Genomic DNA, 144,179 nt, shown 5'->3' on the forward strand with positions numbered 1-144,179 from the left:
AAAAGGAACCTTCAGCACTCACTGATCACTCAATTGAGCTTACATCATCAGTCACTTTCGCTGCACATTACATTGGTATTAGAGCTCTTTGACTGTGTTCGATATCGTCACCCAAGGCAAAAAACACAAAGAACTACATAAAAGTTTTTGCTTGTTGCGGTCGCACGTAACCCAAGACGACTTGGGCGTGTCGATCCCTAATCTATGTTTTTGAAATGTGGCAGGTAACCCAAGAAAGAAGGGCTTGTTCAGCCTCCCCTCGTTTTTCTTTTCAACTCATTGAGAGTGGACCTACACTTAGCGGTAGGCCAATCGATGTGGGGTGGGGAAAAGAAACCTTGGTGTGAGCGAAAGGCCGCCAAGGGGTCACCCGTAGTAAGGTGGTGAGCTTGGGTAAGAGAAAAATCTTCTTAAACATAGATTGCAAGCAAGGAATCTCAAGTACTCAAGAATCCAAGAACCCCAAGTACCCAAGAACTCAGTGCCTGGTCATCACCCAAAGTGGAATGGATACTTTTTGTGAAGCTGATGAGAGTGGAGTTGGAGAAGACAAAGTTTCCACACCAAGAGGATTGTTCCCTGATCCTCCTCCATCTCCATCTACGCCATGGATTGCACCAAACCTGATGGAGGCTTTGGTCAAGTCAATGATGGAGATGATGCTACAACAAGAGGAGCAACGTGCCACCATGGTCCATGACCGTGAAGAAAGAAGGGCAACTATGGAGCTTGAGCGAGAGCAAGCACGCGAAGCTCAACGCTTAGCGGCCAAAGAAAGAATGGAAGCTATGGAGCTTGAGCATGAGCAATCACATGAGGCTCAATGTATAGTGGCCAAAGATAAGCAAGCGGCTATGGAATTAGAACAAGAGGCGTAGAGGGACCAACACATGCAGGAGGTGGTCCTACAGGTACTCTCCACAAAAGGCAAGCAACTCAAGCAGACCGGCGAGTCATCATGTAGCACAGGTAGAGGTGATGACTCCAACAATCCAGTCACTAAGAAGTTGACGTTTAGTAAGTATGATGGTAAGATAGATGCATCTATCATTCACTCTTGGTTGCATGAATTTAATGCTTACTTTACGACTAACAAGAAAACAAGTAACGATAAAGTTTTGATGGCTGTTATGTATCTAACAGGGGATGTTATTAATTGGTATCAAGTTTGGCAGGAGTCACAGTTGGTTGAGCATCTTGAGCATGCCGAGGAAGGTGTACCCCGGGGGCGACTTTCAAAACAAGCTCAAGGCTCGCTTTATGCCACCACAATACCTAGATTGGTTAAAAGAAGATTGGCACGGTCTTAAGCAAAATGACACTCCTATTATATCTTTTTCTAACGATAATTTATAGATTGGCATCTAATTGCGCAAATCGGATGCTAAACAAAAAGAGGCTTTCCTTTTTGGGTTAGATGAGTAAGTAAGATGCTATCAATGTCACCCTGAAGGTCATGTAAAGAAAGATTGTCCTAAGTAAGTACCCCAAAAATCAACCACATAATCCACATCTTCTACCATCACCTTGATTAACCCAAAAAGTACACCACACATTTATGATGATCACCTTGATGAGTCTCTCTTCAAATTTTGTGGTCATGTGAATGGTCAATGTGTTGTGGTCTTGTTTGACTATAGCAGTATGCATGATGTGGTTAGTGATTCTCTTATAAAGAGAACTTGCCTATAAGCTATTCTAGCAGCTTCTATCAAGGTGACTAGTTTCGCTCCCAGCATGCACTCTTTAATCACACATGGATGTCCTAGTTTGTTAGTCTCTATTTCTGTAGGCATGCTCCACTCTTCGATTGGAAAGCAAACATGCTCACTCTCTCACTGGAAGGTTCCTCTCCCATAGTCATTGGCGGTGAGAAGGGCCTCCATTGTTTACCTCTCATTTCTCATGTGCAGGCTAAGTGTGATTTACAACCAGGAGCTCAAGCGGCATTCATCTATGCCACTCAAGTGACGCAAGACCTCGAGACCTCGGAATGATACTCAGGTTTATTTTAGAAGTATGAGCATCTTTTCTTGTAGGATGGTATTTTTATCCTGAACGTCTAGAGGATCATTGCATTGAAGTCATGGAGGGAGAATAGCCCATCAACGAGACTAGCTACCATTTGAACAAGTCTCAATGATAAGAATTAGAGCAACAACTCACCGAATAGTGGCCAGGGGTTTCATACGCCCTAGTGTAAGTCCTTTTGCTGCTCCTATTTCGTTTGTTCGCAAGAAAGATGGGTTGTCTCATTTGTGTGTAGATTATAGGGCACTCAACAAGATGACCGTGAAGAACAAGGTTCCGATGCCTCATATTGAGTATATCCTTGATAGACTCGGTGGCGCAAAGGTTTTGAGCAAGGTCGATCTCAAAAGTGGATACCATCAGGTAAGTGTATTTGAGGGATACATCTACAAGACCGCTTTCTGCACAGAGCGGGGGCAATGGGAGTATGTTGTTATGCCTTTTGGATTGATAGGTGCCGTGGGTAAGTTCAATCGTCTCATGGTAGGTTGTTTTGGAGACATGATTGGCATGTATGTTTTTATTTTTTTAGATGACATTCTCATTTTTTCTGCCTCATCGGAATAGCATGAACGGGATGTAAAAAGGATTTTAATATGTTTAGATCAGTGTCAACTGTACATTGCAGCTAAGAAGTCAATTTTTTCTAACTGGGATTACATATGGGCTATATCGTTTCTGCAGATGGTGTCAGGTTGGACCTTGCAAAGGTAGAACAGGTTTGTAATTGGGATTTTTCCAAAACTGCATATGATGTGTGTTCTTTTTTATGTCTGTGTCAGGCATATATTTTACGCATAAGGAATTTTGCATGCATTGCCACACCCATGACTGATGTTTTGAAAGGAGTGAAAACTTGCCGTCAATGGGTTGCTTTTCTCAAGGCAGCCATTGAGTCTTTTGAAGCTCTCAAGGTTACGACGATTGAGGCTCCGTGTCTTATCCTTGCCTCTTGGGATGACCCCTTTGAGGTATGGACATATGCAAACAGTCATAAGAGCTGTGTTGCAACAACATGGCCGTCCATTTGCATTTCTCAGTAGAAAGTTAAACGGTGCTGAAAAGAATTATTCTGTGTATGATAAGTAACTTTTGCCTGTCATTCATTCTCTCAAGCATTGAAAGCATTTTTTATATGGTAGAGAGTTTACTATTCGTATTGATCATCAATCCCTCTAATGGCTTCAGTCTATGCCTAGTGCACATTGGAGTGACCGCTAAGCACGATGATCGGAGTTTTTTGAGAAATTTGGAGGTTTGATTGAGTATGTTCCAGGTAAAGCTAACCCTATCGTAGATGTTGTTGGGGTATAGGTGCCTGTGCCTTGCCCGGCCACCCAGAGTCTGGGCGCCCACTGATTTGTATACCTTATACATAGCATAAGTGTATAGGGGGCTGCTCACTCTTTTGAATCTCCCCACCCATATCTGTGTGTCGTGTGTCTCCTTCTCTCGCTCACTCTCCGTCTGTGGTGCTCCCCGATCCCCTTCAATTGGTATCAGAGCTTTGGCTTCACGACAGATGGAGTGCTACAGAGAAGTGAGCTTTCGGCTATGGTGAGCTCGCTTTCGGTGGAAGCTTGAGATCGGTGAGCAAACACCAGATCTGTGCTCATGGAAGCTTGAGGGGAATTTCCAAGCTTGAGGGAAGAGTGTATTGCAAGTGTGTATGGTTATTGGCAGCCATACTTGCAAGAAGAATGCAGATTTTCATTTTCGCAGGTCATTTTTCGGGCCCCAAAAACAGTGTTTTTTGCATAACTTTTACATACGGAATGCGATTAATGCAAGGTTAAAGTGTAAGCTAAGGTTTTGGCACACTCCGGACGCAATGGTGATATCTATTTGAGCTGATTTTGACCTCTGAAATTTTTGCAGCAGCAGCAACAAGTTTTTGTTGTGTTTTTGGGCCAAAAACAACGTTTTTTGGTATATTTTGCGCACTCAGACTCGGATACATGTGATCCAGGAGTCTACTTTGGGGTTTTGGCACGCTCCGAACGCACTCGTCATATCAGAATTTTAAAATTCTGAACGCTGAATTTTCTGCAGCAGCAGTTGTTTATTGTGTGTCGAGGATTCCACACATGGTTTACTCTGAGATGTGAGAGTGATATTTGCTGCAAGTTTCCTCACAGGTGGGAGGATACGATGTATGCCTTATGTGGTTTGATGCTCAGGAAGACTAATGTGATTGCATTTTGAGCTCGGCAATGTATGCCTCGAGCATGTTTTTTGGCAGTCACAGGTAGATCAGATATTTGTGTACTAGATTTGCAGGTGTTTGCAATGATGTATGCAAAGTGTGGAGATTGGTGCATGCATTTGGAGTGCGGTTTGATGTGCTTTGGTTGCTCATGGTTTTGAGCATGCAGTCAGTTTAGTTACTGGTTTTGTGGCCGTTTTACTAATGAAACTCTGGCGAAATTTTCCCATGAGTTTTATGCGTATCATTTATGCGATCTAGGTAGAGATTGCGCGTTGTACTCAGCATTTGCGTGCGGTGTTCTCTGTAGGTGGGAGATTTGTGCGTGTGTATGCATCGATACCGCACAGTGTGGGCTTGGTGATTAGCTCACAGATTGCAGTGTGATACCAGAGGAGGCTTGTATTGACATCGCGGGAGCTCTATTTTGGAGTGTGTCTCACAGGTTTTACATTGTGTTTCTGGCCATATTTGTAGACAGTTTCCAGGTGTTGTTGGTGAGGTGATTTTGCTTTCTAGTTTGCTACATTGTGCTCATGGCAGAGACAGGTGATCGCTCAGATTATGATCTCTCTGAAATGCGCATGTTTGATGGGTCAGACTTTGCGGCATGGAGAGAGTGTATGATTGATGCATTGACACAGCAAGGGTTGCATCGACCATTGAGTGGTGATGTAGGTAGACCTTTAAACATGTCTGACGATCAGTGGCAGGAGCTAGAGGAGATGGCACTATCTACACTCTCTTTCCACCTTGCGGAATCTGTATATGCTCTTGTTATGAATGAGACTACTTCGAGAGCACTTTGGCGCAGATTACATGATATGTATGATAGATCTGAGTCATCAAGGACTCGTGTGAGACATGTACATTCACGAGTACACCGACAGGTGATATGTTGGTATTGTGGTCATTCTAGACATGTTAGACGACGCTGTTTTCGTCGTATGCGACATTGTAGGAGACATGGCAGTCTTAGAGATGTATGTAGTGATGCCATGGACTCAGTTGCTTTGACAGTTGAGGCAGATGTAGTGTCGGAGTATACTAGTGACGGGGATGTCACTTTTACCTCGAGCTATGCACGAGATGCTATACATGTGGATAGTGCACTCCCTTCGCAGTGGTTGCTGGACGCAGATGCTATGTTTCATGTCACGCCGCATCGTGAATGGTTTTGTAGCTATTCTAGCGGGATGCTTGGCAGTGTACGTTTGACCAATGGATCGGTGCATGCGATAGCAGGTGTAGGAGATGTGAGACTATCATTACCGAGTGGTGCATCTTACTTGTTACGACATGTGCGCTATGTACCAGATTTGACACTGAGTTTGATCTCGATTGGTCAGCTTAGAGATTGTGGATGTCAGATTTCGCTACGAGAGAGAGATTTTGTGATGCATTTGGGTTCGCTAGTGATTGCGAGAGGTGCCAGGAGTGGTACAGGTTACCCATTGCATGTGGATCACGCGAGAGACGGTGTTGTCTTTGTGATCACGCAACCAGGTAGAGAGCGAGAGAGCAGGTGAGTCTCTTTTGCTTGTGGGTTGCAGGATGCTTTGCATGGAGTGCAGAGTAGTGAGCTCGTTGTGCACACAGTTGGGGCACGACTTGAGCAGTCACATAGAGAGGTGACAGAGTCAGACATGCATGCTTTGCTAGTGACTGAGCAAAGCAGAGACTCGGTTGTGCTAGATAATTCTATGTAGGATAGACAGGTAGAGCGGTCTTGCTCTAGTGAGTCACGACAGGAGGACGTTGTGCAAGAGTCTATGCATACGGAGTTAGAGCATGAGAGCTCTAGTGAGTCACAACAGATTGAGTGGTCATGTTTGCAGTGGATGATTGCAGAAGAGGCTGAGATGTCAGCGATTATGCAGTCATTCCTTTCTATGCTTGACAGTGAGCATGGGGATATAGTTGTGCAGGATATGTCTTCCAGCAGACACCTAGAGCAGCTGGTTTGCTCTGAGGTTGCACGACATGTTGATGCGTCTTTTGTGGACAATCGGGAGATGCATGTGGCTGACACGCCTTGTTAGTCAGAGATGCCTATTGCCAGGGATATATATGTTGATGCATGCTCCGTAGAGCTAGCAGGGCCCGCTAGCATTGCATCGGTATTCGGTGGTCTCATGTATGAGATGCTGATCTTGAGACCGGATATCGCAGCTGTAGTGGGAGCATTTGTAGTTGGGGTTGTCAGTCGTTTGTTGACTAATGATGGCATAGTGCACGAGGGAGATATGCAGGTATTGCATACATACTTGCAGTACGTGTGTGGTACGTCTGGTGGTGTATGGACTTACACGGGAGCAGGACAGCCGGATGCACACGATCACAGCCAGCCAGTGGGCATCGGTTGAGAGCGGTTTTCTCTCACCTTTTGTAGTCTTTAGACTAGGTTCCCTTGCTTAAAGGCACAGTCGCCTTTAAGTGGGAGGTTGTTGGGGTATAGGCGCCTGTGCCTTGCCCGGCCGCCCAGAGTCTGGGCGCCCACTGACTTGTATACCTTATACATAGCATAAGTGTATAGGGGGCTGCTCACTCTTTTGAGTCTCCCCACCCATATCTGTGTGTCGCGTGTCTCCTTCTCTCGCTCACTCTCCGTCTGTGGTGCTCCCCGATCCCCTTCAGATGTGTTAAGTCGCAAAAGACAGATTTTGGCTCTTGAGACAAGTTCAACAGTCTCCATTTAAGGAGTCTCTTTTGATAGCATGAAGAACAAGTTTGTAGATTTTGAATTTGATAAGCAATGGTTGCAGGCTCTTGCTTCCCAAGGTCCTAGCAACTATCTCATTCGTGAGGGAGGGTCTTCTATATTTTTGTCACAGAATTTGTGTGTTGCCCCCTCTTAAGCAAGCCATATTACAAGATGCACATGATGCACTCATGGATGGGCACAGAGGCATGAATACCACTTTAGAAAAGGTAGAAAATTTATTTTTTTGGCGTAACATGCAAAAAGATGTGTTCAAGTATGTCAGAGAGTGTTCCATTTGTCAAAAAGTCAAAGCTCCTCCTAGAGATAAGCAACAAGGCCTCTTGCTACGGTTGCCTATTTCCAAAGGCCCATTTCAAGACATTTCCATGGATTTTGTGACTAATCTTCCACCTACTTTGCATTCAAAGAATACTCGGTGTCTAACCATCGTTGATCATTTCAACAAGTTTTACATGTTGATTCCGTGTAAGGCCACAATAACAACACAAGATATAGCACGTCTGTTCATTAAGCACTTGTATCCCCTTTGTGGTTTGTCAAAGTTGATTGTGTCAAATAGGGATGTCAAATTCACGTCACATTTTTTGAAAGCACTTTTTGAAAATTTTGGCACCAAGTTGAATTTTTGTCCGCATTTCACCCACGACCCGATGGTCAAACTGAGATCTACAATTGGTTGACTTTTGATGTTTTGAAGGCTCATGTGCATGATCAACAATCTCATCGGGAGCAATATCTCCCACTAGTTCAAGCAATTTTGAATGACTCATATTCCAGTGCCATTGGTAGAACTCCGTATGAGGCAGCATTTGACCGTCCGTTTTAGTCTTTGTTGACTCGATTGGTCAATCAGTTGCCCAATCTTATCTAAATCCATAGTATAAAATGCTAAATGTTGAATTCATCCAAACAAAGAGAATGGAACAAGTGCATCTATCACCCACCAAATTTAGCCAAAGTCATGCAAGTGGAAAGAGTAAATTCTTTTTGGCTTTCTAAAAGAAACCCTTAGTACGTGTTGTGTTTGGTTCGGGAGACTTCCATTTTTTGGCCTGCCCCAAAGGAGGAAGGCCTTAGTGATGGTTTCCCTTTTCGCTAATGAAAAATGATAGATTATTGTTTAAAAATAATTAAATACATAATTTTTTGATAGGTGGATAAATTTGTGGGCACTCATTCTTCAATATTGTGGGAAACATTCTAAGCCATGAAAGCAATTGGCAATGAGTGCCCACTATCTTATCTCATTTATATGCTCCATTCTACAAGAAATCTATTAATTTCCATAATTCCATTTATAACTTTTTTTAAAAGAGGCAAAAATGATTGCAACAACGCGGGTCTCGTTCCAGTTGTCTGCCTAGCTTGACATAAGTTGACAACCTAACCTTCAGAGAGACATTCTCTCTCTGCGCACAAAAGACCTGCGGCTGAGTGTACCGAGAGAGAGAGAGAGAGAGAGAGAGAGAGAGAGAGAGAGAGAGAGAGAGAGAGCTCATCTTCGACTGTCCCAATGTCAGGATGCATCTCCCCCCCTTTGTTTTTCTTTGCCTTCTCTCGCTCACGGTCCCAACCTTTGCAGCCCGATTTTCCATCTTTGCTCGACTTGTCTCCACTTTCGCCTCGATAGCTTCCACTGAGGCTGGTGTCACACTGGGACGGGGGAGGGATGGCCGTGCTTATTTGGCGCAATCTCATTGGTGCTCAAAAAAGTGAAAGATGACCGCTCGGGTTTGTCAGAGGGGCGGCCTTCCCACCTCGGCCAAGTTTCAGCATGGGAGGCCATCTGCCAAAAGCTGTGGCGCGAGTGCTCATGACTGGGTTTGAACACTGCCAGTCAGCGAGGAAACCGTTGGTCGTACCACTTGGCCAAGGAAGATTCGCTGCTTCCTCTGCGTAGGTTTTTGGAGAAGGACCAGTGTGACAGCAGCCACGGGCGGCACTCTGCAAAAAGTGAGGGACGCCCGTCCCAGTGTGACACCAGCCTGAGGATGGCAGGAGGCGTGCGATTCTTTTGTGTGTGTGTGTGTGTGTGTGTGTGTGTGTGTGTGAGAGAGAGAGAGAGAGAGACTTTAGCCTTCCACTAAGGAGAGCAGGAGACGTGCGTCTTGGCGTGTGTGTGTGTGTGTGAGTGAGTTAGTGAGAGAGAGAGAGCCACCGTCCACGTGGAACAGAGATAGAGAGAGATTATCAATGTGTGTATTATATGTGTGTGCGCGCGCGCGAGCTCCATCTACTCATGTTCATGCACTTCCCTCTCTGTCTGCGCTCCCACCAATGCATCCTGCTTGTCCTAATAACTCGTCAACTTGCTGGCAGAAATTTCTCAGACAGATCTGCTTCAATGAGTGCCACTGAGCACTAAGGAAGAGAGAGAGAGTGCGTGTCCCTGAGGTCCAGAGTCCATGATGGAAAAAACACTCGTCGGAGCATGCCATTGTTCTCTTCGGGCAAGACCGTTGAAGAGCTCTGAAGCCCTTTTAATTCCTTTTGTGCACTCTTCAAAGCCCTTACGTCGCAGGCATGTAGAAGTGGCCATGCTAGAGCACAATGTCCTTGAAAAGACTTCTTTTAAATGCAAACTGGTTAACCCACAAGCAGAGTCCACCAAAAATGGGTTCTCCTTTGAAGGCACTAGACTAGAAGGTTATCTCTACAAACTGGTATAGAAGCTTGGTTGCATAGCCACTTCTGCTTTGCTGTGAAGGAGCATGAATTCATGAAAATCTCTCTATCTCTCTCTCTCTCTCTCCACACACGCACAAAGCAACATACAATGTGGGACGGAAACGAGGGAGAGGTGTTGAGACGACACCGATAGCATGGCTTCATAATTCTGAACTTAACACCAAGTTTCTCTCTCTATGTCCACCACACTTACCACAGACACACAGAGACAGACTCTCTCTCTATCTCTCTTCTGCTCTGTGCTGCACTATTTTTTCCTCCATCGAGCCCATGTCTTCATTAGCAGAAAGCCCAGTACATCCCCGCCTTTTGTGGCCGACTACCATCACCAGCAACTCCTCCCTCCGCTCTCACCCACTTCTCTTCATGGACCTCCCTCCTCTTAGCCTTTCTTCTTCTACCCAGTCTCTCGTGCGATAGAGATAGTCGGGAAGAGATTGAGAGAGAGAGAGAGAGTGAGAGATTGGAAGACAGATCAGGAAAGAGATGGACGGAGTTGGACGCTGCTGCAACGGCATTTAATTCACAACAACAGAACAGAACGTTACTATCCTGCTTATCATCGAATACGACTCTCCAGGTAGTGTTTTCCCCCTTTCGATTTGCAACTTCCTCTCTCCTCTGTGTATTCACGCCATGCCTATCCCGAGCTTCTTTTGCTGCATAGGAAGCTCCCCCGAGCGCTGTTTCTAAGAGACAGGAGAGATGTAGAGTACTCTATTCCTCTTTCTCTCTCTTATTTTACTTATTTATACTCTGGCATGATCTTTCTTGTGACGGTGGCACACGAGCCATCTTCCTGCAACTTCCTTGTGCGCTCGATATCAGTGGAAGGTGCCTTCTCTCATAAGGTCTTTGCAATGTCGTAAGTTCGATTCCCCAGCTAGTCATCTTGGAACCCTCATGTTTTCCTGCAGCTCCATTCATAGCCATCTTTCAGCGTGAGCTCATCAAAGCTTCACCCACTTATTCTCTTGAGCTGATCTATGAGTGCCTTTATCATTATTTGCAGTATACAAGGTGGCTATGGACGCTTATGAAGCTACATGCATGGTATATCCTTCATGGATCGTGGTCTTCAAGGATAGCTTGATAGCCCAATCAGCCCAATCAGTTGCATGGACCGCATGGAAATAGAGGTGAGACCACAAATTATAGTGGCAGTTGTGCAAGCATGATGATCAAATGCTGCCATTCGAGACGTACTGCTACAAGCTCAGAAGGCATATACATGGTGTGGCCATAGGTTTGAAGCTGCTATTATTGTATGCTCCCAAAGGGGGATGATGCTTGGTGGCTCTCTCTCTCTCTCTCTCTCTCTCTCTCTCTCTCTCTCACACACACACACACACACACACACACATATGTTGAATTGGAAGAAGCTCGTCCATGGCACACACCCAAGCAAAGTTTATGCGTCGATATTGTCTCCATACCAGAGGTGGTAATGGTAAATCTGATGTCAAAATGGGTTGTTAACGTCAATTTAAGCACTTCAGATGTAGCTTGGTTATTGATTGCTCGCGGAGTTGTATAGAGAATTTTATTGCGTAGCATTGTGTATGTGTGTTGATAGTGTAGGTGATGGCAAGCTAAGCCAGCATTGGGAAGTTGCAAGCAAAGGAGAAAGCATTCTAAGCTTTTTGAACTTTTTCGATATTACTTGACTTTCTTATGATTCTTATGAGTGTCTAGAGATTGAAATCGTTTAATTGAGAGAGGGAGTATACATTTAATAATGTTACCCCAAGCGACTTCTCCCTACCCATTCAAGTTAACTCGCAGGCCGCGTGATTTTATCACTTGTTTCAATGCATGATGAGACTTACCTTTCATTTCATATCCTGACATGTCTTTACTTTTCTTGCATTCTATTGTTTTAAAATGCTATAGTGAAGTTTCACCTTGCATAATTTTAGTAAATTTTACACACACACATATTTTTTTTCAAAAGTGAAGCTTCACCTTGCATAATTTTAGTTAATTTTACACACAAATACACGTTTTTTTTTTTTTTTTGCATTCTATTGTTTTAGAATGCTAAAGTGAAGCTTGACCTTGCATAATTCTAATAAATTCTATACACACACATTCACATATATTAATTAGTTCTTTTTATTTCACCTTTCTTTTGACAACTTTACATGGTTTTACATTTTTTGCATTCTATAGCTTGATTCCAGTTAGTGTTAACGTTTGAGAAAGTCTCTTGTATTAAGCGGTTGCTAGTTGAGTTTCCTCTTCATCACTAAGAAGAAAACCGGAAAGTTAGCAAAAATTTTAAGATTTGCAAAATTTTTGGACGACTTTCTCACATATTTCATCGGTTTTTCTTTCGTTTACCATGGTTTGCAGCTAGCTAGTCTCAATTTTCAATTGGCTCACGACTAAGCTGAGGCAATCCTTTCCCAAACATTGATACCAGTTTAATTCAACCTAACAATTTTATCACTTTCTTATTATTTTTGAAAGCCGTCGTGACCCTTTCACTTGTTTACCTTTGGTACATAGAGTATATAAGCAAGTGTAAAAGAGCTATAAGTTGCAATATAACACTTTTACTAGCTCCCTTTGATGATATGAAAGGCATTGTTGGCATGAGTGAGTGTTTTCATTAGGGACAACCTAAAGAAAATTGAACACATCAAGATGATAGATGTTGTGTTTGTAGTACATGGGAGTTTGCATCATACATAGAAGTGTCATATTGGCCAAGTACACTGTATACCAAATTTTCATGTTATAAAACATTTGGACTGTCCACATGAGAAGAAGCACTTGCAATGGTCACATTTATCGCTTTTAAAAAAAGGCGCTAAAATTAGAACATTGCTTGATAATGTGATCGTTTGCCTTACAACGTTTGCATTTTAGATTTTCTTGGCCTTTTCACCAGCTTCATCAATCTGACATGTGCTCACGGAAGGTATAGTCATTGGCTTCTAACACAAAGAAGTGCAAAGATTTCCCTTTACAAAGAGAATGGGCCTGGGAGTGCATTTTATTTGGAAGTTTATAACATTAGTATCAAGAACGTAATCAAAGCAAAAGCGACTAGTTAATTTGAATTCAAAGTTTTCCTTCAAAATGAAATATGAAATTTAGAAGGGAAATCTATCTCCCAAGTAGGGTGGCACACACTTTTCTTTACCTAGAATCTAAAGAGATACTCTTAAATTTGACAAGTTTGAAGGAGGAAAGCTCTCATGGCTTTAAGGAGGACAAATTCAAAGGTGGCACGGGGAGGGGGAAGAGAGAGAGAAGGGGGGAGAGAGATCATATGATGTGGGTCGGAGCAAGAATTTTTGTCTGCGTGCTTTTTGTAGTATCACATAGCAGAGCATGGAGGGGAAACATAGCCAGCAATGGCGAGGCGCAAGGGGCCTAGACAATAGAAAGGCATTCTCCCTCTATGTGTGTGTATTGGTGCGATGCTTGGAGCAGATGGTAGATCCCAGCATCGATGCGGCAATGCAAGATCTACTCATCACCAAGCTTCCTAAACAAGGTATGCTAGAACCTACAATTGGTCGATAGCTCAAGTTGAGCATGCGATTGAGATCCTTGGCTGAGAGGATAAGAGAAATCCATGCCTTGTTGTGGGACAAGCTGCCATGTGAAAGGCGGATGCAAGAGATAGACTTGTGTCTGATGGCAAGGCGGTTGTGTGAGGGCGAACGCTGACAACGAGAGAGAGAGAGAGAGAGAGAGAGAGAGAGAGAGAGAGAGAGAGAGAGATCTATTTGAGACAGCAATGGTGAGGGATGGAGGTATGCAGAGGCTGGCGGTGAAGAGAAAGGAAAGCCATATTTTTTTCTAAATATATGCACTCGAAGAGATGGTACAAACCTACACAAGGTGGCTTGGCTCAAGCTGAACGTTCGCTCGTTCGCGCTAGGTCGTGAGCTCGATCTGGAAGCCGCCTCTCGTCAGGTTTTCATGGAGAAAGCATAACAGCTCAAGGGTATCTGGCGAGATTCGGTCTAATGACAAGGGACCGAGTAGTAGTAATGTGCCTCTGATTTTTGAAGCATGTCAAATTAAGGGGTATCTTGACAGATGCCTTGTGAAAAATGAAAGCAAAAGGGGAGGTTGCGCGAAGATCAGGCGGGCATGGCACGTGGAGAAGAGAGAGAGAGAGAGAGAGAGAGAGAGAGGGGGGGGGGGGAGAGAGGCAGGGATGTGCCGTGTGGGACGGCGACGGGGATGATATTCCTTCATTCCTCTAAGTGCAGGCCCGCAGGGTTGCTCTGAAGGGAGATGCGAGAGATGGAGGGCTGAGTGGAGACAGACGTAAGAGGCGATGACAGTGGGTCAACTCAGCCGAGTCAAAAGGCGACGGGACCCGGCAATGCCACGAGCTGTAGGTGCAAGAGCATATACACATTTGCGGGGGAGTCAGTGTGAGTCGTGACTCGCAGGTCTTGGAAGAATCAATGCATGCAATAGAATGGAGGCACAGACTGTGAAAGGAGGTGCACAGGGCAATGGAGCGGCACACAGGGCTGAGAAAGCACAGTATGATCTTGAGAGAGACAACTCTGTGCTTGGTTCGGGGGGGTATCCAAGACCTTGAGAGTCTGCATGGAGCTGACAGAGACGAAAAGCGATCTAGGTTGAGCGAATTGAGTGAGGCGTGGAAATTGGGTCGAAGCGAGAGGGCTTAGTTTTTGCAAAGAGAGAGAATTTTGCACTGTAATTAATTAATGTTTGGTGCATAGACCCATTCTAATAGGTGCTCGAAACGAGTTTTTCTTGGTTGATTAAAGCGAAGGTGGCACGTGGAGAGGAGGGTGAGAAGGAAGAAGAGAGAGAGAGAAGTTGTCATGTGTCAGCACAATGGCGACGCGACAAAAGGGGACTTGGTTTCGATTCTGATGCATCCATTTACGTATGCAATCCGTGCAATGCAGCTACTTAATTAGAGCGGTTCATGCGAGGTGGGGATTGAGGCGATGGGGAGAGACAGAGGGAGCATCGCAGAGCATTGAGCCAACACCTCTCTCTCTCTCTCTCTCTCTCTCTCTCTCTCTCTCTCTCTCTCTCTCTCTCTCTCGCCTGCAGGTTCTCGTGATACGGGTACGAGACGGGTAGTTGATCGCCTTTGCCATGTGCAGCTGCAGCAGACGCTGAAATGACGCGCTGGGGGCAGAGGGAGGGCATGGGTTGTTTGCAGAGGGCCTGAGCAACGCAGGGGAAAGCGATGTTTTGCTTCCCATGTAGCAGAAATACAGACGCGTTGCAATTATTGCCGCCCGTATGTGTGTTACAGTGTTGTCCCTGACCAGCTTGCAAGAGAAAGGTGGGGAGTGAGAAATCTAGGTGGGAGGGGATGGTGGGAGCAAGCTTGCGCAGACGAAGACAGAGGGCGGAGGCCAATGGTGGGTGCGTTTAATGGAAGCTCATCTAAGGATAGGGAGGGTGGAGTAGCCAGGGCGGGGATAACACACAGTCTGACTGCACCGCAGGAACAAGGGCAAAAAGGGAACCCTTCACTTTTGAGGGAAATGGGAGAACGAATCTTGCCATCTAATTAATTAATGCAAGCAAAGTAGACCCGGTATAACAAGAATCTGGGTAGATGCCCTGGTGCCTTCAAGGAGAAAAGAGGGTTTTATGGCACGTGGAGCGGAGAGGGGGGGAGAGAGAGTGGGTGTGTGTGTCACACGTCAAGATGTTGGTAGAGAGAAAGGGATTTTTTGGAAACATGCAGAGAAACGACAAGAGAGAGACGGAGGAAGGCCGTCTTTTTTACTCACGCATGTGGGGGACAGATCTAGCGATAGAGTCTCTCTCTCTCTCTCTTTGTGTGTGTGTGTGTGTGTGTGGTTTGACGCCACTACGTGATGGTGACGCCCTGAGCCAGCGAGAGCCTTGGGTGCAAGGGCAAAGGGGGGACACAGACTTCATGTGGTTGAAGAGTTTGTGTTGTAGCTGGGGCTACAAAACTTAGACGCGAGGCAATGCCTCTCTCTTACTCTCTGTCATTGCTTTCTGTTATGGGTCACAATACTTCGAGAAAAGTATGCAGGCATGTAGGCAGAAACACAATAGTTGTGTACGATCTCCATGCATGCCTGGACTAAGATGCAGCAATCGTGTGCACGAGGCAAGCAAGAGACAAAGAGAGCGTTGAGCATGAGGAATCCATTGGGGATGTCCGCAGTATCCTCTCTAATGGTGTTGAGTAAAGGGTATCATCATTGGACGATGGGGGACGGGAGGGACAGGACATGCGAACAACAACGCAGAGCAGGGCGGGGGGGAGAGAGGGCGATACACAGATAGAACAGAGCGTGTGCATCAACTCCAAGTGAGTGCCTACTTTTAAAAATTAAGGAGCCGAAGGAATCTTCATGTGAAATTAATTAATGGATCCAAAAGGGAGCCAGTATGTCCCATTGCAAATAATTAATTAATTTTTTGCATGAACAGCTAATATGTGCCTCTGATTTTTGAAGCACGTCAAATTAAGGGGTATCTTGACAGATGCCTTGTGAAAAATGAAAGCAAAAGGGGAGGTTGCGTGAAGATCAGGCGGGCATGGCACGTGGAAGAGAGAGAGAGAGAGAGAGAGAGAGAGAGAGAGAGAGAGAGAGAGAGAGAGAGGCAGGGATGTGCCGTGTGGGACGACGACGGGGAAGATATTCCTTCATTCCTCTAGGTGCAGGCCCGCAGGGTTGCTCTGAAGGGAGATGCGAGAGATGGAGGGCTGAGTGGAGACAGACGTAAGAGGCGATGGCAGGGGGTCAACTTAGCCGAGACAAAAGGCGACAAGACTCAGCGATGCCACGAGCTGTAGATGCAAGAGCATATACACATTTGCGGGGGAGTCAGTGTGAGTCGCCACTCGCAGAGCATGGAGGAATCAATGCATGCAGTAGAATGGAGGTCGCGAGAGTTACGTGAAGGCACAGGCTGCAAAAGGAGGTGCCCAGGGCAATGGAGCGGCACACAGGGTTGAGAAAGCGCAGTATGATCTTGAGAGAGACAACTCTGTGCTTGGTTCGAGGGGGTATCCAAGACCTTGAGAGTCTGCACGGAGCTGGCAGAGACGAAAAGCGGCCTAGGTTGAGCGAATTGAGTGAGGCGTGGGAATTGGGTCGAACGGGAGGGCTTAGTTTTTGCAAAGAGAGAGAGAGAGAGAGAGAGAGAGAGAGAGAGAGAGAATCTTGCACTGTAATTAATTAATGTTTGGTGCATAGACTCAATATGTATGGAGATGTAATGGATATTGATTACAAATTCCAAGAAATAATTGATTTCTATAAAGGAGATCATTCTTGCCAGTTTCCTTGTGCAAATTTTTCTTTTGCACACCACTTGTTAAGAGACCCTCCTATACTCGATCCTCATCCTAATGCCCTCATCTCAATAACATGTTGCTTAGCCATATTTTTCCCAGACTTATCCAACTACAAGATCATAGTGACTAGTGCGTCAATTTATAGCTTCTTTACAAGTCTCCAAGTGGAAGCAACATATGCGAAGGGAATCTAGTGATGCATGAAGAAAAATTTGCACAAGGAAACTGGCAAGAATGATCTCCTTTATAGCAATCAATTACTTTTTGGAATTTGTAATCAATATCCATTACATCTCCATACATATTGAGTCTATGCACCAAACATTAATTAATTACAACGCAAGATTCTCTCTCTCTCTCTCTCTCTCTCTCTCTCTCTCTCTCTCTTCAAAAACTAAGCCCTCCCGTTCGACCCAATTCCCATGCCTCACTCAATTCGCTCAACCCAGGCCGCTTTTCGTCTCTGCTAGCTCCGTGCAGACTCTCAAGGTCTTGGATACCCCCCTGAACCAAGCACAGAGTTGTCTCTCTCAAGATCATACTGCGCTTTCTCAACCCTGTGTGCCGCTCCATTGCCCTGGGCACCTCCTTTTGCAGCCTGTGCCTTCATGTAACTCTCGCGACCTCCATTCTACTGCATGCATTGATTCCTCCATGCTCTGCGAGTGGCGACTCACACTGACTCCCCCGCAAATGTGTATATGCTCTTGCATCTACAGCTCGTGGCATCGCCGGGTCCTGTCGCCTTTTGTCTCGGCTAAGTTGACCCCCTGCCATCGCCTCTTACGTTTGTCTCCACTCAGCCCTCCATCTCTCGCATCTCCCTTCAGAGCAACCCTGCGGGCTTGCACTTAGAGGAATGAAGGAATATCTTCCCCGTCGCCGTCCCACACGGCACATCCCTGCCTCTCGCTCTCTCTCTCTCTCTCTCTCTCTCTCTCTCTCTCTCTCTCTCTCATGTGCCATGCCTGCCTGATCTTCGTGCAACCTCCCCTTTTGCTTTCATTTTTCACAAGGCATCTATCAAGATACCCCTTAATTTGACGTGCTTCAAAAATCAGAGGCACATATTAGCTGTTCATGCAAAAAATTAATTAATTATTTGCAATGGGACATACTGGCTCCCTTTTGCATCCATTAATTAATTTCACATGAAGATTCCTTCGGCTCCTTAATTTTTAAAAGTAGGCACTCACTTGGAGCTGATGCACACACTCTGTTCTATCTGTGTATCGCCCTCTCTCCCCCCCGCCCTGCTCTGCATTGTTGTTCGCATGTCCTGTCCCTCCCGTCCCCCATCGTCCAATGATGATACCCTTTACTCAACACCATTAGAGAGGATACTGCGGACATCCCCAATGGATTCCTCATGCTCAACGCTCTCTTTGTCTCTTGCTTGCCTCGTGCACACGATTGCTGCATCTCAGTCCAGGCATGCATGGAGATCGTACACAACTATTGTGTTGCTGCCTACATGCCTGCATACTTTTCTCGAAGTATTGTGACCCATAACAGAAAGCAATGACAGAGAGTAAGAGAGAGGCATTGCCTCGCGTCTAAGTTTTGTAGCCCCAGCTGCAACACAAACTCTTCAACCACATGAAGTCTGTGTCCCCCCTTTGCCCTTGCACCCAAGGTTCTCGCTGGCTCAGGGCGTCACCATCACGTAGTGGCGTCAAACCACACACACACACACACACACACACAAAGAGAGAGAGAGAGAGAGAGAGAGAGAGAGAGAGAGAGAGAGAGAGAGAGAGAGAGAGAGAGAGAGAGAGAGAGAGAGAGAGAGAGAGAGAGAGAGAGACTCTATCGCTAGATCTGTCCCCCACATGCGTGAATAAAAAAGACGGCCTTCCTCCGTCTTCTCTTGTCGTTTCTCTGCATGTTTCCAAAAAATCCCTTTCTCTCTACCAACATCTTGACGTGTGACACACACACCCACTCTCTCTCCCGCCCTCTCCGCTCCACGTGCCATAAAACCCTCTTTTCTCCTTGAAGGCACCAGAGCATCTACCCAGATTCTTGTTATACCGGGTCTACTTCGCTTGCATTAATTAATTAGATGGCAAGATTCATTCTCCCATTTCCCTCAAAAGTGAAGGGTTCCCTTTTTGCCCTTGTTCATGCGGTGCAGTCAGACTGTGTGTTATCCCCGCCCTTGCTACTCCACCCTCCCTATCCTTAGATGAGCTTCCATTAAACGCACCCACCATTGGCCTCCGCCCTCTGTCTTCGTCTGCGCGAGCTTGCTCCCACCATCCCCTCCCACCTAGATTTCTCACTCCCCACCTTTCTCTTGCAAGCTGGTCAGGGACAACACTGTAACACACATACGGGCGGCAATAATTGCAACGCGTCTGTATTTCTGCTACATGGGAAGCAAAACATCGCTTTCCCCTACGTTGCTCAGGCCCTCTGCAGACAACCCATGCCCTCCCTCTGCCCCCAGCGCGTCGTTTCGGCGTCTGCTGCAGCTGCACCTGGCAAAGGCGATCAACTACCCGTCTCGTACCCGTATCACGAGAACCTGCAGGCGGGAGAGAGAGAGAGAGAGAGAGAGAGAGAGAGAGAGAGAGAGAGAGAGAGAGGGGGAGGTGTTGGCTCAATGCTCTGCGATGCTCCCTCTGTCTCTCCCCATCGCCTCCTTGCATGAACCGCTCTAATTAAGTAGCTGCATTGCACGGATTGCATACGTAAATGGATGCATCAGAATCGAAACCAAGTCCCCTTTTGTCGCGTCGCCATTGTGCTGACACATGACAACTTCTCCCCCTCTCTCTCTCTCTCTCTCTCTCTCTCTCTCTTTTCTTCCTTCTCACCCTCCTCTCCAGGTGCCACCTTCGCTTAGGGCTAAAGCCTTAATAAACCCCCAAAGCAAAGTTTTAGGATGATGAGTTTGTTTCGCCTCTATTCCCAAAACACCCCTCAAATTTCAAAAATTCACATAGGGCCCCCAATGTTTTGTCATAAATTCCCAAAACGCCCTTCAAACTTTTCAAATTTTCGAAAAGACCCATTGGGAGATGAAATTTCTGCTAAGATAGGAAAACTTGTAGCTTTCCATAAGAAGACTATCAATACAAGATGATAAAACTAGAATTTGAGTTGGTTATGTAGGCTTTGGAGACGGATTGCTTTATTAATTTTAAACATAATTGCCTTTTTCGTGAGGCAATCAAGCGCCAAAAAACGGACCTCAATTGTCAAAAGGGAATAAAGATCGGAAAATCTTGAGAATTTTTGAAATTTTAAAGCTATTGGGTTTAAATCCATGAAAATCTCCCTCTCTCTCTCTCTCGCCCCCTCCAAGTGCCCTGATCCCGTTTGGCCTTTTCATCCGAGCCAATTTCCCTAAGATACTACAAATGAGATGAGATGCATTACTTTCTTCAAATGATAACTTAAGAGATAAGCAAAAGTAAAAGGTATTCACCCTTTTTTTTTTTCTTTGAACTCAAACAGTATCTCGTTTTATTTCTCTTAAAACAAATGTAAAAAAGATTAGAGGGACATTATACCTAGCTGTTCATGCAAATAAGTAAATATTCTCTCAATATGAATTCCATACAATCCACCTTGAATATCTTATGTCTTGTGGTTTTTGCTAAGAAAATATATTGCATAATAGTTGCTTTGATAAAGAACACAATCAAACTAGTGCATCTCTACCATAATAGTTATTTTGATGCATAAATATATCATAGTATGTTACTCACATACTGGCACATACTAAATTACAAGCCCACATGTCGGCCAAATACCTACGAATATCCTGATTCCTCCTCTTTCCCCCCCCCCCCAAAAAAAAAAAAAACCACACACACACAAAACAAAAAAAATGAAGGTACGCCTACCTCTCCCCTTTCGTCCGGCACTAGACTTGCCCTACTCGTCTGTGACACCTCTCCCTCCCCTTGCTCGATGTATTGTGTGTGCGTGAGGGCAGGCAGAGAGAGAGAGAGAGAGAGAGAGAGAGGGAGAGAGAGAGAGAGAGAGAGAGAGAGAGAGAGAGAGAGAGAGAGAGAGAGAGGTTGCACCACCCAAGCTTGAGAGAAGGCTTCACGAGCGAGGGACGATGGAATTGGAGCTCATCTCTTGAGATAACTAATTCCAGTGTTAGAGATTTCAGTTAGTGGCGATGTATTAGTTCAGACAATAGACTGGACAAAGGAACAGAAACTGAACTGGATACATCTACTGGAATAAGAAACAGACTATGTATTGAGAATGATATTCAGATTCAGATTCAGAGTACTGAGTACAGAATAGTGTAATTGGAATATACTGTTGTAATTGGAATTACAGATGAAGGATTACAATGAGTATGATGTGGCTTATGAACAAAAAGATAGACAGAGTACAGTCGACAACAACTGCCAATGATTGACGACTCGAGTACAATTGCCAACAAATGCCACCAAAACGCTAACTCGATTATGCTAACCTGATTACAATGTAATGGGCCCTATTTATATGCCTTGGGTTTACCATGGTAATTACCGTAGTGATTACTAACTGATTCACTGCCCGTCTCACAAGAGAGCGTTCCCACCTAGTGAAACTGTTTCAGTCGTCTACATCCTTCCCTCATTTCTTGAATTTTGGCAAGATTCCAAAATTTCTGAAAAATTCCCCTGTCTAATTCTATTTTGAAGCTAAAAAAATCCATCGTCTGCTTCTGATTCTGGTATCTCTTGATCGTCAGTTCCCAGCTCCCTAGTACCTTGTTCCTGGCCAGACTCTCTAGCTTCTGAATAGTAGAGCTTGATCTTCGCACCATTATACACTCTGACAACAGTAATCCAGATAAATCTTTCAGTCTCACTGTGCCATTGGAGAAGACCCAGTCTACCTCAAATGGTCCTGCCCAGGCAATCTTCAGGTTTGGCTTCTTAGGACCCAATCTAGACTGATAGAGAAGCACCAAATCCCCTTTCTGAAATTCCCAGACCTTAATTCTGCGATCATGCCAGTGCTTCCTTCGTTGCTGAACAATTTCTTGTTCCAACATAGCCCGTTGCCTGAGTTCATCTAACTGCATAAGTTCACCCAGGCGCTTTTTCAGATTATGATTGAAGTCTAAGCCATACTTCATAGCCATTCTCAGACTTGGGATAACAAACTCCATAGGAACCACAACTTCAGTGCCATACACCATTCTGAATGGTGTCAACCCAGTAGTGACCTTGTAAGCTGTCCTATACGCCCATAAAGCAGTCTGGAGTTTCAAATCCCACTGGTCCGGCTTCTTCTGCACAACCTTAGTGAGAATAGTCTTGATTGTCTTGTTACTACTTTCAGCCTATCCATTGCATCTGGGATAATAAGGGGTAGATTTCCAATGCTTGACTGAAAGCATAACCAGTAGAATCTCCATGGTGTCATTGATAAAATGTGTTCCCTGGTCTGACACAATCTCTACCGGACATCCATATTGAGAAAAAATATTCTCAAATAGAAACCTTGCAGTTGACTTGACCGTGTTGTCAGAAAGAGCCTTAGCTTCAACCCACTTATGACATAGCAAGTAGCCATTACTATGTACTTGTTCTTTCTGGAGGTAACCTTCTTAAAAGGTCTCATAAAATCTAAGCCCCATTTCATGAACACACCCAGTGGTTGTACTGGCGTTAAAGGAGTCATATCTGCAGCTGTAGGTCTACCCATTCTTTGGCATATGTCACAAGCTTTAGAAAAACTTCTAACATCAGCAATTAATGTTTGCCACCATAGACCAGCTTGCAAAATCTTCTTGTAGGTAAATTCATTGGAAAAATGTCCACCAGCTTTGCCATCATGTGCCTCTGAGATGACTTGCATTCTCCCTTCCATAGGCACACAACGCCGAAGAATACCATCAACACCTAATCGATAGAGTGAACCTCCGATGATAGTAAACTTCAAGCTCTTGATGACCAAAGCCTTCTTCTAGTTTTGCTTCCAGTCCTCTGAGAAAACACCTTGAGAAAGAAACTAATAAACATCATTCCATTCAGGGTCAACTGATTCTCCTTCTTCCAGCTGGAATAAGTCAGCATCCACTGGTTCGTCCCTCAAGGATGCTTCTAAATAACCCTCTGTACTTCTGGATAGAAAATCAGCTCCACAGTGATTCTTGCCAGGCTTATGAAAAATTCCGAATTCAAACTCCATGAGGAATATCATCCACCGTATTAGCCTGCCTTGAATAATGACTTTATTAATCAAGAACAGAAGAGCCTGATGATCCACATAGAAATGAAATAGTTTGCCTAGAAGGTAATGCTTGAACTTTGTAGCGCTGAAAACCATTCCAAGGGCTTCTCGCTCAGTGGTCGTATAACCTTCTTCAGCCTGACTGAATCTGAGACTGGCAAAATAAACATGATAATCAGTCCTTCCATCTGGCTGAGCAAATATCGCCCCCATTGCCAGTCCCGAAGCGTCCACATGTACATGGAAAATAACATCTTAGTTTGGTTGCTTGAGGACTGGTTTACTAATGATGGCATTTTTCAGATTCTGAAAGCTTTCCTCACACTCAGCAGTCCAATTGAACTTATTGGTCTTCTTTGTGAGCTCATATAATGGTACTGCTTGAGGAGCAAACTTATGCACAAACCTTCTATAGAAGTTAATATAACCCACGAAAGAGCTTAACTCAGATGCATTTTTGGGTGCTTTAGCTTGCTGAACACACTGGATTTTATCGTTGGCCATTTCTATTCCAATACGGGATACCACATGTCCCAGTAGCTGTCCCTTCCAGACAGGAAAACGGATTTAAATGGATTCAGACAAATCCGCTTCTCCTGACAGCGTTTGAAAACCATTTTTAAGAATAGTAAGTGATGTTCCTCATCTGAATATACAATAAAGTCATCCATAAATATGGCAAGGAACCGATGAAGGAACTCATTAAACATTTCCATCATACACCGCTGAAAAGTAGCCGGTGCATTGCACAGGCCGAAAGGCATCACCAGATACATGAAAGCTCCCCACTCGGTGATGAAAGTGGTCTTTGCTCTATCTTCAACAAAGATCTGTAACTGGTTATAGCCACTGTAACCGTCCATAAAGCTATACATTTTGTATCCTGCAATCTCATCAAGCAACATGTCAGTAAAAGGCAATGGGAATGGATCTTTGATAGTTTGGGCGTTGAGTTTCCTATAGTCAACACACACTCTTAATTTCCCATTCTTCTTGGGAACTACGTCTATGGGAAATAGCCAATCGCTACTGGCCACTTCTGTGATGAACCCAGCGTTGAGAAGATTGTCAATCTCCTCCTTGACCTTCTTAGCATAGTTGGGGTTCATTCAGTATTTTTGTAGTCGTACTGGCCGAGCATCTAGATTCAACGGTATCCTGTGCTGGCATACTTCAGGATCCACCCATTTCAGGTCTGTGTGTTCCCAAGAAAATACGTCTTTGTAGTTCTGGAACATCCCGCGTGCCTTTTCCTTCATTATAGGATTGCGATGCTTATTAACCTTGATCATCCTAGGACTATCCTCCGAGCCTAGGTTCCATTCTTCAACTTCTTGGTCGTCTAGAAGCAACCAATTAAAGCAACCAATTAGGCCCACCTCCTTTTCTCTTGGTTGATTCCTCAGCATAATCCCAAGATGGCCCATTCAGTTCTGAATCAGCATTCTGATTCACTGTGTGCGCTCCAGAATGCACTGGCTCCTCTGCCATGCCAGTTTCAGTTGATTCCTCCAGCCTCCTAGTTAACTGAACTGATCTTTTCATTGTGTTGATTTCAGTAAATTGATCTGGGAATTTATTTTTCTGCTTGTCGGACTGCTCGTTATTTAGTAAAATCGCATTCAAGTCAATCTCTTCTAGAGAAAATATGTTCAGAGCTGCTAACATTCGTTCAATCTTCTTTGCCTTGTACTTCTGGCATAATTCCTTCGGCCTCAACTCTTTTCTCTAGCTCCTAGTATTGTTCATCTGGATCTGAATTCTGCCGCTGGCCCCTTCCCTTGTTAAGGTTTGATTTGTATAGTCATGAACATCATGTGCTGTTCTCAACCATGGGCACCCTAGCAGCATCCCATATGCCCCTTGCACATCCAGAACTAAGAAGCTTGCTTTAAATTTTTCCCTGGCTACTCTTATCTGCATATTCTCAATCATGCCAGTAGCTTGTACTACTCTGTGATCTGCCATTCTCACTTTAAATGGTGCTGGCTTTAGATTCGTGATGCCATCCTCTGCTGGAGATGGACTCCCATTATATTGACTCCTGCTCCCCCACTCCAAGATAACACTTGAAAGAGGTTCCCATTGCTTTCGAACCTTGTAATCCACCCGAATGAGCGGTACTTCATCATCTCGGACAGCCATCAGATCAATTGTTCTGGCCTTTGCTTCAGCTTTCCTGTGCTATCTGATGAAGCTTGACACTTTAGGCAAGGTTTTTTTGATATCTTTTAGCTCCACAGTAAGCTTCTGAATTCTATCACAGATCTTAACATGGATTTCTTCTTTCTCCTGATCAGACTAGTTGTCGGAGCTCGAAGAACTGGTCGTATCTTACACTGTCATTCCTCCCTTCTTGCACTGCTTCCAGTTCTTCCATCAATTCCCAATTCACCAATCATTCCTTGTACCGCAGCCAGCATGGTCTTAGGTATGCCAGGTATCGACTGATCTTTCCATTAGGAAAAAAAAGGACTCTCTATGGGCCTTGTAAGAATCCCTAATTTCAAGGAAGCTTGCCAAGATTAAGGGGGATAAAGGCTTTGAATGGGGCTATTTTGGCAGGGTCTCCTCCACCTTTGACCCCTAAAAAGGTAGGGGGAAGGGGGGGGTAAACCATTTGAAAAGTAGGGGGGTAGGGGGTCTTCTCTCTCTAGCTTTTTGGCCAACTTGTAAGTGGCCTCTTAACTCTCCCATGTCACCTAATCAAATCCGTGGGTCAAAGAGGTCAAAAAAATGACTTTTTTCAAAAACTTTCAAAAAAACTATATTCCCCCCTAAAAAGTACCCCCAACATATATACATATTAAAAAAAAGATTTTTAAGTTAAATTACTTATAATTCAACATTTTTCGACTCCCTCCAAAACTTTTAGGAAATTCTCCCAAAAATTGAAAACTTTCCCTCCTAATCTAAGCTCCTCTCCTACACCCATCCCCCTTGCACCTGCACCTGCACTTGCTGTTGCACCTACACACCCATCTCTCCATCCTTCAAGCTCCATCTCTCCATCCTACAATGCCTCTTGACGACGTGACCAATGTCCCAGCAAGGTGTTCACGCGGTAGGTCTCCGGGGCTTTTCCTACGCCTACCTCAAGAGTATGTTCCGACAAAGAAAACATGCTTGGGTACATTACCTTCAGCAAATGAATGCCGCGCTCAAGGGGAGAAGAATGTGGATCTTTGGATAGACGGATGCTTGTACCCAAAGGATCCTTCTCTCAATGTTCATCCGCCTTTTACAAACATTCCATCACTGTTGCAATACGTTGGAAATGGAGAGCAAGGTTTGTTGGGCTACTGCAAGAGACTCAACAAACACGAGATTGCGCGGTCCGAGATCTACTTGCGTCATTGGCAGTTGATGAATGGGAGTTTCCTCAATCTTCAAGATCAGATGCAAACAGCTACTAGTGTGCTTGAGGAGGCAAAGAGCACCATCACAACCAAGGAAAATGTAATTAAAACGCTTGAGGATACTCTTTCTCACATGAAGAGTACTGCCATGGGAGGTAGGGTGAGGAAACGAGAGTTATCCGAAATTCAGACTCTTGCACCATGTGGAGGTGCAAGAAAACGAAGGGTGACAGCTATGAGGTAAGATGTTCTGTCCCTCATGTTGTTTAAGTCTAATACCACTCATCATTGTTGTTTTGGGTAATAGGAACTTCGTCCAAGAAACGTGCGGCGGCGAGAATGCGTCAGCTAGGGCTTCTTTACTTCGTTCTTGTTTCAACAAAGAGGACTTTATTGGGATGCTTGATGCTCTAGAGGCAAAACACTTGAAAGACGCAATCACTAAGAGAGTTCTTAGTGATTTTTCTAATATTGTCACTGATCTAAATGTTCAGGATATTTGTGATGCTGTTGGGATTAGTACGAAGGGCTATCAAGCAATACATCAAGTGTTAAAAGATGCATTAAGAAGTCGAGGAGTCACGGAAAACCTATTCCCACTTCCTCACAGAGTGGCGATTACCAAGAAGGTGTCAAATGAAGATGTTGTTCACCGATTAGGGGACTACTTGTATATTGAAGACACGATGCCTCTTCAGCCGCTCCGTAGAAAATCACAAGGAAGGAAGGGCCGCGGGAAGGGAAGCGGTGCTGTTTTTAACAATGTGTTGCGGAGTGAAGGGTTTGTTTACACCAAATTCAATAATATCTTTGTGGACTTGATACGATTGCAACAGTCCATGGCTGCTTTCTACAATTTGAGTGATGCAGGTTAGTTTAGGGTTGCTTACATGCTCTATGATGTGTCATAACATGCATTCTGAGGCTTTATATTGTTGGCAGTTCTTGAAGGCAAGCTTTGAGTGTGTAATTGTTAAAGGGAGAAAGTTGGAGAGAATGAGCATCACGCTTATGAATGAAGCCCTAGCTTATGCCAAGCAATCTTGCAGTTCGAGTGAAGCGACAAAGCCCTCTTTTAGTGTGCAATCAGAGAAGGATATATGGTGGCTTGGTGCAATTGAATTTCCGAAAGAGACACATGAAGTCCTTGCATGGATTTTCAGTAGAATCCCATGGGTCACAGAGGTCATTAAAGCTCAAATAAACGGTGAGAAGCTCATGGTTCCAGGATGTGGGGAGTTTGATGTATAATGGCATTTAGGTGGTGATCTGAAGACCATAAAGTGCATGCTTGGATGCAAACAAGGTGGAAATTATTTACTTCCCTGTCCATTCTGTGTGAAAGGGCACAAGACAAGTCGAGCAACTCAAGTGGAAGGTCAGGACGAAGATAATGATGACCATATAAATAGGGAGTGGCAAACTTCGGTTCTTTCATGTGATATGATACAAGTGCCCAATAGGGATAGCAAAGATCCTGGGTGGAACCCCATAATTCCCTTCTCCCTCAACAATGTTCACTTTTGTACATTGCATGCGTCTATGCGAATATTTGATAGGATCCTAAAGCATCACATTGATTATGCTTTCACAATGAAGCCCCTTCAACGGTCAAAAGACTCCTTGCAGGGGGTGGAGACGCTCCGTAATGAGATTGGATGTCACCGATCAAGGGTGAACATTGTAGCAGAGACTTGTAGAGAGAAGACATATGAGGTGGCACAGAAGGTTTCCATGAATGGAGCCAAGGCACGTCGATTTTTCAAGAAGATGTCAAAGTCTCCAATGCAGGTATCCAAGGCAAGTGTCGATCTAGCAAGTGAGAAGCGGTGGGAGTTGTGGAAAGATTTGTGTTCATGCACGACGGACAAAGATCCCAATGTGGAGGTTGCTAACCAACGCAAGCTAGTATGGTCATCCTTTCAAAAGGTTGTGCAATTGATGAATCTTTCAAGCACCACCATTGAGCAGCGAGAGGAGTTCAAGAAGGTGCTTTATGAATTCACAAAGGCCGCTAAGGACAGATGGTTTGAAAGCAAGATTACACACTACATGGTTTGTTTTAATGGACTTAATACATATGCAATGTTTGAAAATGCAACTTTTCTATTGGCTTATCTCCTTTTTGGTTGTTTTAGCACATTCTCTATGCGCATGGTGCATACTTCATGGACCACTATGGTTCGCTTGATATATGGAGTACACAAGGCATGGAGAAGTCCCACTATCGAGCAAAAGGAGTCTACTTCAGGAATACTCGGCATGGTGGTGGTAGTTCACACTCCAACTACATCCAAGAGATGTTTAACTGGTTTTTTAGGCACACCTTTGGGAGAACTTGCACTATTGAGAAAGCAAGAGAGTCGATGTTAGCAAAGCAGTTACGCAACGCCTCTCGTACTGCAGCATCCGAGAAGTGGAAACGCTCGCGAGCGCCCCTAGGCCATGAAGCTTGGCGTGCAACTTAGTATCAAAAAGACAGCGTTTGGGAGTCGCGTCAGCCGTTCGCATTATCCAGGTTTAGTTGTTAAACTCAATTGGTTTATTTGAGTTTCACTCAATTGGCCGCATAGTGTGAAAGGGCCCAAATCTCAAAAAAACCTATTTAAAGGTTGAAGGCGCTCATTTTGTCATTTTCCCTACTAGGTGCTACCATGGCAAGAACAAAACAAACGGCAAGGATTGCATATCCAGCGGGGCCGGATGGCCAACGACTCAAAGGTACAATAACAGAAGCTGGAACTTCACAAGCTCAAGGTGAAGTCCACAAAGAAGAAGCTGGAGCTTCAAATCAGCATGGCCGGTCCTCCACAGTAGCAAAAGAGAGAAGGAAGCATTGCCTTGTTGTCTATTCATCGGACTCCAATGATTCTGATGGCAACAGGGAGGATGAGAGCGACCAAGGCAAAGAAACAAATAGCCAAAAGTAGCCGTCAGAAGGCTCCGAAGAGACGCAAACGGATGAAGATACCCCATGGGTTGGAGTCAAAATATAAACTTATCAGGCTCACATGTCTATTGGGGGTAAGACACTTCCTAAAGGCAGTGGACCTACACCATCACATCCGCTCAATAGTGAAGAGCATGAATCAGATGGAGAGTGGGTGGAATCAGATTATGAGGTGTTGGAAGTGCCTGTGCAAAAAAAAGAGAAAGAGCATTGTCTACAAGAAGAGGAAGCAAGCTGCCCCAACTCGTGCCAAAAATGCACCTCCACGTCGACCTCAGAAGGTACGAAAGCACAACCGTGCTTTTGCGGAGATTCGCCACTATCAAAAGAGCACCGAGCTCTTGATTCGGAGGGCCCCTTTTGCAAGGCTATGCAGGGAGGTTTTGCAATTGTACAACACTCAGTTTTGGATGGGCGTCGTGGCCATAGAGGCAGTCCAAGAGGCAGCAGAGCAATATCTAACTAGCATATTCGAGGATTTGAATCTATGTGCCATCCATGCAAAGCGTGCAACCATTATGCCCAAGGATATGCAGCTTGCTCGTCGTTTGCGCCATGAGGAGTAGCTTGTAATTAGGCATCAAACCTTTTTGTATTTACGGAACTTCCAAGATTGGGAAGAATTTGAATACAAGCGTCTTTTGATTGTATACCCCACTCTGTGCATTGTATTGCGAAGAATTTGAGTATAAGCGTCTTTTATTGTATACCCCACTGCGCATTGTATTGTTTTAATTCTGTACCATGCGATGTAGCACTGGTCCAAGTTTTGTCTACCTTCTATTGTATGTATGTAGCCATTAGCTTGTTATTGTGAAAACTTGCCTACGTTAAGCACCTTGGCTAAGTGGGGCATGCACTTCCTAATGCATCCATGCTATGTGACTCACTATTGCATGGCAAAAGCATCTACAAAGTGTTGAAAATGGCTTGGAATGCCCCCAAACTGGCTGCCACAAGGGCGCGCATTTGGGGCTTCCAGAGGCATATGGATGGACACAATGCGCGCCCTTGTGGCAGCCTTTTCTAATGCATTCCAAACACTTTCCAATGGTTTCCATATAATTTTCACAAGCAATAAGTATATTTTGTTTGATTCAATGCTTCAATTAGCATAGATGCTTCTGGCAATCATCCCCCCTTAGTCCATGTAGCATAGAAATTTTGAAGGATGGTTATTGCATCTGTGAAGTCAGTCCTATACTCCAAAATGGGCTAGATATTGCCACGTAGTTTTCTCTCGTGGTTTATTAATACAACTTTCAGTATCTGGGGCAAGATGGTCTTAAGGTTACCTGGGTATGCTTGTCTTTCTGTTTTGCAACTGGGTATTAATGTCTTGTCTTTCTGTTTTGCACCTTTGTATGCTCCTAGATGGGTCCAAAATCATTTGCCACAAGGACGCGCATTTGCCCAGTTCATTTGCTGATGGAAGTCCCCAATGCGCGCCCTTGTGGCAGCCCATTTTAGGGACTTCCAAGCCCTTCAGTAGGCACATCCATAACTTTGGAAGCCTAGATATAACAAAGTATGCATTTTATTAATTTTAATGCCTGCCAAACCCTTTAGTAGCCATATGCGAAATTATGGTGCTTCTCAACACAATGGAAGCCCAACATATAAGAAATTCAAAACCTTGCAAGTAAGAGAGTCGTAGACACCAAAAAGTAGTTTCATTAAAGAAATCAATGATTTACATGATATCCGGCTTTTGCTTTAGTATCTTTCGAATTACAATTTTCTGGCGCTTGGCTTTTTGGGGTGGCTCCCTGTTAAGTAAAGTGGTTGTGATTTCTTGGGTGTCATTAACCCCTACAACTTGGTTCATGCCGACATGGGCAATAAGGCACCCGCGAAAGTTAACACCGAAAGTGGATATTGCAAAATCATTCTTTACAAGCACTACAAGGTTGGCCGATTGGGCAAGTGTTGTTAAACACAACGCCTTGGAGAGTGAACGGAGAGCAAAAATGTTGTAGTGACCATTGGGAGAGTAGTCGACATGGACAAACACCACAACACCAGTCGGAAGTGTGCCGAGGTAGTGAGCAAGTGCCGCTTGAGGTCCGAATGGCATCCTCCTCCCCCCTGACCGTTGCGCCCAGGCGTCAACCTCCAAAACATCCTGCAAAACATAGGTTTTCTGAGATATGGCACATAATTATGATATAAAATTAACAAAATCATTTGTAACAATCAAATGTAAGTGAGCATCTATACCTCTTGTCTACGATCCTCCTCATCGGCATCCGGGTGCAAGTAAAGATCCACACTTGACTTCCCCTTTGGATCAAGCAAAACAGGTGTTGCAGCAGGTGGTGGTGAATCCACTCTTGCACGTTTAGCCAAGCACATGGCTTGCACGGCCACAAACTCCTCCTCAGAGATCTTGGCCTGCTCGGCCGCTGCCACCTCGGCTTGTGTGATCGCCACTGTGTCCGCCAAAGTATTCCCCATGGGCAGTAGGAGATCATCGTCATGGGAGGTGGTGGTATCAACCTCAAACTTTCCATGGGCATCGAGGATGGCGAAACACTCATCCATGCGAAGCTCAAAGGATTTCTCTAGATCGTGCATAAACACAAACTTCTCCCCACCCACCACAATGGAGGAGAAGCGAGTAATCTCTACCTCAGGGATGGCATCCCGAGTGGTGGTTCCTTCTGGCGGTCCCGAGGATGAACCAACAGATGGAGAGGCCTCCAAGAGGCCTTGAATCCCTACAGGGTAGGTCAAGCCAAGTGTCCTCTCCTCTGCGGATGAGTCAATGGCCGTGGGCTTGGGGTCCTTCACATCAGCCAGTACCCCGCCGATTTGCAAGTGTGGTAGCACTACGTCAGGGCTTGCTTGGCACTCGTGAAGGAGGAAGATCATTATGACCTGAACAGAAAAAAAAGTGTTTCCGATCCTTCCCTTACGCATTGCTCGCACATCATCAGCTTCAAGCCGCACATATTGTCCAGCGGGTTGTGCTATGGTGGCAAAGCGTGCAAGCCGCTGATGAAATGGCCTGTCCCCTTGGTAGATGTGGTGGAGAAGGCCTTCAGGGACCCATTGCCCTGGCCGGTTTGGTAACTCAACAATGAATCTCCCCATGCACGTGGAAATGTATGAAGTAATGTGCTCAAGAGATTGAGAGTGGAGGGTCAAGGTGGTTTCCAAATCGGGTTGGGTTGTGAAAAATGCTTGAAGCTCAGGGCGATTTGCATTTGGCAAAATTTGGACTCACAAAGGGGCCTTATAAGGAGTTTGACTTCCTCTCTCATGTCCAAAATGGGCGTGCGGTAAATTTTTTGCAAATCAACTCTAAACTTGGCGGAGATTTGACAGTTAGAATCTACTCTTCAAGCTCTTTCTATTGATATATAGCATGCCACAAGATTCCTCATATTTTGAAAGATTCTATTTTTGATTCTCTTGTGATGTGACAACTCCGTCTAGAATCTAGAGAATAAAAAATAAAATCTTTTAAAATATGAGGAGTCTCATGGAGTGCTGCTATATATCAATAGAAAGAGCTTGAAGAGTAGATTCTAACTGCTAAATCTCCGCCAAGTTTAGAGCTAATTTGCAAATCAACCAAAATGGGCAATCAAAATACAAATACCCACAAAAAATAAGAAAAAGTAGCTAAGCAAGCAAAAAGTAGACCTTGCGTTGTTCCAGTTTGAAACTTGCATTGCCGAAATCTTTGAATCCCATTATGACAAAGTGTTCCCGAAGATTGACAAGAGTCCAATGCAGATTCACTGCAACCACCTCCACCTCATTATTGGGCATGCGGACACAAATTTCAAAGGATTGAACCTCTTCGGCTGTCAGCTGCAAGGGTATCCATTTGCCACGTTTGTGCATCCACCTCTCGTAGCTAAACCGTGCATACAAGGTGCACCTTGCTTTCAAATACCAAAGGCAAAGCTGTGTGGGGGACACATTGCACTTATAACAGTCACCATCATGCAAACCGTCAACATAGCCCCAATTGACACCTAGAATGGTGTCCATTGCATCTATGTCAACTTCTTTGCAAACAAACATTGTTGGTGTTTCTACAATCAACAGAGAGCGGAATGCATGCACAAACAAATGAATGGGACAATGCCAACTGAGACCCACCGATCTGGTTGCCTTACCAAACTTTAGGGACCCTTGGAAATCTTGTAGCACCTTGCGCTTGAAAGAAAGCAAAGCCCAATGGTCTGGAGTTGGCCATTCTGCACTCTGCAATGAGGGTGTCTCCACGGCTTCTAACCTACCATAGCTTTGGCTTGACTTTGACACCATGTACTTGTGGGAGTACATGAATATTCGCTGCTTGGTAAGTTTTTTCGATGAGACATTAGGAAACATAAGCTCCCCAATGTGAGCATGCACAACCATGAACGTGCCTGAGAGGCACTCAAGCGGCTACTCCTCAACTAAGCTGGATGGAAAAACATCTTTACAAATGCCCTTAGTTAAACATAACGATCGCATAAACGTAAACATGATGTATGCATGGGATAGCTAAACCATGAAAACTTACAATGAGGTGCAAATTGAGTTGAAGCTCTCTTGAGGTGGATCTCAGCTGATCTCAGCTGCACTGTAGACGTGTTGCAAGATGGCCACCATTCCGGACTTGGTTTCTTTGAATGTCAATAGCCGACCCTTCCAATGACGTTCGAATACGCCTCGACACAGTACGCGATGAGGTCCAGCACGTGACGGTTGCATGTAGACCCATGCACCCTTCTTGAATACCTGTGGGATCCATACATGTTGGAGGGAAAGCGACTCACACACCCATGAAGTGCATGCAAACACTACCTAGATCAACATAATGTCAATCGAGGACACAAATGACACGATAGGCACACGGAGGAAATCTCTTTAGCTTGTCAAGCTGAGACCATCCTACACATACAACACTCTAGAAGGCCAACTAAACCACAATCAAGAACCTCACTGCTCTCAACTACACCACCTAGCCACATACACACATACGGAAGGTAACTCACCTAATCATGCCAGATTCGTAGGAAACTTAAGGAACACCATCCCCTCACTAGGATACACCTGTCCCTAAGCTTCTACACTCAAAACCCTCACTCTAAATCCATCTGCGGAAAACGCGTAGGATGACAGAGCAGAATTTTGAAAGTGCCCGAAATTGAAATTTATGAGTACCTATACGTAGCTTATGTCGCCACGATTCTATAGACTACTAGCACGCAGAAAACAGACATCGTTTGATACACTTACGGCCACACATAGCTCGTAGATGCATCGGCGTGTGCGCTTCGTCTCGCGTGGAATGCTTGGCATTGTCGCGTAGCTCTCCTCGAGCCTACATCAATGGTGCAGTCGGATCTCCAGTGTGTTGAGTGAGCCGGGCGTAGCGAGAGGATAAAGCTCACGCTCACTCTCTTTCTCTCTCACACACAGTAGACGGCAGCGCTAAACTTTTAATTATGATAAAGTCCTCTTTACAAAATGACCTAGGTACCTTATATACTAAGGCTACCTTAGGTTTAACAAAAAATAGGGTTGAAAGGGTCAAATGGCTTTGTATTTACAATCTGGAAGTGCCATTGCACCCCGGCTTTTGAAACTAGAATAACTACTCATTACAAATGATGTTTATAGCCATAATCCGCAACATTTCATAACTCGCAAAAGATAAGACTTTGGTACGAAACTTGAGTGATGTTGTGTTGTTGACCCAGTGGTCAACAATACCCCCTCTGAATCTTTTGTGTTATGCAACACAATCTCCTCTGTCTCTGGTTTGGGCCGTCTATGTGTGGACATGCTTGGGAAGTTGGGCTTAGGAAGGGATTTGAAAGAGTTGGGTACTGTGGAGAGAGAATGAGGAGCTGAGGGGAGGGTGAGGTGAGCTGCCTATGGTGGCTTTGACAGTGGAGATAGAGAAAGAGGGGAGGAGTGAGAGGTAGAGAGGTAGAGAGGATAATGGAGCTGTGGGATATGGAGTGTGGGACTGTAGAGGGTTGATGGAGGTGTGAGAGAAGGGGGAGCTATGGAGAGAGAGGAAGAGAGTGGTGGAAAGATTTTGGCTATGGCTGCCTTGACTGTAGAGAGAGAATGGGAGGAGGGAGAGTGTGGGAGAGAGAGAAAAGTGGATTTTGGGGGGAAAAATTGACTTTTTAAAGTTAGTTTATATTTTGGGGCAGTTTTGGAGGCAAATGAGCCAACTTTGGAACTTTTAAATTTTTTTCAAATTTTAGGGTTTTTAAGCATGCGCGTTTTTTTTTTGGGGGGGTCCCTCCCTCTTTTATGACACCTCTCTCCTCCTATTTACACCCCCCCCCCAGCCTACCTCCCACCTCTGTCTAAGAACCAAGCATTGAAGAGGGAGATAATTAGGCTGCACCCCTACCATTCCTCCCCCTCTAGGTGATATCCCAAGAGCCTTCTCATTGGTTCTCCCTTAAGCCTTCACTAATCAAAAAGGCTCAAGGAGAGTCCATATTTTTCCTAATGCTTAGTGGATTGGGTTGGTATCTTTTGAATGACTTGGGCTTCAGAACTTTTTGGCTGCTCTGGCAGTTTCTTGGCTAAATCCTCCGTGATTTTAGCCGTTAGTTCTCTTTGCTCCTACCATTCATCTACCACCTTCTCTTTACCCTTGGCCTTCCAGACCGCTCTTTGTTGAGCCCATTTGCTGCTGTCATCCGTGACTGGTTTCTCTGGAGTATCTGGAATTTCTTCAATTACCACTCCTTTGCTCCTTGTGACTGCCCGTACTGGGACTGGCTCTGGTGCCTTTGCCTCAGTAGCAGCAGGTGCAGGTGCGTCTGGGCATTGAGCCGCGAAATGCCCGTACTTTCCACAAGTGTAACAATTCAAACTCTGGCTCTAGAAGTTGCCACGCCCTCTGCTTTGGCCAATACTCGCTTGGAATCGGCCACGCCCTTGACCAGTACCACTGGTACCTGGCCTCTCCTCCTGAGAGGCTTTGGCGGGTTCCACTTTCACTGGTTCAATATAGGCTACCACTGAGAGGTATTTTCCCTTCTTAAAGTGATGAATCCTGATACCACAATTATTCCATAAATGGCCAAAGGCCTTACAGTAAGTACAATGTGGGCACTCGTTGGAAATATGGTCCTTGGATTTGCGTTTCGAACACCAAGTCTCCATTTTTGGAACTGGTTGTCTGGTGTGGCTAATCTCAGCAATCTGCCTAGCCATCTCGTCAATCTTCTTAGTCCAGGATCCCTTTTTTGACTTACCCTTGGACCTCTTGTTAGAGCTACTTTTAGATCTGCTGGACACCTCACTAGAATCAGAGTTCTCAGTAGAAGAGCTACTGCTACTGAATCTTCTCTTTTTATGGCTCTTTTCCTTCTTGGCCTGCTGTTCCAGCTTCAGTGCCCGTTTTACCAGATCATTGAATTTCTTGGTTGGAGCTGGTACCTCCTGCCCCCTAAGCTTCTTGCTACGAAAGCCATTCAGAAACCATGCACGCAATCGCTTCTCTGACGGCGGTTTTTGCAACTGCCTTGTCAGCTCCTTGATTTTCTCCACATAGCCTCGGACTGATAGATTCTACTACTTGATCTTATCCAGTTCAAAAAGAATATCTTCATCACCTCTGTTGTCAAAATACTCCAGTCTGAAGGATTTAAGTAGTTTGTTATAGTATCTAAGCTGAAAAGCGGGGTAATGGTAGTACCACTTTCTCGCTACCTCCTTCAAGGTTTGCGAAAAATATTCCCCCCAATCATCCTTATCAATATTCTTCAGCTTTGCATACTGCTCAAAATCCTGGATGTGAACATCTGGATCATCCTTCTTACCCCCTTTGAATACTAGAAAAGAGATTTTCAGTGAAGATGTGTAATCATTCCGATTACCGCTGGTCCTACTGCTTCTCTTCGTATATTCTGAACGGCACTTGGGAGTCTTCTTACAGTTGTCAGTATCTGCATCCCAATAAATATCTGTTTTTGTCTCTGTGTCAGTGTCCTTTCTAGCCTATCTACTGGAAGTGCGGCGACTGTCGTTACTACCTTTGGTACCCTCATCTCCCTGCCTGGACCGAGAACTTTTGTCCTTCCATGCTTCCCTCTCTGCCCATCTGCGTCTAGAGTGACTAGAATGCTGTGAGTCCTACGTCTCATCAACCTGACTAAGCTCCTCATGAGCCTCAATGTCAATTAACCTCTCTTGCTTGGGGTCAGATTCTCTTTATGACTCCTCAGGAATAGGATCGACACGGATGCCACGACTGGTTTTGGGTGCCATTGCTGTAGCTGAGAACTTCCAACTGGGAGAAGAGTGTTTCAGTGAACGAGCTTCAGCTCTAGCCACCGTGATCACCAAAATGGAATTGGAGCTGATCTCTTGAGATAGCTAATTCCAGTGCTAGAAGATTTCAGCTACTGGTGATGTATTAGTTCAAACAGTAGACTGGACAAAGGAACAGAAACTGAACTGGAATACATCTACCGGAATAAGAACCAGACTATGTACTGAGAATGATATTCAAATTTAGATTCAGAGTATTGAGTATAGAGTAAGTGTAGCTGGCATATACCGCTGTAATTGGAATTACAGATGAAGGATTACAATGAGTATGATGTGGCTTATGAACAAAGGATAGACAGAGTACAGTCGACAACAACTGCCAATGATTGAAGACTCGAGTACAATTGCCAACAAATGCCACCAAAACGCTAACCCGATTATGCTAACCCGATTACAATGTAATGGTCCCTATTTATATGCCTTGGGTTTACCATGGTAATTATCGTAGTAATTACTAAATGATTCATTGCCCGTCTCACAAGAGAGCATTCCCACCTAGTGAAACTGTTTCAGCAGTCTACAGACGACCCCACCTGGTAGAGGGAAGCCTCTCAAATTATTTCGCCACCTGGATCCACCCAAAAAAGACTAACCCTAAAGTGAAAGAATATGAGGAAGATACCGTTTAAAACCTGCTTTTTTCAGCATTGAGCACACATACCCTACCACTACTATTGGAAGGTTTCAACGTTTATTGCCTCGAATCTATGGAAATTCCTCCACTTCCTTATCCTAGATAAAGAGTAAAACACCAAGCACCTGGAGTGCAGGATTTGAGCTTTTGCAACGCGCATAGATGACCAATCCCCTAACCAGCAAGCCACAAGCAACTTGTGCTTGAAAGGTGTTCTTTAGATTTTAAAAAATACTCTATTTTCGCGAGCTCCATGCAGCTTCGTCAAGCGTCCTTCTCCACCCTTGCCACATCCATGCAACTTCTCAAGCATCCTTGTCCACCCTTGCCTACTGGCTCCTACACATCATATTTTTCCTTGATTTAATGCCTACCCCACCGTGTATGAACTTCCTGTCCCTTCTCCTTGCCTCATCGCCCACCACTTGCAAATTTTTTGGGCCTTTCACAAAAGAAGTTCTCTAGATCCTCTAAAATAAAATAATGGCATCTTTTCTAGATTTCATGAATGAACGACGTTACACTTTCATTAATTAATTAGGAGGGAAGATTCCTTCTGTAGTGGAGAGTCCAAAGGGAAAAGTCCCATGCCACATCACCCAACCCTCCCTTGCAAAATCGGACGCCATGGAGATGTCAGCTTTGCTCACAACCATCACACATGCATGCACTTGCCGACCTCAACCACCACCATCGACACACAGGTGCCTGCCCGTTGCACTTGTGAATGCTCCCCACCCTTGTAGAGTGCATACATCTTCTCGCTTCTGTCCGTTCGTGCCATACGCCTTATATGTTGCTGCATGTGTCCTCATTTCCCTGTGCAGACCTCCCTCCCTTCCTCGGCACAAAACATGCTTGCCTATCTCCACAACTTTCATTGCTGAAAAATTCTCTTCTTCTTGTCATAGCCCTGCACAGACCTCCCTCGCTTCTTCGCCACAAAAAACATGCTCACCTAACTACACAACCCTCATTGCCCAATAATACCACCTTCGACCTTGCAAAACACCAGATCAGGCAGTGAGGCAAAGGACACACAAAGACAAGAGTTTTTTGTGCTCGTCTTCTGTCCTAAAATTGCACGTTTAATCCTTATCCATCTCTTTTGCTACCGCGCCTGGCAGGAATCCCCTCCACCTCAATTCACTGCCCTGCTACTACTGCGCCTCTCAACTCCATACCACCTACCACATAGCATGTGTGCGCATGTCTCCCTCCTCCATCTTCATTAATTTGATGCATGCTCTCTCTCTCTCTCTCTCTCTCTCTCTCTCTCTCTCTCTATGCCATAGCCTTCGCTCGCAAAGGCCTCCCCCTTTTCCACCATCTCTATCTCTCTATCTGTGTGTGTGTGTGTGTGTGTGTGTGTGTGTGTGTGTAGCAGCATTTCTGAAGTGAACAGGTTCAAGAAAGTTGACTCTCATCTCTTATTTTACATACAATGTCTTTCGGCACTCTCAAGGGTTCTTCTTCTTCAACAAGGTCCACAATCATTGTGGAAAATGATCCAAAATCTCCTAAGTGTGGAGATAGCAACACAACCACCCAACCAACAACATCGGAAACCATGATCATGGCATACTTGGTATCATTGCAAGAGATTGTAAACAAACAAGGTGAAGACTTATGAGCACTTGCAATGGAGAATGGCACACTAAGGGTACTTGTGGTTGGGAATGATAATCTAAAGAGGACACTCGAGATGCAAACAACACGTTTGATGCAACTTGAAGAGAAAGTCAAGGAATGTAAACGCTCTCTTGTTGACTTGAATGCTTTGAAGGAGAAAAGTAGAGCATGACCATGTATTGAAAGAGGAGAAATTTGACACCATCAGTCAGGATGTATGCGGCATGAAAAATGTACGCACAAACAAGTCTTGGCCTGATGTATGTGGTAACAATGTGGTTCCTAATTCCTCACTCATGCAAGAAATGGTTCAAACAAAGAATGTTGAGAATGTGTATGTGGAGGAGTTGGAGGAACGGGAACGACGTTCCAAGGACATTGTTATTCGTGGAATTTTCAAAGATAAGTTAGAGACACCTCCTTCTCTTGCCATTGTTATCGAAGATTTCTTCAAAACCCACTTTGTCATGTCCGGAGTTATGGTCTATGGAGCACATAGAGTGTCCTCGCTCGGGAGAACGGCCAATTGTATGCACCAAGCCGGATGAGACCAAACAAAAGATTATCCTTGATAATAGTTGGATCTATTTAAGAAATACAAAATGTTTTTTATATGAAGATTGCACTATTAAGCAACAAAAATATGCGTTGCAAGGCGTATGGAAGGAAAAGAATAAGAAAAACAAGAAGATCTCTCATGAAGAAAATGTGCCCAAGGAGGAGGCAAGTCCCTCGAGCAAATAGGGATGCGTGACCTATGAGACCGAGTTACAATTGAAAATATGCTTTTAAAATTGTAATGGATACCCATGGAATGCGAGGGTTGGCATTGATGAACTAACAAGCAAATTTAATGTTGTACTTCTTGTTGAAACTTGGGAGCATGATACACAAAGGATTAACGACTTGGAGAATTACAATGTACATTCATTGATGTGGTCAAAGAATCTCAAGCAACAAAGAGGGCAAGGAGGGGTAGCGTGTATGGTTAAGAAAGGAATGGAAGATTTTGTATTAATTGTGAAAGATGACAAGTACAAACGTTATTTATGGCTGAAAATTATGACACCTAAAAGGGCACCCATTTTTGTAGCCGATTGCTACATTCCTCATCATGATTCTTGCTTTATACTTGCATAGATAGAGATCATCCATTTTTTGATTTAGAAGAGGACATTGCTTATTTCAAAGGAGAAGGTGATGTTATTGTATTTGGGGATATGAATGCTCGCACAAAAACATTGCAACATGATACTAAAAAATTTGATATGCCATACATTTCAAGGGAGTTGGAGGAAGGTCACTTGTATGATCGTACTTCAATGGATGAAAAAGAGGCGGATCACTATGGAAAGTTACTTTTACAAAAGTGTAATAGTATGGGTATGCTCATTGCCAATGGTGTATCTTTGTGGAGTGGAACAAATGGACCTTGGAATCTGAGCATCGGACCTCATGTATTGACCTTTCATATGGAGAAGCAACTAAGCATGATAATCTCAGCCAAAGAAAAGGGAAATTATCACTATGTATGGATTTCAGATGGGCACCAATGTACATTGAAACGGTTGAGAAAAAGTTATGGATGACAAAGCTTCAATATGATGCACCATTGGAAACTAAATGGGAAGCTTTCAAGAAAGTTATTTTTCCTTGTGCCAAAGAATGCTTTGCCATAAAGCATCTCCATGGTATCAACAAAGATAGATCACGTAAAATGTGGTTTGATAAAGAATGTCAAAATGCTCGAAAGTCCTTGATAAAGCTTGATACAAATATGGACAAAGACAACTATCAAAGTCATTTGCATACATACAAGGAATTGATTCAAAAGAAGGGAAGAAGATGAGTAGTAAAGCAACAACTTTTTCAAGTCCAAGAAAAGGTACATGCATGTGGAAGATTTTGGAGAAACTTTAGGGGCAAGCGGGTTGAGAATTTTGGTAACTTGAATCTTGTGGATATGTACACACATTGTAGACAATTATATGAGCAAGTAGATGCTAAAAAAATGCCATTTTATGGTTCACTCCCATGTATGCCTTCTTTTTTTACAATTGAGCATACATGCGGTGGGCTTGAAAAGTTGGCCACTCGCAAAGCAAAAGATCTTCAAGGTATCAAGCCAGAGATGATCAAATGGACGGGAGACTTTGCCCATGAGTGGATGTGTGGTATGTTCAACCTTTCACTTCAACATGGTATGCCTTATGATTGGAGTACTAACTGGGTTAAGCCTTTGCATAAAGGAGGTGATGTAAAGAATGTAAACAACTATCGGACTATAATGATTGGGTCTCTTATGGCAAAGTTAATTGGGTGTATAATGGAGATGAAACTAAGTGATTGGGCTGAAGAGAATGATAAGCGTGCAAAAGGACAACCGGGTTTTCATTGATGCCATAGCAGTATTGATCATCTTGTCACTCTTCATGTTCCATGGAGGAAAGTCGGTTGAAAAGCAAGCGATTGTATTGTTATTTTGTGGACTTTAAGAAAGACTTTGATATGATTCCACGTAACAATTGTGGAGAAGGATGGAAGAACTACAAGTGCCAAGTGAGTTTATGCTTGCGGTTTCTTGAATATATGAGAAGGTGATTTGTCAAATGTGCATGTGAAGAGAAATTTTATAAATTTTTGTAAGCACTATTAGGGTTAAACAAGGATGTCCATTGTCACCAACTATCTTTGGTCTATGCATCCATCAATTGGAACAAATGGTACTTGACTTTATGCAAGAAGAAGGCATTGAAGAGGTCACTATTTGCAATGCAGTAATCATGCTTTTGTTGTATGCGGATGATGTACTGCTTCTAGCACACACTTTAGAAGATTCACAAAAGCTTATGGTTGTCCTTGAAAACTTTTGCTTACATAGTGGGCTGATTGTGAATGAATCCAAAACAAAGGTTATGCTTGTGAAAACCAACCATAAGGAGAATCCAAGCATTATGTACAACAATGAGACACTTGAAGTTGTTGAGAGATTTAAGTACCTTGGCCTTGAGGTTTCGTACAATCACAAGTGGCATGAATGTGCTATGCATCGTTTGGAAGCGAAAAAGAGAGCATGTGTGCGTATGTCGGACGTGTCAATGCAAGGAACTTGCCAATACACTGTGTGCGAGCCACAAATGGCTCCAAGCATGCAACTAGCCTAAAATAGTAAAGCTAAAAGATGACGATGGTATGTCACTCACTGCTCCACGCTTGTTGTCGTGGAGGATTCCTTACTCTGAAGAAGAGGGAGACGCTGCTACGCCGCGCTCACTGCTTCACCGTTGCCGTGCCATCATCGCAATGCTCAATCACACACACACTCTCTCTCTCTCTCTCTCTCTCTCTCTCTCTCTCTCTCTCTCACTCTCATGCATACACACACACACACACACAAGGAGATGAAGAGAAGAAGATGGAGATGGAGCAAGAGCACTCTTCAATTGCACAAATGAGAGAATGAGTGAATTTTAGATTTAGTTGAATTTTATACGAGCTTACCTCATTCACACTTGGGCGCCCATGCTTAGCCAACTAATCCCTTGAATGTTCTAGTTAGAGTGCACCTCTCATCGGCGATCACTCTTACCCTTTTCCTATTGGACTGACAAGCCCAATACCTGACTCTACCAAATAAATAATACGGCATCCGTCTTAGGTGATAGAAATGTGCGTGAGGGTTAACATGCCTCCCTTCCTGATGTAGATTCCTTCCTCGGAAGCTATTGAGTTGAAGCTCGTTCGTCGAGGTGGAAGAGCATTTGAGATGAATATCCTTAGCCTTCTTCAGTCACTGCAAAATCAAATAACATTGGCATAGTAACTGCATTCTCATATACAATTAAAAAGCATATACAGTTGTAGGCAGACAATTTGATTGGTAACATAATATTTAACCATTTGTCAGCAATAAACATTAAATTGCAATATAATCAAACGCATAAACAATTGTAAAGATAAAAAATTAAACAAGTCTGGGGTCACTAATTTAACGGTCAAAAGGCACTAAAGATCGACTATTAATATCATGGGCAAGCTGCTCAATTTTCTCTGGTCAACTAAGTTGTTTAATCGCGAGAGCCAAGTATTTCATGTCCGAGGGTTGACTAGAGGCTATACCTAGAAGACCTTGTAGTTAAGCTATGATAAAAGGAATTCTCATGAAATCATCGCCTGACTTATTCACTTTTCTTTGACCCCCCAAAGTCTTTTCACAATGATTCAATTTTGATGTGCGTGCTTATTTTGTATACCTTGGGTTTTTTGCTTTTCAAGGAAAAGCGCCCACATTGGGAACCTCTAGGGCCCTAGTACCATAGGCGATACATGTGAGTGGAATACCAAATCAAGCTGAGGTTTCTCTTTCAACTTAAGATTTTACATTGTGGCACTTTGATTTTTTTGTTTGTTCGTTTTCAACATTTTAATTTTGTAACTTTGGGGGGTCATATAACACTGTTACCCTCCCAAGGCTCATCACACTAGTAAACTCCCTTTATAATACTTAACCTAAAGGTCAATAGAGACTAAGTCCACTAGAAAGCCCTAGTACATTGCACACAATGCTTCCTAAATCAAATCAAGAACCTAAGTAACCATGATTATTAGGAAGGCATTCCCCATGGTATTAAGAGAAGATCTCTAACGCCTAGCTTGGTCAAACTAGCTTAGTCGGACTACTTGATCTTTAAACCTAGACAAGTGCTTATGACAAAAAATTACATTGAATTTAATGTTTCATACTAAGCAAATGCGTTGAATATTATGCTACCAATTACCATTAAAGCAGACAAACATGGATGCAAAAAAGATAAGGGGCAATGCTAATGGACAAGGAATACCTGTTTGTGTTGATGATCACGCTTGATTTGAAGAGTGAACGAGAGAAAGATCCCATGAAGGTCCAAATGCTAACAATAGCAATACGTTCCTGTACACACGAGGAAACACAAAGAATACCTCTAGGAGGCACATCAATGGGAAGAAATAACTTTGCTAATCACTGAACTCTAAAACAGAAACACTCCTATTGTACTAATCCTACCTACCCTCCATCACTCGAGTGATGAGGATCAAAGGTGTTTTATGACATAGGTTTTTGTTTCATGTACCGGTTGTGAATGTGTAGGTCTGGGTCAATGTTTTGACTTTTAATGTGCATACTTGTTGGCTAATTGCTCTTGCTCTTTACTTTTTTTCTTTTTTGTGAGTATAAGGATTTATATATACATTCCCTAAGATTGGTGATTGAGAGGTCATGGAAAGAAGGGTAAGAGGGAAATAATTCAATAGGCAAATGTGAATGAGGACTTCTCCCCTTCCTTGGGTAGGTAATATTGTTTGAAATGTGCTCATCACCCTTTGAAACCAATTGTTCCAGCTGGTAATAGGTGAGGATTTTTGCCAGTAGTTTTTTATTACCTTAGGTGCCTCATCGAGTTGCAAGGGTGGTAAGGTACTCTCTAAGGATCGAACTTGAAGTGGTTCATCAGGTGATTCTTGAACACTCGGAGGTGTGGATTCATTTGTAGTTTTATGGAGGTCCACTATTATAGGTGGAGGCTATGGAGAAGCTTTTACCTCTATGGATGCATTACATGAGGAGCTAGAAGCTTCATGGGACTCTCCCCTTCCTGAGCTAGGTGGAACAATTCTTTCTTTCTTTGGTACCCAAACTAGGTCTGGAGCGGGTGTGTAGCATTCTGTGATTTTTTTTCTTTCCACGATTGTCAATTCATTTTGGAGCTACATAATTGGGCTGACATGGGTCAGATGACAGGTAAGAACACAATTTACGTTTTGGCACCCAGATTTGATCATTTCCTTTATAGTAGCCTTGGGCTTCCAATAGTCGTTTAGGTATCCATCGCAACATTTTCTTACTTTTCTTGGAGCGAGTGTACATTTCTTACAAGGCTTCTTTTTTTTAGCACTAGGTACGGTCGCTGAAGAAGCTTTAGAGACCCACTTGTATGTTTTCTTCACTATATTAAGATGAGTCTTGTCAGAAGCTATATGCATTGCTTCTAGGATATTTAAGGGTACAAGTGGTGACATCTCATCCCCCTCACGTGTTCCCCAGGTCGTCCCCCTATTTCCCCAAGTGTCTATGGTTGCTGCTAGGTGGACCCAATCCACATTGTCCGACTCAGTCATTCCAGGTAGTACATCCATATAAGGAGAATCTTCCCCAACATCAGTGCCCGCTTTACACGTGTAACAATACTGCAATGGGGCCAAGTGAACTGTGGTGTCAGATCTATGATCAATTATAAACCTGTTTCCTAGAGGATGTGCTCTACTAGTTACAAGATCCACTCAAATGACAGAATCTTGGAACTGCAGGTAGACATGGTTTTTAGACCAGTCATGCACCAGTTTTGCTTCCCTCATGAAAGGATGTCCTAAGATCATCTCTGATGCCATAGTCTGTTTGGAGAAATCCATAACAATGAAGATAATCCTTATTTTATGTCCAAATACCTTGATCTTGAGATCTTCTAGCATCCCAATAGGTTTAACAATAGACCCATTGACCATCTTCACTACTATGGTTGTGGTCGCAAGGTGAGGTCTTCCCATAGTTTCCCAAAAATTTTTAGTCACAATGCTAACCCCAGTGCTACCATCAAGGATTCCCTTTATAGTTAATCCCTTAGTAGTGATTGGTATGGTCGCATTGGATTCATCACCCTCAAAGTATTGTCCCAACTTGTTAACAGGTATTTCTATAACAAGGTTCTCATCTAGGTTGGGTTGTGGATCTAAGTGTTCCTCCTCTATTGGCATCTCCCCAGCTCCATCCATCTGTGCAAATTGTGGTAGCCCAAACTTTAGTTCTCCATTGAGGAAGGATCGAGGATCTGAGACTAGCTCAGGGTCTTTATATAGTTTGGACATGATAGTGGTTCTAACTTCTGAAGACATGAAATCCATCAATTTGGCAATGTTCAACGACACCTTTTGGGCTTCAGCCCCTTGATGTGGTGAAGATGGGATCTCCATTTCTTTGATAGGATCAGGTAGTCCCTCTGTAAATATTCTTTCCATCAAGAAGTGAGTACGCCCACTTTCCCATGACTTTAAGTCACTTTCTTCTTGGATGACACTAGGTATGGCTAAGGTTCTATGGACTTGGTGAGGTTGTTGTTGCGTAGGGAACACGATGTCTGTAATCTAGATTTGCCTAGGTGCTGGTTCTAGATCCCTTTGGGTATCTTCTACCAAACTCCTTAATTGCTTGACCCGCTCGACCTCCTCTGTAGGGGTTTAGATAAGTTTCTATCTTCTTCTTGGATCCTGGCCTGGATCCTGGCCAACGTTGCTCATGAAGATCTTCCTTGTTGGTTTCTATCTTAGTGGTTGTTTTGGTCTCCATGGTTTCACCTGAATCATAATCCTCCTGAGCATCGTTCATATATACGGGGTTGTCACCAGTCCCTATGTTGGTCTTTGAACTGGGGTCTGACTTCGCTGCTTTTTGCGATCTCTTCCTTTGTGTTTTCGAGATTGGGCAATTGATGCCATGTCTCTTTCCTCAAGAATATAATTTTGTTTTTGGAGCATCGATCGTGTGAGTACGTTTACATGTGTACTTTGTGATGGCTCCTTGGTAACCTCAATCAAGTTCAATGGCGTGATCTTCGGTGCATTTGGATTATTTGGACATTGGGAAATCAAATGATCTATGCCACATCAATTACACATGAGTATCATCATTGTAGACATGCTCGCTTGATTGGTTTGCATTAGTGTGGAGTTTTTTTGTAGCTTAATAGGACACTCGGCCACAGATGTGGACCTCCACACTCATAGCATTGAAGAGGTGGTCTCTTAGCAGTGTAATTGATATTTTGGCCTCTTGCCACAAGGGCAGCTACTTGATAGATAGGTTTGACTTGTCCCCAATAGTCCTCCATGTAGTATTGTGGACTTTCTTCAAGCACATCCATCCCATAGGCAATATTAGGGTCTATATCTTCCTCACAGCCTTCCAAACAAGCAATGGATGACTCACAACTTACTTGATTCACAGAAGTGATTCTTGAATGTGGTGGTTGTTTTCCTAGCACTGGAGGTGGTAAGGGTGTTGTTTGAAAAACATTTTGGGTCCTAGCGACCATGTGTTGTGATTTTTGTTCAAGAGGTGGGGCCGGCATCAATGCAGGCACTCGATGTGTGTCTGTCCATGCTAAGGTTGGTCTATTGGCCATATCGTGCTTAAATACTATACAATCCTTAGCTTGATGACCATACCTCCCATAGGCATTGTAGTTCCCATTGAATTTTACTCTAAAAGTAGGGCATTCGCTGGTACTATGCGGTCCATAGCATACTGAGCACCATTGTTGCTCCCTTCTTGGATACATATAATTGTTTTGCGGAGCACAATTGTCTTTAAGGCTCTCTTGAATGGCCTTGGTGAGATATACTAAAGTCATCTCAGATATCTTTGGCTCCTTAGCAATAGGCTTTAGGGTCATTGGCTAATGCCTTGATGCTTGGGAGCTAATAGATTTAGGCTCAACAGACACTCTTTCTCCTTAAATTATTAAATTATCCTTCAATTGGATCGCGTTGGTGGTGACTGCTTCCCAAGTGGTGATACCTTTAATGAATAGACCATTGTAGATATCCTCAAGTCGTAATCCCCTAATGAATCTATCAATGAATTGGTTATTGTTGAAGCGTTCATTTGGATTACAACGAGAATTCAAATGTTGGTGTGTAGTCTTCACAGATATTCTCAATAGGAAAGGGCTCATGTCGGTACAGGCATGCACAATACGCAAGGCCTTATGTTGGTACAAGGGAGTAGGAGAGAGCGGAGAGACAAAGAAGAGGTGATTAGGTAGGCAGGAGGGATCACCAAAACGAAGCCGCGTTGCAGAGGGAGATGATTGAGGGAGTCAAGAGGGATGGAAAAGTAAGGGCCAGCTAGCGCAGGATTAGGCATGAACAAAATACAAAAAAGTGAGAATGTTTTGGGGTAGAGTCAGAAAAACGCTCGGCCTTGATGCAGCCTATGGAGAAAATATCAATACACCTAGTACATTATATTTACAACGGTGGGTGGTAGTAGGAGTTCCCACAAAAAGAGCCCCAATTCAATATATTAGTCCTACTAAGGTGGGTTCCCACCCTAGGGAGTCCACAATGTAAAAATTGCACATAGCACGTGTGAGCAAGAAGAATTTAAATAATCCCTTACGTGTATATTTTCAAGTGTTATATGTACCCCTTATGTAGGCATTCTTGTAAAAAAGAACTAGCCCTTAGGTATGAAAATATTCACCTTCTCAATTTTAAAACCCTTTATATAAGCACATTTTATTGTAAATGTACCTAATTATAAAACCCTTATTTTGTTTGCATGTGCTATCTTACACATTTCCTAGTGGACGCCCCAGGGTTCTCAGCAACACATCATGTTAAACTAAGGGATTTATAATTAGGTACATTTACAAAAAAACATGTACTTATACAAAGGGTTTTTTATTTGAGAATGTGATTTATTTCACACATAAGGGCTAGTTTTTTTATAAAATGCATACATAAAGGGTATTTAAACTTTTTGAAAATATACAAGTAAGAGATTATTTAAATACCTCTTGTTCACACCTGCTATCTACAATTTTTACATAGTGGACTCCCCAGGGTGGGTTCCCACCAATACCAATCACCTTCACTATGAGGATTTTCTCATCAATACAGTGGGAGTTAAATGCTCAAGATGGGCAACCATAAGACATTTGAACCATCTTGACACATTTAATGGACTAGTAACTTGTTTGTAGTGGAAATTGATAACATAGTGAGCATTTTATTAAGAACAAGTTCCTAATAAGCATAGAGAGAGTACATAATTTGACAAAGAAACATAGCAATTTACACCTAGCTAATTTGGCATTGTCAATACTTGAAGGCTTTGTATTATAGCTTCTCCCATCAAAGGAGACTTCTGTACAATACAATCTTTGTGTTCCTTGATACAACTAGTTGGTGTAACAAAGATGGAAGCTTCATGCACCAAAGTATGCTTGAAACACACACCTAGTGTCCCTAGCCTCAGTCCCAAGACCTCACACACCTTCAAAAATGGTGAGAGATAGCAGGGAATGAGGATTGAGAGGAAGAAGATGTATCTTACGAGAAAAAAGTATTTCCTCACATCAATATAATAGCATAGCTTAGCTTAGTAATTAGCATGGTAGAGGAGATGAGAATGCCATTGAATCTTGTCTCTTGGTTGGATTTGCATTCCATAGCCAAGAGTTGTTGGTGTAGGCCTCTACTTCTCAATTCTTGGAGAAGGATATGGAGTTCTTCTTGCACACTTGTGAGTGTGTGTGTGTGTGTGTGTGTGTGTGTGTGTAGCATAAACGATAGACTAAAATGAAAAACTCCCTCTCTCTTGGTCGACCCCTCTTGTTTTTTGCTCATGCTAGCATCCTATTGGCTCCTGCAAAGCTTAGCCAATCACAGATTAGAAGCATAATTGATAGACTTTTGACATGTGTCCCCCTTTCCCCTTTTGTTAGAGCTTTAGGTAATTAAATAATTCAATTAAACTCTTATTGGACCTCTTAGTCTTCTGGTCAATAGGAATCAGGTAAGCCATCGGGCTACTAGATGCTCATTGGACCCCTTGGTAGACTATCCAATAGTCTTCTAGGGAGCTTAATTTATTTTGGTTCTTTTATCAAGCATTTTTAAATTGATTAGACTAATTCTACTCTAGCCTAATTCTCATTGGTCCACCTCTATGGCCATCCAATAGGATTTGAGGGTAGATTAGGGGCAACTGGCCTAGGAGCCTGACATGTGTCCAGTATTCCCTTTGTGTAAAGGGGGAGCTTTGGAGTGTGTGTGTGTGTGTGTGTGTGTGTGTGTGTGTGTGTGTGTGTGTGTGTGTGTTTGTGTTTCTCTCTAATCCCCTACTATTAGGGCTCGCCTCCTCCTTCCTAGGGATGTGGGAAGACTTTTTAGTCTGCCCATGACCATCCAATTTTCCCTTACTTTGGCCTTTAGACAATTGAATTAAATTTAGGAACCTTAGCCTATGGAAGTTTTAATGGAGCTGAACCTTAGGTCTTTTAAGCCCCATTGAAGCACATTGCTCTTTTGTAGATTGTCCGCTTATGGATCCCTATTTTTCCTCCTTTGGATCCCTGCAGAGACCGGTATGGCAACCTTACCAATATTCTAGCTTTTACTCCCCCTGCACTTTCCCATATTAAATTATCATTTTAACATGAGAAAATCATTTGGGAGAATTAGATATTAGTTTTCATGACATTACCTCTCTCTTGAAATCATAGTCGTCCGCGACTATGAGATAGAGAAGATAAAGCCTAGTCATTGGTCTTCCCATGACCATCCAATTTTTCCCTACTTTGGCCTTTGGACAATTGAATTAAATTTAGGAAACTTAGCCTATGGAAGTCTTAATGGAGCTGAACCTTAGGTCTTTTAAGCCCCATCGAAGCACAATGCTCTTTTGTAGACTGTCCCCCTTTGGATCCCTATTTTTTCTCCTTTGGATCCCTGCAGAGACTAGTCTGGCAGCCTTACAATAATACTTCCCCATATTAAATGATCAGTTTAACATGAAAAAATCATTTGGGAGAATTAGATATTAGTTTTTATGACATTACCTCTCTGTTGAAATCATAGTTGTCCTCGACTATGAGGTAGAGAAGATAAAGCCTAGTCATTAGTCCGTTTGCTAGCGGGTAGAGGATCCCTATTTTACCCTACGACACCATTCCAGAATGGATGACTAGTCCATTTGGGTCTTGAGTGCTTTAGCTGCCCCACAATCATGTCTGCGCTTTAGTCCGTATCAATCTTCCATAGTGAAGTGACAAACTCTACTTTGTGTTTGGGAGATGTTGTCTTCACAAACATGATCCTAAGCATGCATACTTATTAACATTTGTGCACAATAAAGAAAAAGAGAGTCTTATAAGACAAAAACTTTGTTTATATATACATATTTATATTTGGTTACTCTAGGGAATCATTGTAAGCATTGACAAGGTTTAGTTTATCCTTTAATTGTATGCCTTGCATCCATCTAGCATCTTCAAAAGGATAATTTTTAAACTTGATAAGATATCATCAGAACCTTGAGTAGCATGGGACTTTTTGATCTTCCCTCTATCACCTCAAAAGGTGCTTTTCCCGTGGAAGTATGTACAATGTTACTGTAGGCATACTCCACTAAGGGTAAGTAATTCTCCCATTGGGACTTTTGATCTACTTTTGTGACATAAGCTTTTAGTAGATCAAGAATGGTTGGGTTAGCTATTTCACTTTGGCCATCCGTTTGGGGATGATAGGCCAAAGAGAATTTTAGCCTCATACCTAAGTTTAGCCTTGTACCTAAATTCTCAAAGAGACCCTTCCAGAAATTACTAGTCATTCTAGGATCTCTATCCAACACTATAGACATTGCCAAGCCATGGTATTTGAAGATTTGTGATATAAAGAGGGTTGCCATTTGATGGGCCTTGATAGTCTTTTTGACAGGTATGAAATGCGCTTGTTTGCTAAACTTGTCTACTATCGTCCATATTCCTGTATTCCATGGATAGACTTGGGTAATCCAAAGATAAAATCCATGGATATGCTCTCCCATGGTGAATTAGGGACTGGCAAAGGCTGAAGTAATCAAAGTTGCTTCCCTCTATCAAACTTCATCTTTTGAAATACCACACATTTTGAAACATACTCTTGTATGTTTTCTTCCATGGCAGGCCGAAAGAGATATGTTTCTATTCCTTTTCTGATAGACTGAATCCCTCTATGCCCCGCATAAGGAGGAGCATGATATTTATACATTACTTTCTCACGTAGTGAGTTATTAACACATAATTTATTGTCATAGAGAAGATAACCATCTTGTAGAGTAAATGGTTCTTCCTTCTTCCCTAGTGCAAGGGCTAAAATCACATCTCTAAAATTGAGATTGATAGCGTACTTATCTATCATAGAAGATAGATCATTGTGAGTTGCTATGGATACTCGGTCGTCTTGAGAGTGCATCGGCCACTTGATTATGCCTGCCAGCAATGTGAGCAATATGAAAATGAAATTGTGAAAGGAAATTTTCCCACCTCATTTGTTTGTTGGAGAGCTTGGTCTGTGTCATGAAGTACTTAAGGCTTTGGTGATCCATTCGCAGAATGAAAGGAGTCCCCAATAAATAGTGCTTCCACAAGTCTAGAGCATGTAGAACTCCTAAAAATTCCTTCTTATATATTCCTAGAGCTTGCTCAACAGGGTCGAGCCTTTGACTTTCATAGGCTATGGCGTGTCCTTCTTGGAGCAAAACAGCTCCAAGGCATCACCACAAGCGTCACATTGGACCTCAAATGGCTTTGAGAGATCCGGTAGTGTAAGCACGGGTTGAGAGATAAGCTTCTCTTTAAGCTTTTCAAAAGCATTGTTCTCCTTGGTGGACCATATATACCTAACGTTTTTCTTTGTTAGGTCATGTAATGGTCCTGCAATTTGTGAGAACTTTTCTATGAAGCGTCCATAGTATGCACACATACCTATAAAGCTTCTTAGTGCATACAGATTCCTTGGATTAGGCCATTCTTTTATTACCTCTAGCTTTGATAGATCCATTTGGATGCCATCTTGAGAAATAATGTGACCTGAATACTGAATCTCTTGTAAGAAAAATTCACTTTTCTTTTGATTAATATCAAGTTTATTCTCTCGTAAATCTTGAAATATTACCTGAAGGTGTTGCTTGTGTTTGTCAAATGAATTAGAGTAGATGATTATATCATCAAAGAACACTCTAGTAAAGGTTCGGTGAGGCATGAATAGCTTCTCCATCAAGCGGTTAAATGTGGTGGGGGCATTGGTCAAGCCAAAAGGCATGACAATGTACTCGTAAAGACCAAACGTAGTGCAAAATGTGGTCTTTACAATGTCTTGATCAACTATCCTTATTTGATGGTAAGTAGATTTTCCTTTCAGAGAATTTAACATTGGCAGCCATATGATCAAACCATGGTGCCCCTAGGATTACATCCTCATGCTTGAGAGGAGAGATGAAGAAATCCTCCTTGTCCACATAGGTTTGGACATGGAGCCTCAATTTCCCAATTAAGGGAGAGACTGAGGCTTCTTGCCCCTTGAAAGCACCATCGACAGGTAGGGCATCTCCCATCTCATATGCTTGGATGCCTAGCTTGGTAGCCAACTCTGTGGATATGAGATTGTGAGTAGAACCAGGGTCAAAGAGAATAAAAGCATAATGTTCTCTTACCTTTCCCCAAGCATGCAATAGAGGAGATCTTTTGTGATGAGCATCCTCTTCTTGAATTTCGACCAAGGTAGCTCTAGGAGGCTCATTATGTGTATTCTTATGGGGGCAAGCACGATAGGCATGCCCTTGCTCCCTGCACTTGAAACAACGGTTATCTTTTCGATAACGCTCTAGCTCTTCAGGAGAGAGTTTATTTTTGCCTTTATAAACTCCCTTCTCCTTAGCTTTGTTGTTGTTGGCATTGCCTTTGGGAGATTTTTGGACTTTGTCCTTCCCCTTAGGCTCGTTATGGTCCTTGTTTTTTGTGGGCTTAATATTTCTCTTAGCCCCTTGTTGGAAGTTAATTCTTGAAGCCACCATGGTATGGTGTATGACCACAGATATGGTGCGTGGCCTTTGGGAGTTAACATATCCTCAGTTAAACCTGCACAAAATTGTTTTTTTTGCTCTCCAAAATCCATATTTTTGAAGACAGTGGCTTTGAGATGTAAATTCCAAAACTTTTCTACATATTTGTGGATAGATTCATAGAGAGAGAGCTTCAAGATTTGCCATTTGGTGAGTACTTTGTCTTTGGCATCAGTAACAGAAAACTGCTTCATGATGGAAGCTCTTAAAGATTTCCATGTTCGTGGAGCTTCACCATTTGCTCGTAGGCTAGACCACCATTGCTTGGCGTACTTTTGAAAATGCATGGCTACATGACATAGCTTAGAGGACTCCGTGCCAAAAATTGCATCGAATTGTTGGATAAAGGCCAAGACTTTGTCCGTAGCACCAAAAGTGCTATGGTAGGTAAGGAAAGAGATGTTCTTTCCTCCCTCTTTGAACTTTTTAAGCTTGGATGACCTCTTCCAGGCGGCATAGGATTTCCTATGGCCTCTTCTTTTAGGTGGTTCAAGAGCTGCACCATCACTTTCTTCAGAAGAGAAAGAGTATGAGGAGGATGGAGAAGAGGGTGATCTCTTTCTCGCCTTTTTCTTCCATTGTTACTCCTTGTCTGCACCATCACTTCTTTAGAAGAGGAAGAGGATGAAGAAGATGGAGAAGAGGGTGACCGCTTTCTCGCCTTTTTCTTTACTTGTTTTCACTCTTCCCTCTTTGAATTATGGTGTAGAGAAGTATGCGATGGTCTTCTCCGTTTAGGGGGTGTTGGAGAGCGTTTTGCCTGCCGTCTTGGTGGAGCCATCTCCACCAAGGTGACATGAGACTCACTTCTTTCTCGTTCTTTTGGTGGGGGCTATACCGTTGAAACTTGGGTTCTCCTTTGGTAGGGATATGCCTCATCGAGTAGAAATTTTTTGAGCCCTTCATACGGATCCTCCTCTTCTTCCCTTATCGGAGAGACTCCTCTTTTGGAGGTCTCACCAGGAGCTTTCCTAGGTACTCTCTCTTCTTGGTGGGGAGTTTGAAGAATACCATGGGTGTGCAATTGCTGTAGCACTTCACCTTGGAGGGATGGATTGCCCAGGGCTTATTGAAGCCTAGAAACAAGATAGTTCACAAGCATAGGGGCATCATTAGTTGCTCTTTCATTAGCAAAATCAAAGCTATCAACATTCATTTTAATCTCTTTTCCCTTATCAGCCATACTAGCAAATTTTAGGTGTAAATTTTTACTTGTACTTTGGCACTTCGAGCCCTAGTTGCTACTCCTCTTTACCTTTAAAGATAAGCACTCAAGCATATATACCATGGCTCGAATATTATTAATTGCAACAAATAGAAGAGAGTGTTCAGCAGAGCCAAGACAACACCGATTCCTGTCAAGCTCCTAATAGCTCAATAAGCCATAGGCAAGCCCCGTAGGAATCCATTATTAAGACCATAGCTCTCGACGGTATCCCCGTTAATTGCATAAAGCAGGCATGCTTCAACGATGAAAAATCCCTATTCTACTTACTCTTTTGCAATTAATAACACCAACCATTTCTAGAAAGCTTGAGGACCTCTCTTCTTGAGCAAGAAAAGAGAAAACAGTAGCTCTGATACCAATGTAGCATTAAATGCACTAGTAACTTGTGTGTAGCGGAAATTGATAACATAGTGAGCATTTCATTAAGAACAATTTCCTAATGAGCATAGAGAGAGTACTTAATTTGAGAAAGCAACATAGCAATTTACACCTACCTAATTTGGCATTGACAATACTTGAAGATAGAGAGAAATAGAACAATTGACAATAGTTGAGGACCGGATTTACATGGAACTGGTTCCCCCTCCATAAAGGCTTTGTATTATAGCTTCTCCCATCAAAGGAGACTTTTGTACAATACATTCTTTGTGCTCCTTGAAAAAACTAGTTGGTGCAATGAAGATGGAAGCTTCATGCACAAAATCATGCTTGAAAAACACACCTAGTGTCCCTAGCCTCAGTCCAAAGACCTCACACACCTTAAAAAATGGTGAGAGCTAGCAGGGAATGAGCATAGAGAGGAAGAAGATGTATCTTACAAGAAAGAAGTATTCTCCTCACATAATCACTCTAATAGCACAACATAGCTTAGTAATTAGCATGGTAGAGGAGATGAACATGCCATTGAAGCTTGGCTCTTGGTTGGATTTGCATTCCATAGCCAAGAGTTGTTGGTGTAGGCCTCTACTTCTCAATGCTTGGAGAAGAAGATGGAGTTCTTCTTGCACACATGAGTTGTGAGTGTGTGTGTGTGTGTATAGCATAAAAGATAGATTAAAATGCCAAACTCCCTCTCTCGTGGTCGACCCCTCTTGTTTTTTGCTCATGCTGGCATCGTATTGGCTCCTGCAAAGCTTATCCAATCACAAATTAGAAGCATAATTGATAGCCTTTTGACATGTGTCCCCCTTTCACCTTTTGTGAGAGCTTTAGGTAATTAAATAATTTAATTAAACTCTCATTGGACCTCTTAGTCTTCTGGTTAATAGGAATCAGGCAAGCCATTGGGCTGCCAGATGCTCATTGGACCCCTTGGTAGACTTTTCGATAGTCTTCTAGGGAGATTAATTTCTATTGGTAATTTTATCAAGAATTTTTAAATTGATTAGACTAATTTTACTCTAGCCTAATTCTCATTGGTCCACCTCTATGGCTATCCAATAGGAGCTGAGGGGAGATTGGGGGCAACTCGCCTAGGAGCCTGACATGTGCCTAGTATTGTGTAAAGGGGGAGATTTGGAGTGTGTGTGTGTGTGTTTCTCTCTCATCCCCTACTATTAGTGCTCGTCCCCTCCTTCCTAGGGATAACATGCAGAAGTAGGTATTTAATAAAAGCATAATGATCGATACTGGCAACTGACAAATTGTAGTCAAATGTAGCAATCAAAGTCAAGTGAAGAAATCATATCCATCAGCTCCATCATGCATAAAAGAGCCAGATTCTTCCGTAGAAGCAATAGCAAATTGAACACACATGGTAATCACGTAGGAAATTTTGTCCATGTAAGAGTTATTTCATTTATGTCAGGCCTGATAAAAAAATTTAGCATTAGAAAGAAAGTGAGTCCTAGCTTAACACGGGTAAATAAGTGTCATAAAATCTAATATCTAACTAACCCAAATGATTTTCTCATATTAAACTGATCATTTAATCTGGGACAATAAACAGGAACAAGGGTTAGAATATAGACATGTGCTTATGGATCTATCTCGACACAGGGCCAAAGTCAATGGGTCCAAATGAGAGATGGTTTGTCAAAGAGCAATGCTAGCTAATGGATCTTGAAAGACCTTAGGGTTAGCTTCATTATATACCTCCAAAGGTTAGTGCTAAAAGTCCTTAGACCTAGGACCTTAGGCAAGCTAGGGTTGTGCTTGAGGTGGGAACCCAGCCCAAGCTTGAGGTGCTTGTCGTGGTTGCTGACTAAGGTGCTTGAGGTGCTTGTTGTGCTTGCTGACTGAGGTGCTTAATGACTAAGGTACTTAAGGTGCTTCATGACTAAGTTTCTTGAGGGGCTTGAGGTGTTTCAAAAATTTAAACACATCCCTACACAAGGGGGGGCGATCCCTACAAGTAGGGTTAGAGAGAGAACACACACACACACACTCACTCCATGTAAGCCAAGTCTAAAGAGGTAACATGGACACATGTCAAGTTCCTCCCCATGTAGCAATGCTTCAATGCTTAAGCTTGTCATCTTCTCCATCTTCATTACTATGCTATTATGCTATGCTAAGCAAGAGGATTGATGATAAGTGAGGAAACTATTTCTTTCTCATATGTATGTTTCTTCTTCCTCTTCCCTACCCTCATTCCCTGCTAGCTCTCTCCACTTTTAAAGGTGTTTGAGGTCTTGAGATTGAGGCCGGGGATAAGTTAATGCTTTCATCTAGCTAAGTTACGGGCATAATTGTGGTGCATGAAGCTCTCTATCTTCATTGCACCATCAAAGTCTCAAGGAACACAAAGCTTGTATTGTATAAAGTCTCTCTTTATGGGAGAAATTATAATAGAAAAGCCTTTTGTAGGGTGGACTGGCTCCACATAAATCCGGTCCTCAATTGTTGTCAAGTTCTCTAATTCTCTCTCTTGCAAAAGTATTGTTCATGCCAAGTTATTAAAGTATAATGGTTATGTTGATACCACTAATTAAGTTCACCCTCTATGTTATCAAAGTAGTCTCATAAAAATGCTCACTATAATTCTCTTAATTCTGCTATCCTCAATGTTCATAGGCCATTTCCGTTACAATCAGGCTCGTGTATGTGTGTGTGTGTGTTGGAGTATTAATCTATATACTTTATTCACAATTTGAACAGTATATTCAATAAACGATATGACAGAGATTTAATAAAAGTGATTACATACATATTTTTTACCCAAAAAAAACATATACATTATTACATCTACGAGATAAAAATGAAGTAACAGCAGTAGAAGAAATCTCCCTGCCCAATGTTGATCGAATAGTACTTCAATTCAAAGATAAAAGAAGTCAGAATCCTTACCTGCACCCATCATGCAAATAAAAAAATCATTAGTATTTTTGTTTAGTCATGGAATACAGGTATAGAACGGAAATGACATTTTTCATCCATGTCCCCTTTATATAAGTATTCGTAACTGTTCAAATTTCTATCTAGAGCATTGTTTGCTTATATCAACAAGGATAATATTCTCTAGATCGATTAAAATGTGAAAGAGAGGATTGTTAAAGCACTTCAAGAAGTAAAGTAAATGTTTTACCACTTATAGTATAGCAAAGTGTAGGATAAGGAAAGTTCCTATCCCTCCCATCACTAAAGATAATTATTTGCAACGTAGTGTCTAGTAGAGTTTTTTTAAAAACCTATTAGCACAAATAATTTAGAATTAATAACAACTCTTAAAAAGCTACATTAATGTAAGGTTAATGAGTTTCTCAGGGCTTACATCTATTTATGCAACATTTTATTGAAAATTATTTTACTCTATATGTAGAGTACTAAAAATATCATGTAAGCAAAAAGTTTTTCCATGTCCAAACAAGCAGTTATGACCACAAAGAAACCCTTTTTTTATGAAAACACTTTGTATTTTATGTCAAAAATACTAAATATTTCTCAAAGTAGTGTAATTCAATTAGAGTTATACATTTAAGTCACAAAACTTATTTTCTCAATCCTGAAAAAAACATAAATTAATGCAAAAATTGAACATCTGTCCACTTGATTAGAGGAAGAAGACATCACGCCATCGGCATCCAATCGTTTTTCCGCCATGAGGGCTAGCGTAAAATGTAGTTTGTACGCTTCCAAGACTGTGAGCCCACTAGATATGTATGAAACCCCCAATGTATATGATTATTGGTTGAGCAAACTAAATCAATTCGTACTGTTTGCTTAGTGAGTTGAGTTTGGAAACAAGTCTAGCTCTCTTTTTTAAAACCCAAACCTTATCTGAGTATCAAAAGCTTATAGAGGATATAGAGAGCTTATAGAGGCTTACTGTGAGTGTATAAACAGTTTGAAGCTTGAACATGCACGCGAGTAGGCAGGAAGAATAGAGTAAGGCAAAGTTTGTTGTGAGCTATCTTGAGCCAAGGTGCACAAAGGGAATGCAATTGAATAGCTAGTGGAGTATTCGGCACAGTCGAAGGATCCTTAAATAGCTAAAAAACAATATCACAGTTTGTATGCATCTTTGCGAGAGAGAAAGAGAGAGAGAGAGAGAGAGAGAGAGAGAGAGAGAGAGAGAGAGAGAGAGAGAGAGAGAGAGAGAGAGAGAGAGAGAGAGAGAGAGAGAGAACGATGAAGGCCGTTTTCTATGCAATTTACCTTGCAACAGAAAATCCAATGCAAGTAGTTTCCTACCACTGTCTGGTTATGTGCAAAGAAACGCAAGCTTTTTCCAGGCTGTATCCGTAACCTGAAGTGTGTGCGTGGTAAAAAAATTTATTCAGACCAAAGATGCGCTAGCATGAAAGCATCTTTAGAATGCATTCTCACTTCATGTTTAAAAATGTGTCGCAGTTTAATATCGTGTCGTATTCTAAAGAATACCAATGAGGTTAAGGGGAAACAAAGAAATACCACCTCTAATTAGTGTATAAACTCCTTAAACTTTCCTATTGGTAGTTTCAAGGATATGAACTATTATGTATGGAACATTGATTTTCCTTGAGCACTGATAGTTATTATGGTATGCTGTAGAAGCTACCACAAGATGTCATTTTTATTATTATTTATTACAATCCTAGAGATCAAGTTAATATATCCGACGAGGGTAGTTGCACTCAATACTTGTAGTCATAGATGCTTTATATCCTCTACAGGAGTGAGGAAAACTCTCTTTAACAATCAGTGTGTGTTTGGAGTTTAAAAGACAGGTATTCAATTTTTACCTTGTGAAACATACAAGTTGTGATTTGAGTGAATCTCTCAAAGAGAGGAACTTAAATTTATTTAGTTAACTAAATTGTGTGCATGTATGTCCATGTTCCCAGCACATAGCCAAAAATAGCTATAATAGTTATTTATCATTGACTAATGTGTATGTGTGTGTGTGTGTGTGTTCTAGTAACAATATAGCATAAACACCAAAGAATCCTTTCAAATTACAAAAGACACTAGAAACTATGTCAATGAAAGGAGATATAATTTCCATTCATAGTACATAACAGTCTTTATACACAAGTGTTAACTGAGTCAACGTTAGTTAACAGAAGCTGCTAAAGTCTGAAGACGTACGAATGCATGCCCAAGATCAACAGAAAGAAGCAATAAAGATTGGAGATACACATTTTTCACATTTTCCGAAAATGGTCACGTATTGTAAATTCTCGATTTATTTCAAGCCATTGTAATATTTTAATGTGTTACGGGCTCAATGGGAGTTCCAAGATGTAAAGAACAGGTCAGTTAGTGTGCTTAGGTATCAAATTTAGTAAGTGGTGGAGCCCTAAAGGCCTTGGGCACACGGACATTGCATATTTTTACCCTAGATAGATAAGGCAGTGTGTAAAAGAAATCAGGGTTCTCAAGTTCATTTGTTGAGAGCACTCTTTGGTGAGAGCTCTTGAGGTGAGTGGCTATGGAGTCCTTGAGCTTCTCCTGCTCATGTGACTTGGTTAACAATAATTAATGCTTAATTATTTTTCATTATGCCTCTCTCATGCTTCTTATGATTGCCTATGATGCTTAGATTAGCTACATCTTAACTAATTAGTGGTTAATCCCTCTCTAATCTTGTGTGATTTCCCTCTCTTGCTTGTGTGTGCATGTAGGTTTGATTGGAGTGTGGTGCTCGATAGATCTATGTGTGTGTGTTTGTGATTAGTGTGTTGCATGATAGGATTAGTGTTGTGTACGTCTTGCAATCGTTAGTGTGTGTGATTGGGTTGATTGGAGGTGAAGAGAAGTGGATGTGGAGATTGCCCTTCATTGTGACTTAGCTTGTCCATAGGCCGACGAGCTCATCTCGTAGAGTTAACCATTCGTGTTGCCATGATTAGTTCACTAATCGTGTGAGTGTTTCCATGCCCTAGCCGGGTAGCTCATCCCTCCGGATTAATAATTTTGTTGGTCATTGGAGCTATTGCAACGATGGAATCCCCAACATTTGGCATCGTTGTCGAAGAGGATGGCCCACGCTAATGTAATTGTGGCATAATCGAATGCGTTCCGTCACTAATTTCACTTGTGTGTTTATATTTTTGTGGATTTTGAATGTGTGTGCATGAAGCAATGTGTTCATAATTGCCTAATGTGTCACTGTATCTTGTTTGACTAATTTTTGCTAACTTACTAATTTGCTATGAAGGATTGGAGCATACGACCATTCAATTGATCTTCAATGGAAAGGTAACCAAGGTGGTATTCTCAACCTCCCTAGAATTTAAGGATGTGTAGAATTGTGTAGAGATCCCACCATGATGCAATGTAATGTTGATGCAATGCAATGTTGATGCTATGTTGGATTGAAAAAAATTTGATTATTCATTTTCATGCCGTCGTAATGCCAAAATTTTTAAGATTTGGTGGCGTATGAATTTGATAAGTTTCAATTGTTAATTGGTGAATGTGTGTTGCTAATTGGGTGCTTAATTGAGTTGATTGCATGCTTGGATGGTCAATTGCAAGTGTGTGTGCACTAAAATCAAGTGTGTGCGCATTCTAACTGAGTGTGTGTATGACTAATTTTAGGTGTGTGTGCATTATTTTGCCCATGTTTGTGCACCTAGAAATCAATGTGTGCTTAATGATTTTTCACTTGTGATGATTGATTTTTATGCTCATGCCCAACTAATGATTTGTGAAGTCACATTGCAATTTCAACAAAATTTGTCCTTTTGTGTGCGCACCTAAAGATTGGTAAAAACTGCCAATTTTATTAGTGTGTGTGTGCTTAAAAAAGTGTTAAATTTGCATGATTGATGTGTGTAATGGTTAATTGCTGCATTTTTGTGCTGGGATTTACACACTCCAATTGCGTCAATTTTTGACATAATTTTGTCGGTTTAATTGTGTAGTCTTGATTTTATTGATTAAATTTTTTTGGCAATTGAATCGATGGGATTTTTGCAACTTTATTTGGTTGCACTATTCCCCAATGTGTGGAGATTTTTTTAAAAAAATTTGGGTATTTTTTGATAATTTTTTGGTAATTTTTGCATTAATTTTTTGTTTAATTCCACAAAAATTTAATATTTTGCTATCTTTACGAGGTATTTTGTGTGTGCATATTTACGGCATCATTTTGTTCGCATTTGTGCCCTCCATGGCCCAGTTTTGAGCGTTTCGCTATTTTCGGGGACCGAGTTGACGATTCTGTCGCAATTGCATTTTCGATAAAAACTCCTGATTTTGGTGTGCTTTTGCTTGTCGAAAATGTTCGATTGTGATTGCAGTTGATTTTCTAAGATTCCTAGAATTTTTTGGGAAGTTGTTGGACTTTTCTAGCAATTTTTGGGATTTTCTGGCGATTTTTTTGAGTTTCAGCTAATTTCCGACCTTATTTTGGCATTTGTGCATGTTTGGAAATTAAACAAATTTATTAAAAAAAGAAGAAAAAAAAAACGATTTTCGGACTTCGAAATCGTGCCTTGCGGCGCATAAAATTCTTCGTCGGGTAGACCTTTACGGTCTCCTGGGACAGTTTCCTACAACGTTAAAAAAATCTTCTTCTATTCTACCCGTCGTTCCTTATTTCCCGCTCCGCGTAAACCTACCCCACACCCCTTACTCTCTCACTAATGCTCTCACTCTCTCACTAACTTACTCACTCTCTCACTAACTTACTCACTCTCTCTCTATCTTCGCGCGACCACTTTTTCCCTTTCTTTATGTCTTGTAGGCTACACCCACCCTCCGCCTACTCTCTCTCTCTTTCTTGCTACCCCACGTGGGTCCTTGACTCCTTTGTTGTCATTTGGAGGCTGCAGCCCACATGCATGCATTCTCTCTCTGCGTGCCAAGTCCGCTTTTTCTCCTCTCTCTCAAGTGCACGTGCCATAGGTCGTGGACTGCTCTCTTGTACCGCGCTGCATGCCAGCCAGACCAGTCTCTCTCTCTCTCTCTCTCTCTCTCTCTCTCTCTCTCTCTCTCTCTCTCTCTCTCTCTCTCTCTCTCTCTCTCTCTCTCTCTCTCTTCTGGTCCGCTTGCATGCCATCTCGCTGTCCTGCCCCGTGACTACGAAAAACGCGTGCACCAACCCTCTCTTTAACTCTCTCTCTTCCTTCTCTCTCTGTGCGTGCCAAAACTGCCCTGCACGCGTCGCTCTTTTTTCCCCTCTCGTACTGTGATGTCAGCGCTGCCCAGGCCGTTGTCCTCAATTCACTCCCCGCGTTGCGCGCTGCGTGTCGTTACCAGGCCCGCTGATAGTAAACCCGTCTGCCTTCAACGCTACATGCACTCGTCAACCTCCTCACAGGTAAGTGACATGTAATATTTGTTATTGTTTCTGTTACTTTTCATTTTTGTTAGTTTTTGTTAAATAAATAAAAAAGACAAAAATTCAATAATAAAGAAAGGATTGAAAAATCACACAAAATAGAAAAAAGTAAAAATAAAAAACTAATAGAAAATCACCAAAAAAAAATCACGAAAGGATAAAAAAGAAAGAAGACTTTTTAAAATCACAAAAACATTAAAAAACCATAAAAATAAAAAAGAGTAAAATTCTAATTTTAAAAATAAAAATAAAAATAAATAAATATATATATAAATAAAAAGCTCACACAAAACTCATAAAAAATCATTTAAAAAATATAGGAAAAAACCTCATAAAAAATAAAAACCTCATAGAGAATTCATAAGAAAATAAAAATTAAAAAAATAGAAAAAACATAGAAAATTCACAAAAAAATACAAATGACATAGCTATCAACCTCAGATGCTTCTCCTATCCAATGGGGAGCTTTGTTATGCAGGCAAGCCGGTATTCCCTCTTATCCCAAAAAACTGTAAACATCATAAAACCTTCAAAAAAATCCAAAAAGTTTCTAAAATTCTCAGAAAATTTCCTAAAAATCAAAACTTTTTCAAAAAAATCGTGAAAAATCATCAAAAGACTAAAATAATAAGAAAATTCAAAACTTCACAAATAAATAGCAAAAATAAAAAGGAAGTCGAAGAAAAAGCCAAAAAACCGGAACGAGCCTGAAAAAAATCACACGTCGAGCAAACAGCACAACGAGAAAATCAAAAGCCGAAAAGCAAAGCCAGAGAAGTGCACTGCAAAGCGAGTACAAATTGAGAACAACAACCAAGAAAAATCGAGCAAAAAGCAAAAAAGCCCAAAAACAGCAAAAGAACGGACGAAAAAAGCAAGCGAAACCACCAACCCGAAGTAGTGGAGCGTCATAATTTAAGAATTTTGCATGCTAGAAATTGGCTAGTGCAAGTGTAGCACTGCAATTTGAGCTTCCAATCGGATGAACAGGGACACAACTCACATGTGATTAGGCTAGAACAAGCAACATAAATTCTGCTAATCAACACTAGCATCTGCTAGGCGACAGTTTTTACAGAATCAGTCAACATGGACTCAAATTGAGCCGAGAATTCAAGTACAACACAGCAAGCTAGTAGCAGTGGCAACACATGCACAAGTGTAACATAGCAAATTTTACAACTATATGGCTACAATGGAGACAAAGTCTTATATGCAGATACAAAAGGCCATAGATACTTGGTGAGTAGTAAAAGCAACACAGGAGCCAAGATCCTATTGATAAGAGTAAAGCCAGATTCAGAGAACTTCCAGATCTTCACAGACTTCACTGGAGCTAGGTATTGCAAGCTCAAAGATAAAGTGAAAATAGAAGTTCAAAAATTTAAACCAAGTGGTATCCAGAAATCTGCACAAGCCAGCAAAGCATCCAATAAGTGCATATGCAATTAGGGTCATTGTACATGGATTACAGTGGTAAGATCTATAATCGAGAGCCAGTAATGGGAGATCCAACAAATCATCCAATAGAAGAAAATATAATTGGAGAACCAAGTCAAAGACGATACAAAGGTCAAGATGGAGCAGTCTACAACTTGATGCTTAGTGTTTTGAAAGAAGATGTCGACCACTTGACAAGCACAGAAGCAGAAACTTCTGAGCTAGAGCTTGACATGATAGAGCCAGTTGAAATACCATCAGTCATGGCATATTGCTCAGATTGTGGACGAAAAGGTGGACATTTTCCTGAAGGTTGTCCAAGAAATCCAGACAACAAGGACATGTCAATCGCCAAGCAAGGTACAAAGAAAATTGGAAATGAAAATCTCGATGTAAGTGCATTTAATTCATCACTTTTAATGCAATCAGATGATTCTGCATTACCATTAGAAGCACAAGTAAAAACATTGCAAGTTCAAAATCAGCATAAAGATGCACAGGCACTTGAAAAGCTTAAAATAGATTCTTTGAACAACAAATTCCTACATGAATTTGGTGAAGATGTCCAGATATCACCGAATGTTGAAAATACTGTTAGGTTTGCAAATAATTTTGCATCCACTGCCACAAGTGTGTAATCATTCACGAGTCTAAGGGACACATCAAACAGAATGATGTTAGCTTTGTATGGTACACATAATTCATATGCACATTATGTTGACCAAAAAGGAAAACTGTACAAAAAGGATCAACCAGTGTTTGAACGGTCCACATACCAGCTCATAGAAGTGCGTCCGATGATAGATCAGAAAGGATGGTTCATTTCAAAGGAAAGAATCTATTATAGCCCATCCTCTCTAGAGCTGAAGGATATTACCCGAGTGAACCCAGAAATCTGTTTAGAGTCAAACTCTCCTCCATCAAAAATCAAACTTCGATGTTGTGACCAAACGAGCATATACTTTGGAAGTTTCCAATTGACCCAGATTCCCTCAGAATCTGCAACAAATTCTTATATGGAGATCATCAGGGATAAAAGTTTTAGCTGATCTCCACAAGTCAAAGCCCAAAGCCAACAAATTGAATAGTGTTCAAACAGTTACATGTGATCAAGCTCACATATGCATATCAAGATGCACATGGTAACGAATATCAACAAGATCATGATCTTGTACAAACCCCTATGGATGGTAAGACTGAAGTCAAAGACTATTTGAAGATGATGCAAATCCTCAAGCTGCCAGAACAGGTAACAGAACAGTCAAAGTCAATGAAAGCTAAAGTTCAAAAAGCTACACAAAGGTCACCACAAAAATCTTCTCCAAAGAGACAGATTCGGCCAGAAAGTACAATGGATCTTCTACGATCAAGGGTTACTCAGATGCAGGAGGACAATGCTCATCTATTGTTTGCAGATAAAAAGTTACAGCCAATGGAGCCAACATTGATTGAAGCAGGTGATTAAAGCAAAAAAAATGCAGATAAATCTCAACCAAGGGATGCTACCACAACAAAAGCATTCAATCCAGAAAAAGATCTCGAGACGATCAAGTGCAACATTGTTGATGAACACGAAGAAAAGATGTCGAGAGAAGTAAAGCTGGATTTTCAGTCAGACAAGAACCTCATGTTTTTTTGCACTTGGAAAAGATGTGGTCAACCACAGTTGGAAGATGCTCATGAATTTGTGAGCATATCAGGAAACAAACGAGCAGAATGCTGGGGAATCATCTCCACCACCATTGAAGTAAGTTCACTGATCATCATAGCTCAATTCTATGTGATCACAACAAAGGATATGCCAGACAACATCATATTGGGAATGCCAATGGCCCAGAAGATGTTAGAGATACATAACTCAATGAAGATGCAGTCTTCAAAGACAACCAAGAATTAAGACCAACAATGGTCATCCGCGGACAACAACACAAGGTCCTCAAGCATAGTTAAAATGGAGACTGAAATCAAAGCAGATCTAATTGAAGATGATTCATCTCCATTGAGCAGAACTTCAAGAGCTTAAAGCAAATTAGGCAATATCAAGTGCAGATCAAACAAAGCAAAAAGCAACCACGAAAGCTATTGAGCAGAGAATTCCACCAAAGCAAGCCAAAAGTTGAGAAGAACTTGCAAACAATCAGGAAGCAATAGAAAGTCCAAAGATCAATCAGACAATGCCAGTCAAAATAGCAGATGCTAGTCAGATTGGAAGATAGAGTCTCAAGTCACCTTCCATAGAGACACATTTAGATCAAGATGAGACCATGGCAAAAGCTGGACAAAGATCTTCAATATAACCAACAACAAGGATAGTTGTAGCTCTCAGCAGTATACAAGGAGTAAGTGTTAGATGTAATGTTCTACTAGATAACAAAGCAAATTGCAATATGATTGTAGATAACATCCAGAGTATTCTAGAGATTACTCAAGGCAAGCCAGGTAACAGAGAAATCATGGGTAAGGCTACAAGTAAAAAAGAAATGGCTGCTACCTTTAACATCCAAAATCATAAAGACCAGGTAAAGTTTCAGGTAAAGCCTTCAAAAGACATGCATGCAGATGTCATACTTGGACATCAGTGGTTAGACCAACACAAGGCCTACAAAGAAGATAAAATGCTAATACTCTCTTTTCCAACAAGTAGCCAACAACATTTACAGGTACCATTAATGCTAGATTTAGAGTTGCAAAAGTCACAGGAATCAAATACAAATATTGCAGACAAAGGTAAAGCTAAAGTGGACCCTCCACCAATTAGCAAAGAAGGTGTGACAGAATATGCCTCTACATCAAAGAACCCTCATGGATCAGCTTCTTCAAGCAAGTCAGGCTTTCAAAACTTCAAGTCAATTTCTGACCCAACTAAAACCTCTAAGGATACACCCAGAAAATCAAAGGTATATCAGCCAAAGTACTCAAGAAAGCAAAGTAAATTCGAGCAAGTGTTTGTTTCGAGCAGTTTAGTCAAAGTCAATGATCCAGTTTGGATTAAAGACAAGAAGCAAACACAGAAAGACAAACACATGGGATGGATAGCATCACAATGGAGCTTACAGGCACAGGAGTACTATGGAGGTAATAGACATATATGGGTACCAAAACCTCAGGTGAGGATATATGAAGTAACATCAAGCCCCTCCCAAGAAAGAAGGCCCACTAGGTATCAACCTTGACAATATTCTAGGATACCTAAGAAGCAGGTATACAATAGAACATCATTGAAAGATGCTAAAGTCTACCACAATTCACAAGAGGATACAGAACAAAGACGGATCTCAAAGAATCTTCCTCTTGGACAAGGATTCTACACAAGCTACACAAAGATTTGGCTACCAATCAACCACAAGCCAACTGCAACTGCACCATACCTGCTTGAAGATCTCAAGAACTCAACAAGACCTAGAACGAAGCAAAGCCAACAATGGAGATACAAAGGTCATCAACAAATTTGGATTCCTAAGTCTTCCAAGGCTCCTAGTCAAAATCCAGATGTCGACAGTGAACAGAGGCCTACAACAACATCAAAGACTTCTTACAACAACAGGTTCTAATTGGAGAATCAAACAGATAATTGAGTCTTCACAGTCAGAGAAGGACAACCCAACCAATGTGAATGCAGATTCAAAGATGATCAAACAAGTATGGCAAAATAAACCTTCAATGCCAACTTGGTCCTTCACTAATCCTCTTTTTGAGGATTCAAGCTTACTTTTACTTGAAGAAATGTTTGTAGTAAGCACAAGAATGTAAAGAGTCAAGTCGCCAAGGTGAAAAAAATACTTTTTGGCATAGTCGGAGCCGGGTTGCTGAGCCATAAAATGAGCAAAGCATTAGTCCCAAAGCTTCAAGGCATATTAAACTCTGTGCTAAGATTCGTAGTTATTAGGCTTATGCTCAAGCTGGAAGAGTTGAGCATATCTAAGCTGTGTTGCTCATGCTGAATGAGATGAGCATAAGAGTCAAAGTCTATTAACTTACAATTGGTGGAGTGTCATAGAGTCCAACACTCATGCACAATGCACAGTAAGATGAGAGCACATATCCTTGTCAACAAAAACCATTCTTAAAGGGGTGCCAACTTGCAAAGCCATGTCACATGCTTTTATAGCTACACCATTTTTCTGAATAACCCCTCAAAATCTTTCTTGCATAGCATATTATTTTCCATGCATTTCTGTGTATGAATAAATAGGATGTCCCACCATTGGACATATGCATTAGACACTCTTTTTTGCTTCCACCTATGCAGCTTGAGTGGACTACAACAGGCAAACCAATGTTCCATCATGCTACCCTTTCATATTCGTTGTCTTTTTAATTCCATATCTATTAGCAAATAATCCCTTGAGTACTTTATTAACATTTCCCATGCTACAAAGTACTCCAATAATGCGCGCGTCCCAAAGGCACTTTTTTCCCACTGGGTTTTTTCCCTTTGGTCAACCAGGTATTAGACCCTAATTTAGAACCTCATCACTCTACTTCCCTTGTACATACTTTTCATAAATAAACAGAAGCCTCCTCATTATGCTATTACAACGGAAAAATGCAACATCATCTTTCACATCAGACATATTCAGACCAATGATGCTAAAACAAATTGAACCTCATCAAAAAATACAACGACAAATGAAGACGATCAGCCCATTAACAACCAATCAAAACCTTCCATAGCCTCCACGGACACTTTTCAACAGTGCCCGAGGAAGGGCACTAAAATCGGAAGGGGGGAATGTTAACTAAGTGAACGTCAGTTAACAAAAGCTGCTAAAGAATGAAGACGTACGGATGCACACCGAAGATCAATAGAAAGAAGCAGTAAAGATTGGAGATACACATTTTTCACATTTTCCCAAAATGGTCACGTATTGTAAATTCCCAATTTATTTCAAGCCATTGTAATATTTTTATGTGTTACGGGCTCAATGCGAGTTCCAAGATGTAAAGAACAGGTCAGTTAGTGTGCCTAGATAGCAAATTCAGTAAGTGGTGGAGCCCTAAAGACCTTGGGCGCGCGGACATTGCATATTTTTACCCTAGGTATATAAGGCCGTGTGTAAAAGAAATTAGGGTTCTCAAGCTCATTTGCTGAGAGCACTTTTTGGTGAGAGCTCTTGAGGTGTGTGTCTATGGAGTCCTTGAGCTTCTCCTTGCTCATGTGACTTGGTTAACACTAATCAATGCTTAATTCTCTTTCACTATGCCTCTCTCATGCTTCTTATGATTGCCTATGATGCTTAGATTAGCTAGATCTTAACTAATTAATGGTTAATCCCTCTCTAATCTTGTGTGATTGCCCTCACTTTCTTGTGTGTGCATGTAGGTTTGATTGGAGTGCGGTGCTCAATAGATCTATGTGTGTGTACTTGCGATTAGTGTATTACATGATAGGATTAGTGTTGTGTGCGTCTTGCAATCATTAGTGTGTGTGATTGGGTTGATTGGAGGTGAAGATAAGTGGATGTGGAGATTGCCCTTCATTGTGGCTTAGCTCCTCCATAGGCCGAGAAGCTCATCTTATAGAGTTTACCATTTGTGTTGCCATCATTAGGTCACTAATCGTGTCCATGCCCTAGTCGGGTAGATCATCCCTCCAGATTGACAATTTTGTTGGTCATTGAGTTATTGAAACGATGGGACCCCCAAAAACAAGTACAAGAGAATCAAGAGCCTAAAGATATATAAGTCCGCCATCTTCAAGCCAGGGGACTTTGAAAACCATAGTTGAGAAGGTAACCCTCACGTGCATCCATGTAAACAACACAACTTTCAGTTATCATTGGCACCGTATGCGGGTGATGCATGGGTATCCCAAATGTTATAGATGTCACCCAACTTAATTGCTTTCAAAGATAAATAATAAGAAAGGTAAAGCTAATTATATATTCAGAGATGGTTTCATTTACAAGGTGGAAAACCATATGGAGCCCCTTGTGCTTTACAAGCTCTCATGAGATATGGCCGGAGACGAGTTTTATGAGGCAATTTAGCCTCAAAGTGGGCCACATATTCCTGTTTTTTGCCTTTATAGAGTTTGGCATTCATTGCCGCTATTTTTTTGGGTCAGTGATAGTACGGAGTCACCTATAACATAAAAGAACATTAGTAAATAAGCCCTACACCCATTTAGTCGGAGTTGAAGACCATACGTAAGGTAGTAAGTTTAAGTTTTAAACCCCATATTCCATATTTCATTATTTGTTCAAAAAGCCAGGGACGTGTGCCACAAATTCCCATAACATCAATGTAATAAGCGACCACATGCGGCCTTATGAGTAGCCCAATTTACCCATGTTTACTATAATTCACAGCCCATCCTACCCATAGCTGTATTTGGCCACCATCCATCATAACCAACCAATCATTCAACGCATTTAAGCAGTTTTGCCCAAGATCCATAAACATAACACCATGGACTGTAATTGAACAAGTGTGGTACGCTCGATAACCAACCATAGTCACCTCAACCTTAGTATAACCACCATGGCAGCCTTACTAGCCCCTGCAGGCGGATGTCTAACACCCCACAAGTGGGTCAACCCCACTATATAGGGTAATACACCAATCGACCCCTCTATAAAGGATTAGTAGAATAACCATTGTGGCCACGAACAATCATAACCCAGTATACAATCACCTACTCATGGCTAAGTGAGCAAATGTTAAAGCTCTATATCCACAACAACTAAAATAGTATAGATCAAAATTGAGTGGTGATGGTAAGCTCGATAACAAATTCAGAGGCACAACATCAGTATTATACCAGCCACGCCATCCATAACCAAGTAAACTGGGCCGTATGATTACCCCCAAAAAAAGGCCAACCTTGTCAAATAGGGCCATTCACCAAGAGCTTATGTCATTATATTTTAGCTACAACAACAAAACAAGGCAACATTTATCCAATGTATGCAAGAAGAAACCACCTTTTAAAGTGATTCTAAAAACATGCCTAAAAAAGGTTGTATATATGCATTGCCAGGTATCCCTAACCTCAAAGGAAATTTCAAAGCCGCAGACAAAAGGATGCACATATATATGCCAATGATAAGTTAATCATAAACTAAAAGCCTTTCCTAAACCTATAAGGTGAAAAAAACTAGTGCCGTAAATGTGACAGTAAAAGTTGCCATTCATGTATATTTCGACATATGCATGAAGAATATAACCATAACAACAGGTGAATCATATTACATCAAACAATATGGACAATAGTCCATATCAATGCCATAGGTCACCTGAGATTGAGTCAAAGCAGCCAGCTCCACAATAGCCTAATTATCCTTGCCTTTTGCCATAGAGCCAACAACTTCAACTCTACACCTCTTGGGGGTAACACCCTCACAATCCCAATGTACAGACAACAACTCTCAAGTACACACATACATTAAAGCATAAAATTCCAATGCTAAGTGAGCATGGGAGCTCACCTTTTATAGTGTTTTGGAGCTAGTGGCCACATTCCTCCAGTGCGGTAAGGCCGGCCCATCATTAAGAGGTAGAGGTAAACAGTTGCGCCACTTAGTACACACACACACACACACACACACACACACACACACACACACACACACACACACACACACACACACACACACACACACACACAAAGAGAGAGAGAGAGAGAGAGAGAGAGAGAGAGAGAGAGAGAGAGAGAGCATAGCACTTAGTGGTGCAGTAGCACAAACCCGTCAGGAGGGAGCCATCGTGAAGTTAAGTGAAAAATGATAGGGTTTACAGAGCCAGGAAACCCACCAAAGATCATAACCCCATTTAACTACAAGGGTTAGGTACCATTAAGGTACCACCCTCTAGTATCCATTTAGACTTATCCAGTGAATTCAAGCCATTATTCACCCAAGGTTTCTTAGCCAATTATACCAAGGATATAGCAAGGCAATGCGGCCTCCCTACTTACCCCAATTAACCACCAAGGGTTAGATACCATTAAGGCACCACTTACTAAATAAATTTTTACCTAGTTCATTCAAGCCGGTTATACACCAAGGGCACCCCCGGCCAACAGTCCGAGCAAAATATACCAATGAAATAGCAACATGCCAGAACTGGCCATATGTGTGTGTGTGTGTGTGTGTGTGTGTGTGTGTGTGTGTGTGTGTGTGTGTGTGTGTGTGTGTGTGTGTGTGCCCACCCATAACTAATGAATCTAGTAGGCTCATTATATATGGGCCTACTTCCTCAGTAAAAGACTAAGTAATGCAACATCAAGCTTGAATCTAGGCCATTCTTTTTTTACTCAGAGCCGCCATTATGGTAGAAATAAAAACTCTTTTATGGAAGCCATTAGCTTGAAACTTCCTAATAAGGACCTCGTTTCTTCTAGGGCTAAAATACATTAGAGGATGAGTAAATAATTAAATGAAGAATACTTAAACAGGTATGTAGAGAAATTTTGAACGGCATGTTGCTCTTTGTCATTACAAACTCAGCAACAGTAAGCTTAACGTGATCCCGTTTCCAAAAAAATCTAGTGGAAAAGTCACCAACAGAGTAAGTGTCAATATTCATTTCAATGGACAGATAGTTAGTGCGTTTAGTGAAGGAAATATCGTTGACAGTTTCTTGTTCTAGAAAGGTGGGCTCAATCGTAAGCCAAGGAGGATAGGTATCCAGCACCTATTGGGCAAAGTTGGGATTATTAATACTTAATATGTCATCCATAAATCTAAAAGTGTGATTACACTTTATAAGCAAAGATAGCCCATCTGCATGGGAAGTATGCCTAATGATCCATTTATATTCAAAATATAGCAAATAAAGGTTACACATAGGAGGAGAACACGAGAATCCCATAGGAGTGCCACATATTTGATGAAAGTAGCAATGCCAAGTACAACATAGCAGTGGTTCAGAACCCATTGGATGATATTTTGAAACTGCGTACTATTCATGTGAAGAGGGGAGGCCTTACATACTTTCTTTACCCACCTAGCTATCTTAACAAAGGACAGGCCACAAAACCCTTCTTTGGAGTTATTGGAGAAGGACAAATATATGAGGAAATTAAATACATTTATGAGACCATATTCACCTACTAGAGGGATATTTTTGTAGCATTGGGTAATATCAGCTGTATATACTAAATAAATGGCAGATGGAAGGTTTAAGATGACATCAGATGAGTTACTGATTACCCAAAAAGGTTGGATGTCCACTTTTGAGAAGTACCTTACATCTTTTCTTTTAATAGCACATATGTTTATGAGCTCATCACATATGAAATTGAGTCCTTCAATACATGTTTCATAATATCCGAGAAAAGGAAATTGGAAGCATATGAGATCCATAAAAAATTACTTTTATGACTTTTAAAAGCTGGAAATAGGAGGGGAATTTTGGTAGTATCCTCTTGAAATCCTAACTCAGACATATTTTTGCATGTCCTCTGGATAATAATATCTAGGTCTTCTTCAATGTAGCAAAAATCACCTCCTTTGAGGTAGTTTTTAGCCGCTTCAAAGGAAATCTTTTTGCAGATGACAGATGCCATGTTAGATGCTTTATCTAAACCAACAATGAACCGTTTTGATTTAATCTTGAGAAAGGCTAAGGAAAGATCAATGGTGGTGAGGCATGCAGACTCAATATGTAACCACTCATGTGGAAGTTGTGAAAGTAGTCTGGTAAAGACCGCCACCAATGTTATGTTCAATTCATGTTGAATTAATAACTCCAATTGGAGTTTACTAACCAAGTCGGCTAGACATTCAGTGAGTGCTTTTAAAGAAATGTGAGGATTAAGTGGTTGAAGAGGTATGTGATTGAGGCCTTTGAAAAGGAGGCATCTTACACAGCTATTCTCAATAATAGAGAGATCCGTGGTACATACATGCCTTCCAAGAATGCCAAAAATCCATTGTAAACCCACCCCATAAATGACAATCACATGCCAAGGGTTTCCCTTTCCTAAGAAACTCATTGGAGTATACCAGATGTAGTAAAGATTTAGTAAACATCCATCCTATCCTAACTTGGCTTAGTAGATGGGAGAAAGCATGGTTTGGTGGTACAAAAAAAGGACCTATTTTGCTTCTACCTGGTTGGTACTTCTACATATGTCCACACTTTGGAGGGAACCTTTTTTTTCATCTATGTTAAAGAATGGTAGGAGGGAAATTTGTATGATTTAAAATTTCCGTGAAAGAAAACGTGGGTGGGGCAATAAGTAATGCAAGTGGTGTTTTGAAACCGTGCCAAAAGTCTCATCACGGACTGCGTTTGTGAGTGGCGCAGTTGCTCAACACATTTTTCAGCTTCCGCCTTGCTCTCTTACTACATCGCCTTCTGCAAACCACTAAAGTTGTAGGTAACAAGCTCCCCGGCTACTCACAATCAGGAAGATGAGGACGCCAGCGAGGAAATCAACAGCCAAAGCGTCACCGGACAATGGGAAAAAGAAGAAGAGGACAATGGATGCAAAATCCCCTCGGAACATCGACACCCCAAATACGAGGGCTAGCAAGGGGGCCTCCTTTGTGGAGAGGGAGAAACCTGTTGTGTCCATGGAGACTTCATTTAAGCCTGGGCCTCTTTTTGCCGATGATGAGACTCCATGGTCATCTACAACATCTAAAGGTAGGTGCTATGAGAGCTGTGCTTTTTCTGGTGATTTACCATTTTCTTTTCCATGCATGCAAGCTTCTGCATGTCTTTTATCTGATGAGGTGTGCATTTGCTTTTTTTGCATGTAGCAAGTACATGTGCATGTTTGGGATCTTCTTAGGAATTTAGGGTTTAGGAAAGTTACAAAGTTACATGTATAAGCTGCTCTTTAGATTGCTAACTTTCATGCATGCAAGTGCAAAAATCAGTATATGTTGTGCATGAGCATAGCACAAAGTTGAAGCTCAGTAGGGATGTCAGCATAACCAAATTTGGTACTAACCAGTACCAAATTTGATACTAACCACTACCAAATTTGGCTTAGTACACAACTGAATTTTGCAATTGTCACCTGAATGAGATACATTCATTTCATTCCATGTGTTTTGTTTTGCACAACTGAAATGAGGCATATAATGAGGGCATGTCTTTACTTGCGTGCTGTTTCCACATCGCAGGAAAAAACAAGATGGAGGAGTACCCTATCTTGACAAAGTTCTGCTATACAGCACAAGAGCTTCATGATGAGTATGGATTGAGCATGGAGGGGGTGCTGCCAAAGGATCTTACGAAAGATGACATCCCCGATGACCAGTGGCTCACTGTATTCAGGAATTCTAGTGAGAAGAAGACAAAGATTTACTTAAATCATGTGTAGTCACGGCTTCAGGATGAATGCAGGCTCATGTTCCATAAGGTGTACCAAGCCCTACCATCATGTGGGGAGATCACTACAAAATTTTCCCGCTGTTTTGCATATGAGAAGTGTCATGCAGCCACAAAGGAACCTGCGGGCCACAGGGTTGCATGGGCCAGGTTTGGTGAGAGTGTACTCAACATGTGTTCCTTCCAACCAGGAGGCTTGGAAAAGAAGGTTGAGAATTGGAGAAAGGAAAACGGTGCGTCCCAAGGAGGCCACCCGTCAAATACCAAGAATCCCTGACTTACGCCAGTCGGTAGTATGCCCCCTACACAGAAAGTCCCCCCCACAGCGTCATGAGGAGAAGACACCTGATTATATTGCGGACCTTGAAGCTATGGTTGGGAGAGTCCCTCGGACATGTGTCGGGGTAGCCGATAGGCTGAAAGAGCTAACAATGTCTCTGAAGCAGAAGAAGGAAACACTCTTGAGGGCAAAGGGTTCCAATAAACTTGTCAAGCAGATTATGGACGACATCAAGGAATATGAGACCCAACTGGAAACACTGAGAGAGGCCAACACTGGCGATGACGCAGAAATCAATGTGATAGAAGCTGATTTGGCTGCCAGTCGAAGGATGCTACGTCGATACGGAATCAGTGAAGATACGTCATTGCTCGACAAGGAGATTCTAGAGCAACATGTGCTGGTAGTTTTGGGAGTTTTTGGTAGAATTGTTTATGCTTGGTTTGGTTGGATTGGTAGTGTTAGGTACCTTTGGTAGAACTGTTTATGCTTGGTTTGGTGGGATTGATAGTGTTAGGTACTGATAGCCGTTTTTCGGCTCTCCATAATTGCCATAGTAAGTTACTCCACCCTACCAAATTCACCCAAACGCTATGGCTATCCCTACCATTTCACTGTACATAGGCGTGTGTGAGTTAGGGGGCTTTTCCCATATCTTCTTAAAAACCCTCAGCTAGCTAGTCACTGGGCTAGTTGAGCCAAAAAAATAAAAAAATAAAAACATAAAAAAATAAAAGTATATTATGGCCTCTTTGTGTGTAAATATTTCATTGTATATATGGCTTAGATATAGAGATTTTTTATAATTATTTTGGTATTTTATTTAAATATTTCTACTTAGGTGTGTGTTTTATTAAACCTATGTACACCTTCTTTCATCCTCTTACACCATAATTATATTTTTTGCCAATATGTACATACTCTAACCTCATATTTTTCCTTTATACAAATCACTCCCACATTTCCACCCTCACCCTCGTAAAAACAAAAAATTGATTTCTACTCATTGGTTACGTTTATTATATTATTTACTTGCATATCTTTTCCTCTTTCACCCAAAATAATTCAAGGAGGGACCATATCATATGATTCCAATATCTTTATATATCCATAACTCCTCCATATTATTATTATTATTTTTACTCATTATTCTAACACCATGTGCTCATTGAGCTAAAGTCCATGAATAGTCCATACACTAGTCCCACCATGTATATATTTCTTTATTCACCAATAATCCTCCTCCATGCATGGGTCAAGGGCAACTTGGATGCTTTGTATTATAATATGACAAAGGAGGGGCTCACTCTTGGATGCATTGTACAAATTCAACAAAGGAGGGGGCCACTAAAAGACTTTTGCAGGCATAAAAACAGGCTTTTTTGTGAGAATTTTGGCACCTATCTCCACTCCGAATTTGGAGCGGTGGTCAAAAGAGAAAATGTAGCCCACGCTCTGAATAATCACCTCAACATTTTTCATGATTTTTGGAGCTACCAGCGGTGAGCTATGATTTTTTGAGTGGACCACAGTCTGCCCACTTTTCTCACAAGTAGCCCTTAGTCTTCTCTCACCCTTCCACACACCTACTCACTCTTACACATCCCTCCCTCTCCTTCCCTCACTCAAACCTGCAATTTCCATGGCTTCTCCCACCCTCTTCACCATTACCCTTCTCTCTCATCCCTATAGTTCTTTTATGAACCTCTACATACATACACCCTCTCCATGTCTCTCTCTATTGCTTCTATGTTACAATTTCATTTACCTCTCCTAAAAATATATAAAATTCAGCATCTTAACCATGATAACTTCTGCAAATTGAGGATTTTTCATCAACAAATCCTCTTTTCATCGTGGTGGTCAACCGTGGCGGCGGCGTAAAGAAGCGAAGAAGAAGAAGAAGACCAGCGGTCATTTTTTCCACAATCTACACAAGGGTGAGTTCAAGCTTCTTCAAAGCTTCACCATCTCAATGATTCTCTTTTAATTCACCCCTCTTCCTTCATCAAATCAACTCATCCTACCCATTGTAAATGTATCTCTTGTAAAAATGCACCCACACTATCAACATATGGAGTAGGAAACCGCACAAGTAAACCAAAGTCACTCACTCCCATGGAAGTTTCTCTCTTCTCACCACATCAATAATTCTCTTACTTGAGCCCACATCCATGTGACTCAAGAGAAAAGAGAGACCCCATTCTCATTTGAAATTCATAAAAATTCATAATCCTTGATCTTTCCTAATAAAATTGATTAGGCTTAATCCTAATCAAGGCTTCTAAAACCTATAAATAGAACCCATTCCTCCTTGTAAAAGACATCACTATACCATTGCACACTAGATTGAGCGTACCACACGCCAGTTCTATCTTGGTTGTAAAGAGAGAGTAAGCTTTCTATACACCATCACCTTGGTGCATAGAGAAGCTTGAGCTAGTTTGAGTGAGTGCGAGTAGAAGATATTCTTCCTACCATTGTTGTATCTACCCCAACATCAATGAATTGGTAGTTTTGGGTGCAATTCATGTCCAAAGGCTCACGCTTCTCCTCCAATTTGGCTTGGCAAACTCATTCAGCTTCATAAGGTGACTTGTTTCATTGAAGGTTGTTGTTTTGTTGCTTGTGATTCATTGGCTATTGTTTGGCTACCATTGTAAGAGGGTGGATGGTGAGAGAGGGCTCCCATAACCCTAAGACAATGTGCTAGTGATGCTATAACCAAATCTTGTCACTTGATTCCGCAAGCTCTAAGTTCCTTTTTGTGCAAAATATAAAGTTGAAGCTAAGTTGTACACCATCTCGCTCTCTCTCTCTCTCTCTCTCTCTCTCTCTCTCTCTCTCTCTCTTGTTTTAGTGTGTGAGAGTGTTCCATTGGTGTTAGGGTTAGTGTAAATTCCTTGCTTGTTTGTGGGTTGCTCTAACGATTCTCCTCTTTTGCGTCCTAGTTCGCTCTTAAACTAGGTGGTGCCCCTTGTGTAGTTGGGATTTGGCTGTGGGTTTGTTGTTTTGGTTTGTGTTGTGTTGTGCCCCAGCCCCATTGAGCAGCATGGGAGCCTTGAAGGGTGTCTAGAGGTTGCTCTTCTTGTTGCCCGCCCCGGACCGCCTCAGTACCTTTGATAGAACTGTTTATGCTTCGTTTGGTGGGATTGGTAGTATTAGGTACTCATGGTAGAACTGTTTTTATTCTAGGTAGTTTATGGTTTCCTTCTGTCTTATGGTTTGGTATTTCTGGTACTATGAAGAAGTTTTGGTACTTTAAGGTACTTTCTGAAAGTGCTGCAAAAGGTGTTATGGTAATTTTATTCTAATAGCTTTGGTAGTTTTGCTCGTTTTGGTACTTTTAGGTACTATTTGAAAGTGCTGCAAAAGTGTAATTGGTAGTTTGATTTTGGTAATTTTGGTAGTTTTTTTAGTTTTTGAAAGTGTTGCAAAAAGTGTTTCTTTGGTAGTCTTGGTAGTTTTGGTTGTTTTGGTACTATTTGAAAGTGCGACAAAAAGCTTGTTTGGTAGTTTGATTTTGGTAGTTTTGGGTAGTTTTATGTACTATTTGAAAGTGATGCAAAAAGCTTGTTTGGTAGTTTGATTTTGGTAGTTTTGGTACTTTTAGGTACTATTTGAAAGTGCTTCAAAAAGTGGCTTTTGGTAGTTTACTTTTAGGTACTATTTGAAAGTGCTGCAAAAAGTGTCTTTTGGTAGTTTTGATAAGGTTTGGGTAGTTTAGTTCTGCATTGAGGGTATTTATATGTTTTTGGTACTATATGATTCCCGAGTTTGGTAGTTTTTGGTAGTTTTGGTGGTTTTGGTAGTTTGGGTTCTGTTTCGTAGTACAGTACTTAGAAGTACCAGTCTCGGTATGACTTCTTGGTAGTTTTTGAAACTAATTGGAACCGCTGGTTGTCAACAGGCTGAGTATGACACTCTGGAGAAAAAATGGAAGGAAGGTCAAGAGCATACCCTATTTGTGAAGGAGATGTTGTCTGATATCATGCTTGGGAAGAGGTTCCTACTATATCCTAGGCCCCAGGTTAATGATTCGATAAATGTGATCCCGGTGTTTGGTATGTGTGTTGCATGCGGTGAGCCCTTGGAGTGCACACATGTAGTCGGAACCTTCATGCTAGAGTGTCGACACCAGTATCATCCCTTGTGCTTCAGTGCTCTGTTACAAAGCAGGGATCAGTGTGTCAAGCCGGGTTGTAATATGGTAATCTCTGATTTGGCAAAGTCCTGGGCCAGTGGGCTTCAAGTTGTCAAGAGTAAGTATGTGTGCATTTTTGAATACATATGCGCACTTGCAACTCAGTGAGGTTTTCATACAAGTTAGTATGTGCTGTCTTTCTTTGTGTTTGCAGAGGAGCAGGATGCTGCAGTTGTTGACCAGCACGCCACAAAGTCTGTTGCAAGTCGAATATGGGACGTGGATGAGGTGACAAGGGAGATATTAGATGTTCTCCATGATCTGAAGCAAGGTAATTCTGTAGGGAAAGACAATGTGACGGGGCAAAGATGTGAGGCAATAGGTGACAACGAAAGTAAAAGTGAGGAGGAGGCCAGAGATGATAAAAAGATAGGTGATAGCGAAAGTAAAATTGAGGAGGAGGCCAAAGATGGTAAAAAGACTAAGGACAAGGAGGAAGGTAAAGTCCCTGTTGTTGTGGAGCTGGAATAGAAGGAAAGCCAGGATGCTGCCAACACAAATCTCGATGAAGCAACGGCCAAGAAGGAAGAGGAAGAACCCACAAAGGGGGGTGTTGGGGAGGGGGTGGAAACCACAAAGGGGAGTGAAGGGGAGGTCAAAGAGGGGTTGAAAGGCAACAAAGATCGGAGGGAGGCCGAGGATGAGCAGGAAGAAGTACTTGCGAACGATACTGTTGTGGACAGCGCCGACGGGGGCGTTGACTCTACTGCTGTCGATGCTGTTTCGAAGCGGAGAGGTGATTCCCCTGATTCCGTGACCCTGCAGGAACTTTTTTGTTTGCAGAGAAAGAAGCACAATTGCGCCTGTGATCAATTATCCCGTGCATGCAAACTGTAGCCAGTGAGAATCTGTTGTATTCCGCACTTTGTGCGTTTTAGTGACTGAGTCCACTTGTTTTTTTGGCCCTGAGCTTTATCTGTTCTCTCTATCTAGTTCTGCGTTGGTATGTTACCTTTCGTTACATTACTGTTTTAGTTGTCCTCACTATATGTGCATTACAGTACCAAATTTGGTACTTTTTGGTACTGTTGAACTTGGGTGCACGTCTGTCCACTATTACAGTACCAATTTGGTACTTCTTGAACTTGCGATTTTGGATAGTCCTTATCACTTGTGCAATACAGTACCAAATTTGGTAGTTTTTGGACCAGTTTTCTGTTTTAGATATGATGTTTGCACTGTGTATTTGTCCCCAGTCATTATGTTTGTTGGTGCTGTAGTAAGTTGGTGGCTAGACGAGACACCGACAAGCACATTGTTGCAGCTTGATGTGGCTGCTAGATGCGGGCGGATGATTGTGCTTGATCTTAATGGCGTGCTACTAACCAGTTGCAGCGAAATCTCTGAGGAACTTGAGTGCCTGCCAAAGGAGCACACGCCACGGGTAGTCTATCTCGGAGGGAATGTAACTTGTCTTGTAAGGCCGGATGCGGAGCAGTTCATCCTACGGCTTAAACAGAAAGCCAGCCTAGTGTTGTGGTCCTACTGTAGAAGGGAAAAACTGTTACACATGGTGAACCCGTGCTTCCCCAACCATAGGATATAAGTTACGCATACCTCTAACCTCGTTTTTTGGCATTAGCAGATATTCTCTCCCAAGAGGACTGTGAAATATGGCGGCCCCGTATGTCGGAGGTGCCGGTTGTGCCCAAACACATGGGCGATAAGCCCGTTTTCTTGAAGAAGCTACGGACGTTGTGGGCAAGGCACCCGAAGTACGATGCCAACAACACTATTCTTGTAGATGATTGTAGATGCAAGTCTCTTAAAAATGACTATGAAAACTGTATGGCAATCCTATCATACGATCCCATGGTAGTAGGAACCGATTACCCATTTTACTTGCTGGATTTTGTTTTGCCTTGGTTGCTCGGGTGGATAAGGGATCGGTACCCAACAACGTACACTCGCAAAAACCCAGTCTTTGACACTGAAGACGATATTTTTGGGTACATTACTGATTACTTCATACAGATGGAGGGGTACTCCTATAAATTTGATCCCCCGAGGTAGTAGATTACCATAATCATGTAAATAGTGGAATTTTGTAACCCGATACTATACATAATGGAAAACCACTTCTCTTGTTCAGACTATCTTGGTATCTTGATCTCTACTGTTGAAACCTCTGACTAATTCTGTTGAAACCTCTTGGAGCTAACCAGGTTGCCCAACATTTTAATTTTTGAGGCAGATAGCATCTATGTTTGGCATACCTTTCATGTTATCAACGTAGTTCTAGACATTGCTCAAGGTGGTCGTATCAAATACGAATAGACAAACTGAAAAATACCAAGAAATAAAGTAAACCATAAGTGATACAGCAAGTTCAAGGAGTACCAAATTGTACCAAATTTGGTACTGTAATAGTGGACAGGAGTGCACCCAAGTTCAACACAGTACCAAAAAGTACCAAATTTGGTACTGTAATAGTGGACTGACGTGCACCCAAGTTCAACAGTACCAAAAAGTAGAGATATAGTGAGGACAACTGAACCAGATAGAGCAATAAAGTAAACCATAAGTGATACAGCAAGTTCAAGCAGTTCCAATTTGGTACTGTAATAGTGGACAGACGTGCACCCAAGTTCAACAGTACCAAACAGTACCAAATTTGGTTTTGTAATAGTGGACAGAGAAGTACCCAAGTTCAACAGTACCAAAATGTACCAAATGCACATATAGTGAGGAAAACTGAAACAGTAATGTAATGAAAGGTAACATACCAACACAGAACTAGATAGAGAGAACAGATAAAGCTCAGGGCCAAAAAATCAAGTTGACTCAGTCACTAAAAAGCACATAGTGCGGAATACACTTGGTACTGTTGACTACTAGATTTGGTACTATTGACTACCGGATTCAGTTGTTCAATCAGGGCTTCTCATTGCCCTCAAGTAACATGGACGCACCTTCGTCGCTCTCATCATCATGATATGGCATGCTATTGTATATCCTCTCATATACTTCAGTAGACAACTTGTATTGTAAAATTTGACCTAGGGATCTTGCAATAGGCTCCATCGAGAAACGTATGGCCCTAACAAGATGAGAGTAGATCATTACCGGAGATGTGTGATCCAATAGCCGGTATGTATCAGCTTTTCCTTCAACTTGGCCATAAAAAAAGCCTTCAACAACCTTCCCTCCTCTAACAATTCTGTTATGCCACTTATCCTTTTGTGCTTTCACCGTTTGGTACAACACTTCTGTGCATTTGATAATGTAGAAGTCTTCGTTTGCCTCAGCTGCTTTTACTGCAAAATTATCCCCTATGGACAGCATGCCACTTAACATTTCAGGGCATCCTTCATATAGTGCAGGTTGGACACTTGGCTCATCGAAATCGATGTTGAATCTCCACCCTCCTCCTCGTCATCTGATTCGTCATCCCTAATTGTATCCCTGGACTCTGGCAAGGGTTTGATGCAAACATATTTCCATTCTTCAATGTGCATTGTGTTCCTGCATCTTCTCCACAACCCACGCATACACGGATCACAAAAGCATGAAAGTGATCAAAAACGTATGGCGGTGCGGTTGTCCTGTGAATAGCCATCAGCACAATGAAATGAGCGGGAGCCAACGATGCGCTCACAGTCCCATTGCATATTGCGTTGCACTTCATTCGCGCCAATAAGGCAAAAGACTCTTTGTGTATTACACCTTTGAGACTGTTCTCTTGGGTAAAAAGTTGCTATCAAAAAGTTGACAACATCGGCTGCACACTTCATACGCCATCCATCTGGTTTCAATTCCTCATGCGTCAAAGTTCTCTTGATGACTGCCCCTACCCCATCATGTTCACCTTTTCCATGGCCGGATGCAGAGAAGTTATGCATCATGTGCAAGCCTGTCATTTGATAGTACCTGGCCACAAAATAGTAAGGTCTATGGGCCTTGAATTGTGAAGCAGCACCATCTGACCAAACCTAATGTTGTTGTAGAGAATGTCCTCGTTCTTTCAGCCACTTGTCATGGAGCAAGAAACAATGTTGTACAAACAATGTTTCATGCTGCTTGTCATCCGATATGTAGAAGTGTAGCGTCTTCTGTGTACCACCTGCTGCATTTCTTAAATAAGTGATGTGCACAAGTATTGTGACTTGGGTAGACCACCAATGCATTGACTGAATTTCATTCTGAACTTTAAAGGAATAATTCTCCGCAAAGTCAATAACAGATACTACAACATTGCTAGGAAAATTTTGCAAACAGTCCTTGAATTGTTGGGCTTGTCAGCGAAAGACAAAGTTGTGCCTGATGAAGCCTATCAGATGGGCTGAAAATAGGCTAAGAAAAGTCCCACTTTTCATCCGTTGCACAATCAAGTCCCTTCTCTTCTTCTCACTCCCACCTTCGTGAACCTGTCCTGTTCCAACCTCCATCAAAACCTTCACAGACACCTCCTTGCTATCCTTTGCTATCTCATCGGGACAAAATGTCAACCTCCGTACTCCACATTGTGAGCAGTCCCCCATCAAGAATTTCTTTGCATGGTATTCACAATTTGGAGGCTTTGGGCACATGATGGATTCCCACATAACGGTGATGTGCTGGCACACTGCTTGGTTTGCAAAAAATGTTCCTCTCTCATCACCTCTGCAACAAACAGAGCAAGTGCAAAGGTGACCTTTCCTGTGGTGCCCGAACTTGTTCTGTCGCATTTGATTAAGGGCCTCTTTGAAATAGAGCATCTGCACATGAACCACACAGCAACAAGTATTTCTGCCCTTCAACTTCCGTACAAAGTATGGCTTCAATGCCTCGAAGCATCTAAGAGACACTACCACTGTTGGGTGAGCCTTCTTGAATCTTTGGTACAGGTCAACCTATGGCACAAAAACAAAACGATTCAGAAAAAAACCAACATCATGGTACTGGTAAAATTTCACTACTGCAGTAGTGCCAAAACTGGCTTTCGACAGTTCCAAATATGGTACTATAATAGTGGACAGAAGTGCACCCAAGTTCAACAATAACCAAAAGTACCAAATTTGGTATTGTAATAGTGGACAGACGTGCACCCAAGTTCAACAGTACCAAAAAGTTCCAAATATGGTATCGTAGATTTGGTACTGTCGGTAGTCTTTGGTACTCTATAGATATTATTTGGTACTCTACATATAGGCTTTCATACTATCAGAAGTGTGGGGTACCCTGTAAATATACTTTGGTCCTATAGTGGTAGGATTTGGTACTCTACAGATAGTCGTTGGTGGTATCCGATGAGTTTGGTACTCTACATATAGGCTTTGGTACTATCAGAAGTGTGGGGTACCCTATAAATAGACTTTGGTCCTATAGTGGTAGGCTTTGGTACTCTACAGATAGGATCTGGTACTCTTCAGAGCGGATTTGGTACTCTACAGATAGTCTTTGGTGGTATCCGATGAGTTTGGTACTCTGTAAATAGACTTTGGTTCTCTATACATAGGCATTGGTACTGGATAAATAGGTTTTGGTACTCTGTCGAGAGGATTTGAAACTCTATGGATAGGCTTTGGCACTCGATCGCTAGGATTTTGTACTCGATATACCGGATTTGGTACTCTACAGATCTGAGTTGGTACTCCATAGATAGGCTTTGGTACTCGATATACCGGATTTGGTACCCTACATATGTGCTTTGGTACTTTATAGATAGCCTTTGGTACTCGATAGACAGTATTTGGTACTCTACATATAGGCTTCGGTACTATCAGAAGTGTGGGGTACCCTGTAAATAGACTTTGGTCCTATAGTGATAGGGTTTGGTACTCTAGAAATAGGATTTGGTACTCTACAGATAGTCTTTGGTGGTATCCGATGAGTTTGGTACTCTGTAAATAGTTTTTGGTTCTCTATACATAGGCATTGGTACTGGATAAATAGGTATTCGTACTCTATCGAGAGGGTTTGAAACTCTATGGATAGGCTTTGGCACTCAATAGCTAGGATTTTATACTCGATATACCAAATTTCGTACTCTACAGATCTGCTTTGGTACTCCATACATATGCTTTGGTACTAGATACACCGGATTTGGTACTCTACAGATGTGCTTTGGTACTCCATAGATAGCCTTTGGTACTCGATAGACATTATTTGGTGCTCTACATATAGGCTTTCGTACTATCAGAAGTGTGGGGTACCCTGTAAATAGATCCTGGTCCTATAGTGATAGGATTTGGTACTCTACAGAGAGGCTTTGGTGGTATCTTTTGAGTTTGGTACTCTGTAAATAGACTTTTGGTTCTCTATACATAGGCATTGGTACTGGATAATTAGGTTTTGGTACTCTATAGAGAGGGTTTTAAACTCTATGGATAGGCTTTGGCAGTCGATAGCTAGGATTTGGTACTTTATAGATATTCTTTGGTACTGTAAACACCCTTTATCGTATAGCAGACTACCAAATTTGGTACTGTCTGGACCAAATAAGCCTTAAGTAGCACCAAACAAGATGTACAATTACTAGAAGTTGTTGGTACCTGAGATTCGTCGAGTAAATGTATAGGATGTTTGATGACACTTTTCCTTCCAATTCTCATCTTGCATATGTCTTTCTTGTTGGGTGAAACTCTGCTCTGTGATGTCCAAAAGGCATATACCAAATCTCTTGTTTCATTGGTAATAACGGTTCCTCGTGGCAATTGTCTCTCACAAGCACTCAATGGCAACACTTCATCTTCATCTTTATTCTCTAGCCGTGAGCTTGCTGCAGCTATATTCCTTCGATGGATCCCCAAGATACTAGCCATTCTGGATTGGTTTACTGATTGTGAGTTTGTACTACTGTTCAGAATCATTGCCAAAGAGCTTCTCTTTACAAAAAGTTCACTGGCTGAATGAGGGACCTTGATTTGAGTCAAAGTGTTGCGGACACCCGATACAACAGTGTCTTCGACTTTGCTGAAATTTGATGGTTGCAGCAAGGAAAATGTTTGGTGGTCCAGGAGTTGCCGAATATTTCCTTCTACTCATTCTTTGCAATCCCTACTGTTTGCTTGCGCCAACATCGAGTCACGGCTGCACAAATGTTCTTTCTTGACTTGGCTTCCCTTAATCCAAGAGCAGACGTAGGATGTCTTTCCTTGCTTCTCTGTGCGCGTTTCTTTGCAACCTAATAATCACGAAGAAAAGCCTGATTACCGGCTGGAATACTAGTGCTAATGGAATTGATGTGCATCTGCTGAACATTGCTTGGGCGACCTTGTACCTCGTCAAAAGAGAGGAACTGTGCGTCACCTTCCATCTCGTCGATAGAGAGGAGCTGTGCATCACCTTCTACCTCATTGAAAGAGAGGTCCTGAGCATCACCTTCTATGTCATCGAAAGAAAGGTCCTGAGCATCACCAAGACAGTAATCTCCTGCGGTACTATCCATTTGCAGAGAGAGAGAGAGAGAGATAGAGAGAGAGAGAGAGAGAGAGAGAGAGAGCTCGAACACAGCAGCTCGGTGGCTATGGAGGCGGCAAGGAAGGTGAGAAGGTTCAAAACTGAGAGAGACACACAAGGAGAGGGATGTGCGAGGGAGGGAGGGAGGGAGAGAGAGAGAGAGAGAGGTGCTGGAGTGAAAGCTCCCAACCGTAACCCCACCCCCCGGCCCCGCTGTCACCCCCACCTCTTCTTAGGATTGCATGCTTCTAAAGTTAAAAAAACGTCCACTTAAAAAAGAAGTTTATTTGCCCTCCCCAATTCCAAAAAAATGCCCATGGTTTTTACACACAAGAATCACCAAGCATATGTTGTGTCAAGGACACTACTTTTTGTACCACCAAACCATGCTTTGACCCATATCCAAATTACCAAAGGTAGAGAGAAAGCATTTGTTAAATATAAAACGAGGTAAAAAGAATTCTAAAATTTTGTTGGCAAAGACGCAATGAACAAAAGTTCCGTGCCCATTTTCTTCATGAGATATAATATGCATTTTGCCGTGACCCCATTGCACAGTACCTGCATTACAAATCCAACAAGTTTTTGACAGGATACCCTTTGCATCTCCCTCTAATCATGCTTCTTGCTTTCCCTCTCCCTCCATAAGACTCCGGAGAAGAGGAGGCTGAAGTCAAAAAAGATGTGTATGAAGAAGTCGGGGATATGAGAGAGTTGGGTCTTTTAAGAGTAGGGCAATCTTCAGCATCTGTATTAGGTTTTAGCAATCCATGGAGAGTTTTAATACCAAGATAGTTACCATACATAGTCAAAAGAAGCCCGGGTTTGTTTGCGGCCATCTCTTTGAGAATAGAGAGCATAAGGGAGCGAAACTAAATAAAAACCATCTGAGCTAACACAAGTTCCTTGGCCTGGCCTCCAAGCCAAGAGCAAAAAAGGGAGAGGTAGTGAGCAGAAGGAGTGTCAAGAAACATGAGATCCAAGTTGTTGAGGGAATACCTTATAGCATGATCAAACCAGATAATACTTGATTCGCAAGAAACCTTAGGGTCAAGAAATGGACAAGCCTATTTGACATAAGGCCTGTAAATGTTCCAAATAGACTCAGTGTAGTACTCAGAGCTACTTTTGGAGAACTCTATCAGGCCTTGGTACATACATACAAACCAATGTTTGAGCCACATTTCTTTGTATCAAGAAATTGCATAGTGAAAGGAGCTTTAATAAGGTCACCCTTATCAAGAGATTGGATGCCTCTTAATACTTTGAGTCGTGCTTCTTTTATTGAAGATGCCAAAAGATTAGCTAAAAAGACCGAGGTTTTGATAGAGATAGGAGCTAAAAAGCCTTTGTTGGGAAGGGCCCAAAGGTGATGGTCCACACCAAGGGATTCGATTTCAACTTGTTTGGATGGTAAGAAGGAAAAAACCCTAGAAACTTTACGTATCATTTCCATAAGCGAGGTCTCGTTGAGAGAACATATCTCTTTCTGAAAGTCTTTGATAGCATCAAGGGCCAAGGGGTCCCTGCAAAATAAACTGTTGGATAGTATTTCTACCGAAATTGAGGAGCTGAAACAAACCCAAGGGTGAGACCACATAATTTGCATAAGTAGTTGGTCAGTTCAGCACCTTTAGAGGAAAATTTGGCTAACTCTCCTTTGTGAGCAAGTGTCAGAGTGGGAATGTTCTCTATGAATTCAGATAGATCTGCAACCCCTTCTTTAGAGTTGTTGACAAGTTGGGTGAGGGTATGAACACACTTATCAAACGACATGGTTTGAACCAAGGAGTTGGCTAGATTAGCAGAAGCTCCTACTATCAATTCAGATGCCAAAGGGTCATGAATGCATCTAACCCATCAATATTCATCTCCAATTTCATTAAAAAAAAACGAGTATCACACACCAAAGTGTTTCACCATCCCTCCCATAAACTATCATTTTTTTAATGCACAGTATGCAGTTATGGAAGAGTTCCCAACAAGAAAACCAGGTTAAGCTAGACAATACATATGCAATACATGTAACAATAATTAATAAAAGTTTTCATGCAGTATGTACAACACCATTACTCAAGGTACCCTTGTCACGGAGAATACCAACCTGTGATGGTAGTTCAAGGACTTCCATAGCTACACAATGTTAAAGCCCCCACTCCTTTCTTTGAAATTCACACACAAAGACAGAAACACCCATAGACTAAGTGAGGGGCCAAAGCACCCTCACCTTATATAGCGCATCCAATTTTCTCAAGGTGAGAAGATGCCCCACAATCGATTACTCAATGGATATGGTTTCCCAAGCCGCCTATATGGCCACTCTTGCTTGCATACGGGGAGCTGAGAGGGAGAGTGAGCAATCGTAGGAGTTAGCATAGGCTACTGCATGTTGTAGTGTAGTCAAGGGGGACAGAGAGAGCCAGCAGGGGTGAAGTTTAGGATAATGAAGGCCATGATCTTTTCATAATCACCTAAGAGTTGGGTACCCATGAGGTATTAGAAGGAGAAGAGTTACCCCCTTTTTTTTTAAAAAAAAACTACATCGACTAGTATGATATTTTAGGTTTTTAACTTAGGAGTAATAAACTAGGTAAATAGGGATCCTTGTATAAAAGGAAAAAATATGTTTTTTGGTTCTATTTATATAATCAAATTGTTGTATAGGTATACATGTGTGCGTGTGTGTGTGTGTGTGTGTGTGTGTGTGTGTGTGTGTGTGTGTGTGCACCAGTGACAAGTCAAAAGGAGTAGGAGACAAGTTGTTCAAGAATAGCACGGAGGGGAGGGGACGTGTGTTTGCTTATGCATCTAGTTGCCCATTAATTATTCAATTATGATTTTTCCATGTACCTAGCATTTCAATTGGGGATCTCTAGCAAGTGTAAGAAGGGCAAAAAGGGGGACTGTGGAAATTTTTTATCTCTATCTTTCATTTTTTAAGTTTCCAAATCGCAAATTATCCCTCTCTCTTTCTCTCTAATACGGGAGCTCAAGAGATGGTCTCCATGCTCAAGCAATCTAGATAAAAATCAAAGCAAGTAAGGTCATCTTCATGTTGTTGTTGTCCTCTACTATTCTAGCTATGCTGAGAGTTGGCTCATGGAGTAAGCATATAAGAAAATTCTACTTTTTTGCTTAAGAAACACTTCTTTTCACCCTCATCGACCTACATCCCTGTAGTTCTTTCTCCCCACAGAGGTGTTTAGAGCTTGGCAAAGAGGGTTACACCATGGACTCATAAAGCCATTATCTTCATTGGTTGAAGGAAGCTCCACCAGAGCACAATCTTGTATTGTAATCAAATTTTTCATTGAGAAAATTATAATACAAAGCCCTTTTGGAGGGAGGATTGGCTCCAAGAAAATCTAGTCCTCAACAAGTTGTCAATCTTAATATGTTCTTTCCTAAAAGTGTGCTCGTATTGTAATCAAATTTTTCATTGAGAAAATTATAATACAAAGCCCTTTTGGAGGGAGGATTGGCTCCAAGAAAATCTAGTCCTCAACAAGTTGTCAATCTTAATATGTTCTTTCCTAAAAGTTATGTGCATGATTTGATGTTTTAATGCATAAATGATGTGATTAAATTAACCTTGCACAATCTTTGATTATACTCTAAAGAATCCTCTCAAGGGAAAACTCCCCTTTCATGAATTAATTCCCTTGTGATCACATAAAAGTATTAGAGTCTTTGACAATAAGTACACATTTCCATTTGAAAGGTCATTGTTTACAACACCAATAAAATACTTGAAAGAATTATGTCATGTCATCTTGTGCACAATGTGGCCATGCCAAATTTAAGATATTGGAAGAGAATTTGGCTATTTCTAGAGAATCACATAGCACCATTTCATTTGGCATTTTTTTCTCTACAAGCTCAGCAGATCAAGGTAAATTTTCAACCACCATCTGTCATTCCTCACATCACATTCTCCACCTTCACTAAATGATTAAGGCGGGAAAGGTTGAAGATCCTAAGAACTTAGAGTAACCCACACAAACCATGTAGATTTGTAACCACCACCTATTATTCCTCACACCACCATCTCCACCTTCACCAAATGATCAAGGAGGAGAAGGTTTAAGATCCTGAGGATTTAGAGTAACCCACACAAACCATGTAATGAGTGTAATGAAAAGTTTCCAATTTATACATTCCCACATTTATTTGCAAGCTTTCTAATTTTTTATTATCAAAAAGCCGGATGGGAATGTTGGAATTAGGGTTGCAAGAAAACACACGCAGCTTAGAGAAGATGAAGAAAGCTCAAGGCACACATCAGAGAGTCTGTTATTGGAATTAGGGTTGCAGGAAAACACAAGCAGCTTGGAGAAGATGAAGGAAGCTCAAGGCACACAACAGAGAGTCTATTATTGGAATTAGGGTTGTAGGATAACACACGCATCTTGGAGAAGACAAAGGAAGCTCAATGCACACAATGGAGATTCTATTACTTATTGTGTAATGGAAATATAGATAGCCCTAGAGTGAGGGGTGTATGTAGAATGCACGGGGGGAAAAACCTCCTAGTGAGGGGAAAAATGCATTGGCAGTCCTAAGTGTATTCACACACATCACTACCACATGTATATGGTAACAAATCCCCCCTTGAGTGATGCGATGAACAAGAGCTAGCACATAGAGTAAAGGGAAGTTCCATGCCCTGAGGACATGATCAGTCCACAAAGGGAAATAAGCACAAACCTTTGAGAAAAGCTTCAAACTTCTCATGAGAAGATGTCTTTGTGAAAAGGTCTGTAAGGTTGTCTTGTGTTGGCACATAAGCCAAGCTGATCTCCCCTGCTGAGAGCCTCTCCCTGACATAGTGGTAATGCACCTCGATGTGCGTTGTGCGAGCATGAAAAACTGGGTTCCTTGCAACTGTCAATGCACTCTGACTGTCAGTGTAGATAGTGTTGGCAGTATTGGCAGTGTCATGTCCAACACCCAAATCAGCCATAAGGCATCTGAGTCATACACACTCAATCGTAGTATGAAGGCTTCCCTGTACTCAGCCTCACAACTAGAAGTGGCCACAATAGGTTGCTTCTTGAACAACCATGATATACATGAACTGCCAAGCATGAAACAAAAACCACTTTTGGACACTCGCGTGTCAAAACAACCACCCAATCTGAGTCCGAAAAAACATGTAAGTCTAACGACAAAATGATCCCCCCAGGGATAAAACAAGCCAAGATGTAAAGTGCCACTCAAACAGCAAAAAATCCTCTTGGCAGCTGCAAATGCTTAGACGTTGGGCTATGCATAAATTTACTAACCTATGAGACTGCAAACTAAATATCCGGCCTCGAGTTGCATACATAAATGAGGCATCCAACAATAGTTTGATAAAGAGTAACATCTGCAAGATCACCAGCATCATGAAGACTCAGTTTTAAACCTATTTCCATGTGAGTAGCAATAGGTTTTCAATCCTCAAGTCCAAACTTACATAGCAATGTCTCTATGTAACTTTTTTGACACAAGGCAATACCACCGTCACACTACTTGAACTCTATACCTAAGTAATGATGCAACAGCCCCAAATCTTTCATCTTGAAAGTAGCATTCAAATCAGACTCAAATTCAGTAATATGTCTCTCATTTGGTATAATGATAAGCAAATCATCCACATAGAGAACCAGAAAGAGAAGTACATCACTCTCATGCTTTACATACAATGTGCTTTTTGTTGGACTGTTATGAAAGCCTCGTTTGACCAAATGAGTGCCAGCCTTCTCATACCAAGCACGAGGATATTGCTTCAACCTATACATAGCTTTGTTACGTTTGCACACCTTATCTTCTTGTCCTTTTTTGAGAAAACTGCAAGGCTGCATTACATAAACTTCCTCAAATATGTCACCATTCAAGAAAGCAGTAAAAAAGTTTGATTGATGTACATCCCAACCAAAAAGAGTTGCCAATGCACATAGAAAACTCACAGTAGTCATACAACAAGTGGCAGCAAAATTCTCTTCATAATCTATACCTTTTTGTTGTGCATAGCCCTTTGAACAAGTCAAGCCTTATAGCGATCAATCTCACCATCCGGCTTGTGTTTCAAGTTATAAACACACTTCATACTGATGGCCTTTTTGCCAGGAGGCAAATCACATAAAGTCCTTGTGTCATTTTCTATAAGTACATCATATTTTGATTGCATGGCAGCCATCCAATTTTCTAAATTATGTGCTTAATCAAAAGACAGAGGTTCCTCAACATCATGTAAGCTAGACACAGTCAAAGCATAACAATATGATGCATAAGATGCATGGCGAGACCCTGAACAAGTGCGACTAGACAATGGTGCATCCAATTTACTGTCACGCAATGTATGCACCAGCCATTTTGGCATACCTCTACCTTGATCATTTTCAACCCTTTCCTTATCAAGTACATCATGTACATTTGCATCAATAATAGGCTGATCTGTAACATTTTAATTTCAAAAACCCCCATAGGATATGCTGTATATTTTTCTCATTGGATTTACATTCGAACTTCCACCACTGAAAAGAGGCAACAAAGTGTCATAAATGTCATGTGAGCTTACATTATTGTCTCTAGTATATGACAACAAGGGCTGAATAGAATCTTCCACAAACACAACATCCCGTGAAACCAGAATACACTTTGTTTGTGGATGATACATCATGTAACCTTTGCTTTAACCAACAAAAATACATTTGACAACCTATTCATCCAATTTTCTGCACTGTGTTTGTGGCACCATATGCCAAACAATTAAAAACACGCATGTGCTTAATAAAAGGCTTTCTATCATGCCATGCTTCATATGGAGTCATAGACTGCAAAGATTTTGTAGGACACCTAATAAGTACATAAGTGGAACACATGATGGCCTCAAGCCAAAATGAATGCAAAAAAGTTTGACTTTTGATCATACATCGTGCCATTTCCATAAGTGACATGTTTTTCCTCTCAACAACACCATTTTGCTGAGGCATATAATGTATTGTACATTGGTGTTTTATTCCACGACTAGCCAAAAATGCATTAAATTCATGAGACATATACTCCCCCCCTCGATCAGAATGGAAGGTGCCCATAGTACATTTCGACACATTTTCAGCCGTAGCCAAAAATTGTTTGAAGCACATAAATACTTTGGACTTTGCTTTAAGCAAATATACCCATGCATGCTTGGAGTAATCATCAATAAAATTCATGAAGTAAAGGTAATTTCCCAAGGATGGAGTTTGCATGGGCCCACAAACATCACTATGCACAAGCTGCAACCTGCATGTGGCCCAAACTGAACCATCCTTTGGAAACTTAGAATGTTGCATCTTACCCAAAATACAGCCTCCACAAACATGTTTGATAGGTGCAAGATGCGGCAAAGAAGCAACCATATTAGATTTTTGCAAACGCAGCAAATTGGAAAAATTCAGATGACCAAAAACATGCATGCCAAAGTTTTTCATGTGAAATAGCCTTTGAGTCCACAACTGCATTTGCAAAATTTTTCCCACACTTGTCATACAAAGTGATCCTATACAGCCCACGTCATAAAATGCCATATGCAACAATTTCATCACCAAAACTGAGATCATGTACTATACATCTATCATCCACAAATTTGACTACAAGACCAAGCCTAGCAAGTGCAAATATAGACAAAAGATTCTTCTTGATCCTAGGTACATAAAGTGCATCAACAAGTGTGCAAGAACTGCCATTTGCAGTAGTAAGCACAATCTTTTCAACCCCCTGAACCGGATAAGAGGCATTGTTGGCACAAGTAATGGAATTCCCATGAGGGACAGACTCAAGAGAGGTGAACAAATCACGATGTGAGTTAATGTGCTTTGTAGGACCACTATCAAACTAGTCTTGCTTGGTGGGACTTTGGCGTACATAATCTAATAGATTTTGGAGTGCAGTTGGCTACTTTGTTAGCTGATTGTAATTACTGTCGCCTTGGGTTTTATTGTGACACAAGAAAATGAGTAGAACCAATTGATAGGCACCAATAATAGCTTAGTTTGGGACTTGATGAGCATTAGAAAGAAGCAAGTTTTGTCCCATAGTGCTCCATATACAACAAAGAGCTACTAAGAGAGTAATTGAATCAAGCAAAAGGGTTGCAACTTAACCTAGTTTGGTAGTTGTTTGCAGATTGCACCATTCAACCTAGTAATATCCACCATTTCGTCTCTAAATTGTGGAACCAGCTTTGAAACACTCATCTTATTCTCAATCAAGCGTACTTAATTTTCCTTTATTTTAATATATGGGTTGAATTGCCAAACTATGAGAAAAGAAATGGATGTCTATTTGATATATAGATACGCTGATCAAAATTTAGCATGCACTGGTGAGGAAAACATGTGGCCAAACTAAACTTAAGGAAGCTTTGAAAAACTCAAAAATACAGAGAACATAAACATATTTAAAAAATTGAACTACACTACCGACCTGATAATTGTGTACGAATGCCATCCAATTGTGAAAGCCAAAGAACAATGTTTGAGTCAAGCTACAAAAAAGCAATGTAAATAGTTAAACATATCGTCTTGCAATGAAACATCACAGACTAAAACTACAAATTATACAGTGCCATACAGAGGTGCCATACAAACGTATGGTGGAAATTTGGCGTTGTGGTCTCTCCAAAAAATATAAGAAACGAAAGTCATGCCCTGCCCCGTAGCGTTTATGTGCTGCGCCAAGCAAACGCATTGTCATGGGGTGATGGATACAGATAACAAACCTTGTAGTATTTTCCACTGCTCTTTCTAGCAAACTATCCAAACAACTCCTAGCTTGTCCCGTGACTTTTCTCAAACTGGGCAGCTAATTAGTCATACACTCTTTTTGCCTTTAAATACTAAAAGTGCTCTTGCAGTCTCGATCGATCCCCTCTTTTTACATTCATCTACATCAGCAACCCATGTAGGTTTGCGATCTTCTTCCTCCACACCTATTCCAATAGTAGTCCTTATTATAGCCAGGCATATTGTAGCAACAGAACCAGCTCTTTCAGCTGCCTCTGTCTCTTTCATCCATGCTTCTCAGTCTATGTCAACACCCTCCCTCTGCAAAGATCTGATTGCCCTCTCTATAACTTTGCACAACATTTTGATGTTTCCATTTGCCTCCTCAAGCTTGGCTCCAGTAATCCAAATATCAGGCTCAGTAGGAAGCATTTCTTGGGCCCTATTTAAAACTTTCTTAGCTTGGTCGTAAGATTCCAATCGAGTAAGATCTAGCCAAAGAAACTCGTGCATGAGGAGGAGGCACACAGTGGCACAAACGAGTAACACTCTTCCATCATCCTCATTCTCTAGTTCAACAACAGCTTTCCACAACCTTACAGAATCTGGAATGTGCTCAAGTGCTTTCCTAAAAACCCTGCTTTTTTTTACACCACCATCCTCAAGCTTAGTCGCCTACATCCAAAGATTTACAGATCCATTGGGAATTTCTTTAACTCCCCTGGACAAAATTTTGGCCTTCGCTTTAACATCCAAAGCTTATCAGTGGCAAGCCTCCAGCCAAACATCTTCATTTTTGGAGCATTCTTTACAACCTGTCTCAATGAAATTTCTTGTAGCCTGATGTTTTATTGCAAGCGAGTCAGAAAGTTTGTCAAGTTTTAAAGAAAGCACGATCTCTCTTCCTTGCCGAACAACCATCAAACCATCCCAAGGAGTTTCAGCACCACCAGCTGTCCTGCTCTTCTGGTCCAATGTCGACACGTGTTCCTTTTCTTTCTTAGCTTTCTCAAGTAGACTAGTGTCAGGGATAGGTATATAGCTATCAAACCTCTTCTTCTTATTGCAAAGAGAATAGTCTCCAATCTTGGGAATGCTATCCCATTATTTTGCACTCATGGGTGGGCAAACTGGTCGGTAATTTTTGAGTTTGAAGCTCTGTACTTCTTGATCTCTTTCTTCAAGCGGTCTTCTCTGCGATCCTTCCTTCTCAAGTCCATCCTCTTATCAATAGCCCCCAAAATCTCATCTGCTTCTTTATCATCTTCATCATATTCAGTAGTGGCAAACAAACCCACATCATTCCCCTCAAACTCATCAAACTTATGATTTTCATCATAACCCTTATCCTCTGCCTACCTGAAGACGCAATGGCATTCCCAATCATAGTGACCGATCTTTAAGGCAGATCAAGGGAAGCACAGGCAAGCCCAATATCAGATCGAGTAGTGAAACCGCTGATGGGAATCCCTTCTCTCTCAATTTTTCACCGCATACTGGAGGGTTTGTGCGCTTGATGAAGAGTTTCCCTCGGGTAAATATATACTCAGGGTTTTTCCTTGTGCAACCTTAGCGACTTTTGGAGATTGAATAACTGAATTTGTATACAATGGAGGAAGGGGTTTCTTATATAGCAATCCCAGTAAATTGCCTTACCCAAGACTTTGACAAATAAGTAAAATAAATACCTAAAAGCCAAACCAAATAATGGGACCACATTGGGCAGTTCACTTGAGATGCCAAAACTTAACATTATCTGGCCAACCCTATAGTGAAGTACTTTATGGATTTTATGCCAGACTTGTGTTTTTGCCTTTATACCTTAAAAAAAAAATTCAAAGAGGCATTTTACATCGAGTTCTTCACTTTTTAGTCCAAAACCTTTGGCCCTATTGTACAAAATCTTTGTGCAGTATTTGTGGAAATCAACAAAATCACCATGCAATTTATAACCACAATAGGAAAATATCTTCACATCCAATACTACAAATCTTTGGAGGACCTTCAAAAACATCTCACAAGAAGCACAACGACCAAAGCACTACCTAGCCATCGACTAGCTCTGTCACAGATGACCCAAAATTTGGGAAGGGTGGGGATGCTAGCTATAAAGCTAACCTATGAGCCTTTGCACCAGCCTACATTTTAATTCTCTAATTTTTATAGCAATCTGAAGGTTTATAGCTACACATTTTTGTACTTTTTTTCTTCTTGAGTCAAGCATTGTGATTATGTAATTATGAGCCCAACTGAACGGGGTTAAATGCTTCCAAATTGTATCAGTGAATCCTGTGGCTATAAAAAAGTTAGCAAATTATTCATTTTTTATGTAAAACCTTATGGCTAGCATGTAAAAGCCAATTTTTGTAAATGATTTGATAAAAAACATGCGAAGCGTTTACTAAGCAAATGGGGTGGAAGTTGGGTAAGGTGTCCCACTTTTTCTTTATAAAAAGAAAAAGTCCGTGTGCTTTATAGCGAACTCTTTTGGAAGCAACCAAATAATCATCTTGAAATTTAAGGGCCCAGAGGCCTTTAAAATTCAAAAATTTTCTTGGAGCGACAGTCTCTTGGAGATTATGTCTCCAAAATTGCACTCATCTTCCAGCATTGAGGCTGAGTTTGTTGCTGTTTCTAGTGCTATGAAGGAAGCATCTCATCTAGTGGGAGACCTTGGTATACACCAGACTCCAGTGTCACATTGTGACAACCAGAGTGCATTTGCGTTAGCAAAGAACCCCATGTTTCATTCCAAGTCAAAACACATCAAGGTAGGTATCATGTGATAGGGGATATTTTGCTAGCAAACGCATTGAGTTAGCCAAAGTTCACACGGATGACAACCCTGAAAATGCTCTTACGAAGAGCTTAGCCACATAGCAATTCACACATTGTATTGAGATGATGGGTGTAGGGTGAAGCATCATGATGCTTCACATTTGTAAAGTTTTGTACTAACATAGGTCACTTGGTCCACTATGGCCTTCAAGTGGGAGATTGTAAGGGTGCAGGCCATCCCTGGTCGCGGGCACTGGGCATCGGTCATCTGTAACTCTAATCTTAGTCTTTAATACATGAAGCAAGGAGGAGAAATGGTGTATTATCCACATTAGCTCCACCCCCCACACCAAGCGTACAATCTCCTGCACACTGCACTCTACACACCCGCACTCGCATGCATCCGCTTCACCTCACATCCTCTAGCCAAAATCTTATTAACATTCAATTTCCCTCCGCCCTCTCATAGCACACAGAGGTAGTTGCTACCTCCACATTGACAGAGAACATTATCCTCAAGGTAATTGAGGAAAACCTTTCTTGTCAAATCACTATCTTCATTGAAATACATAGTCAATGCATAATTTGTGTGTGTGTTGAGAGAGAGAGAGAGAGAGAGAGAGAGAGAGAGAGAGAGAGAGAGAGAGAGAGAGAGAGAGAGAGAGAGAGAGAGAGAGAGAGAGAGAGAGAGAGAACAGGTAACTGTCATGGGCAGTTCCTAGGCTTTTGTGCATTATCACAAGGTGCATGAGCATACACACACACACACACACACACACACACCAGGTAGTTTTCATGCATAGTTCCTGGATATTTGTGTATTATCATAGATTACATGAGCGCGCGCGCACACACACACACAAGTTATAAGAAGGTGGTTCATTCTATTCCTATTATGTTTTCTACTTTGCAGAATGTAACCAAATAGGAACCAATGCATGCCCACAAAGCCTACAAAAGCTTCACCAAGATCCAAGAAATGAAAGGTTTGGGCCAAAACAACCATACCCATGTACCCAAAGGCATCGCAATGTCCTTCAAGGTTTTAAACCATCCTAACCTCCACTTTAGTTAGCCATGGAAATTCAACGAGGCTAAGTTCAAAGAGGTTCATGGTTGGCACGAGGGTAGTTTCAAGCCACAGGCATTGTGGGTCGATGACATTTTAGATGAGGACTAGACATCTATGTTTGCTTGTGGCTACCCTGAAGCGGGCACAGAGAAAAAGTGCTATTGGGTACAATGACACTTATATTTGCAGTTGATAAAATTTCTCTTTAGTGTGTACCAAGAGATGCCCTTCAATAAAGATCTTTCCAACTTATTTGCAAGGGCTTTGTCTAGGAGCACTCCAAAAGTGCTCACAACATTAGTTTTCAAAGGGTGAATTGGTCACAAGAGGCAGATATCAGCATGCATGCTTGTGAGGCCAAAGAAGAGGTTGAAGCAAAGAGAGGTAGATTCTTGTGTGCACTCCAAAAGTGCTCACAACATTAGTTGTCAGAGGGTGAATTGGTCACGAGAGGCTAAATATCAGCATGCATGCTTATGAGGCCAAAGAAGAGGTTGAAACAAAGAGAGGTAGATTCTTGAGTGCATTCTCAAAGATGGAATTTGCTGCCCAATATAGTGTTGTAAATGCTACATCATCCAAGGAAAGGGTGTCCCTACTCACCTACAGTTTGATGACCGTGAGAGGATAGTCCTCTGGGAGTTACTTGAAAGAGTCGAGGAAAGGTTGAAGAGGCTTGAAGGCATTCTCGAGAAGAAATGTGTACAATTTAAGGAGAAGTGAAAGATACTCAAAGAGAAGAACACGACCGAGTTCACAATATTTTCCAAGACCATTCTTAATGTCCTTGCAATCATGGATGTGGATGATCTGAGATATTAGAAGTTACATGAGGTGTTTGCAAAGGTTGAAATTGGAAGATCTAGCATTGCATCACTAAGAAACTCTCTAAAAGTTGCCAAAGTGAGAACATCAATTGTTACGATCTACATAACCATTCACAGCTATATGTGCAGAAGTGCAGCCATAGTGGCTTGTAGAACTTCATTGCTATATGACAGTGCGTGCACATAGTGATAGTGATCTATAGAGTTGTAACTCACTTGTACTCATGTAGTGGTTGGTGTGTGTATGGATAGGGATGGATAAGTTGTACTTGTTATTTGCTATGGTGTTGGCAATTCATAGCTATATGTGGGGAAGTGTAATCATAGTGGTCTACATAACTTGATATCTATATGAGAGTGTGTGCACATAGTGATAGTGATGTACAGGGGTGTAAGTCACTTATAGTGATGTATAAAATAACATTTGTAGTGCAACAATTGAGGTAGTTATTATGTACTATTATGTTTTTGTGTTAATACTTAAAGATTTAGAGTGCCTTATAGGCAGAATGTTTTACTATAACATGGCAAGGCATAGCTATGCTACACTATATTGTTGTGTGTTTATATAAACCATATAGAAATGTTGATTATCAAGAGGTACGCTGCACTTTTAAGTTTTCATAGCATAATTATATATCACGACATAGCAATACATAACCATACTACAATGTATTATTATATGCTTAGAACTTCGATGCTAAATGGTCCATTTAACCTTTTTGCTATATATGAGATATAATATTATATAGTAATGAAGTAACAAGGATTTTCTAAATAGCAGTTCAGGTCAATATTAGTATATAGTAGTCTGTGATTCTATATAGTATTATTTACTTGTTGGGCACTATTCAATTCACTAAATATGGTTTCATATAAAACTATATGGTACTATATATCTTTATTTACGATCACTAAATAGCACTATTTAATTCACAAAATAGTGTGTTGCACCTGTTTTAGAAAGGGTATGCACTCATAAAGGTGCAAAGTCAATTATGTAGTAATACAACCCACTATACTACATATATTATTCACTACAGCATAGGTGGAAATAGTCCTTACTAGGTAGCCAAGTAGTAATTTATTATTCTTCACTAATGGATTCATACCTATGTTGTTGCTTGGATGGGTAGTTTCACTTGAAGGAGGCAGAGGCTAAGCACTATAGTGCCCTTTCCTCACTTGAATTTTGCAATTCCTTGGAGACACTTTTGGCATAGCAACCATCCCTTTTTTCCATCCAAGGAGACCTTGCACAAAAAACACAAGAAATGCTAGCAATTTCATAATAATACATGACCAACGTTATAGGTGAAGTTTTTGGATCTGTTTCAGAGGCACTAGATTCTATATCGCTTCATATTTTAGATCAATGCTCACATAGTTTCCAAAACCCCTTGGTCCCCTTGGAATGGAATTCTTGTCCCAAACCCTAGATAGGGTGCCTATCTATGCATTGGTGTTGGATCAATGGATTATATCCCCTCCTCTAGTAGGGAGAAGCAATAGCCTACTTGCAACATGGAGAGTTCTTGCTACCTATGCTCTAATGCAAAGTAGCTTTTTTTAAGGGATTAAAAAAAATGTATGGATACTTTTGATGAGAGTTCAATACACATGTTTAAAATGGTGTGTGTGTGTGTGTGTGTGTGTGTGTGTGTGTGCGTGTGTGCGTGTGTGTGTGTGTGTGAACTTTTAATGGGCTCTTGGATGTGGTTTTTATAGGGAAATCCTTTGCACATGTATGGAGAGTGCACCAGATGGAATCCATTCCTACATAGTTGAACCTATACAGAATGAAAAGTGGTAACCAAAAAAGGTATGTTCACCACTTTGTATACCTAGTAGGAAAGTAGATTGTATCTTTGTTCATTTTGTCCACAAATAATATGTGAATTTTTATTGATTCAAAACATACACAAAGTGCCAAAGATGGAGGTCAAGTCCCCAAGATGAGGACCACTCCTAGGTAGAGCACTCACAAGTGGTGAACTACAGTATAAATGAGGAGAGATAACCCAAGGAGAATGCATCTATAGCCATAGAGGATGACAAAGAAGAGAAAAACTTTCTCTTAAGCAAAATGATGTGCAACAAAAAGAATGATGAAGTAAAAAGTACTTCTTGAAAGCCCTCTCATTCTGTTGAACTCCTTTATCCATCTAGTCTTCTTCCAATCCACATCTTGTTGATAATGTATTCATTCCAACAACTAGCAGTTTTTGTCACAAATACATATCATTTTTATTGTAGACTTTTGATGAGTTTTGTCTGGTTGTGTTCCATGTCTTGTTTCATGATGCATCTCTTCCATCCCTTCTTTATTGCTTCTATTATTTTCAATAAGTTGTGGAATGGTTTCAAAGTAGGCATGGATGCATCTTCAAGTGGAAGTAATTCATCCATGCCATGCATGTGAGGACATGGAGAAATTAGATAAGGTCACCATTGATGTTGACGGTGGTATGCTAGATTTTGGTAAGGAAGAAGTGAACTTGATGGAGGTTGAGGCTGAAGAAAATGAAGGGCTCAACATGTGTCATAGTGTTTTGCCTTCACCAACATTGAAGGACCAACCACCATTGGAAGAAGAACCAAGAGCACTTGTCCTTGAGCTTGTCAATAATCATGCAGGAAAAAGAAGAAACTCCCAATCACATTCATCAATGCATGGTGAACATTCAAGGCAAGTGGGCGTGCCACAACATGTTTATGTGCAAAGGGGCATGGGAATTCTTGGAGTGGGCATTTTAGTACTTCCATGTCTTTCTGTGGACTTGTTTTAGAAAAGAAAATGCAATGCAGTTGCTCCATCATTGCTTCCCCTCACAAGCTTGCAGATTCAAGGTGTGCTTGTCCAAGAGGAGTGCTTACTACAAGTTGAGATACTTCTTCCCAAAACCTCCAAGTAGATCATGTTCAAGCCATTAGACAAGTTTTCTCAACATCACCAACCTTGATCTCCGAACAAAACTTATTTTCCCTTATCTTGTCTTTTTGCAGTTTTGCTTGGCTTGATGTGATGTTGTTAAGTCTATCCAAGAGAAAGGACACAAAATCCTTTGCATTCTTAAGCACAACACCACTAGGCTTTGCCTATTCTTGTGATAAGGTCTTCTTTACCACTACCCTTGTACAATCATGTTCACCTTTTTTGTGTCCAAACCCAAATAACTTCCAAGTCATTTGCATGTTTGTCAACCCAAGGTACCTACGATCATGGAAATGTCAAACTACAGACCTATATTTGTAGCTATATTTACTCATACACAACACATTCACTTGTTCACAAAGTAGAATGGCCTTGCTACTTTGAATTGTGATGTAGAACCATCTGACCATACCCGATGCCTACAAACATTGATGCCTTCATCACCGATCCTCCTATAGTGAAGCATGAAGCAATGTTGGAGAAATAATGTATCATGCATGGTATCATCAGAAATGTAGAAATGTCACTTCTTTAAAAGCTATCCATTCTCTTTGTTGTGATGATAAGTTATGTGCACCAAGATAGAGCATTGCTTGGTATGCCAATGTTGGGATTGTACTTCATTTTTCTCTTTAAAAGAATAATTTTCAACGAAGTCAATAATCAAGACAATAACATCATTAGATGCAACATAAGTATTTAGAATTATATTGAATTAACTACTTTGTATGTGTTTTAAGAAGTTGCAACATTTCCCTGACTGGTAACAATTGATGCTTTAACTCTATATGCTTTCCCACCTTCCGTTTCTTGTCACCATTCCACATATTGAAATACTTCAATAGGGTATAGCTTGCTCACCTTCTTTTTCTCTAAAACACGCCTTCCACCTGTTTGTGACGCATGACCTACAAGAGACATTTAACTAGGCTTGTTTATGATAAAGCTTACCATTAGGCTTCTTACACAGGAATCCTTCTCACATCTCTGTGATTCCTTTATATAGGTGTGTTCTTTTTTAGCATTGTTCACCTCCACCTATTGTATAACAAACCTTGCATCCTCTAGTACAATCACAAGCAAGACCATGGTAGCCAAATACCTATGCCTTAACATAGTTAATTGCCTCTTTCAAGTACAACATTTGGTCATGAGCTTGGCCAAAAAAAAAAAAAAAAAGTCTTGCATTTACTTCACAAAAAATGTAATGAACTTCTTAGAGGTACATTGTGCCAATTGCAAATTGGCACAATTTAATTTGTGCCAATTTGAAATTGGGGCGAGGTGCTTTAAATTTGAAATAAAGTTCAATATTTGTGGCAAATAGCACAACATAATTATGGAGATATCTAAAGTTTAAGTTCAAAAAGCACTAAATAAGTCCTAAGACACTGCATATATCTCTATATTATAAGTGATTCATAGACTGCACTATATACCACTACATAGTACCATCTAGCTCTCGCCAATGTTGAATGGGACTATGTTATACATCTCTCAACTATTTGTAGTCCTTTAGAGTTATAGCTAGATATATAGATGTATAGAACTATACAATAGTACACATGTATAGTAGACTAGATAACAATGTAGAGCTATATAGCTTTCTAGCACAATTTAAATCTATGTAGCTCTATCTTGTACTATGTAGCTCCATATACTGTTATATATATTTATAGTAAACTATATACGGGTGCAAAATCTATATTGCTTTGTAGCAAAAAGTCAAGCTATATAGCTCAATGTTTTACTATATAGCTCCATGCTACTTCTATATATGTACAACACACTATATAGAAATGAAAAGGTATATTGCTCTATAGCACAATGCAAGCTATAAAGGTTTGTAGCATTAGATAGTCTCATATATACTATATATGTACAATAGGATATAAAGCATTGCAAATCTATATAGCTCTATAGCACAATGTAGTGCTATATACTTATATAAGTGCTATATATCTTCATATAAGATATATAAAATCTTTATCTCTCTATATGATAAGGTATAGATGAGTGCAAATACATATAGCATGTTAGAGAGCTATGAGAACTTTGGATCCCTAATAATAAATATTTCATAGGTTTATAGTAGTATGTAGAATTATGTAGCACTTGGCAACACTAACCATCTTCATAACAATAATCCTTGCAGATAGTATGTATACAGAACTCTTGTTACAAATTTTCTAGTGCCATATAGCAATTCATGACAACATGTATTACTCCACAATACTAGAAGTTTCCCTAAAGTATTGACCATTGCAAAGTGATGCATTGTACCTAAGAGCTAAGTTGTCTTAAAGAACAATCCATAGGTATAAATAGAGGTGTTTTTGCACGACCCAACTATATATTAGAGCTATGAAATGCACTACGTAGAAGAAAGAAGTTTTTTTTACAGAGTAGCACTAGATACAATATAATTAAGCGTTTTAGGAAATACTATATGGAATTTCGTAGCACTACATGGTTGAGTTCACATGAGTTGGTGTTGCTCAAGGTAAAAAAGGAGATATGTGTGGTGAATATGCCCATTCAAAGGAGTACAAAGGCTATTAAATGCATATAGCTTGACAGTACAATAGATGTACTAAATAGTCTAAGACTAGGTGAACAACTTATCTTCTCTTGGCTTACATAGTAGTAGAATTACCTTTAGGAGGCAACATTAGTATGTATATAGTCCTAGAAAATGCTACTCAAGTTCAATCATGTTACCAACCTTAAGTTATTGGTATATATAGCAGTATAAATGGTAAAGAAAGAATATCAATAAATACTACTCAAGTGTAATCAATGTTACCAATCCGAAAGTATTGACCATTGCAAAGTGATGCATGGTACCTAAAAGCTAAGTGGTCCTAAAGAACAATCCATAGGTATAAATAGAGGTGTTTTTGCACGACCCAACAATATATTAGAGCTATGTGTAATGGAAATGGCCTATGAATTTTGAGAGTAGCGGAATTAGGAAATTAGATGATGCACTTTTGTGAGATTACTTTGTGAGCATAGCGGGTGAACTCAATTGATGGTAGCAACATAAACATGGTACTTAGTTAACTTGGCATGAACAATACTTTTGCAAGAGAGAGAGAGTTTAGAGAACATGACAATAGTTGAGGGCCGGAATCATATGGAGGTCCGCATTTGTATTATAGTTTCTCCCATCAAGAGAGACTTGGTACAATACAATCTTTGTGTTCCTTGTGACCTAGGTGATGCAATGAAGATGGAAAGCTTCATGCATCACAAGCATAACATAAACTTTGTAGAAAGCATCAACTATCCCAAGCCTCAGTCCCAAGGCCTCAAACACCTTCCAAGGTGGAGAGAGCTAGCAGGGAATGAGGATAGGAAAGAGGAAGAAGAAACATTCCATAGGAGAAAGACATAGTTCCTCACTTATCATTACTCTTCTTGCTAGCATACATAATAGCATAGTAATGAAGATGGAGAAGATGGAAAGCTTAAGCATTGAAGCATGGCTCTTGGTTGGATTTGCATTCCATAGCCAAGAGTGTTGGTGTAGGCTCTCACTTCTCACAAGTTTGGAGAAGGAGGTGGAGTTCCTCAACTTTTTCCAAGTGAGAATAGTTCCATAAAATGAGTGTGTGTGTGTGTGGTATATATCCCCCTAGCACCCCCCTTGCTTGCTTGGGACGAGTTGTTTCTTTTGCATGCTTCAAGCTCATTGGACCCCTCTCCCCCTAGCCAATCACATGCAGCATGCAGTCAAGTACATGGGTAGTCTTTTGACAAGTGTCCTCCTTACCCCTTAGAGAGAGAGAGAGCTTCAAAATATCTAGATATTTGTTGGATGAAACTAGAAGCTCATCGGACCCCTCTTTAGCCCAACCAATAGCATTCAAGCACACCATGTGGTTAAGCTTAGGGAGAGTCTGACATCTGTTCCATGTGCCCTTTGAGAAAGGGGTGCCCTTTGGGTGAGTGGAAAGTTAGGTCAAAGATTCCCCTAACTTTGGGACTTTCATGCATAGGAGCTTCTCAAGCACCTTCCTCATTAAGTTTGTAGGGTCTCTAGAACCTTACCCCCCATGCATGGGAAGCTTCTCCAACACTTCCTCATTAAGTATGACAAGTACCTCAAGTACCTTAGTCATCAAGCATAACAAACACCTTAGGTGGAGTTCCCACCTCAAGCTCAACCCTAGCTTGCCTAAGCTCAAAGGCAAGTTTAGGTCGGGGCCACCTCAAGCTCAGTCCTAGCTTGCCTAAGCTCAAAGGAAAGTTTAGGTCGGGGCCACCTCAAGCTCAGCCCTAACTTGCCTAAGGTCAAAGGTAAGTTTAGGTCGGGTTTCCACCTCAAGCTCAGCCCTAACTTGCCTAAGGTCAAAGGACTTTTAACATTAACCATTGGACGTCTTTAATGAAGCTAACCCTAAGGTCTTTTAAGCTCCATTAGTTAACCTTGCTCTTTGACAGACCATTTCTCATTTGGGCCCCTTTACCATTGGCCCCGTGTTGAGATAGATCGTAAGCACATATTCTAACCCTTGTTCCCGTTTATTATCCCACATTAAATAATCAGTTTAATATGAGAAATCATTTGGGTTGGTTAGATATTAGATTTAATCATTACCGCTCTCTTGAAATCATAGTCGTCCTTGACTATGAGGTAAAAGAGATAAAGCCATAGTCATTAGTCAAATTGCCTTAGTGGGTAGAGGATCCCTTTTTACCCTCCGACATCATTCCAAGATGGATGACTAATCCATTTGGTGCTTGGGAGACATAGCTGCCGCAAGCATGTCTGCTCTTTAGTCCATTTCATCCTCCCAAGTAGAGTGACAAATTCTACATGGTGTTTGAGAGACGTCGTCATCCCAAACATGATTCTTAGTATGCATACTACTTAAATTTGTGCACAATAAAGAGAGAATTAGTCTTATAAGACAAAAACATTGATCATTTAAAAGAAACATGTACATTTTCTTACTCTAATGTAGCATTGTAAGCGTTGACAAGGTTCATACTATCCTTAAGTTGGATTCCTTGCATCCATCTAGCATCTTCAAAGAATAATTTTTGAACTTAATAAGATACCGTAGGATAATCTTACCATGTCGTATTACCTTGTCTTCATGCCGAAGGATAGCTTCGGGTTGTAGTACCTCTTCTTGATCTTTGATTTTAGGAGGGTCTTCAATAATTGGTTCATTTGGAGACTCTCCTTTGTGGGGCTTGAGTAGGCTCACATGAAAAGCATTGTGTATGAGCCAATGGTTAGGAAACTTGAGTTGATAAGCCACCTCATTGATTGGCTTCAAAATTTGAAAAGGACCATAGTATCTTTTTGCTAATTTAGCATAATACTTTTGATGGCCCGTAAGAGTTTTGCCTGTCGTTTGCCTCAATCGAGCATTAGGAAACTTAAGCAAGACCCAATCATTTTCTTTGAACATTAAGGCCCTTCTGTGCTTGTCTGCAACAGCTTTTTGCCTTACTTGGGAGATGGATATAGCCTCTTCAATCTTTTGAAAAGATGCTTGCAGGTCACGGCTATACTCATCGGCAGCAAAGATCTTCCCATCTACTTTAAGTAGCAAGGGACTTTTAGGTCTTCTGTCTATGATTTCAAAAGGCGCTTTTCCCATAAAAGTATGGATAAAGTGTGCTTGCTTGCTAAACGTGTCGACTATTGTCCATATTCCCGTATTCCCATGGATAGACTTGGGTAACCAAAGATAAAATCCATGGATATACTCTCCCATGGTGAATTAGAAATTGGCAATGGCTAGAGTAATCCAGGTTGCTTCTCTCTATCATCCGTGGTCTTTTGGCATTCCACACATTTTGAAACATACTCTTGTATGTCCACTTTCATGGTAGGCCAATAAAAATACGTCTCTACTCCTCGAAGAGTAGATTGAATGCCTCTATGCCCCACATAGGGAGGAGCATGGGATTCATACATGACTTTCTCACAAAGGGAGTGGGTAACACATAGCCTATTGCCGTGGAGAAGATAACCATCCTGCAAGGTGAATGGTTCCTCTTTCTTCCCCAAAGCAAGGGCTAACATTATGTCTTTAAATTTAGGGTCAGTAGCATACTCATCTATCATAGAAGATAGATAATTGTGAGTTGCTATTGACACAGCATTAACTTTTGGTCGTCGTGAAAGTGCATCAGCCACTTGATTGTGCTTACCAGCAATGTGAGCAATGTGAAAATTAAATTGAGAAAGAAAATTCGCCCACCTCATTTGTTTGTCGGAAAGCTTTATTTGCGTCATGAAGTACTTGAGAATCTGATGGTTTATTCGTAAAATGAATGGAGTCCCCAATAGATAGTGCTTCCATGTGTCTAGGGTATGTAGAAAAGCTAACAGCTCTTTCTCATAAATGCCTAAGACCCGTTCATCCATGTTAAGCCTTCGGCTCTAATATGCTATGGCATGCCCTTCTTGAAGCAAGACTACTCCAAGGCAATCACCACAAGCATCACATTGGACCTCAAATGGCTTTGAGAGATCCAAAAGCATAAGAACTGGTTGGGAGGTAAGCTTCTCTTTGAGCTTGTCAAAAGAAATTTGCTCCTTAGCAGTCCATGAATACTTAACGTTTTTCTTTGTTAAGTCATGTAATGGTCCTGCTATTTGAGAGAATTTTGCTATGAAGCGTCTATAGTATCCACACATACCAATAAAGCTTCTTACTTCATGTAGATTCCTTGGATTAGACCATGCTTTTATTACATCCAACTTTGATGGATTCATACGGATACCATCTTAAGAGATAATATGACCGAAGTATTGAATCTCTTGAAGGCAAAAATCGCTTTTCTTTTGATTGAGAAAAAGCTTATTCTCCCTTAATGCTTGAAAAATCACTTGGAGATGTTGCTTGTGTTCCTCTAAGGAATTGGAATAGATGATGATATCATCAAAGAACACTCCAGTGAATTTGCGGTAGGGTCTAAAAATTTTCTCCATCAATTGATTGAATGTAACTGGTACATTAGTCAAGCCAAAAGGAATGACTAGATATTCATAAAGGCCAAACGTTGTACGAAACGCGGTCTTTAGGATGTCTTCATTTCACTAACCTTACTTGATGGTAGCCACTTTTAAGGTCAATCCTACTGAAGTATGTAGAGCCTTGTAGCTTATCAAATAGACCTTCTACCCGAGGTACGGGAAATCTGTTTTTGATAGTGATATGGTTTAGTGCGTGATAGTCCACACACATGCGGTATGTACCATCTTCCTTTTGCACTAAAAGGATTGGAGAACAAAAGAGAGAGGAGCTAGGCCTCACCATCCCTTTGTCTACCAATTCTTGTACTTGCCTCATGATCTCCTCTTGTTGAGCTTATGAAACTCGATAGGGAGGTTTGTTAGGCGGTGAGCTTCCTGATAGGAGCTCAATTCGATGGTCATCATCCCCTCGTTTTGGAGATAAGTCCATAGGGATATCATCGATGAACACATCTTGGAATCATTTTAGAGAGTTAGACAAGTCTAACTCTTCTTGATTCCTACCATTCACCTTTGATGAAACATTAGGACCTTTTAGGGACTCTTTGACAAAAATCATGTACGCAAAAACTGAGCTTTTCATTGATTTATCAAGGGAGAGAGGATTTACAAGTGGTATAGTACGACCAGACTCATTAGCATCTATATATATATATTCTTTCCCCTGTAGATGCAGTAGATTCTCCTTTCAGGGAACTTCATGTTGGCAGCCATGCGGTTGACCATGGTCCCCCTAGGATAGCATCCTCATGTTGGTGAGGAGAGATAAAGAAGTCTTCTTTGTCGGCATAGCTTTGGACATGAAGCCTTAACTTCCCAATCAAGGGAGTAACGAAGGCTTGTTGTCCCTTGAAAGCGGCATCGGCAGTTATAGCATCTCCCATCTCAAAAGCGTGAATGCTCAACTTGGTGGCCAACACCATTGATATGAAGTTGTGAGTAGAACTAGGATCAAACAATATGAAGGTATCATGCTCCCTTACCTTTCCCCAAGCATAGGAGAGAGGTGATCCTTTACAATGAGCATCCTCTTTTGGAGCTTCGATAGTGGAAGCTCTAGGAGTCTCATTGCGAGCATTTCTTTTGGGGCAAAAACAATAACCATGTCCTTGCTCCCCACACTTAAAACATTTGTGATCCTTACGAAAAGTTTCAAGCTCTTTAGGAGAGAGTTTATTTTTACCTTTGTAAACCCCTTTCTCCTTGGAACGATTGTTGTTGTTGTTGTTGGAATGGCCTTGGGAAAAAAATTGGGCATTAATTTTTTCCTTTACATCACTTTTGTCTTTATTTTCCATGGGCTTGACATTCTGTCTAACCCCTTGTTGGAAATTGATGCGTAAAGCAACCATGGTATGGTGGATTACTTCGTTGATAGAACCAGGCCGTTGAGGGTTGACATACTCGGAGTAATCCCACACAGAATTGTTGTTTTTGCTCAGCAAAGTCTATCTTTTGAAAGACAATAGCCTTGAGATGTAAATCCCAAAAGTTATCCACATATTTGTGGATAGACTCATGAGAGAGAAGCACTTAACTCCGCCATTCGGTGAGCACCTTGTCCTTTGCATTAATTGGAAGGAATTGCTTCATGATGGAAACTCATAGAGTTTTCCATGTCTTTGGGGCTTCGTCATTGCCACGAAGGCTAGCCCACCATTGACGAGCCGATTTTTGGAAGTGCATAGCTACATGGTGTAGCTTGGAGGACTCCGTGAAGCCCTCGTCTCCAAAGGCCGTATCAAATTGTTGGATGAAGGCCAATACTTTGTCGACAGCACCAAAGGTGCCATCATAGGTGAGAAAAGAGATACTCCTTCCTCCCTCTTTGAACTTCTTGAGCTTTTGTGACCTTCGCTATGCAGGGTAAGATTTGCGATGTCCTCCCCTCTTATATTCTCTATGAGAATAATCGTAGCTTTCATCGGTAGAGAAGGAAGGTGAAGAAGAAGGAGAAGAGGGTGATCTCTTTCTTGCCCTTTTCTTCCTTGGTTTCCTCTCTTCCCTTTTGGAGTGATAAGGAAAAGGACTATGGGTTAACCATTTCCTCTTGGGAGGAGTTGGCGATCGTTTAGTCCGCCTTCTTCGTGGAGCCACATCTTTGGAGGAATTTAGGGATTTGAAACTAATTTGACTATTTTGTTTCTAATTTCTATTTTCTAGAATTAGGACTTTAATAAGAAATGTGCACAAGTTAACTAATAAGTTAAGGAATCACAGATCTGTAAGAAAAGCCATCAGGAAACGGACAACTCTGGTGTGTCATATGATGGGTGACAAGAAGCACCGTGAAGGAGTTGGCATGTTAGTTCGGTGGGAGAAGACCAGGTAATGGTGGTCCCTGATGAGTCACAAGATGGGTGACAGGTTCATCGGTAAGGGGACACACTAAGGGTCTAAGGAGGAAATCCGAACTGAGCAAGAAAATACGCGTAAGAACACAAGCACAAGAATAAAGATGGGTTCAATGAAGCTTTTTACGAAAAGCAGGAACAATCGCGAGAAGGAAAACGCTTTTCCGCGAGGAATCTATGTTTGCATTGCATTCGTGCATATGGTTGCATCCAGGGACGCCTGGGAAGTGTTGTTAAATGCATTGGTTTTAACTTATAAGGTTTTATTGAGTTTTTCGGTAGGTTCAGACCAATTTTAAAATATGCCGGCCGCCCACATGATAAGTGGGCAGCCACTTAGAAGATAAAGCAACAAAACCAGCCAGCCAATTCTCTCTCCCTATTTCGGGTAGAATAGCGCAAAAAAAAAAAAAACGGCTACGATCTCTACGCGAGCAGTTATTCGTGCCGTGGCCAAGGAGCTATAAAAGCACCACATGCCCTCACTCACGGGAGGTACCAACATCAGCAAGAGAAGACTCTGCCGCAAGAGATCGCAAGACTACGAAGCACGGAAGTCGCTTTTCCCGCGCAAGAGTGACAGGTATATATTGTGGATTCGCCATACGAATTGTTGTCGCGTGTTTGTGTGGTTTGTTTTGCAGGAATCTCGCGTCTTACGGTAAGGCCCTTCACGGGAAGTACGGCTTCACGCCTAAGTCCCTTATGGGAAAGTACGGCTTCGCGCCTAAGTCCCTTACGGGAAGGAACGGCCTTGTGCCCAAGCCCTTTACGGGAAAGCACGACCTTTGGGTCTAAGATTACAGAACGGAGGGGTTTCCTCGGGTTCTCGTGCTTGTATACGAATTCTCCCTAAATAAAAGAATACTCTTAACGGGGGGGGGGGACCAGCCCATCTTCTGGTCCTCAATACTGTGTCGATCTTCTCCCTTCTCTCACATTTGCAAAGTATTTTAATTTTCAGATTTTCAAGTGCTCGTGTACGCTCTCGTTTTGTGACAGGATTCATTGCTTTCTTGACCTTTGGATTCCTCCTCTCGTATGGGAGAGTCTTCTTTTTGGGGATCTAATCAAGAGGCCTCGTAAACTCTCTCTCCTCTTCGAGAGGAAAGGAAATTCCATAAGCACGAGGTTGTTGAGTAACTTTCACTTGCAAAGTGGGTTTTTCTAATATAGCTTGTTGCAACCTAGTGACAAGATAATTAACAAACATGGGGACATCATCATCGACACCTTCATGTGCAAAATCAAAGTTATCAATGTTCATTCTACTCTCTTGGTTATTGTCAGCCATGCTAATTAAACTTATGTGTTTACTTAGTGTATGCTTTGGCAATTCAAAACCTTAGTTGCTACTTCTCTTAGCCTTTGAAAATAGGCACTTAAGTATCTACACCTCGAATTGGTTAATTATAGAAAGTAGTGGAGTGAGTTTAACATAGCGAAGTTGTTGAGGGATAGCTCCTTTCGGACTTCTTATGGCTCAATAATGGTAAAGCCGTAGGCAAGTCTAAAAAGACTCCATTATTAAGACCAAAGCTCCCGTGGTGGCACTCTCTCCCACATAGTGGGATCAAGCAAGTGAACTTAATTGATGGTAGCAACATAAATATAGTACTTAGTTAACTTGACATGAACAATACTTTTGCAAGAAAGAGAGTTTAGAGAACATGACAATACTTGAGGACCGGATTCATACGGAGCCGGCGCCCCCTCCAATAGGCATTTGTATTATAGTTTCTCCCATCAAGAGAGACTTGGTACAATACAATCTTTGTGTTCCTTGTGACCTAGGTGATGCAATTAAGATGGAAAGCTTCATGCATCACAAGCATAACATAAACTTTGTAGAAAGAATTAACTATCCTAAGCCTCAATCCCAAGGCCTCAAACACCTTCGAAGGTGGAGAGAGCTAGCGGGGAATGAGGAAATATTCCATAGGAGAAAGACGTAGTTCCTAACTTATCATTACTCTTCTTGCTAGCATACATAATAGCATAGTAATGAAGATGGAGAAGATGGCAAGCTTAAGCATTGAAGCATGGCTCTTGGTCGGATTTGCATTCCATAGCCAAGAGTGTTGGTGTAGGCTCTCACTTCTCACAAGCTTAGAGGAGGTGGGGTAGTCTTTTGACAAGTGTCCTCCTTACCCCTTAGAGAGAGAGAGCGAGCTTGAAAATATCTAGATATTTGTTGGATGGAACTAGAAGCTCATTGGACCCCTCTTTAGCCCAACCAATAGCATTCAAGCACACCATGTGGTTAAGCTTAGGGAGAGAGTGGAAGGTTAGGTCAGATTCCCCTAACTTTGGGACTTTTATGCATAGGAAGCTTCTCAAGCACCTTCCTCAGTTTGTAGGGTCTCTTTTTGACTCAAGCACCTTACCCCCCATGCATGGAAAGTTTCTCAAGCACCTTCCTCATTTTCCCACCTCAAGCTCAACCCTAGCTTGCCTAAGGTCAAAGGCAAGTTTAGATGGGGTTCCCACCTTAAGCTCAACTGTAGCTTACCTAAGGTCAAAGGTAAGTTTAGGTCGGGTTCCCACCTCAAGCTCAGCCCTAGCTTGCCTAAGGTCAAAGGGATTTTAACATTAACCATTGGAGGTCTTTAATGAATCTAACCCGCTCTGTGGCATATTTTGAGGAGGTAGAAATCTGTCCCTTTACCCTTGTAGGTGATGTGGTGGTTGCCTCGTCCTGAGGCGATATAGACTAAGTAGCCTCTTTCTCTGTTTGTGTTTCCTTCTTGAAATACTTGTAGGAATTACTTTCATTGTCAGTTATTGGTTCCATCTCTATTGTCCAAACTTCCTAAAGCATATGTTTTAGCTCTTTATACCTTGTGTTTCTCTCTGTTTTGGATAGTTTGATATTTTTCCCCTTCTTCTCACACTTTGGTTTTGGTTTTGTTTTAGCCGTTTCTTCTTTCTTAGGTCATTATGAAATTACTAGTTGCATCAAATAATAGCCAATTCTCTTGCCATTTATGCAATCTTCCACTCCTACCAATGTAAGGTATTATTTGTTGCTTGCAAGAAGGGGCATGGTTTTCTTTTGTGCTCTTTTTTTTTCCTTTGTCTCTAATATCTCTTTTGTCAGCTAGGTCATTGGTTGCAAAGTCAAAAAATTTGTCCTCCCCAATTCTGCTCAATGTTCTAGACCTCAAACTTTCTTTATCAGAATCAAAATCTCTTATAGTGATCTCATCATCTTTCATCTCATTCATGGCATTGTAGTAAGCCTCTTCCTCTTGCTCCTGTGTCACATCTCTACTGGAGATTTCATAATGCGTCTTTATTATAGGTATCTCCTCTATTATTTTATCATTAATTTTCATGGAGTCATTGTTTTTCCTTTTTTTTGTTTCTATTTTCCTAACCAAAGAAATCATCTGGGTTGGCAAGTCCATTTTCATTTTGACCAAAGAAATCATCTCGATTGGCATGGTCATTCCCATTTTGATCACAAAATTTGGTTTGTAGGGATTCATTCACACACATCCATGGTTGCTAGTATATCCATCCATCCAAATGGCTTGAACAGATGATCTCGAAAGACTTCAAGAACACAAGCGTTGTTCGTCACATCTCTTTCTAAGATGCAATCCTCCTTGTGTTGGCTAGCTATTATGCTTCAATGTTGCATACATCCACATAGGAGTATCGTATTTTAGCCAGGAGTGGAGTGTAATTTGGTGATGCTAGAGGCTAAGAATTTGGTATCCAAAGCCTTTATTGAAGTTTGGTTTATGTCCTTGTACAAATGATCTACTAAGCTTACTTGTTTCATGGCCCCAATCTTGTATCATTTTGAAGGTGTCTCATGAATGGTCTTCCCAATATGACTTTGTAATTTGATTCCGTGTCGAAGTCCACAATTGCAAAGGTGTGTTCATAGCCCACAAAAGGTGACCATTATTCCTTCCAAAATCCCCACGGGTCTTTCTTCGTGTCTGTTTGCAAGTTGTAGTTTCATTCAAGTTTTTTTTATTTTCGCTTTCCCCACGCTTCCCAAACCCACTTAGTTGCAATGGAAATCCCAGCTAACAGGAAGTATGGTATTTCCATGTTCCCCTTGACAATAGTCTTTTGATTTTGTTTATATGTATAGGTTTGCCTAATTTGCTTGGTTCATTCTCTTGCTTTAAGTGTTGAATCCGTTCTTTTGTCAACCCCTTGATTCTCATTTTCTCAAGATTATTTTCTAGATAAGTCCACAGTTGTGGTTGCATCCTCAGTAATTCCTCCAATGTGTGTGAAATTGTTGGGCATCGATAGAACGGAATTTAAGTTACACATCCAAATTCTTCTTTGTTATTTGCAGCTTGGTAGTCTTGCATACTACTGACTTTTATTCATTCTCACCCATGTATGAGGATAGGTCCATAGTGAAACCCTATTCCCTTTTCCTTCCCAATGCTAAAAAACGATGTTGTGTTGCCTTGGTCGGTATGTGTGTTGTGCTTACGCAGACCGCTAACACCCACAATCTCTTTCTGTCGTTCTAAGGGTGTTCACTTTAACCTTTTGAAGGTTTGGTTCCTAAATCCCCATACAAAGATTGCATATCTACCTCTGATGGAGGTTGATCCAAGCAAATTTCCTCAAAAGGAGCTGATTGTTTACCTAGATATTCTTGGTTTTCTCCCTCGACCTTTTCCCAAAGTTGTGCCAAACAATCTTTGTCTACATGTGGAATTTCCTCCATCCTTCCTTCGGAATCTGGCACTATGTGGACAAATTCTTGCATCAACTCAATAGGTTTAGAGCGAATAGTCTCCTCAAACGTGTATGGTGCAGATTACTACATTTGGCCTTCCTGAAGTTTTACACAGCTTAGCCATCTGGCAACATTGGGTTACAGGTTCATGCATTGACAGGCTTCCCGTTATTCTCATGACGGGCTTCCGCATTTTCTCCAGACAGTTTGACTAAGCAATGCTGACAATGCCCCCACGAGCCTGGGAATAAAATACTGAAAATTCACTTAATAATAGTTGTTGACTCACTAATAAGAGGTGCCTATATGCCGGACGGACTGTCTTGTGCAAGAGAAGGTATGCAACTATGACCTGCCTCAAGATGAGGGGGAAGCGAGACTCAACAGTCTGCGGTGTGAAGGGCCTCTGAGAAGAAGTGTGGTCAGACCAAGCTGTCTGCACCGTAATCATCCTGTATGAAGAAGGGAAGCCAGACTGAGAAGTCTGCGCTGTGAAGATCCTCTAAGAAGAGGAAAGGCCAAACCAAGATGTTTGCGCCCTCTTGCCTGTATCTCCTCCCGCTAATCCTCCGGTGTCAACCAAAACAGAATCTGCGCCAACAACGCCACGAGACCGCAACTCGATGTGGCTCTCAATGTGAATGAGCTGGGAGTGGCCTATTGCCCAGGTCGGGGATAAGTTTGTTGTAAGGTTACCGAGAGTGAGTGTAAGCAACTCTGAAGGTAGCAATCCAAATGATCAGGAGTGTAGAAGAGCAACTGCATTACCATCCAAGCCAAGCTATGGGTGACTCCGGATGTAGTCGCGGGATGATGCTTGATCACCCGCACCTCGCGGGTAAACTCTCCAAGAGAGTCCAAATCACTGAAGTCCCACTCCAGTTTGTAGATCCAAGCAATGAACCTGTCCAAGAAGGGATCCAAGATCCTCTCCCTAAGTCCATGTAGATGCTCCTATGTAAGCAAGTGATCTGACGTGTCGAGATCAAGTGATAAGTGTCTACCCACCCAAGATGGTGCTGTCTTCTCTGGGAATGTCCGAATCTTATATGCCATGAGCATGGCAATATCTCGTTTGAACTCCTCTGATGAGTGCATAGATGTGTCCATAGCAAACCACAAGTGTTAGGTGCAGCGGAATGAATGTTGTATTTTCTCAAGGTTAGTGATCTTTATTGCTCAAGGTTCCTTTTTAGTTCTTTAGGGAAAGAGAGAGCTTTCTGTCTTATGGAGAGTGCTGTGGTCACGAACAAAGTGAGTGGATATTGTGCGTGCAAGTGAATGAGACTGAGAGAAGGAGAGAGAAGAGATACGACATCCGAGAGGTTGTAAAACCCTCCTCCGAAGGCCCCACTCTCGTCGGCAAGAGTGGTCTATTCTTTGATTACACAAAGGTGTACAATGCGTATGCAATGGACTATGCAACTTGGTCTATGCCGATGACGACGACGATGACGATGACGATGACGATGACGACGCCGACGACGATGGCTGAAATCTGAGATCTTCTAATCGCTGAATTTCGGGACTGTTTCGGTGGCTGAAAATGACTGTTTTGGCTGCGTTTTCTTGGCTGAAAAATGAGGTTTCTTAGGGCTGAAAACTGATGGTCTTTACGGGCTGAATCTGCTACACTTTAGGTGAATGATGCCGGTCTTAATTTGCTGCTGAAATCCAAAAACGCTAGGGGCTGAAATTGGTCCTTCTGTTGCCGGGGTTCTGCAAATGCAAAAACGCTAGGCTGATCTGCTGTGTCGTGATGACGCCGGGGCTGATTTGCTGTGCACAAATCGCCAAGGCTGATCTGATGCAAAAACGCTAGGTCTTTTGTGGAGAAAACGCCAGAGTAGTCGCAGGGGTTGGTCTTGCTGAGAAGTTGCCTGTTGAGCAAGGTGCTCCTGCTGCCTCTTCTGCCATTTAGTGCTAACTTGGGTTTGCTTATATAGAAACTTAGCAAAATTGCCCTACCTACTTTTGTTGGAAAGTCACTTAAAAATAATAAGTGAAAATCCCAATAAATAGGAAAATAGGCTAAATGCACTGGAAAATTCCTTTAACTGATGCTAATGGATTCTGATGGGAATTCCGATGATCATGCTGTGTGCAACCGGAGGATATGTATCTATGCTAAGTGACTGGGCATGCACGGTCTACGAATAGACTCACAAAAGTGCCAGATCACTGCTATTCTAGACTTGACTGAACTGACTGAACCCTGCTGTGGTGTAGCTTGTCCACGGACACATAGGGTTGGGATGTGTCACGTGACATCCCCTCCTTTTCAAAGTGAGGTACTAGTACCGAACTGTATGGCGTCGAGGGAGATTGCCAACAGCATCCGTAATCCTGGAAGGGACTCTTCACCGGCCCACTCTGAGGTGTGGGTCGTGCGGTACTTAAACTTCATAAAGATCTGCAACGCTTGCTTCTTTGGGCCGCGCCGAAAGCGACACAAAGTCTTCTGAATCTCCTTTCTTGCTTCAACTTTGTCTAGAGTCCTGCTTCTTTCGTCTTCAAGAATCTCCATGACTGAAAATTCATGAAACCACTTCCAACACAAAACCATGAACATACCCATTCCATGTAAAGTGAAGGAAAAAAATCTTGTCTTCTCTAAAGACTGTGTATACAATGTAGATGAACATAGAAACGGAGTTACAACCCGTTCATCAAACACATGCAAACAATGCGCTTGAATCTTTTCTGTTTGATCGAAATCAATCAACTGTGGCAAATCACAATGGAAATGCCCATGCTTGGTGCTCATACTATCATGTGCTCTTTCGGAAACTGTGTCATACCAAGGAAGAAACATGGAATGTGACTTCTTGACATACAGACTTTTCAAGTTTTCATGAAAATTCCGCATACATTCGTGCTCATCCATGAGAGAAACGTGCTCAACATACAATATGTCATGCCTAGAAAAAGGGATCACATAACGATGCTGACTAAAATACAGGAAACCTTCACGAATGAAACACTCGAACAATGCGTGCGTATCAATCATGCGAACACACAATACTTCCTGTGATAGTTCTTTGGACCAAGGCTCGAGAGCGAAGATCGGTTCTTCAGGATCTATCGCATCTCCTTGTAGGGGGATCTATGGACCTCGACTCGAAAGCCAAGATCAATTCTTGGTGATTGATCGAATCTACAACGAGGTTAGCTTCGCTGGAAAAAGCATTAACTAACACATCATCCGTGTGAACAATCACATCATCTTCATGCAACTCATCATGCTTGTCATTGTCATCCAAATCATTATGCAAATCATTGGCATCCAAATTATCATGCTTCTCATCATCATGCAAACCATTATCAATCAAATCATCATCATGCTTCACATAATCATGCAAATCCTGTGTATCCTGCTTTGGAGAAGAAGAGACGGAGATAGTCTCCTTTCCGTGACTCTGTGCAAAGTACGCCTGTACTTGAGAAAAAAGTCGCAAGAACTCTTTGTTTTGTCGGTCGCTCTGTTCTTGTAGTGTTTTTATTTCTGCTCTGCTTTCTGCGTGTCTGCGATCCATTTATGCTTCTCTTGCTTTGGCTTCCAAGCGTGCTTGATCGCTCTCACGCGCTATGGCTGCCATTCTTTCTTGGGACTGACGCTCTATGGCTGCCATCTTTTCTTCGTAGTCACGCTCTATTTTTGCTTTTCGTTCGGCATCTCTTGCTTTGTCTGCTAACTTCTTGTCAATCATCCTCTTGTCGAAAGCCTCCATAGGAGTTAGTGCAATCGGTGTCGTAGATGGGGAAGGGTCAGAAAAACCTCCTGGTGGGGAAAATTCTTCTTCGCCTCTCTCATGCTCATCACTTCCAAGAGAAGTATCCATTCCGCTTCGAGTGATAACCATTCTGAAGTCGTGGGTTCTTGTGGTCTGGGTTCTTATGTTCTCGAGGAACTTGGGTTCTTGGGGGTCTTGGGTTCTTAAGTTCACGAGGAACTTGGGTTCTTGAGGATCTTGAGGTCCTTGATTCGTGAGAATCTAGGGTTCTTGAGGTTCTTGAGTTCTTGGGGTTCTTGATTCGTGAGAATCTAGGGTTCTTGGGGTTTTCTTTCGCTTGCAAATCGCGTTGGAGAAGGATCTTCTCTTCACCCGAGTTCTACCCTTTTCTGCGGGCGCACCCCTTGGTGGCCTTGCGCTCACAGCAAGGTTGCTTTTTCCCACCTCACGCCGATTGGCCGGCCGCTAAGTGCACGGTCCGCTCTCAATGAGTGAAAAGAGACACAAGGGGAGGCTGGACAAGCCCTTCTTTCTTGGAATTCCTGTCACTCTTCAACAAAACACGATTAGGAATCGCCACGCCCAAGTAAACTTGGGTTCGCGCGATCACAACAAGCAAAAAAAATTCTTGTGGTTCTTTCCTTGAGTATTGCAGAACACTTCCAAAGCTCTGATACCAATGTTAGGTGCAGCGGAATGAATGTTGTATTTTCTCAAGGTTAGTGATCTTTATTGCTCAAGGTTCCTTTTTAGTTCTTTAGGGAAAGAGAGAGCTTTCCGTCTTATGGAGAGTGTTGTGGTCACGAACAAAGTGAGTGGATATTGTGCGTGCAAGTGAATGAGACTGAGAGAAGGAGAGAGAAGAGATACGACACCCGAGAGGTTGTAAAACCCTCCTCCGAAGGCCCCACTCTCGTCGGCGAGAGTGGTCTATTCTTTGATTGCACAAAGGTGTACAATGCGTATGCAATGGACTGATGCAACTTGGACTATGCCGGTGACTATGCCGGTGATGACGACGACGACTTGATGGCTGAAATCTGTGATCTTCTAATCGCTCAATTCGGGACTGTTTCGGTGGCTGAAAATGACTGTTTTGGCTGCGTTTTCCTTTGCTAATGATGGGGGAACTTCTACAACCAATCTGGGTCGGTTCTGCTGCGATTCATCTGCTGAAAACTTGAGTTTCTCAAGGCTGAATTTTCTGATCAAAAACACTGAGATGGCTGGTCAAAAAACGTTGAACTGCTGTAGATACCTAGCGTTAGTAAAAACGCTGAGCAAGGCAAGATGTTGGTGAGCAAAAACGCTACAATGCTGATGGTACAAGCGATGGCAACAATCTGCTAACGCTAGGGTGCAACTTGGTCTATGCCGATGACGACGACGGTGACGACGACGACGATGGCTGAAATCTGAGATCTTCTAATCGCTGAATTTCGGGACTGTTTCGGTGGCTGAAAATGACTGTTTTGGCTACGTTTTCTTGGCTGAAAAATGAGGTTTCTTAGGGCTGAAAACTGATGGTCTTTACGGGCTGAATCTGCTACACTTTAGGTAAATGATGCCGGTCTTAATTTGCTGCTGAAATCCAAAAACGCCAGGGGCTGAAATTGGTCCTTCTGTCGCCGGGGTTCTGCAAATGCAAAAACGCTAGGCTGATCTGCTATGTCGTGATGACGCCGGGGCTGATCTGCTGTGCACAAATCGCCAAGGCTGATCTGATGCAAAAACGCTAGGTCTTCTATGGAGAAAACGCCAGAGTAGTCGCGGGGGTTGGTCTTGCTGAGAAGTTGCCTGTTGAGCAAGGTGCTCCTGCTGCCTCTTCTGCCATTTAGTGCTAACTTGGGTTTGCTCATATAGAAACTTAGCAAAATTGCCCTACCTACTTTTGTTGGAAAGTCACTTAAAAATAATAAGTGAAAATCCCAATAAATAGGAAAATAGGCTAAATGCACTGGAAAATTCCCCTAACTGATGCTAATGGATTCTGATGGGAATTCCGATGATCATGCTGTGTGCAACCGGAGGATATGCATCTATGCTAAGTGACTGAGCATGCACGATCTACGAATAGACTCACAAAAGTGCCAGATCACTGCTATTCTAAACTTGACTGAACTGACTGAACCCTGCTGTGGTGTAGCTTGTCCACGGACACATAGGGTTGGGATGTGTCACCTGACAACAAGTCACCACCCCCTCTGGAGTGCGCAACCGCCGAATGATGGCTGGAATGAATGGATCTCCCAAGGATCGTATGTTTGTAGATGATCAAGCCGATGTCCAAGATATCGTGTACTGCAGCAGTCACTGAGAGACCGCACCGACCACCATTGGATTGTGTTCTAGCAAGAGGTAACATTTATCCTCCGTGAAAAACACAAGCCATATGTTTGCTGTCCACCCAAAAACGCAACTACGTGGTGATGAAAACGCTACTGTCCAGCGACTTTCAGCGTGCTCGTCCGCTCCCGACAAGATCAAGAGCGGTGCAGAGGGTGTAGGGAAGAGTGGTGAATCACTCACTGCCTCTAATGGGCTGAAAACAAAGAAAACAGCAAGGGATAATGGCTCAAATCTGATGAAGACAGAGAGGATACTTGCCGGCAATGCACCGGATGCAAAGCCGGGTGGGTGGTGGCGAGATCCGGGGTTCAGAAGCTGAGCGATGCCCTCCTGCTGCAAGAACGCAGGTCAATTTGCAGCCCAATTTTGCTGCACTTTTTGGCACCAAAAACCTTCTGTTTGCTAGAAAAACAAAGGACCCTAGGTGCCCAGCACCTTGTGGAAGGTGTCTAGGACACAAAGTGACCAATAAAACCGCTGAAAATGGGCTGAAAACCCAAAAACGAAGGCCTGGCTGAAAAACGCGGATGGAGCAGAGGAGGTTTCCGGTGATGAAATGATCCCAGAAGTGAAGCGCTAGCAGCCTGATGCAAAAACGCTAACCTGGTCTAGCCCTTGGGAGAAGAACCTGATGCGTTTAGCGCCTCAAAAAGGCAAAGCCTGAAGCTGCAGATACCATGTGACGCCTGAGCTCTGATACCATGTGAGAGTGCGCGTGTGCGGAAGCGTGAGAGAGAGAGAGAGAGAGAGAGAGAGAGAGAGAGAGAGAGAGAGAGAGAGAGAGAGAGAGAGAGACGCACACAAATGCCAGAGATGGTCAAGAGGGGGCGATTAGTTCCCCCATGACTACCATGAGCAGAAGACCCAATACAATCAGATGTGTGATCTCTATGAGATGTGGAAGTGGGTACCCCCTGGCTCCACAAATAGGTGCCCAAGGGGAGGTAGGGCAAGGCCTGATAAAAATCCCCACAACCCAACAGAAAAATAATATATGAAAATATATGTGGACACTTAGACAAAAGTGGGCGGCCAGCATCCTAGAAGTACCAAGCATCTACAACAAGTACCTATCAACATCTCGGCATTAGCATCATTGTATCAACATTTTGTGCAAGTAATCTGAAGCAAATACTTGCTCTGGCAACAAAGCAAGGGGGCCCTTGAGGGTGGTTGGAAACCGACATGCTCTCTCTCTCTCTCTCTCTCTCTCTCTCTCTCTCTCTCTCTCTCTCTCTCTCTCTCTCTCTCGTTCATTCTATTCAGTTCAGTTTCTCTTTTCAAGTGAAGTAAAGTAACCTTGTGTTTGTGCAGCGTACTAAATCCGAGCTAAATCCTTAAACCCTTTCGTTGCACCTAATATTGGTATCAAAGCTCTGTGCGTGCTTCGGTTTCGCGAACTCAAGGGAAGAACCAAGAGCCCTGGTAGAACCAAGAACCCAAAGAACCACGCATCGGGCGTGCTCGTCTTCATTGCTATGTTTTTTATCGAAGATCGACATCGAATACACGAAAATCCAGATCTTGAATGCTAAGATTTGCTTGCCTTGTATGCGGATCTAGGAGTTGGTGCAAGGCTCCCTAACCCTTTTTTTCCATTCGCATTCGCATATAGTGTGCATCCACTTTTGTCAATAAGCAACCCTTGGAATACCTTTGAGCACTCTTACCTTCCATATTCACCCGCAATGTTTTCATGATAGGACTATTCGAGTGGTAGTACTTGCTCGCAAGACAAAGTCAGCATCAAGGCTGGTATTCTGCGACAGTAGTAAGGCTACCTAGTAACTCGATTGGTTGGTGTTTGCATCGCAACAATACCTACATTCGCAGTATCCACAAGCTTGGAGGAGTTTTCATCAGCTTATGCACCCACAAGTATTAGAAGCATTCAGCATCAGAAGTACAAAAGGTATCCACACGTAGAAGTTCGGCAGTTGTGTCTCACCTTTCGTGGACGAGGTTCTGCTACAGTTCTGCGTCAGTCGTAGTCTAGTTTAGGACCTAACCTTGGCACTTTGTGAGCCTCTAGCAGGACGTGCATGCCCAGGCAGGTCATAGTTGCATATCCTCTCTTGCACAAAACAGTCGGTCTGGCATGTAGGCATATGAAGCACCTCTTATTAGTGAGTCAGCAACTTATTAACAATTGACTTTTCAACATTTTATTCCCAAGGTCGTCCGGACATTTTCACGCTGCTCGGCCCAGCTTTTCCTTGTAAATAAGGGACATGGGGGGTCACCTCCATAGGCAAGCAGTACTAGCACCAGTAATACCCGCAGTACCAATACCATCAGTACCAGTGTTTTCAGCCCATTAGTACCAGCGTTTCAAGCCCATCACTACCAGCATTTTTAGCCCATTGTGCAATCTATAGCATAGACCTCTCTCACCATACAGAGGGGGGCCCTTGGAGGAGGGTTTGAGAACCGTCTGGTGTCGTAATCTTCTTTCTCTCAATCTCAACACTTTCATTCACAGTAGCATTCACTTTGTTTGTGATCATTGCCCTCTCTCTCTAAAGGAACGGAAGGCTCTCCCTTCCGTAAGTAAAAGGAACCCTTGAGCATAGTTCGAAGCACTCATCTTGAGCAATATCAACATTCACTTCCGCTACACCTGACACAATCGCAGGACCATTAGCGTTTTCAGTACTCAGCCTTAGCCTCGCAGTATCATGCATCCCTAGCAAGTACCCATCAACACCCTAGCAGTACCAAGCATCTACAACAAGTACCTATCACCATTGTATCCGCATTTTGTGCAAGTAAATTAAAGCAAGTACTTGCTCTGGCAACAAAGCAAGGGGGCCCCTCACCGTGGTTGGGACCCGACATGCCGTGTCATCTCTCTTTTTTCTCTCTCTGCCTCTCTCGTTCATTGTGTTCAGTTCAGTTTCTCTTTTCAAGTGAAGTAAAGTAGCCTTGTGTTTGTGCGGAGTACTAGATCTGAGATCCTTAAATACTTCCGGTGCACCTGACAAGAGTGGCCCCCTAGGCCTTCTTTTATAGGCACTAAAAGCCCTAAAAACAATGTGCTCATGAAAAGCATAAGGGCTGAAAACAGGGTCTCCAAAAGCAAGTCCAAAAAAACGATTAGCCAATCTGGCATGGCAATTCACAAAAGGCGGAGGTGCCATGTCAGCACTATACAGATAGCCACTCATCAGGTTCTGGGATCACTTTTTGTCTGTCCTGGAGGGTTCAAGTACCACGTCATGGCTTTTGTGACACCTTTCCACTTTTAGAAATGTTACGACACATCTGTGCAATCAATATCCAATACACAACATAACACCAATGCTCAAGGTGAGAGTAAAGGAACCGCCTAGGGGAGCCGCAATATGCACGCGAAGATTGGAATGGGCTGCTCCAAGATTGGAGCTCTCCAAAGGAATATATGGCAGAAGCCTCCAAATGTTGTTGATAACGGGTTGTCACTCCGTCTATTTGTTCATCTACATTGCATGCACAGTCTTTAAAGAAGACAAGATTTTTTTCCTTCACTTTACATGGAATGGGTATGTTCATGGTTTTGTGTTGGAGATGGTTTCAAGAATTTTCAGCCATGGAGATTCTTGAAGATGGAAGAAGTACGACTCTAGACGAAGTTGAAGCATCAAAGGAGCCACAGAAGACTTTGAGTCGCTTTCGGCGCGGCCCAAAGAAGCAAGCGTTGCAAACCTTTATGAAGTTCAAGTACCACTCGACCCACACAGCAGAGTGGGCCGGCGAAGAGTCCCTTCCAGGATTCCAGAAGCTGTTGGCGATCTCCCTCGACACCATACAGTTCGGTACCAGTACCTCACTTTGAAAAGGAGGGTATGTCACGTGACACATCCCAACCCTATGTGTCCGTGGACAAGCTACACCACAATAGGGTTCAGACAGTTCAGTCAAGTCTAGATTAGCAGTGATCTGGCACTTTTGTGAGTCTATTCGTAGACCGTGCATGCCCAGTCACTTAGCATAGATACATATCCTCCGGTTGCACACAGCATGATCATCGGAATTCCCATTAGAATCCATTAGCATCAGTTAGGGGAATTTTCCAGTGCATTTAGCCTATTTTCCTAGTTATTGGTTATTTTCACTTATTATTTTTAAGTGACTTTCCAACAAAAGTAGGTAGGGCAATTTTGCTAAGTTAATATATAAGCAAACCCAAGTTAGCACTTTCTGGTAGAAGAGGCAGTAGGAGCTTCCCGCTCAACAGGCAACTTCTCAGCAGTACCCCCTCAGACCATCTAGCGTTTTTGCATCTTCACCCATCCCTGGCGTTTTTGCATCTACACCCCAGCCCTGGCGTTTCCTTCCACTACAGGCCTTTGCCATCGACCTCAACACCCTAGCGTTAGCAGATTGTTGCCATCGCCAGCACCATCAGCATTGTAGCGTTTTTGCTCACCAACATCCTGCCTTGCTCAGCGTTTTTACTAACGCTAGGTATGTGCAGCAGTTCAACGTTTTTTGACCAGCCATCTCAGTGTTTTTGATCAGCAAATTCAGCCTTGAAAAACGCAAGTTTTCAGCAGATGAATCGCAGCAGAACCGACCCAGATTGGTTGCAGAAGTTCCTCCATCATTAGCAAAGGAAAACGCAGCCAAAACATTCATTTTCAGCCACCGAAACAGTCCCGGATTCAACGATTAGAAGATAACAGATTTCAGCCATCAAGTCGTCTTCGTCATCCGTCATCGTCATCGGCATAGTCCAAGTTGCATTAGTCCATTGCATACGCATTGTACACCTTTGTGCAATCAAAGTAGACCACTCTCGCCGACGAGAGTGGGGCCTTCGGAGGAGGGTTTTACAACCTCTCGGGTGTCGTATCTCTTCTCTCTCCTTCTCTCAGTCTCATTCACTTGCACGCACAATATCCACTCACTTTGTTCATGATCATAGCACTCTCCATAAGACGGAAAGTTCTCTCTTTCCCTAGAACTAAAAGGAACCTTGAGCAATAAAGATCACTAATCTTGAGAAAATACAACATTCTTTCCGCTGCACCTAACATGGGATCTTTTACTAGTGGTTGGTCGTGGGATTTTCCCCGACCTCACCCAAGAGCCCTATATATAGGCTTCCTAGCGTGAGTACATTGGTTATATCTAATATAGAGTGTCATTGATCAGTCCCTCCCCACATACTACCAACGTTTTGTCTCTCTCTCTCTCTCTCTCTCTCTCTCTCTCTCTCTCTCTCTCTCTCTCTCTCTCTCTCTCTCTCTCTCTCTCTCTCTCTCTCTCTCTCATGCACTCTCACGCAGAGGAGCAGAGCAAAAAGCCTCTCAAGTACCAAGAATACCGAGTTCCTCGTGTATCTATACACGAGCGTTGTTGTGAGGTGCAGCGGAAGTGTTTAAGGATTTAACTCGGATCTAGTACTCTGCACAAACACAAGGGTCACTTGAAGGAATTGAACTGAACTGAATGTCAGGTCCCAAACCCTCAAGGGCCCCCTTGCTCTCTTGCCAGAGCAAGTACTTTCTTTATCATTGCACAACGCTGATACAATGACTAAATGATGAGATGTTGATGCTAATGGGTATTGATGCTATTGATGTTGGGTACTACTAAGATAATGAAGGGTACTACGGTATTGCTAGTACTGATTTTGGGTACTGATGGATACTGTGTCGACGACAATGACAATGACGACGAGGTACTGATGGGTTCTATGTCGACGACGAGGTGTTGATGGGTTATATGTCAACAACGAGGACGACGATGACGAGGTGCTTATTGGACCTGTGTCGACAAGAATGACGTCGACGATGAGGGAATGATGGGTTCTATGTGGACGACGATGAGATACCGATGGGTTCTATGTCGAAGACGATGAGGTATTGATGGGTTTTGTGTTGACGACAATGAGGTACTGATGGGTTCTATATCGACGACGATGACGAGGTACTGAGGGGTATGCGGGTACTAATGGGTTTAGAGGTACTGATGGGTTCTGTGTGGACAACGATGAGGTACTGATGGGTTCTATGTCAACGACGATGACGACAACGACTGAGGTATTGAGGGGTTCTATGGGGTACTGCGGGTACTGAAACTCCTTATGCTGAGCTAGGCAGGAGCCAAGCCAAAACACAAGGGGTACTAAATACTCGGGTACTGTGTCGACGACGATGATGACGATGACAACGAGGCTATGGCTAGATGGGGAAACTGCTAGCGATGTCAATGGTTCGGATCTGCAACCATGACAAGGCTAGGGCTGAATGCTATCACCGAGGATGACGACGAGCTGAAATCTGCTAGCTGTTCTGGCTGAAAACGCTGGCTTTTCTGGGCTGAAAACGCCAAGAAGATTGAGGGAACTGCGGTCCAGATACTTCTCCTCCTGTTTTCCCCTTCCAAGCGCTTCCTTCTGACTACCTATATACCCACCAAAGGCTAGGTCGAGTAGACCAATAGGAGACCCCACGACCTTGCTAAAATCAATGCTAAGACAAATGCTGAAAATCAATTATAAATAAATGTCATGCTAAGGGGCAGTTCACACGCGGTAAATGCCTAAATGCTGGAGTGACTAAATTGTACAAAAGAGGGTATGCAACTATGACCAGCATGGACATGCACGTCCTGCTAGAGGTTCAGAAAGTGCCAAGCTAGGTCCTAAGCTAAGACATGCTAGACTGTAGCAAAAGCATGTCAACGTAGCGCAAGTGAAGTGTGCACATGACAGATCAGTACCTAGTGTTTTGCAACAGCGTTTTCAGCGTTTTGCTTCGTCATCAGCATCCCGCAACAGCACCCAGCAGATCAGCCTTACCCTCGTTGCAATTGTCATTCCCATCACGGCCAAGACACCTTTTCCAGCTTTCAGCCAGCAAGCCAGTTAGTGTTTTTCAGTTTTCAGCCGTCGTCGTCAGTGACGACGGCACCAAATCAGCTCGTAGCCTCGCCGCACTTGCAAAAGTCCATCAGCATCCCTAGCGTTTTCAGATTTCAGCCCATTAGCTTCGACATCGTCATCGTCAAACATCACAACATTTAGAACCATTGTACCAGACTTTGTGCAATCTAAAGCAAATACCTCTCTAGCAATAGAGAGGGGGGCCCTTGAAGGGGGGTTTGGGACCCCATCTGGTGTCATCTCTCTCTCTCTCTCTCTCTCTCTCTCTCTCTCTCTCTCTCTCTCTCTCTCTCTCTCTCTCTCTCTCTCTCTCTCAGCACCCGCTATGCCCTTCTTTCTTCGCCCGCTATGCGTTCAACTTCACATGCTTGCTCACGCTCAAGCTCCATAACTGCCCTTCGTTCTTCACGGTCTCTATTCAAGGCGGCACGTTGAGCCTCTTGTAGTAGCATCATCTCCATCATCGACTACCAAAGTCTCCATAGGCTTGGTGCAATCCGTGGCGTAGATGGGGATGGGGGAGGCTCGAAGAACAATCCTCTTGGTGTAGGGATTTTTTCCAATTCCACTCTCATCACCTTCACGCAAAGTATCCATTCCACTTCTGGTGATGCCCATGCACTGAGTACTTGGGTTCTTGGTACTTGGGGTTCTTGGGTACTTTGGGTTCTTGGCTTGCAATCTGTGTTTAAGAAGGCTGTTTTCTTACCCAAGCTCAACTCCTTCCTGCGGGTGCACCCCTTGGCGGCCTTGCAAGGTTTCTTTTTCCCACCCCACGTCGATTGGCCCGCTGCTAAGTACAAGGTCCGCTCTCACTAAGTGGAAAAGAGGAACGAGGGGAGACTGGACAAGCGCTTCTTTTTTGGGTTACCTACCACTCTTCAAAAATACAGATTAGAGATCGACACGCCCAATTGGTTTGGTCTTCGGTAACACATGACCACAAGCAGCAAAAAAATTTATGTGGTTCTTTGTGCTTCTTTCCTCGAGTGATGATACCAAATGCTCAAGGTTTCTTTTACTGACAAGAAGGGAGAGCCTTCCTTGACTTAAAGAGATAACCAAAACAAAAGAGAATGGAAAACGGTGAGAGAAGCCGAAGAAGAGCCAGCGGCTCTAGAGTTAGAGCGAGAGACGCAGAGGGATCAACGCATACAAGAGTTGTACTGTCCCCAAAGACCGAGCCATTCAAGAAGGCCAGCGAGTCATCACATAGCACATATAGAGTCGACGACTCCAACAATCCAATCACTGAGAAGTTGACGTTTAGTAAGTAAGATGGTCAGATGGATGCTTCTATGATTTATTCTTGGCTGCATCAATTTAATGCTTACTTTGCGACTAACAAGAAAACAAGGAACATTAAAGTTTTGATTGTTGCCATGTATCTAGCGGGTGATGCCATTAATTGGTATCGAACTTGGCAAGAGTCACAGTTGGCTGAGCATCTTGAGCATGTTGCGGATGGCGTACCCCTCTCTCTCAGTTGGGTCGACTTCCAAAACAAGCTCAAGGCTCGCTTTATGCCACCTCAGTATCTTGATCGGTTAAAAGAAGATTGGTGCAGCCTTAAGCAAAATGGCACTCCTGTTATGTCTTTTTCTAGCCATATTTTGCAAAATTGGCATCCAATTGCCCAAATCGAATGCAGAACGAAAGGAGGCTTTCCTTTATGAGTTGGATGAGTACATCAAGTTCGATGTGCAAGATTTCAACCCTACGGACTACTCGTTAGAATCGTTCTAGCGCAAGAAATGAAGCATAACAAAGGTAAGCCGAAGGAGAACAAGTCAAGTACCCCTCAAGACCCACCGAATGGTATGGTAAGCATAACGGTAATTCTTCTTCTTCTAAATCTTCTTCTACACCTCGAGCACAGCACTCTTCACCTCACACAGATAGCTGTCACGTGCACATCTAACCCTATGTGTACGTGGACAAGCTACTTCATGACAAGGGTTTAGTTCAGCTCAGTCAGTCTAGAATAGGAAGTGATTTGGCACTTTTGTGAGTCTGTTCGCAGACCGTGCATGTCCAGACACTTAGATTAGATGCATATCCTCTGGTTGCACACAGCATGATCATCAAATTTCAGTCAGAATCCATCAGGAGCATTTTTATAGTGCATAGACCTATTTTCGCTATTTTTGACATTTTTCACTTATTATTTTTAGGTGACTTTTGTTGGAAACTGGGTAGGTCAAATACACTAAGCAAGTATATAAGCAAACTAGCGCTAGCACTTTCTGGCACAAGAGGCAACAGGAACCCGGTGTTCATCAGGCAACTTCTCAGCAAGACCTCCCAAGACAGAAGACCTAGCGTTTTTGCAGATGCAGAGCTAGCGTTTTTCAACAAGACAAAAGCCTTGGCATTTTTGCATAGCAGAACAGCCCCGGCGACAACAAGACGCAGCAGATCCGCCCTAGCGTTAGCAGAGTCCACAGCAGACAGCAGATTTCCCTAGCATTAGCAAATTTCCACCGCAAGATCAGTTTTCAGCCTAGCATTTTTGCATCAACCTGGCATTTCAGCGTTTTTGCAGATCTTCGTGACAAAACCACAAGAGGAACCAGCCTTTCCAGTTTGTAGCAGTCAGACATCGCAGAAGAAGTCCCGAACCTTGTAGATCTCACCTTCGCGGCAAATCCTCGCCGCACAGTCAGATCCAGCATAGTTTGCAGTTTCAGCCCGGAAAACGCAGATTTCAGCATCTGCATTTTCAGCGTGTCGTCATCGCATCGTCGCCATCGACATCCTCACCGACATAGAGTCAGAATTCAGCAGATAAAGATTTGCACATTTCAGCCATTAGCGTTTTCAGATTTCAACCGTCTCATCGTCGTCGACATCGTCGGCAAGTCCAAGCATTGTAGAGATTTGTGCAATCAATAGTAGACCGCTCTCGCCATAGAGAGTGGGGCCTTCGGAGGAGGGTTTGACAACATTCTGGTGTCGTATTCTTCTCTCTCTATCTCTCAGTCTCATGCACCTTCATTCACAGTGTTCACCACTTTGTTTGTGTCCATTGCACTCTCTCACTAAAGGAACGGAAGGCTCTCCCTTTCGTAAGTAAAAAGAACCCTTGAGCACAGTTCGGAGCACTCATCTTAAGCAAATTTCAACATTCACTTCCGCTGCATCTTACATTGGTATCAAAGCTTTGGCAATGTTTTGTATCACTCAAGAAAAGAACCACAGAATCTTTTTTGCTTGTTGCGGTCGCACGTAACCCAAGTTCTCTTGGGCGTGTCGATTCCTAATCGTGTTTTTGAAGAGTGACAAGAAACCCAAGAAAGAAGGGTTTGTCCAACCTCCCCTTGTGCCTCTTTTCACTCATTGAGAGCGGACCGTGCACTTAGCGGCCGGCCAATCGATGTGAGGTGGGAAAAAGCAACCTTGGTGTGAGCGCAAGGCCGCCAAGGGGTGCGCCCGCGGAAAAGAGTAGAGCTCGCATAAAGAGAAGATCCTTCTCTAACACAGATTGCAAGCGAAAGAAGACCCTCAAGAACCTCAAGAACCCAAGAACCACAAGAACCCAAGTTCCTCGTGAACTTAAGAACCCAAGACTTCAGCGGATGGTCATCACCTAAAGCGGAATGGATACTTCGCATAGAGGTGGTGAGCATGGGAGTGGCAAAGAAGAGTTTTCCCCACCAGGAGGTTTTTCCGACCCTCCCCCTTCCCCATCTACGCCAAGGATTGCACTAACTCCTCTGGAAGCTTTCGACAAGATGATGATGGACAGGAAGTTAGAACGCAAAGCAAGAACAACAGAAAGAAGGGCAGCCATAGAGCGTGAATACGAAGAAAGAATGGCAGCCATAGCACGTGAGCACGAAGAAAGAAAAGCAGAAATGGATCGCGAGAACAAAGCAAGGAAAGCGATGAACGACCAACACATGGAAGAGTTGTTCCGACTCTTTTCTAATGTGCAGGCATAGATTGCAAAGGATCAAGAGAAGGAGACTCTCTCAATCTCTTCTTTTCCAAAGCATGACACACAAAAATTTGCATGATAATGATAAGCATGATGATTTGCATGATCAAGATGTGATTTCTCACAAGCATGATGATTGCAAGAAGAAACTATGATTGTTCACAAGAATGATGGTTTAGTGGATACTTTTTCTAGTAAAGCTAACCTCATTGCAGATTCGATCAATCATGAAGAACCGATCTTGGCTCTCGAGTCAAGGTCCAAAGAACCCCCACAGGAAGATTCGATCAATCACGAAGAACCGATCTTGGCTCTCGGAGTCGAGGTCCAAAGAACTCCCACAGGAAGTATTGTGTATGCGCATGATTAGCCAGTACGCATTGTTCGAGTGTTTCATTCGTGATGCTTTCATGTATTTTAGTCACCGTCCTTATGTGATCCCTTTTCATAGGCATGACATATTGTACGCTGAACACGATTCACTCATGAATGATCACGAATGTATGCAGATTACTCATGAAAAGATGAAATGTTTGCATTCAAGGAATTCACATTCCGTGTCTCTTCCTTGACATGACACATTTAGAATGAATGTTGTATTTTCTCAAGATTAGTGATCTTTATTGCTCGAGGTTCCTTTTAGTTCTTAGAGAGAGCTTTCCGTCTTGTAGAGTGTTGTGGTCACGAACAAAGTGAGTGGATATTGTGCGTGCAAGTGAATGAGACTGAGAGAAGGAGAGAGAAGAGAAACGACACCGAGAGGTTTGTAAAACCCTCCTCCGAAGGCCCCACTCTCGTCGGCGAGAGTGGTCTATTCTTGGATTGCACAAAGGTGTACAATGCGTATGCAATGGACTAGGCAACTTGGTCTATGCCGAAGACGATGACGGTGACGACGACGACGATGACGACGATGGCGACAACGACGACGACGATGACCACGACGATGGCTGAAATCTGAGATCTTCTAATCGCTGAATTTCAGGACTGTTTCGGTGGCTGAAAATGACTGTTTTGGCTACGTTTTCTTGGCTGAAAAATGAGGTTTCTTAGGGCTGAAAATTGATGGTCTTTATGGGCTGAATCTGCTACACTTTAGGTGAATGATGCCGGTCTTAATTTGCTGCTGAAATCCGAAAACGCCAAGGGCTGAAATTGGTCCTTCTGTCGCCGGGGTTCTGCAAATGCAAAAACGCTAGGCTGATCTGTTGTGTCGTGATGACGCCTAGGCTGATCTGCTGTGCACAAATCGCCAAGGCTGATCTGATGCAAAAACGCTAGGTCTTCTGTGGAGAAAACGCCAGAGTAGTCGCGGCGGTTGGTCTTGCTGAGAAGTTGCCTGTTGAGCAAGGTGCTCCTGCTGCCTCTTCTGCCAGAAAGTGCTAACTTGGGTTTGCTTATATATTAACTTAGCAAAATTGCCCTACCTACTTTTGTAGGAAAGTCACTTAAAAATAATAAGTGAAAATCCCAATAAATAGGAAAATAGGCTAAATGCACTGGAAAATTCCCCTAACTAATGCTAAAGGATTCTGATGGGAATTCCGATGATCATGATGTGTGCAACCGGAGGATATGCATCTATGCTAAGTGACTGGGCATGCACGGTCTATGAATAGACTCACAAAAGTGCCAGATCACTGTTAATCTAAACTGACCGAACCATGCTGTTGTGTAGCTTGTCCACGGACACATAGGGTTGGGATGTCACGTGACAACACAGTATCCGAAAGAGCACAAGAAGGATTGAGCATCAAGCATAGGTATTTTCATTGTGATTTGCCACAATTGATTGATTTAGATCAGAAAGACAAGTTTCGAGCTCATTGTTTGCTTGTGTTTGATGAACAGTTTGGCACTCCATCACTTTGTTCATCTGCATTGCATGCACAGTTTGTTCGAAAGACTAGAATTTTTCTAGTCACTTTACATGGAATGGGTATGTTCATATTTTTGTGTTGGAAGTCAGGGATTTTCAGCCTCGGAGATTCTTGAAGAAGGTAGACGCATGACTATAGACGAAGTTGAAGCATTGAAGGAGCCACAGATGACTTTGTGTCGCTTTCGGCGCGGCCCAAAGAAGCAAGCGTTGCAGACCTTTATGAAGTTCAAGTATCGCATGACCCACGCATCAGGGTGGGCCGACGAAGAGTCCTTTCCAAGATTCCAGACGCTGTTGGCGATCTCCCTCGACGCCATACAGTTCGGTACCTGTACCTCACTTTGAAAAGGAGGGGATGTCACGTGCACATCTAACCTTATATGTACGTGGACAAGCTACTTTATGACAAGGGTTTAGTTCAGCTCAGTCAGTCTAGAATAGAAAGTGATCTGGCACTTTTGTGAGTCTGTTCGCAGACCGTGCATGTCCAGACACTTAGATTAGATGCATATCCTCTGGTTGCACACAGCATGATCATCAAATTTCAGTCAGAACCCATCAGGAGCATTTTTATAGTGCATAGACCTATTTTTGACATTTTTCACTTATTATTTTTAGGTGACTTTTGTTGGAAACTGGGTAGGGAAAATTCACTAAGCAAGTACATAAGCAAACTAGCGCTAGCACTTTCTGGCAGAAGAGGCAGCAGGAACCCGGTGTTCATCAGGCAACTTCTCAGCAAGACCTCCCAAGACAGAAGACCTAGCGTTTTTGCAGATGCAAAGCTAGCGTTTTTCAACAAGACAAAAGCCCTACATTTTTGCACAGCAGAACAACCCCGACGACAACACGACACAGCAGATCAGCCCTAGCGTTAGCAGAGTCCACAGCAGACAGCAAATTTTCCTAGCGTTAGCAGATTTCCACCGCAAGATCAATTTTCAGCCTAGCGTTTTTGCATCAACCTTGCATTTCAGCGTTTGTGCAGATCTTCCTGACAGAACCACAAGAGGAACCAGCGTTTTCAGTTTGTAGCAGTCAGACATCGCAGAAGAAGTCCCGAACCTTGCAGATCTCACCTTTCCGCAGCAGATCCTCTCCGCACAGTCAGATCCAGCGTAGTTTGCAGTTTCAGCCCAAATAACGCAGATTTCAGCATCTGTGTTTTCAGCGTGTCGTCGTCGCATCGTCGCCGTCGCCATCGACATCGTCACCGACATAGAGTCAAAATTCAGCAGATAAAGATTTACACATTTCAGCCATTAGCGTTTTCAGATTTCAGCCCGTCTCGTCGTTGTCCTCATCGTCGTCGACATCGTCGGCAAGTCCAAGCATTGTAGAAGAAGAGGCAGCAGGAGCTCCGGTTCAACCGGCACCTTCTCAACAAGACCCCCCAAGACCAACCTAGCGTTTTTGCCCAACAGCAGAGCCTACCGTTTTCATTCCCAGATCAGCCTTGGCATTTTTGCATTGCAGATCAGACTCGGGGACCACAAGACACAGCAGATCAGCCCTAGCGATAGCAGATCCCCAGAACAGCAGATCAGCCCTAGCGTTAGCAGTTTCCTCCGCAAGACAGATTTCAACCCCTAGCGTTTTTGGTTTGCAGATCAACCTCAGTGTTTTGCAGATCTTCGCGACAGAATCAGCACATAGACCAGCGTTTTCAGTTTTCAGCAATTAGAACCCGCAGAAGAAGTCTCAAACCTCGCAGATCTCACCTTCCCGCAACAGATCCTCATTGCACGGTCAGATCCCGCGAAGTTTGCAGATTCAGCCCGGAAAACGCAGATTTCAGCATCTGCGTTTTCAGCGCGTCGTCGTTGCATCGTCGTCATCGCCGTCGTCATCGACATAGAGTCAGAATTCAGCAGATAAAAATTTGCAGATTTCAGCCCATCTTGTCGTTGTCCTGACCATCGTCGACATCGTCGGCAAGTCTCACCATTGTAGAGATTTGTGCAATCATAAGTAGACCACTCTCGCCACAGAGAGTGGGGCCTTCGGAGGAGGGTTTGACAACATTCTGGTGTCGTATTCTTCTCTCTCTATCTCTCAGTCTCATGTACCTTCATTCACAATGTTTATCCACTTGTTTGTGATCACTTGCACTCTCTCATTAAAGGAACGGAAGGCTCTCCCTTCCGTAAGTAAAAGGAACCTTGAGCACAGTTCGGAGCACTCATCTTGAGCAAAGTTCAACATTCACTTCCGCTGCACCTTACATTTCATCGTTCTCTTCAGTTTCTATAAAAGAACACCCTTGTAACACATTTCAAGCAATCATTCAATCGATCGAACTCAGTGTCTTTTGAGTCTTGGCTCTGAGTTCAGTTCAAGACTTCAAGTTTCTAAAGTCTTAATCATGAGTTTAAATACTTAATGAAGGATTAGTAACTAGAATCCTGACAGTGGTATCAGAGCAAATTTTTTCCCGGGATCCGAAAGTTGTGAGCCTCTCACGCTCGCCGCTACACTCTACCCCCTTCCCGGAGTTGCATGGAAGCAGAAGAAAGGTGGTACACGCACCCAAACGAGCATGAGGTAACTTAAATTTATTCTGCTCCAATTATAAAAATAAAGGATAGCAATATAGTTGTGTGTGTGGCGTACCCAATGAATTTTGGGATCGTTGTGTTGGTGCCCCTTTGCGTGCCCTTTCATTGGGATGTACCCCTTCGTTGGTGCCCCTTCACGTAATAAGGTATTGAACCAGCAGGAAACATGCCCCATGTTCCCGTGCTCACACCCCTTCCCCTCCATGAGATGTATCCCTTTGTGCAAATCGATGGTCTGCTTGGCTGAAATTTTCACGCACCCCTCCGCCGGTGCTCGCGCCTCTTCGTGGAGAGCCATGCTCTTTTGCAAAGCGCTAGCCTATAATCGTTGAAACACTGGATTTCTGCGTTGGGACGAATTGCTGGGTTAAATTGCTGAATTCGTTGGCTGAATTGCTGAAACGATGGGCTGAAATCACGCGCCCCTTCATCGGTGCTCGCACCTCTTCGGAGAAATATTGTGCCCTTATGCAAAGCGCTGGATTTCTAAACTGCAGGGCTGAATTACTGAAGCATTGGCTGAATCCTTTCACTGGAGTATTTTTACGTACGCAAATAAGCAATGCCAGGCCTTTGATTTACATAATTTGAATGCTTCACAATAACCGGACAACCCCTAAATAATTCCCAGTGTCAAAACCCCTTTTAAGATCACCTCTTACAAAAGCATTGAACTTACGTAAAAATCACCATACCTACCAGACAATGATTCAAATTTACGCATGCTGCTCCTACCCTTGCCTCCATCATTGGCTTCAGTGGTCGATCAAGAAGAACCACTCAAACAAAAGCCTTCGGAACTCAAATTCTCTCACCCAAAGCATGGTTTCCGAGAGACAACTAAACACAAAATACCTTCGTGCGAGCAGCAAAAGTCTCAGCATGAATATTCTTGGAAATGCTACAGTTCTAAGCAACCAACTTCTTATCGAAATCATCAGCAACAAAAGCAGCAACATGAAGCTTCCAAAGGATCATCAACGATATTAAGATGGGCTTACTTAGTGGCACATATATTTGACCCTAGTCAAGTACTCGATCGTGAATGCCGTGACGTTGGACAAGTTCCCCCTCGCGAGCCATGCCCTATATTTAACTCTTTCTTATCTTAAGGTGCTAAAGTCGAAGATTTATTCATCCTTTCCTTGTGCAAGAGGATTCTTCAAAGGTCTAAGAGGCAACAACTTCCTCAACCTCTCCCTGGAAGCCTTAATAGAGCCGTTGAGAAAGCTTACCATTCAGAAGATTTTGGTTCTTGTGTAACAACCAATAGGCACATACCCCCTTCTTTGGCTGTGTTCCATGCAGAAAAAGTCACCTCGTCACCGCCCTTGCAAAACAAAGTGTTTGTCTCTGAACAGATAACAAATACAGTGGTGAATGATAATTTTCAAACTTGAAGGTTCCAATCGGTGCAAAGGATAAATCAGATGCAGACTCTTGCAGCACGACACACAACTTGTTCCAGTGATAAACCTTTGCAGATGGATGTACCTCCAAATACTACTTTATCTCAATCTAGCATCCCTTTAGGAGAATTTTAATGTTCCAGACAAACAAATGGAATACCTTACAAATTTCAAACCAGTGGTCTTCACTCAACAAAAAACTCAAGTCAGTTTACCAATAATTTCACTCGAAGCAAATAAAGATTCAATCTTTTATTGGACAAAGCTCGAAGTTATAAATGACTTTGACAAAAGCACTAATCAAGTTGCAGATGTGATACTGATACTTTTGAAAAAGATGAGACAAGTTGCAGATATGATCAATTTTCAATTTGGCAAAATAGTTATGGTCAATAACAGTGCCATGACATGGGACTTGACAGTTAGAGCTTTGGATGCAGAAGCAAGCAGAAATACATTTTCCTTCTCCCGGAGTTTCTTCTACTACCCTCGGTTTTATTTTAAATGGTATTACCTTCTTGCTTGATTCTTTTGCAGATACAAAGACGTACCAAATCCAAGACCCCTGATTCTCCGAAGGATGCATCCCTTTGCCCAAGAGTCGCACCTGTTCGACGAATAGCCATGCCTCTTCAGCAAACAGCTACACCTTTACGCCGAAGGGTTACAGCAGGACACGACTATTGGCTTAGAGTCATGTCTCTTGACCTATGGTCATGTCTTTTCGTTGTGTCTCTTCAGTTTCTATATAAGAACACCCTTGTAACACATTTCAAGCAATCATTCAATCAATCGAACACAAAGTCTTCTGAGTCTTGTCTCTGAGTTCAATTCAAGTTTCTTAAGTCTTAATCATGAGTTTAGATACTTAATGAAGGATTGGTAACTAGAATCCTTACAAAGGCAAGAGCCTTCTGTACAGGAACCGGATTGGCTAATTGCTAATCCCCCACAGGTATGCACAGTTCCATCGCAAAGGATTGCGAAAACGGAGAGTTTTCTCGCATAAAAACTCATCCGTTTCAAAGGGGAACTGCCCCATTGCGTGGGGAAGCACCTGAAACACACGTAGACGTGCTCGCTCCACCCAAAACGATCCAAAACAGAAAATTACAGCCTACTGTGTTTTTCTGCAGCTTTAGGATTTCGCAACTAACCTGCATGACATTACTAGGGAAGCCTCAAGAAAGCCTTGGGATGCTTAAACAAGGCTTTGATGGGGCATTACCATATGTGCAAAGGGGAGAGAGACATGCGCGAGAGCAGATCGTCGTGCTACATGAGACAAGGGAGAAGACAAGCTTTCTATTAAAGCTGGGATCACCTGCACCCATTACTCACACACAGATTGTAGGCTCACAATTTAAAAATCAACCTCCTTCCTCAGTTTTGGGCGCCCCCTCATGGATGAGGCTTCTAGAGAGTCTGTGTGGCTTGCAGATTGCTCTTCTACTTCCATGTGTCCAATTTGCCTCGTGGTAATTTCCTAGTACCCACCAACTTATAACGAGTAGCAAGGGGCCTAAATGACTTTGAACTGAGCCTAGACACCCTTTTCACTGCTCAATTTTCAGAGCCGACCAGCCCGACCATCTCGTGGCGACCTGCTCTTCTCGACTACGGGTGAAACTCTCGACAGTCAGTCGTTTCACACTGGCCACACAATGTCCGGCCATTAGTGACTTCAAAAAGAGAGTCCCAAAAATTAAATAAAAATCAAGGG

At 42.2% G+C, this 144,179-nt stretch overlaps 1 protein-coding gene and 1 pseudogene across 1 annotated transcript; one reads left to right on the forward strand and one right to left on the reverse strand.

Annotated features, from left to right (window-relative positions):
* The first annotated feature begins 9,240 nt into the window (after positions 1-9,240).
* Positions 9,241-11,258, forward strand: LOC147425721 (uncharacterized). Its single transcript, XM_086500305.1, has 3 exons — positions 9,241-9,608; positions 10,186-10,230; positions 10,663-11,258. The coding sequence occupies exons 1-3, from the start codon at positions 9,368-9,370 to the stop codon at positions 10,785-10,787; spliced, it is 411 nt and encodes a 136-aa protein (XP_086356431.1). The 5' UTR covers positions 9,241-9,367; the 3' UTR covers positions 10,788-11,258.
* A 25,063-nt stretch (positions 11,259-36,321) lies between these two features.
* On the reverse strand, positions 36,322-118,331 carry LOC147425722 (protein STABILIZED1-like; annotated as a pseudogene).
* Between the last annotated feature and the right edge of the window lie 25,848 nt (positions 118,332-144,179).

Source organism: Adiantum capillus-veneris, chromosome 25 (genome assembly GCF_014529385.1).
Source record: "Adiantum capillus-veneris isolate H3 chromosome 25, ASM1452938v2, whole genome shotgun sequence".
Classification (NCBI taxonomy): Eukaryota; Viridiplantae; Streptophyta; class Polypodiopsida; order Polypodiales; family Pteridaceae; genus Adiantum; species Adiantum capillus-veneris.

Coding starts and splice junctions, on each gene's coding strand:
- LOC147425721 (XM_086500305.1), top strand. CDS start 9,368: ATGATGGAAAAAACACTCGTCGGAGCATGCCATTGTTCTCTTCGGGCA. Junction 9,609..10,185: donor TGAAGGCACTAGACTAGAAG/GTTATCTCTACA, acceptor TCACAACAACAG/AACAGAACGTTACTATCCTG. Junction 10,231..10,662: donor CATCGAATACGACTCTCCAG/GTAGTGTTTTCC, acceptor CATTATTTGCAG/TATACAAGGTGGCTATGGAC.